This window comes from Acipenser ruthenus, chromosome 20 (assembly GCF_902713425.1).
Source record: "Acipenser ruthenus chromosome 20, fAciRut3.2 maternal haplotype, whole genome shotgun sequence".
NCBI lineage: Eukaryota > Metazoa > Chordata > Actinopteri > Acipenseriformes > Acipenseridae > Acipenser > Acipenser ruthenus.
Genome location: NC_081208.1, coordinates 22,781,896 through 22,926,074, shown reverse-complemented (window position 1 = coordinate 22,926,074; position 144,179 = coordinate 22,781,896). Strand labels below are relative to the sequence as shown.

The 144,179-nt window shown below is 36.2% G+C and overlaps 1 long non-coding RNA gene across 2 annotated transcripts; it reads right to left on the bottom strand.

The window, feature by feature from the left end:
- Window positions 1-28,625: 28,625 nt before the first annotated feature.
- Window positions 28,626-126,446, bottom strand: LOC131698911 (uncharacterized). 2 transcript variants are annotated; one of them, XR_009307917.1, is made up of 5 exons: window positions 126,318-126,446; window positions 115,994-116,064; window positions 43,289-43,349; window positions 42,678-42,804; window positions 28,626-29,323 (listed from the first exon to the last, which is right to left on the bottom strand). It is a non-coding gene; the product is annotated as an uncharacterized LOC131698911 (long non-coding RNA). The 2 variants fall into 2 exon arrangements; XR_009307916.1 differs by lacking the exon at window positions 28,626-29,323 and having other exon boundaries at window positions 42,509-42,804.
- Between the last annotated feature and the right edge of the window lie 17,733 nt (window positions 126,447-144,179).

Here is a 144,179-nt window from a genome sequence, read left to right as displayed (position 1 = left end):
TTGCAATATTCCAGTTCCAAAACAATGGGGAGTATCTCAATTAACAGGGACTCAATTATCACAATGGGAGTGTGTTTTTTGCCACAGGGGGGCACTGACGTGGCAAATTTCATCTGCACATCAAAAACAAAAACAGCATATTAAGTCATACGTAATTTGATTGGATTTAAAAAGAAAGCCTTCAGAAGAGACAACAGTGGCACATCACGCTGGACAAAATGTGTCAAAACAGCACCGACACTGCAAGGGCAATGAAAATTAGCAAGAATTTCTGTTAATAATATGTGGAATATTTTTAATACATTTAGAAAATATATAGTGCCCTTTGTAGGAGAATGATTAATATGAATGTCTGATTTTAAGCAGTGCTGGTAGTTGTTCTGGAGCTCACAAGACTACAGCTGTGGCCAAAAGTTTTGCATCACTTAGAATTTCGAAATGCCACATAATTCAATTGTTGCCAGTTTGTTGTTAAATATATGGAAAAATACAAAGCAATATGTAATTCAATATGTTAATGTTACATTATTCAGCAGGTTTCATTCAAAGTTATGAAGCAAAATTAGTTAATTCTATGGGGTTATGCAAACCTTTTGGCCAGAGCTATACACTGGTTGTGTTGGACAGAACATAACAGAGAACATCATTTTATATACATCACAGAATTGCCATGGCAATGTGTGATATTTTTTGACTCTTGTATAGCTTTGTGTTTCTGTGTTGTTTTTTTTTAAATCACTTATATTTGATAGTTCTAGCCAGGTTTCAAAAGCCATGTTCCATGGTTGAATTATGAAATAATGGAATAATCTCTTGTCGGAGAGGGTTGGGAGAAATTATAATGAACCTCAATCCTCATATTGGAGCCTCTTTTGGGTCTTGCATATTGTGGATACTTATCTAATTTGAATGAATCAATTAAAAGAGATTTTGTTATCTCTTCTTATTCTATAGTTTTATATATATATATATATATATATATATATATATATATAGAGAGAGAGAGAGAGAGAGAGAGAGAGAGAGAGAGAGAGAGAGAGAGAGAGAGAGAGAGAGAGAGAGAGAGAGCATAATTCTCGCAGAACAGTGCCTGCAGATTCATGATTTGTGTTGCAGATTTTTTATTTTAAAATAAGCCATAATTCCTGGGGGTGTACAAGATATCAACCCACAGAACACGACTCTGTAAAAAGAACATCACAACAACCAGACTCCCCAGGACTTGCTATCTTGACGTTTGCATTTGGGGCAAAGGCCTAAACACGCAGTCTGTGTCATCTTTCGCCAAGTCTTTCAATTAAAAACCACTGTGGAAACTAAAAATGTGTTTTATCATTGTGAAAGCCACATTTTTATATTAGCGGTAAAACCCACTGTGTACTTTGTGGTGACTCTTAAAAAGCTTTTTCAGTATATCTTCCTGTCAACACATAAACATGGTGTGCTGGGGGAAGGGGTCGCTCTACTTGACTTTCCACCACTGGTCTTCAGAAATCGTAGAAATAACACCAAACTGTAAATACAGCTTTTTGTTTTGTCTATAGCAGGAGACAGGATGTGTTTTACATTTTTAAGAACAAACACAGAATTTGTGTGAATGAAGAAACTCCAAGAAAATGAAACTCAGATGCTTCTGCTTTGATTAAGCATTTACTCTGCTGAATGCCAGAGGCATTTGTGAAAAAAAAGCTATTCTCATAAGCTCCCCATAATAATCATCAGGGGTTGAGCATGTTTCAAGGCCAAATCTATTTGCTGATTCCAGCATTACAATGGGATGCATATTGGTAAAAGTTATTGTGTTTTTTAGCATGCGTTTCTCATTTATTTAAAAAAAATATTACAGCATCTAGCTCCCTGAGAGCTTGCTTAAGCTACTCAAAAGCATAGCAAGTTGCTTAAATCTTCCACAAACAGAAGCACAAAATAAAAAGTGTACAAGTACAGTTAAGTGTTAACATTTAGGACCATGGTCCTGAAATGCCAACACTGGCATGTTTTGCAATGCAGCAGTTGGTATGTTATCTATTCAGTAGATTAGCCATTTATAATTAAAGTGCACACAGTCTTTATATAACATATACATTTTGACACTATGAACAATAACAGTGCTGTCCAAGAATCAAATCTGATTAGTGCATTAAATACATGCAATATATAGACACAATATTTACAGAGAAAGGGTAATAATGTCATTCATCCTGTGAGAGACAGTTCAAAACACATTCCCAACTAAAATCTAAATGCCAGAACAAAACAAGTACTTATATGTCTGATGATACTCTTGCTGTAGTCACTTAATAAATAAATGCTAGTGTATTGAATTTTTCTAAATGGAAGTAGGGACATAAACTAATTTCAATACGATATGCCATTAGGGACCACGTATTATGTCTCAGAGGTCAAAGTCGTAAATTCCAGGGCCAAGTAAGATTATTTGGAGAAAAATGGGAATTTGTGATGAAAACAACATGATAAGAAAAGTGGCAGAACTGCCCCACACTAAAAGCTCAAATCTTCTCCAGTATCCGTATAAATGGCAAAATCATCTTAAAATGAATTGCATAATATTGAAGAACGCACAGCCTATTAAATTATTTGTATTTCTACCCACCGTAGTGACTTTAATAATCAAATAGGAGGCACTAATCAACACATATTACATAATGCGTTTATTATCAGAAGAACTGTATACTGCATTGCTTTTCGGGGTGTGGATATAAAATGAGCAAGCCTGATACCTTCTTAGAAGGCAGGTGAAGGTTGTTTTTTTGTTTGTTTGTTTTGTTTTCATTTTACAAACTAATTGCTGTTCCCAGGGGCATTTACCTTACCAATACATGGGATTATGTAACATGCCTTACAATTCTCCTGATTAAACTGGAAGGTAGGGTTCACTGACTAAATATTATTCTGCTGTTGGAGCTCATGAAAACACAAGCTTTTAATAAGCAGCGGTAATTTAGAGAGAATTAGCTGGAAATGGAGCAGAGGCAAGATTTACTTGAGGAGCACTCTCTGGCTCCAGCCCACCCAATCAGCACTATTAATCAATGGATTAGGTGCAAACTATTCCCCTAACGAGCCTGCACTGTGTGTTTACAAACGATCGCTTCCCATAAACAAAAAACGACTTGTTTATCCAGGTCCAGTCTTACAAGGTGGATCATTTGTCTTCATCTACAAAGTTCGCCCAGTTTGCACCACAAGATTAGTAGTGGCTGGAGATTTTTAGAACAAGCAATATTTATTTTCTGCTAAGCACCGGGGGTGGAGTATTTATACAACAGCTGATGGCATAAGAGAAAACAAACAAGGAATGATGTCTAAAAACAGAATCCTGCCTGCACAAAAGACAATGCTCTGTGAGTTTAGTGATTATCTCGTTCAGATGCGATTGTGAAATATGTATGTGTATGGACAGGACAGCTAACGGGAGTGTCCGTTTCAAACTAGCTACAGACCAGGTTTGCAAGACAGTATGCCTCGCTTCCAGTTCACACATGAGTTCAGACTTTGGCCCTGTCCACACTACATAACCGATTTCGAGAACTGTACTCAAAAACGTTTTAATTAATCCAGCTCAAAACATCCACACTAAAGTTCTGCTTCATGTTTAGTCAGGTTTAATGCGTACAAACACTATTAAAATAGTTTGGTGACAGTTCCTAGCAGCGCAATGGACTGTGGGACTTAATACGACAGTATCCCACCATGCACTGCCTGTTTACAAGCTTGCAAATATGGAGTCCATGGGCTGTTATTTGAAAGTTGCTGAAAGTAAATGTGGTATGCAAAGACATTTAGGTGATCACTGAAAAACATTTTCCAAAGTGCAATTTAGACAACGGAGAAAAAAAACAAACAAACAAACAAACAAACAAACAAACATCCCAGAAGTTATGACTTACTTAAAAACAACTTGCTTAAAAAACTTTCAATTAATTTTACGAGTTGTTTATTTCTAGATTTGCAAAAATAATGCCTAATTGCACTTTGTATTAAAAAGCTTACCCTTGTTAAACCCAGCTCTTTACTGAGTGAACTGTGCAGCTCCCATGGCACTATTCTGAAGAAGAGCAGGAGTGTTAACACTGGTGTTCTGGCCAAACTCTAATCCAGGTCGAAAATCCTGGCCTGGCTAAATTCCCATGGATATGGTGGATGATTTATTTTACAAAGTCTACAATTCCTCAGCTCCATTAACAGCGTGAAGCATCTCAGTGGGTATCTATGCATTTTGCCCTACATAAGAAACAAACAAACAAGTGACTTTCTCAGTGTCTTGAGAACAGAACTTAACAGTTGTTTCTGGACTTGCAAATGTGCTAAATATACACTACATTAAAAATCATCTTATATTGTATATCAGTGTCATCCCATTCTTACAACATAAGTCCCAGTTTTAAAGTTAAAAAACAACACTTTATGTTTAATATTGTTTATATTAAGTTAATATGTTGTGTGTAAAATTATGTATGTTATAAGCTTGGCTTTGCAGTCTTCTATCCCAAAACTGCACAAGATGACCTCTCTTCTAATAAGAAGAGACACACTACACATTAACTTATAGTATACGGTTAAATTGCACTAGGTTTAGCATTTTTTGTCTTCCATAACCACACGCACTCTGTATTTACTTTACAAGATGACCACCTTCTGAAAACAAGTACTGATAAAGTATGACATATCGCAATAAAGCAGCCACAGAAAGTTACAGCTGTGCAATGCCTTTTTTCCCCTTTATACGAATGAAGGTTAGTCAGGGTAAGCGCCTTCGAATTGCAGGATGAAAACAGATGATGGAATGATTAGTAATGTAAGGGGGTGGACAGTGGAGGTGGGAGATCTTTTTGCTGAGAGACAAATCACTTCCTCTCTGACATTGGTATGGTTTTGCTGGGAAAATGACAAATGGCATGTTAATGTGAAGCTTTTATAGACAACACACTCAGGCTTCATCGTGTTTCTCGCAAGGGGATCCAGTTTCAATCAACTACATGTACAGCACGCAACTGTAGAGAATAAATTACCCCCTAGCAGTTAAGGGATACCGTTTGTGGCAATAAAATTATGCAACTATCAGACACTGTCCAAAAGCCAGGTGCGGCCATGTAATACTGGGTGTTCTCAAAGCACAGTTTAAAACAGGTTCTGTTCATGACATTTGTTAATTTAAACTTAAAATGTATACACTTAGCTGCTTACAAAAGAGCACTTAAATGATGATAGACTATTCCTATTTCAACAGAAAAGTACTTTTCCCACAGTGTGTAACATGATGGGGTTCTTTTGCAAATGACTCCCAAGTTTGTGTAAATACCTTTTCTTTAAGAATAGATGGTTTAAATACAGTTTGATTAGAGTATAACTTACATACTGCAGTAAACAACTGTCTTTCAGGTTCGAGACTCTGTGTAGACCATTCTACTGTAGTAGATGGATTCCACTGTACTATACCAGTTTACATGCCAGCCATCGTGCAAGGTGAAGTGACTACTGCAATTCAAGCTCTATGCCATCATTGTATTCTTACCATTCCCAGCCACGTAATAATTCAGTATAAGAGGGTGGTAAAATACTGCCAACTCTACTGCCTTCTCACAACATGTTCTAATTATAAGATGTATAGCTGGACCCATTGTTTATTTCATTGATAACTACAGGATGCAATGAGTCTACAAGGATACTGCAGCCTTCCAAGTGGATACAATCTGGGTTTTCTACTAGCCAGGCTGTATCCAGGTACATGCAATGTATCCTCTAGTTATTGTACTGTGATAAGTCCATTGGGCTTTCTGTAAATCAGTAATAACCCAGTTTTTAATAAACTGTGAAAGGGAGCCCTTGCAGGATTTGGAATCCCGATGAAAGTGAATTGCAGACAGATGGCAATCCCTATTCCAGAGAAAGTGGGAGATGCAACAGAGCCTTTCAATAAGGACTCTATTCACAATGGACACAAGCACGTAATACCAAGAGCTTGAAGGGCTGCAATATCCCCGAGCCACAGGATGCAGGGCCTCCGGCCTCGAGCCTCACAGCAGGCTACGGCCAGATCGTTTAGATTAGCCTGCTCGCTAACTAGGAGCTTTCAAAAGAAACAAATGAGATCTATTGGCAGGTTTTATTACCCATGACATTAAGCAAAGTGCTGACCATGCTTTATAAAGAGGTTCTTATGCTTGCTCACTTCCTAATATCCTTGCTGTCCACTGTTTGATTTTAATTAATAACGAGGGGTCAAAATGTTCCATCTGAGGAATATTTAAGGTAAAAGATGGTCAAATCAATCAATCTACTGTAAACAGAGGCAGGTCTAAATACTGCGTTTTAGTGTTTAGAACAATAAAATAAGTACTGTACCAAGGGTATGAAACCAGCATATTGTATTTAGCAGTACCTGTCAGTCTTTTCACTGATTGTCTTTCACAATAAACGGTTGGGTTTTGGAATCAACTGATTTAAAAATACTAAATGAAACTTGCACCGATGTAATTATTCTGAAACTATTGGAGATTCAAGCTGCACATCATTTTGCCCCTTGATGCTCCAAGTACTGTACTGATGTTTGTCAAAGTTTACCAGTTTTAACTGTGGTCTTCTAAATGTAGCTGCATATTATAAAGATTATAAAATAACTAAAGACTAACCTGTTATTTACAAAGCTCATTGATTATGATATATGGAACATGAGCATATATCACACAACACAGAGAAGGCAAACGGGTTTACTGTGCAATTTAAATATCTGATTTGTCATTCTCAGTGTGCCACACAAAACAGTCAATTAAAAATAAAGAAATAATGAAAACCATACAAATCATGTTTCTTTTATTTTGCGTAATGTTTCTGTATGCTGATGGGATGGAAACCAGGATTCACAATACAGAACTTTGGGGAAAATCTGTAATTAGCCATGCAGATATGAATTACAAGTCTGGTGCCAGTATCAATAGAGGTCAATCTGGGCTGTGTCAGAGGGGTTATCAGACACTGAGAGGTAGTGACTAGCTGAGTTTGGGGGGGGGGGGGGGGGGGGGGTCATCTTGAATGGCAAAGGTCAACAGCCACCAGAGCAGACAGTGGCATGGATTAAATCATGTATAGGAGACTGCACAACAGCTATGACACATTAGCCTTAAATCACTCGAGAAGGGCGGGTTACAAATCAGTTTGGCAGTTAGACACAGGTTGCTCATCAGTCCACAACTAATATGCTGTCCCACTCAGGCTATCAGTTGTTACTTGCTGTGTCATTACACTGAACTCTGCTGATAATTTACAATGAAGTACCCAAAGTGGCGCTGTGTAGGGAATCATTACCATTTAAAAAAGTAAATATACAGTAGGATGCTAAACTATTTTTCATTTAATACAATGCTTTAATGTTTTGTTTTAAATAAAGGATTCAAAAATATATATTTATATTTATATATATATATATATATATATATATATTAAATGCGTATGGTTTTGCTCAGTTTAATATGGTATGTATGAGCAAAAAAAAACAAAACAACCATCCCTGTCTAATCACTATATTAAATATTAACTACCCAACACTGAACTGAAGACTCTTCTGCTGCGTTATAAATAAGTCCAGAAGCATATGGAAAAGCAATTGTGAACTCCAGAGATTTTGTCCTGCTCTGGAGTAAGCTCTGACGTGATCTGTTCCATATGGAAACAATGCCCATGACTCTCAAAGTGAAACTTTAGCTTGTAGGTGTAAAGTGGTGCTTGGGGAGCCCCAGCTGGTGGTCCTCAGTTTTGAAAACATGGCCTTAATTACGACTTAAAAACTCTGGTTATTTGTACACCTTGAAAGCCAATAAACAAGATGTTGTCCTGAAGCCTCTTGAAAGGCTTACTGACACCTTTAGTGGGGAACAGTATGTCACAGTGTCCTCCCTCCAACCTGTGTTGTCATAGCTTGATGGTCTGCTTACTCCGCAGGAGAGTGAGTGTCCCATGGTAAAAAAGCTTACGTGGACAATCAAGACAGGTCTACAAGAGAGATATGACAACTACACTGAACTTAACAGAAGAACACAAGCATGCCACTATTGAGTGCATATGTCTTGAAACTGGTAGGGAAATGGGAAGGATCGGCTGGACCACCCCCACCAAAAGGCTGCTGCACCTGTTGATAATGACATAGATGGCCCACCAGCTAAGCATCCTCAATACTCTGGTGCCGAGTCTGACCCTGCTAGCCTGAGTGACATACTGCACAGTCAGCCAGCAAAAAAGAACATAGAAGAATGCAGAGGTCTCACTGAAAGAAAGAGTTCAAAAAGAGATTCATTCCTACTCCCTCTACTTGTTGCTGATGCTAATCCTCTTGATTGGTGGAAGGTTAATTCATTGTCCTATCCCCAATTGTCAATTGGGATTCCAGCAACAAGTGTGCCGTCAGAAACGCTGTTTAGCAGTTCAGGACTAATTGTTAACCACCAACGAAACCGAATGAAACCAGAAACCATAAACAAAATGGTTTTCCTGGCGAAAAAATTAAAGTAAATGTGATTTCAAATCCTCTGATCTGATGTGTTTATTTTCATGGTGTTGTAGGTTTGCCAAAACAACGATTTTCATAAAGTTCAATTTCTATAATGATTACAGAACATACTGTGTAAAAATAACTTATCGTGGTAATTTTTCAGACGGTAACCTTGATACAAAAATTCCATTATGGTCCAAACCCTAACAGTGAAGGCGGATGCTGTCATTAGTGTTTTTGTTTAACTGTTTATTTTGGCTTTTGTGCCCTTTTGTTTCTGTTTGCGTTACTTTTTAATTCTCAAAAGGCACATCAGCGCTTAAACTTCAACTCCTGTGTGTGAGTCTCCTTCCCTGTAGGTAATACCTGGGTACACAGCACCATCCTGTCACACATGCATTCATCTTTTATCTAAAGTTTATGGGTAATGCTTCATTTTGAGTGTCATAAATTTGTTAATTAATATGCAATTAACCATTTGCTGTAGTTTGGTTACATGTCAATAGATATACCATGCATGTGTGTATATCTATCATCAAAATGGCATTAGAGCTCATATTTCACATGTATGTTGAGTGTTTCTTGAGTATGTTGAGGTAATTTCCTGCTCTAATAAAAAAAAAGACATACAAACACTGGTATTTATTAACATGTAACAAAATTTCAGCAAATATTTAATTGCATGTTAATTAAATATGCATTTATACCACTCAAAATAAAGTGTTATCAATTTATGATTAGCAATACACAACTTAATCATTGTAGCAAATGCACTACTTAATGCACTGAATAACTCGGTACTTGAAGCGGTATTTATATACTCGTTCATGACACCCCACTGTATTTCGGGTGACACTGGAACAACAAAAGCTTCCCCTTTGGAATTTTGATACTGTTTAAGATAAGTTCAGTATCCACTTACAATCACAGCTTCTCTGATTGAGACATCTTTACCTAATAAGTAAATTAACTAATAAACTTTACTTGCTATCAGCCCGTTAAACCCTAATTTATTCCAGATGTTCTTAATCTAATGCACAGCACTGAGAATAACATATATTCTAACATTTTAGGACTGAGACCTAATTTTAAAAAAAGAACCTTTTGAACATAATATTGATCTTGTATTTAACATCATGTAATCAAAGAAACTACAACATATCACAAGTGTGTACTGGAAACCATAATAGCAGAACAGTATTTCATGTTAGATTTCGAAATGTCACATTTTAAAATGTGTCAGTTTTCCATTAAGTATATGGAAAACTACAAAGCGTTATGTAATTCAGTATGTTAACATAATATTATTCAACAGGTTTCATTCGACTGTACGAAAAAAAAATGAGTTCATTCCATAGGGGATGCAAACCTTTTGGCCATAGCTGTTGAGGCTTACATGATATTAATATGAGGAAGAAAATACCTGCCCATTACTTGAAGTACTTTTTTGATGTGTTAAGACAAACGGAAAACATCTGAGCTCTCCTGTTGAATGTAGCAGTGACAGCATGATTTAGAACTAGTTTTACTTTCATTAAGAAAGTGTCAGGTTTGTGTTTAACAAACTCCAAAACCAGGTTTGAATCAGAACAGCAATAGGGAATGTCAGGCTTGCCCTTTATCCTTTGGTTAATGACTGTCTAGAGTGCCGACTGTCCTCTACTTTACCTTGGCCCATATATCTATTCTAGATGATCTGGCCCATTGTACTATGATGTTTCTATAAGTGCCAATGAAAGCTCAGCAAACAAAGCACTTGAGCCATTAAGCATGTTTGCCATGTTATGATTGTTATTACATACTAAGCCTGCATTCTTCTTGCAATGTTAAAAGGGGATCATTTTTCATCCAGAAAAACAACCGCTGTGCCTTTTGATCTGTTAAGGTATTGTGTCTCGTCTGTGCCAGAGGTCCTTCACACTTAAAACGTTGGAGACCCAGCTCTGACTTTTAAACTTTCTCACTGCTGCTGCCGCCTGTGTACTATGCATTGTTGCAAATTCCTTTATTTTATTTTATTTAGTTATTTTTTTTATTAAAGACCCAGCACAATGGTTTTTATATTTTCATACACATGTCCTGGGCCATTCATACATTCCTGTATAAAAAGGCCATAAAAGCATTTTTGTTTTTGAATGACTAGGAGACTGCTTATAGGATTATACAGTAGCTAGATATGTAGCCACTGACACGTTTCTTCACACACTTTCCCATTCCAAATGAAAAACAAAATAAAAAACCCCCACCCACATTATCTTGGACTTATGTGTTCTAAAAAGAGTTACAAGCCATGACCCTCACCTACAGTCTATAGTGGATTTTACTAGCTCATTTATGCTGCAACGTCATGGAGTGCTACACCAATGGCCATTAAACACTATGCCTATTGTGCATACGCAACCAAAATAGGAAGGCCCTCCATAGTCTGTGTGTAGCTACTCAGCTGAGGGAACACATGGCATCTGGTTTTGAGTCAGGTCTCATGGACATGCCTGGCAATGAGGACAGGCTCCAGTGAGAACAGGACTCTTCACAAAGTGCAGACGGAGTAATTAAGAAACATCTGGAACCTGTTACACACTGGAGTCACCAACAGATGAGAGCTGCTGTCCTTATCAAGCGAGTCCGGCTCACACAAAGCGCCCCCACCCCCAGAAGTTCAAGACAAGAAAAAAAAAATGATGGCAATGTTACTAGAGTCCCAATTAAGTCTGTATTTTGAGCCGCAGATATGTATCAATTCTCCCTTAGGCATGATGGAAAGAAAGACAGCTTTTTTTTCAAAAAGATGATTAAAAAAGAGAACTCAGGATTTTGTCCTGAGGCTGATGGGAATTGTATGGTATAATCAAAATTCCAGAGAGAGCCCAGGCCCGATAGAAATCAAAGCCTATGATGTTGCCATAGCTATACTTTACAATTTACAGCAATATCATTTTGATTTAACCCAAGCCCCTATTTTTATTTGTAGCTGTATTTAGACCAGTTACTAATTAGATTAAATGAATAGATCGCATGCAAAAGTTTCTTTCTTTCTAGGAAGAATTTTAGTGCTAAGAGAAACAGCAGGAAACATTGCTGTGATATTCTTTGACTGCTTATCAAAACTAACAGATTCTAACCTATACGGTTACTGGCATCTGATACTCACAAGGGAAAGGGGAATTTGTTTTTTTAATAATAAACCACATGATAACATTTGATTGTATTACCAGGTATATCCACTGTTTAGCCAATACAGAGTGTCATCAAAAATAATTCAGACATGCATTTATATCATTAGTTTTATATGGTATATTATAGGTTTAGGTATGTCAAACAGAATGTATTCAACTATCTATTTATTTATTTATTTTATCTTCAGTATTGGCCAAATGTTTTTTAGGACACCGAATGGATATTTGTGACCGCTATCTGAATAGTTTTACAATTATATTGCAAAACAATCTTTTGTAAAACATCTTAAAATCCAGATTAAAAAAGAGCTTATACCTGCAATATACAATAATTTTTATAGCACTTAAGATATCAACAGCTTGTTATCACGAAGTAGTAAGCTTAAGCAAGTATTACCTGAATGTTATTAATCCCCACAGCCCAACTCCCAGAAATCTTCTTCAGTTTGGCTATACTATTAAACTAAGCTTTTAGACAAGGGGCTTACAATTCCACCATGTCATGTGTGTGTGTAGACTTTTAACCTCTTATTAGTACTGTAGTTCTGTAGTATCTGTTAGCCTGGCCAGTGTGGTGGGAAGACATTTAATGAAAATACACAAATCCTTACCTGATAGTTTAAAGAAAGATTATCTCTGATGAATTCATGAAAATTACTCCATACCCTCACTACCACTGTGAGGCCCTTTTCTGTGCAGTATTGGGAAGACCTGTTATCATGTTCAGGGCCTGCCACAATTAATTAATCACATGTAGGTTCAAGAAGCTCTTGGTCCTGTGCAGTTATCAAGATAAACCTGCTTTGACCTATCATCTTGTCAGTGACTGATTTCTCTTTCACTGATGGTTATAGAAGAAAATCTCTGCAGTGACAAGAATGAATCGATTACTTGGCCTATTTCAACACACATGTGTGAAGAATGTAGGCCAGAAATTTTCTTTGTATACACTGCCTTCCAACCAGTATTTGGTGTATATTTAATAAATAACAGCCATGAAAAACATTCTTACAGTTTACTTCAGATACATTTATTTTTCAATCTATGATTCATCAGATCTGAACCCACAGAAAGCAATCCAGTGCTAAATTGCACCTCATCATTATTAATGTTATTGATTTTTGTCCAGCCTTATATGGTCTGCCCACCAGAGATGCAGGAAAGTTTCTGTACAATTGAGCCTCTCCAACATTTAGAGAAAAACCTGAGAAACATTTTGTGCAGGAGAGTGATGGAGAAGCATATAGAGGCTTGATAGAATCAGTGTATTTCTAAAGTCACAAACTTGTTTTACTTAAGTCAGGGGAGGGTCTGGGCTTATATACTGTGTATTAAAACATACATAGTGTGTTTACAATTACCATTTTAAAAAAAAAATTCTAAAATAATTAAGGTCAACAATAAAAAAAGCTAAATCCATATAATGTATGTACCAATAAAACTACATTTTGAAAACTCTCCTCACTTATTGTTGTGCACATTCCAACATACTGTACACGACACATTTTCCTCCAAACTGCCATTAATACTTTCTGATGTGTGTTTATAACATGCAAAAAAGGGTTAGAAAATAGATCCATGTTAAAAACAACTCCAGTTAAATCTCATTATGTTCTCACAATGGTGAATAAGACCTTGATTGTACAACCAAGAAACAGAATACCTTGGAGTTGACTGCAAAGACAACATCAGAATTTTTAAATACAGAGTGGAGGAAACATTACAAGAAGTGGAATGTTACACTTTGGGCAAGACTTCTCCCTAATATTACCGTAATGGTTTGGTTACAATAACGATTCACTGTATATGTTTCAAAAAAAGAGTGGTTCTCTGTTTGTTTGAATCTTTGAAATCATCTCTCTATATCAGAAACTTAAAAAGGGTGCTGAAATGGGGACCATCAATAAAAATATGAACGTATATATCCCCTTCAGTCACTGCATGCATAATTGTACTATGTTAGATCTCCTATCTATGTATCTACTTGTATTTTATAATACATATATGTTTGGGGTTTTTTTTTAAGTTTTAGCATGGCAACTTCTCGAACTCCATAGAGTTCACGCAAACGGTTTAAAAATTTCTAAAAATGTAAATAAATCGTGACTGAAGGGAATTTTTTTTTTTGACAGAAACAGACACGTAACAATCTGGTTAAAGTCTGCAGCCAGCAAAGCCAACCATTTAAATCTATTAAAAGTTTACAACGCGTGAACGTATGTCTTCTTGCACTGAATAAGACGCTTTGTAGACAGACAGCACTGTGATTTCACTTTTTTTTTTTTCCAGGTCTTTCATATTTCGCCTCGTGTTGTGATTGCACTCAGCCTTTCCATTGGTCTTTTAACAGTTCATTTCTGCTCAGACTCTATAAACTTTGCAGTTACACACACTCGTGTTGCTCGACCACCCACTGGAGCAGGCTGTCTAAACAGCATTCGTCTCAGTCTTAATCACTCCAGTGGAAAAATAGACACAAAAAATGGATTCTGTCCTGAGGCTGATGGGAAGGGTATGGTATAATCAAGACCAAACTGACAGGAGAGGCACCTAGTAAGTGCCCTTTTTGTCGTTGCCCTTTTATCATTATCAGTTTGATCTGACAAGATGTAGATGCTACTCCCACCGTTGCTTGGAAACAAGGTACTATTGACTGGGGCCTAGTCGGGCCTAATCCAAAATGCATTACCTCGTGAATTCCACCAGGCCCCTTGATGCCTGGTCTTCAGGGTTATTACCTCTGGAATGTAGTCCAGCTCTAGAGACTTTACACAGACAACAGAATAATACTCCTAAAGAGCAGCCTTGGTTTCCCAGCCTTAGGTTTTTCTCCTTAGGTCATGTAAAAAGATCAGGTGAGACAGTGACTGAGCTGTACAAAAAACGCTCTAAGCACTAACAAATTGCTTAAGCTTTCCTCCACAGAAGGTGGAATTGAACAAATCCCTTTTTTTCTACAAGAACACATTTATTGTCAATTACATTTGAGCGTAAGTGCCATGATCACCTGGCTCAATTCCTGATTTAGTGCACTAATGTTTAAGGATTATGCATAAAAATACAAACACAGGCCTCAATGAGCAATGTATTACCAATGCAAAATGAGTCTTACATGGATTTAAAGAAACCCCTTTTGAGTCGAGGGATGTAATCTGTTGATTTTGGAAATCAATAAGGTACTGTGCATTACAGTATGTTTACATTTGAAATTATTTTAGAACATTTAGGATCCTTTTTTTGAAGCAAATTCAAAAGCAAGAGACATTTTAAGAGAGAGCTGGAACACCACCTTTGTCTATGCACTTCAAAATATGGCTCCAAGTTCTTATGAAACAGAACAGAGTAAGAATACAGTATGAATGAATAACCTGTAAACAAGTTAACCGGTATCCTGGAGAGAATGGTCTCAAGGAGTGTTAGCAAGGGTTATTTGAATGATCTTAGTGTATCAGGCAATGTTGTGTGATTCGGCCCCCTTCATAAGTCACTCTTGGGGGTAACTGGCAGACGGATTCATATAGATTTAAAGAGTGTCATCAATAAATTATAAAGAAAAAGTGCTGAAACAAGCAAAAGTATAATCACTGGTGACATCTTGATGTTTTGTCCTGATTAGTTTAATGCTGCAGGTGGAGCTGTAATATTTAGGTAGACAAATGACTTTAGTTTTCCAAGCAAGCAACTCAGGTAGTTAATTTAGGTGCTCAAACATGTGCGCCTATGTTGTTTGTTTCTAGTTTTGAAAAAGTCATTTCAAATCTTGATAAGTCTGGTCTATTGGCTTAAAAACCTTGGATTAGTTTGCTCCATTGTGTTATACCTGATAGATATAGGTTTGATACAGTATAAAGTCAGTGGGCATAAACTTTAAGCAATTTTAGTTTCAGCAAAGAATAATAAACATGGCAGTGTTTAGCAAAATCTGCCTTTAATGGTGATTATTTACCAAGTAAGAGTAGTAATTTGAACAGCACTTTGCTATGTGAATCCAGTTAGTGTGCTTTCCTGAGAGTGAAGGTCCCTGGCCTGGTGCTTGTACAAAATCCCTCCTAGCTGTTATGAGCTTTCTTGAGCTTGCCGGGTCAGCGGGTTAACACAAGCCAATTACCAAAACAGTTAGGGAGGAGACAGGAAACACAATATTTACCACATGACTGCCAGCATGATATACTGTGACATTTTTATCGAGTTATTCCTCTCATTTTTTATTAAGCAAAAAAAAGTATATCTAAAAAGTACACTGCAGTATGTATTTTTACGATTGTGTCATTGTTTTATGATAATATTAAGCTTGACCTTAACTTTCTGACATGGTTAATGGCCCAGAACCACATAAAAACAGTAAAATGTCATCACTATCATCCACACCAGGGTTTGTATTGAATAATGACAACATGCCATGCTTGCAGTAACAGGGGAACTCCAATACAAAAAAGGCACAGAAAAAGACAATTGTAATAACATTTAATGAAAAACAGGATGTTTCACCAACAGTCAGACTGAAACATGTACATCAATATAGCTATCTCTCTAATGGCTGGCTCAGATTTTAGAGGGCAATATTACGTGTCATTCTAGTTTTAGGGGCAAATTATAAAATAAGGAACCAAATAAAGGTACTGATGCAAATGCCCAGCAAGCCCTTTACATATATTTTAAATTAAATACAAAAATTGAGGCTAATTTGTACTGGCAGACCTCATGGCCCCAGGTGAGCACTTCCCAGCCCCCTTCTCTAACAGAGACAGGATTGTTTAGACCAGCCGACACCAGTGCTTAAAAACAGTAGGAACAGGATTATCAGTCACAAGGTCACCCATACCTGTTATTCAGGAATGAAATCCAATATTCTCGAGCTGCCAGTGGGAGAGTCTGGACCTTTGTGTACTGCACATCCCCTTGTATCCATGTGGCTGCATTGTTTTAGCTGATTTCAGTATGCCCATTGCATAACTTAAATGGCTGCTAATTGTGCAGTACTATATATTATGCAATAACAGTTTTACTGTTTGTCGTTAATCTCTAAAAATGTATTTTCTTGTTCCTTGTTGGTATTTTCTCTGCCCTCAGTTGACCTTTTTTCTTTTCTTTTACGGTCATTTTGGTTGCAGTTTATTTCGTTATTTGATCAACTTGTACATACCATTAAAAAATAAAAGCCTGAGCTGTTTCTCCCACAAATATGAATTTGGGATGTTTTTTTTTTTTTTTTTTTTTTTTGGTATTTTCATTTTCCTGCTCTTTTAAAAAAGTTTAATTGAATTCTTCTGTTACTAATAAAGAACCCTGTTGTTTCGAAGTTCCTGTCATTCCTTGGCTGGATTTCCATGTCTTTATTTCAAGTGTCACAAAATGGCTGTGGTTTGTTTAAAAAAGCTTGAGATAGGAACTTGTTAGGATGTAGGAAGCCATAAATTACAGGAGCATATTTTTGCACATACCTATATATGACCATAAAGAATACAAGGATATATTTCTTTCAATAGCATTCTATTTCTGTTCTAGAAATTAAGAGTTTGGGGGTCATCTTTGAGACTCATATTAGGGAAGTTACTAAAGTACCTTTTTTAACAATTAGAGAAATACAGCCAAATTTAGAACAATTATTTCCATATCTGATGCCTAAAGACTAATGCATGCCTTGAAATGCACATTTTCTGGTGTCCCAAAACGTGTGGTATCCCGCTTGCAGCTTGTTCAGAATACTGCCGCTACAATTCTGACTAAAACCTGGAAAAGTGAACATATTAACCCTGTTGTGGCCTCTTTACACTGGCTCCATGTGCAGTATAGAATTGATTTTAAGATTTTGCTGTTAACTTACAAGGCCCTGAATGAATTAGCACCTAGTTATTTGCAGGAGTTACTGACCCTGTATCTCCAAAACGCACTCTGAGATCACAGGATGCGGGGCTGCTGGTGTTTTCTAGGGTCAACAAAAGCAACACAGGAGGTAGGGCTTTTTCTTGTAGAGCTCCGAAATTATGGAATGCTCTGCCTTTGTCAGGGAATCTGGGACCGTTACAGTCAAGACTAAAAACGCACTTTTATAAAATGGCTCTTATCTTAGTGGGTTTTAATGTAACTTTAAAATTGCTGCTTTGTATTACTATTATGTGTATACTGTTATTTAAATCTGTTATTAAATGGTCTGATTGTGATAGTTGTATGTGTGACATGCTATACAAATGTATTGTGGTAGTGCTGTGCGATACTTTTGTATAAAAAGCGCTATATAAATGCAATAAATAAATAAATAAATAAAAATAAATAAATCTATTGCCATGATATACAATATGTATTGCAAAAACAGAATAAATTATTACTGCACCAAAAAAATGATGTCCCCTTATCACTGATACAAATAAATATATGATACTTGATCTTTTTATTTTGGAAAAGCAAAAAATACAACATTTTGCATTCTGTCAGATTTACTTCTTTGAAAAGTAGTTACAGCAACAGACAAGGGAGCAACATTTAAAAAAAAAAACCTTACATTAATACCATACATTTAAATCACATGTACTGTTGCATAAATTCCATCTGACCTAGCTGTGAACCTGCAGAAATATATTTTTTAGCTCTACGGTGCTCACAGCTGATCATATAGTTTTACAACCACCAAAGGGGCTTAATATCATGTTTTTAATGGAGAGCTGGGCCAAGAAAGGGTATCTTACTGGTGTGTTATTTTCAACACAAATACATAAGAAAAACAGAAAAGAAAAACAAAGAAACTCTGAAATACAACATTTGCACCTTTCACCAATGGAACTAAAATAATTGGATATTAAACCTGGAATGGCTGATTTTTCAGGTAACTAGGAAGACAATTGAAAACCAAAACTTCACATGCAGTTAATTAAGATTTTAAAAAAGAAACAAGGAGATAAAGCTCTTGAGATTGGTAAAGACACTTTAACAAATTACTAATTAGGGGATTCCTGCTACCTTCTTTGAACCCTACTCAGATTAGATTTCTTATCTTCTGCAAACATACAAAGAACAAGATAATTTTTTTTCTTCTTACAAGAATATGCTGACATATCAAATAGTGCTGAAATGAAAATAACCAGATCCACTAAGCAAGGGGTCTGGAGTTAGTGAAAGAATCCTTTCAAGCAAACTCAAATTCTCTCTCTCGCTCTCTCTCTCTCGCTCCTCAAAAGTCTAAAGCAGTACAATTTGCAGAACATTTGCCAGACTTCAGGTCTTTCTGGCAGCAGAATAAGGCGAGCCGATATAATTTCACACGTTTCTATGTACAAAAGGAAGCACACACAGTTTAAAAACTTACTTCTACAGTTAGCCAAGAAAAACAGATTTAAAAAAATAAAAGAAAGAAAAACCGGCACTTGGAATCTTTGCAATGTTATTCACAGTGCTGAAGAACAGACGCTTGGCTCTCCTATAACAGTCAAGCAAAATGTATTCAGGAAGGGTAACAAGAGAGTGCAATCACTGCTTCTCTGTAGACCCTGACCATGCAGACCTCCCAAAGAGAACAACATGCAAGATTTAAAGCATTCATATCTACAACGAAGGCCTTTACCCTGTTTCTCAATGAGGCTGTACGGTACTTTACTTTCCCCCTTTGACCTTTAAACAGTAATACAAAAATTAATAAAATAAAACCTCAAACTTTTATGTTATCAGTGGTGTAGACTTGCTTATTTATTACAGATTTTACTGAGATAAATAAAAACAAATCTATTTTTCAGGGCTTGGACACATGGCAGAAATACAACAAAATATTTTCAAATTGAAACAGCATACCAATAAAAGCCATACATTTAAATTCATATAAACAATAGTGATACCCATCAAGCTTATATTCTAGGGGTGGAGGGTTCTGTTATTCTACCATTGTCACATGTATTTATTTTTTTTAAAGATTAAAAATGTTCAGCCTTTGTTTTTGTTTTTAAACTTACTAATTTCCAAAACTCAACTGATGTTCAAAGAAAGCCTTGTTTTACTGAATCAGGTGCTAATTGTTACATATATGACTGACAGGACAAATCCACAGAATTTTTAAAGTTAAGGAACAAAATACAGTTCTGTAAAAAAAAAACTTGGCTATTCTATCATTTTTAAAAGTATATTATGGTTTTCAAATACCGTAATATAAAAGAGCAGGTTTTTTTTTGTACAAGTTGATTAAGAGGGATTAACAGTGCCTGCTGTTGTCTATAGTGTGTCTTGTTAACTGTACAATACCTAGAGTACAACAGAATTACTAGTAGAATTTTCACTGCCCCCCTTATGCTTGTACAGAGTAATCTTTCAATTTGAATACTTTGACTTCACTTAAAATGTCTTTGAAAGTGCAACCTTTGTTTGCTGGACAGTCTGCTGTGCCTGACAAACTACTGGAAAGGTGAGTTAAATATTGCCACTGAACGAGATACTCTGTCCAGTGCAAAGAGCATTAAGGGACCTTTTAATACATGCACAACATGGAGGAAATCTAGTGTTGTACCTTTTCAATGTGAAGAAAATATATAAAAAATGAGTTCAACTACACAACAATACAAGGTAGGGGGATTGATTTATGAAATCCAACATCTTTAAGAATGTTTATGTCACATAAAATACCACAGATACAACAGTGCAATCTGGGTATTCTGAACTATGACACAGGGATCAATCTGATCAAACGTTACTGAAGTGGAATATTTTACAGCAGTTACTGTATGACCTACCCTTGGTTATCCCAGGACTACCCCTGAGAATACAGGGGTATTCCCTGGTGCTGTAAAATGCTTTAATAACATAAAGGAGTGACGTAATAAGGATAAATTGATCACCCCTTTGTCTCACTGTCAGATTTGAACCCTGTGGAGTATGTTTCCCATTAGTTCACCTTTACCAGAAAATATCATTTTATTTTGACATCGAAACCTTAAGTGCTCTCACCATTTTTTTTTTTTTTTGTCAAACTCATTTTTTAGCCAATAACTCTGCCAATTTCCAAAAGTAATTATAACTAATCAGGCAGAGGAAGATAATCCAAACAGATTTTCCAAAGTTAGGCAACAGGAAACTTGTTTTCTCTACTTTTCCAGACCCTCTGAGCAGATTTTGTAACACAGGAGGAAATGATGCCGAAGTTTAAAGCATTCATTAGTTTGAATGTTATTCCAACTCTAAAGGAATTTAACTGACCTGTGTTTTTAAAACAGGTTTCATAAGTAATAACACTCACTAGTTATTAAATGTTTATTAAATGTTCAAAATGCTTCCTGAGCATGCAAAAAGGTGCAACAATGGCCAATACATAGATTGAGACATTTTTGTTGAACCTTTGGGCTATTTTTGTGTATTGTTTTGGTTCCACGTACAATCAAAATCCTGTGGCTGAGTTTGGGTGGGCAGGGGAGGGGGGGGGGGGGGGTGCTGTATTGCCAAAATAAGAGCATGCCAAATTTTGAAGTATACATGTTTACCAATGCACTGAAACATTACTTCCTAAAGTCTGAGATCTGCCTAAATGTTTTGCATTACTTAAAGTATTGGCCACCACTGCCTTATATTCATGAAATGTGAAGTAATGGAAATCTAGACTATTACAAAGAACCTTCTGTGATTAGGTGCAACGCCAATCTTGTACAAGTAACAGATGGTCAATTGCAACAAACTAAAAGTAGCGTACTAACTGGGGATGATCCTGTGGTTAATACGGAGGACAGTACTAATATTAGACTGCAGGATAGTTTCAACTGCAGTGACTCCATCACTTCCAGATAGTCTGCACTTAGGTTTTAAGATGTTCTCTTTTGCAACAAACAGAATGTATCGGTCACCTGCTTCCTAGAGGTCCAAGTGTTGTAACTTATTACTCATATGAAATTACAACAATAAAAACAGAATCATTGAGTTATTAATAAGTATTAAGTTTATTATTTAAAAAAAAAACTAAAAAAAAAACATAATTTTATGAGTAGCTTGTGTGATTGTCTCTGTCAGATCGAGGCCATCTGTTCCAGAGGGTGGGACTACAAACTCTGTGAGGTGAAGCGATAAGCCACAAAGTCACACAGTGAGTCAGTCACTGGATTGAAAACCAATGTCTCCTGGCTCCCTGTCCTCACACTGTGTCCTCTTTCATTGAAACACTGTTTACTGACTCAGCGTTTCCAAGCCCTCTCAAACATCTTCCACAAACTCAAAGCCTCCCAACACTATGGCCTTGGTTCAAAAACTTGTGTGTGGCCTGCCAAACTTGTATCCAAGACTTTTCTGGGAAAACTGGGATTTGCAAAAATCCAGCCATATCTGAAACAGGTGGTGTGGACCTTGGTTTATGAGATAGTGAGGGCCTGGTACAATTTGCTTTTAATGTGGGGAAAAAACATTTTAGGCAAATAAAAATACAAGCTCAATAGTGAACAAGTATATACCTTTTAATAAATTCAAATGGATAAGATGTTCTGTTTTTGGTATGCATTCAGGTAATTGAATTGGTCCACTGAAATAGTAGGAACCCACTGAAAACTATGCATGATAATTAAATAAATGATTAACTAACCAACTTACTGATTAAATATTGAATGTTAGTAACATACATACTGGTATTACCAGTGTGCAGTGTAATGTCCTAGCTATGGATAAGGGATTAAGGGAATAGAAAAAAATATCCAAATTTAGGAGTTCAAGAACCACTAGAATAAACATGGACTCCGACAAAAAAAAAAAAAACACACCACCACACAGGACGTTACCTAGCTTTTGCCAAAAGTAGCGCCTTTCTGAGGAACTGTTATTTTGCAGTCAACTTTCAAAACTAACTGCTAGAGCAAGCAAAAAAAAAAAGTTTCCTGCTTGCCTACCCTCATGGGTGGTCAAGTTTAACATGAAATATAAAAGGCAGACGAATACTTTTACAAAGGCCAGATTATACACTGTAAACCTACTGTCAGAAATACCTGTTATACCATTTACAGATTTAGTTTGGCTTGTGCTCTAAAAGGCACTTTGTCATGATTCCGAGGGCAACTCCTAGTTTGTGAGCTGTTTCTGTGCTCTGTTTAAGGAAATATATCTGCTAAAAAACAAACTACTTTCACTAGTGATCACCAAGAAGACCTGGGCATTGTTAAAAGCAAGAAAACTCTCCAGTAATCATAGGGGTATCTGGAGATAAACATGCGAAAAATACAGTATGTTTGTTTTTCTAAGCAGCTGGATACATTAGAGTATATTTTAATTAAATAAACGGTGGCGAATTTTACACAGACATGTTCCCACTGTCATTTAACATAATTTAGATATTTTATTTAACATCATGTAATCAAAGAAACTACAAAATGACATTGCAAAAGTCTACCGGAAGCCATAATAGTAGTATAGTATTTCATGTTAATGTCACATTTTTCAGTTTTTGTCACTTTTTCATTAAGTATATGGAAAAGTACAAAGTGGTATGTAATTCAATATGTTAACGTAACATTATTCAGCAGATTTCATTTGACTTTATGAAGCATAATCAGTTAATTCTATAGAGTGATGCAAAACCCTTGGCCATAGCTGTTAATACAGCTATACCAGGTATTGTTATAATTAAATGTATTATTAATGAATAATAATTATTTGCAGCAATGGTGTGTTCATCTTTCTGAACACAATGAATAGATGACAAACATGCTTTGGTCTACTATGAAAATCCATTATTAAATAATCAACTGGTAACCATTTAAAATGTAAAAGCTCTGGGGCTCCCGAGTGGCGCATCCAGTAAAAGCACTCGCTAGAGTGCAGGATGCACTCTATAGCCTGGACGTCGCCGGTTCGAGTCCAGGCTATTCCACAGCTGACCGTGGACGGGAGCTCCGAGGGGGGCGGCGCTCAATTGGCCGAGTGTCGTCCGGGGGGAGGGAGGGTTAGGTCGGCCAGGGTGTCCTCGGCTCACCACGCACCAGTGACCCCTGTAGTCTGGCCGGGCGCCTGCAGGCTTGCCTGTAAGCTGCCCAGAGCTGCGTTGTCCTCCGACGCTGTAGTTCTGAGGCGGCTGCATGGTGAGTCTGCAGAGTGTAAAGAAGCGGGCAGCTGATGGCACACGCTTCGGAGGACAGCGTGTGTTCATCTTCACCCCTCCCGAGTCAGCGCAGGGGTGGTAGCGGTGAGCTGAGCCTAAAAATAATTGGGCATTTCAAATTGGGGAGAAAATAATAAAAACTGATTGGCAACGACTAAATTAAAAAAAAAAGTAAAAGCTCAATATTAAATCACTATATTTAAATCACAACATGCTTTTTAATGCACAAGCATAGCCACAGTAAAATAAATGTCTTCATAAGGCACCAAACAGGGAACCAGAATTCAACTTGCATCTTAAAATTAAAGAGCTGACAGTTTAACCAGATTATCTCAGACCTTTTGCTTCTGTTCCATATTCACAGCTACTTCTCATACTGTTACAGGTAATCTTTTTATTTTTATTTTACACAGAATTGCATTTCCAGGTTTTAAATTGATGCATCTGTTTTCCCATCCATATTATGTGTGGGGTATAAACAAACTGGACTGACAACAGAGTGCACAGAAAGGTACACTGCAGTATGAAAGAACCAACAGTACAAAACAGTCACAAAAGAAATATATTTAACTGTAGACGTGAGCCTCAATGTGGGACACTGCAACAGATGTGTCACACTCCACTGAAATCAATATTTGCTGCATGATGGGGCGCTCCTTGGTTTCCAAGAACTTAACCAAGAGCAGCAATGCAACCAAGAAACCCGATTTCCTTCCCCTCCACAATGCGTCTGTGGCATAAAAGACTAAAAATCAAAACACAGTAAATGTCAACATTGTTTTTAAATATAAAACACAGAACCAACTATGTGAAGTTTAGACATAGAGTAAATATAATTCATGACAAATTAATTTTGGTTTGAAACTTTTGAATCCTTTTCCTCTTATTCAATTCATTCAACATCAGACTTGGTGGCCCAAATAACTGACGTGCATGCTGTGGCCACAATGTAGACAGCAGCTGAGCCCTGTACTCAAACTAGATGTAGCTTCCCCCACAATCTGTGGAAAGGTGAGCTCACACTGTAAGCAGGTTTTTCTACCCATTATGATGAAACAAAATTTTTTTTTTTGTTTATAATGTTGGTTTTCTTTTTCTGTGTTATGGAAGTCTTTTGTATTGTATTGTGACAATTTTTTTTCTCAAAAGGTAAGAGGATAACGAAGCCAGCTACTCATCAAAGCAACAGCAATAAACACAAACTTGCATACTGTACAGTACATTACTGTTTATAGGCAGTGTCGAGGTTTATATACTGCATCACTGTGTCCCAATGCTAACTTGAAAGTATATTTTAAGTGAAGTGTATCCATGTTTAATTAACTGTGTGGCACTTTGAATGATGTGGACAACAGCCCACTAACCACCGATTATAACTTGTCAGAACCATTTTCGCAAAGGTTTTCTGAGACTAAACACATAGGAAAAAAAAAATGATACGCCTTACAAGAATATTAGATTGAGAAAGGGGTTGTGGGTTCATGAGACACAACAGCAATGACATTCTGTTAGGAATGATTAAGAAATACAGTAGGCGTTCGATACTCACTACATCTGCATATTGTTAAGGATGCTGATGTGCCTTCCCAGTACTTCTGTACTATCTATAAGCACTTAATTTAAAATGCAATCACAGTCAAAGATGCTGCTTTCCATATCTTTGCTGTACATGGCACAAGGTCACTGACCCCAGTGATGAGGAGAGGAGGGTGACCTCTTCACTCACTGGGCTGAAAAGGCAGGATGGAGGGGTGTCTCTATTAGCAATAACTCATAGCTTGCTGCTAAACAGGAGTGGACACTAGCAGGGGAGTCTGCTGTTACTCCAGTAGCAGATACTGTAGAGAGATACCAGAGATGCCAAGGAGAGAACTGGGAAAGTATAACAGGAGAGAATCTTTGTTTTGCATTGTTAGGTGATGTTGTTTAAGCAATTGTGTACATAATTACTTATTTAAAGAGATGGATTGTAACCAAAATATAATTTTTATATATTTTAAATTAAGTCTGATCTCAGTAACAAACAGTTACTGTGTTAATATTGTGTCCATTATAACACTGAAACATGCTTTCATTTATATGTATAACATTTAGGTGGAGCTGTGATGTTTGCTCAAAGTACTGATAATGCCTATAATAATGTTTAACGGCACTTTTAAAGTCAATGCTGTGGTAAAATCTTGAGAAGAAAAAAAAGCTCTTAATAGGAAAATATGGCAACCCAAACGATGAAATGGGAACAAGATTTCCTAGTCAAACAAAAACATTGTAGGAGTAGAAAGACAAAACACAGTGCAGTTTACAGTGTTGAAACATGCAACACCCTCGTGGATAAAAGGACACTTGGCACTCATGTATCTAATTACATTAAAAAATAAACAAAGTGCAGTAAGAAACTATATGAAATCACATTAAGACCGTATTTGAGTTACTACATGGAAATGAAAACAAAATCCAATAATCTGGACCGAAACTGGACAGCCAACAGCAGAATCCTCACTACATAAAAACTGAACCACTTCTGATATGTGGCATTGAAATACATCATCCATCACTTGATGTAAAGTGGATAAGTTAAATAAGACACAATTGCGGCAAACTTGGCCCACACTTTTTTGTTCACGTTTATTCGACTAGTTCCTACCGCTAAAAAAGAGGCCACGTTTGCCTCCAATTGTGTTTTGTTTAACTTGGCCACTTTTGCATTACATTTTTTTTTTATGGCTGACCATTTGTTTGTATTTAACTTGGCTCCTATTGTAGATATCACATCTTTATATGGTTGGTCCCTTTGTTCTAATTTGGTCATTGTTACATGTATGAAATCTTTTTGAAAAAGGTGAGATATTAACAGAGTAAGACTCCGCTTCATTGGATTTATGAAAACATATACGCTCCCCACTGAGGGATTTTAATATCAATATGCTATATCTAAATGTTACTGCAAATTAAAAACAAAAACACCATTCTAAATGTCCACTGATGTGCAGTAGTTTTGACCCCTTCCCCATGCCAAACCCCTTTGTGCCAAGCTTGGCCTGCAAGTCCTGGGTCAGGCGTCACTGGCCAAAACAAACGTTTGCATTCAGCAGAAGCTTAAAGCTATTAACAGTTTGTTCCTGCTAATGGTAAGAACCTTAAAATAACACATGCATTACAATGAATGTGCTACTGGGTTTTATAAAGGACTACACAGTTTTCTGTACTCAGATAACACAATACACCGACAGTTTGTCATAACTTTCATTCAGCTCTCCTGCTATATCCCAGATACAACATAACTAACCTAATGCTTTATTAGAGTGCAAAAAGTAGTAGTCACTTCAACTCAAACGTCACTTAAAGACTGTTTAGGAGTGTTTGTAAACATTCATTAAGGTTATAGACATTTCTGAAACGGGAGACTAGACTCCAAATGCTTTTAAGAAACAGGTGAATAATGAACACTTAACCTTTTTTAAATTCATCAAAACTGACTTTTTAAAAAAAAAAAAATCTTTAAAATAAAGTGTGAGTTCTCATTTTTGTAAATTAGGCAGTCATTTCCATTTCTTAACCAGCTCTCTAATGATTCTCCATTACCAGATTGATCATATTCAGCTCGAGGCACAGAATAACCTTTTCATCAAGATTTCCCCTAAGGAATGTACAGTGACAGCTTAATTAATTGCCTGTAGAGCTGGAAAACTTACATTTCCCCAAGTGGCACCCATGACAGCATGCCCAGAAAAGTGAATTCAATCCCAGAGCAGTACTAAATCTAAAAGTCAAAACATTATTTTATTTATCAAGGAAGATTCTTTGGGAATTGCTGATAAGCCCTTTCAAATTACATCTGGTTTGAAACCACAGCACTACATTACATTCGGTCTGATTAAAGATTCAAACTTAAAATGCTCAGTAATAAATTAAGCCAAAAGTTTCGACTGATGAAGAAGTTATATTTTTACTTCAAGTTTAACATCCCCCCCCCCCCCCGCCCCCTCGCCCCCTGCCCCCAAATTAGGCAAAGTTTAAGAAATAAATAATTTGTTGTTTCAAATAGCAATATACATAGTCTACCTCCATGATGTATATATATATATATATATATATATATATATATATATATATATATATATATATATATATATATAGCTTGAACACTTCTAAAAAAATCACCACAGTAGATTTTTGTACTATAATTCTGCTTGCTACACAATTCATATAAAATGGTTTTCTCTGGTCAGCTGTGTTGTTTTATATGCTTACCATACATTTCTGGGCTGTATAAAGCCTTATTTAACATTGCCATTTAACAAACACTGCCATTTAGTTTACTACAGGGAGTTTAAAAAAAAAAAAAAATACATGAATAATGTGGCACTTAGGTCTGTTTATCTGATAGTCTGGGAGATGCTGTTACAATAACTCAACAAAAAAATAAATCTTTTAAATGATTCATACATATTTTCTATTTTATTGAGAAGTTACAACCAAAATGCTTTTTTCATAATGTCGGAAATATAACACACGTTTTAAAAAAAACAAAAAACCGAATTGACAAAATCAAATACCTTTATTTTAAAAAAATAAAATAAAAAAAACAAGCTTGCATTTTGGAGATGACATTCAAAACCAAAGAATGTTTCATGTGTTGTAAAACAATCACAAAAAATTCCCTCTGTGCTCAATTAAGCATCTGGAATGTCCTTGATACAGTGTTAGTAACTGTCTTCAGTGACTGCAGACAGCAACAAAGTCTGACCTCTGACATCAAGATTAGAAGAACAAGTAAAAGTTCAAGGAAAACGATCAAATCAAGGCTGAATCACAGAAGAAAAAAAAAAAAAAAAAACATAACTGAGGCTTTTTTTAAAGGGGAAATTACATTAAAATACTTCCCAACTTCATTATCTTCCTATCTTAATGGCACTCTTAAATGAAACTCGAGTTACAAAAGCATGTTAACGCAAAAAACTTGTGTTAACCTTCTATAAGCCCTTCAGATTTAAAATACACACACACTAACTTGCCTCTGTTAATGTGATTGAAAGTCACTATTACAGTATATACAAAGTCATTCTAAAGCACTATAAGTGATATTTCAGAATTGTACCAATCTTTCAGGAAAGGTATCCAGTAATAAAATCAATAAAGGGGCAATAACAAAGAGTTAAACATAACATTTTCCTAATAAGGAGCTAGAAGAAAGATGTTAGACGTTGAACTGCTAACACAGGCAATATATCAGCTATCAAATTCCAGCCAGTTCTCAGGACAGAGACACAGGTATGCTGAGCTGAAGTGCACAGATACTTTCCCACATGCTTGGCTATGCATCACAATCCTTTAATAATGGCTCTTTGCACAGAACAGTAAAACTAACATTCCATTTCATTCCAAAAAGCAGGAATGTCATATAGCTAGATCTCTGTCTTTCCTTTTATGCCGAGCGTGGGGACGCGTTTCTAAGAAAAACACTCTCAGGTGGGGCTTACCGTGTATCACTTCAAGTATATTCTAAACATTTAAATGTCAATGCTTAGTCATAGAGGAAGGCATGATTCTTATCTTGCGTCTTCGACTTTCCAGCATTAGGGCTTGGACCACAGCCATTTCCTGTTCGAAAAAAAAGAAGGAATTGGAAACAGAGACGACGCAGACTTGGCTAATTGGGAATTTTATGATGCTGACTCCCTTTTCCCCCAGTCAAAACCTTAAAAAAGTGTTCCAGGTACAAATTAAAAGATGACACATTCGGTTAGAAGAACGCAATATTGTATCACGTTATACTGAGAATGTTATGTTCAGTATGACAGTATCAGGTTTTAGCTTCTCTTCTTGATAAAAACAGATACAGAGCTAACCCATTCGTAGTTACACACTCAAAAACAAGCGGTCAAAAAAGCATGTTTAGCTCTATAATGAAGAATATGCAATAAAAACTGACTACACTGTGATCAATCAGAGCAGTAAATCATTAGGATTGCAGTACAAAAGGGTTAGTTTATTGTATATGTTCCATATTACAGAACTTATTTGGGGGGCATTCATGTTTGTTTTCAATACAAGCTAACTTGACCCTGTTTCCAAAGCAACCATTTCCTTAACAGCCCCCCACCCCACCCCACCCCCCAAAACACACACACTTAAGTAACTCATATTTATGTATTTATTAATTCCCTTCGTTATGCCACACACAGGGAACAGGGTGTGATAACCAGCGGTATATTATCTGTAGAATTTGACTTGTTTTCAGCCCAGCCCCACAATCACAAAGCCCCTGCTCAAGCTGTGTGGTATTCTAATGCACACAAATAGTAACATTTGAAACTGCAATCAAGATCAATGCCATACGTTAATTATAATTACGTATGCGTATATGTGTTTCTGTGCATTACTGAAATTAGTCTTCATCTTCCTCATGGGCGCTCAGGTTACATACTGAAGAGGCCAGAGGAGTCAGGATTATTTCAGCAGCAAATCACCTAACCACCCATATTTATGTATTTAAAAATCAGGGATTTTTTCCTAACCACCCATGCTCAGTGTGGCACAGTTCCTCTTGCTAAGCTTGGATCAAGCGCATTGCTTCCACGTTTTGCAATGCTTGACCTGATTTCCTCCAATGCTGGGAGTGCTCTTTGGGTTGCTCATGTGACCTCACTCTTGGTAGACAGTATGCCGCAGTGAGATAAGATAATAAGAGTTATTATCTCATTTATTATTTCAACAATGCAGATTTTTTTTTTTTTTTTTAACATAAACAGCTATGAGGCAGACACAGACAAATGTGTTACTGAAAGTGAATATTAAAATATGAAGTCACTTTTTTCAGGGAAAAGGAGTTGGCCCGTTGGAATAAAAACAGCAAAGAAGAATCACAATTGAGCTAATTAAATGCAATCAAAAAGTACCACAGTATGGTGCCTCCTTGATCTGCAAGGTCATGTGTAATTTCCTCATTTGAAATGTAATCAGAACGTGCAGTCAAATGATACAGCATTACTGTTTGATTCAGCGAAGGTTCTGCTAATTACTAAACCTATTTATTTTTCAGTTTTTTAAATAAATATTAATATACAGGGCTGGAATAAAGTTGCTTGGGGTATATCCACACATGCTTATCTAACCAAAGTAGGGTGCTGTAATTTGGGTGCAAAACAAGCCACGGGGAACATAATGACAATAAAAATGATTGCCAGTAGGGGTGCTGTTAAAATCTATATGCTCTTATCACATGGTTAATTGACTATGAAAAATGAAATTTAAACAGAAAGAAGAAAGGCAGTCACATGTTCTGTAACACTGATTGATCGAGGCCTCAGTTCTGGTTCAGGTATTTGTGTGTTTCTTGCTCCTCCATCCACCTCACTCACAATAATAATGGAGCAGCCAGACATGGTGCCAAAATACACAAAATCAAACTGTTGGATTGTGCCGTGATCCCGACAACCTGCTACGTCTTCTAACCTGCACCGACTTTGGAGTTAGAAAACATAATTAATTTACACAATCACAGTTATGAACATGGCATCTACAGTAGGGTAAGTAGCCTTTTTTACATGTAACATGCACACAATTTAAACAAACCCTGTAAAACAAATGTACTGAGATGGTCAAGTGAGGATCACTGGTGGTTGAGTTGGCATGCAATGACTCATTTGTAGAATTAACTAAAACAAATGTAACATATCCGGTAGACATGGCACTAGTCTTGGATCACCTTACCTTATGCATACAGTACTTCACATGACAAATCTTGTACAGAGTTAAAATGTCTGAGGCTTAATTGCTTACATTAAACTGAAGACTTTCTCAGAAATTGTCTTTTTTTAGACTCCTGAAAACTTTCTCTGGGGCTATTCCCAGGCGTATTCCCAGGAGCTTTGTGCTACAGACCCTTGGAGTCATAAACTCAGTCAGAGTGGCTGCTAGGATGAAATTGCTATTAGCCCATTGAATGGTGTAGCCACGGGCAACTGTTCTGGGAATTTTAGCTACTGGGAGTATACACCACTGCTTTGAGAAACGCTACTAGCCATACCAGAAATAAAACCATTACTTAATTTATTCCCAGAGGATGTCTTATAAAACTCGTTTCAGATATTAATTTATCAATGTATTATAACTGTCGCGCATATCATTTATGATCTCAACCAATTTGCTTTGATAATACTGTTTATTTTCCCAACTCAAGTGTTCTGCCACTATTGCTGTAAGTTCATTTTTGAGAGCGAGTCACACAGCTGTTTTCACAAACCAGGAATGAACATAGTAACTCCAGCTTTACATTTTTAATCACAGCTTCATAATAAAATGGATTTTGTCAGAATATGCCAAATCCACTAACGCTAGCCTCAGCGGAACATACTACAGCTGTGCGCTTACAATCCTTTTTTTTCCCATTGACACACACACACACAGAATAGGTCCGACAGATTTTAAACTGAAATCTGTCAACGTTCTCTTCAGCAGAATTGCCTTAACTTGGGCAGAGCTGGTTTAGATTAGCAATGTCCTGTCAAATTTGACAGCAGAGACGTGAGCCGCAGTGCCTGCCTATGCAGCGGTGAGACAGAGCTAACGAGCAAGAATGCTGGGAATGTTTTTTTTCTGACCCTGCCAGCGCAGGATCTGTTCGGATTGTGTCTACAGTGACAGCCCTAACACTTAACAGAACTGCTGTCCCCGAGCAAGAATGGCATCGCCCACCCTGAGTGAGAGAAGGTAAAGTTTATTTTTGTAGTTCTTGCCCTCCTGTGTATTGGCTGAAGCAGACCACCGAGGGCGGCCTATTCTTTTTCTTCTTTTTTTTTCTGCGCCATAATGCACAATTCACGCTACCTAATCAAAATAATTGCCTGAGGTCATCCATCTAAATAAAAGGAGTTCCTTAAACCTGAGTGCATGTAAAAAGGATTTTACTAATGGGCTATGCTGTCACGTTCCTTCACGTTCTTCTTTTTGCAAATACTGTTGACTTTTTCTTTTTGTCACCATTGATGACATACTGTACCCCAATCCACAAAAAAAAGGTAACTCTTACAAATGTATGAATATAAAAGCAGAACGAGACTATATATACACACCTGTATTTGTGGTATAAATTTAAACACATGTATAATATACCTAGACCCTTTAATACATGAACATTTCAACTACAACTGAAAGGATAAAAATAAGAGCCAAGGGCAAGATACTTGCAGGTTAGAGTTTTATTTTATAATATCTGCAAATGTGTGTATCCACTCAATATTTGTACTGGAAAAACATATAGCACTTTGTATTCAAAAGTCATTAAAAACATGTACAGTATAACATGTTAGCACAACAAACAGTAATTGAGAGTAAGAGGAAATGGGAGGATGACTTGCTAATGTCCATTACTGATGAAGTTCTGGGACTGCATGGACCAAATACGGGGCAAATACATTATCAATTTGCAACAGAATCAAGGAAACAAAACAAATTCAAAAGAGATTTTATATAACAACTGAAATCCATAGTAGCATGGAAAAAAATAGTGGCATTCTGTTACACATATTCTAATGGGAGGGACACACACCTGGGATTGTACATTTATACAGGCATTCTGGATCTCTATGAAGGCAGAAAGTATAACTGGGTATAATTTACAAATTGACCCAAAATTATTATTCTTAAAATTAAAAGACCTTCTTGAAAGTGATAAATACATTTAATAATAATAATACTAATAATAATAATAATAATAATAATAATAATAATAATAATAATAATAATAATAATAATAATACTTTTTTTAAGTTGTTTTGACAATACAGATATCTTGATAAAGGTCTGGTGATTTAACAATGGTGTGCAATAATACAATGGTATGCATTTTTTTTTTATTAATAAGTAAACGATCAGATGTATTTTCTTATATATGTAAATGTTTTTTTTTTTTTTTCAGGAACAAAAAAAGGATGTAGTAATTGGGTTAGGGTCAGTTGAAACACGAGAATTAAGTTGAAAGGTGAACTAGAATTATCTGAACTTGCTTAGTCAATTACATGAATCGGATGCACAGTACTGAATCTGCTATCAGTGCCAAAGAATATGAACAGAAATGCTTCGGTCTACTCTGATTAATTTCATTTTATGTGATTGGGATGCTACTGAAATCTAATTCTTAAGTATGTCAGTAACACTAAAATGAAACAATAAGGAAAAGGCTTGCCAGTGTCTTTGTGTAATCAAAGATTTCTTGCTGAAACTTATTTTATAACTCACCTTGCAATTTTAACCTTATTGTGACTTAAAGTACACACAAAAACATATGATAACTGAAATGAGGTATTGCACTGTAAAGAATGGAAAAAACCTGTTCATTATCTTCATCACAGTTTTAGTTTGTTTTCTTATTTTTAAAAGATGCTACAAGAGCAGTGTCATAAATTAAGTTTAATTCTAGGGTCAGTGTTTATTTTTTTCGTGTGTTTAGATATCTTTTGATTGAGTGTTTATGGAGACGCAACCAACAGTGAACCTTTGGAAGGTTATTTTTATTTGTCTAGAATTATATTATACTATAACCGTCCTTACCATTACATACTGGGCATTATATTTTGGCCATCTAGGAGCTGGTCAGTTCAATTTGCTCTTAAATGTTTTAGCAAATAAAATACATTAAGCAGCCAAATATTTTCGACATAAACACTGCACTATTTACCTTCCTGTCTGGTTCAAGCCGCTAATGTAAATAGCAAAGACTTTATGTAACAACACTCTTTAATCGAACGAAAACAGTTTGGCCTTATGAAATTAGACAGTAGGCCTGAAAAGACAGCAAACTGAAACACATTACAATATTGCATTATTTGTATATAGTTGTGAATGTGAATTTTAAAACAAAATGCAATAATATTATTATTACATTAGAAGAGGTTAGTAAAGGTCTTTATATTAAGTATATTTTGGACATGTTCATTTGTATCATATTGCTGCATAAACAATGAAAGTAACAGATAATGAAATAAAATAAGGATTTTCAAGATCATTTCTAGAAGAGTATTAAAACAAGACTAGGGCCTGGACCAAATCAAAACTTTGACCCACCCGCTAAATCGCAAATTACAAACCTAGTATTAATGGCGGGTTCACTCTGGGGTAGAAGGAATAACCTTCTGACAAACAAAAAAAGACGCCATCGGTACCAGTTTTGTAATTTGCGAGTGGGTCAAAGTTTTGATTTGGTCCAGGCCTAGGTCAGATGGTAAGAACCTGGGAATGTATTCTTGTATTTTGTATAAACACTAAACAATGAACTCTCCAGGATTAATGTGAAAATATTAAGAAGACAACAATTGACACATTATAAATCTGCCTGGTCACAATGATTCACAATACTAGGAATAGCTTTGGTTTATTTTGCACTGCCACAAATACTCTGTGCAGTTTGGCAGTCTGGTTCTGGGAAAGCCATACTGTATGGCTACTGCATTTGTGTGTGTGTGTATATATATATATATATATATATATATATATATATATATATATATATATATATATATATATATATAGTATTTCGTAAATTCGATTTATACATATACAAAACCCTCAAAATACAGGAGTGACAAAAGACAATTCTAGCCTATAATTCAAGATTGAGGATAATGTTTTGTCAACTTCCTGAAATTACTTTGGTTAACAATAACCTGGTGCTATAATGCATGCCTAATTATAATGCAAGAGGATCCCTCAATTAAAACATGAGCATTTTATGAGTGTTTAACTTTGGCAATAAAATTATAAAATCATATGCTGAATAGGTTAGCGCAACTTTATATCAGAACTGACAACTTTAATTTGCTTCATCTGCATTTGATTATCACATTTAGTTTTTTCTTTGTGGTAACAGGTAAGAGTCTGACCATTTTGCTTATACACTTCCATGCTGGATCTCAACCCATGTACCCGCATTCACTCCCTGCTAAAACTGATCCCAAAAGGGGGACACGGTATACAAAACAACTACCAGCATTTGCCTACTAAATGTATGCTTCCAGTTTCCAACACTGATATGCTTTGAATAATTTGACTTTGATAAGTACTGTAACACAAAATGTTCGGTTCTATTATAATTACAAATACAAATTCAGATGTTACTATTTATTATATATTACTTTGAATTTAATGTTTTTATTGTTTTGCCAAAGATGTATTAAAATAGTATTGTTATAAACTGATGTGCGGTACATAGATATCGTTATATCCCAGGAACTATAGTAAAATGCTCTTTGTGAGGAGAATGATTAAAAAAAATAAATAAATAAATAAACTACTCGCTGTGAATGAGAGAAATTAAAGGGTTTTTTCTTTCTACCCAAAAACAATAATGACATTTTTAAAAACAAATCTATAATATACAAAAATATTCCTAATTGCTATAGCACATGAGAATGAGGGCATACCACTACTGGTAAGGTATTAACTTAATATATTCTATACTAGATCCAATAGGTTTTATAGTTACAAATACTTTTCATCATAAGTGTACAACGGAACAAACATTAGGGCAAATGTTGCTCACTGTCAAATCGGTTACATACGCCTGTACCACAAGCAATACATATATTATCAATACAAAACTCCTTCATCTGTGAAAAAAGTGTTGTCAAATGATGGTATTTTTTTGCAATACAGAAAATGGAACGTATAAGAAACGATGACATTCAAAGTGAGAAATATGCTAAGCTAGAAAATCAATTTTAGAAAGGTTAAGAATCCACACAAAATGGTAAATACATTGATAGGCCTCTATTTTTAGGCATTAAATCAATATTTTCATAAAAGAAAAACTAAATTACAGGTAAATCAATGAATTTGAACAATTAACAATATCTGTTTATTATAAAAACCTAATGTCTGACAAAGCAGTCAAAATGCTTTTAAATACAGTAGTTATGTATATATATATATATATATATATATATATATATATATATATATATATATATATATATAATAAAATGAAAACATTTTGCTTCATAAAGGTCGAATGAAACCTGCTGAATAATGTTACGTTAACATATTGAATTACATAGTGCTTTGTAGTTGTCCATTTACTTAACGGAAAAGGGACACATTTTAAAATCTGACATTTTGAAATCTAATGTGAAATACTGTACTACTATTATGACTTCCGGCACACTTTACGATATTTTGTAGTTTCTTTGATTACATGATGTTAAATACAAGATCTAAATTATGTTCATACAGTTTTTCTTTGTTTGTTTGTTTTTTGTCTCAATCCTAAAATTCCAGATGATGCAAAACGTTTGGCCATAGCTGTATATATATATATATATATATATGTCAACTTAAGCTGGTAAGAAGTATAACTGATTATTCTTGACAGCTGACCACCTCTTGGGGAAAGCTACAATTAACTTCTAGGGGAACTTGCTACAGTATGTGTTACTGTATGTACCTAATTCTTCTATAAAAAAAAAAAAAGGATACAGGTAATTTGGACAGTTATCACACCCTTCTTGAAATGAATAATCCAACCATTGGGTAATATTGAGTAGTAATAGTTAGAATGTGTGTGTTGTTATTGTTTAAGAAAGATATTTGCCTTGTTCACTGTATGCTTGTTTAACACATAATAGAAAATACTAACTCTTTAGAAGTCACTGCCAGTTCCCCTTGGACCTCGTTAAAAGTCTATTGCTGATTTTTATTGATGTGAAATAAGAAAATAAACAAATATACCAAACCAAGCATTGTGTAACCTTAACTAAAAACAATCTGTCTTTATAGCATTTCCAATTGACGTAATGTGTTGCAGTACAAATTCTGTTTGGTAATACAGTACTACATTATAACTGCCCTTGAAATTCATAACCCAAACATTCCCTTCACCACCTGTAACCTTTGATAACTACTGCTGGGGGAAGTTGTCATCACCACACTACATTACATCTGCTTCTTAATTCACTTTTAAATGCCTTGGTAAACATATTGCTAGACATCAATGAGATCATAAAGCCTTTTGCATGCAGGTTCATTTGCACCAGCAGTGTTTTGAAAAACCAAAATAAACAAAAAAAAATAGTTAAATAAAAAAATGAATTATGCCATGTTATTTAATGATACTGTTAAAGCAAAAATCTTAAAGCACGATAAAGAACAGGCATGGTAAAGCAGGTTTAAAAAATGGTCTTAATTTGATTTTTGATTTTTTAAAAAGGTCCAAAATCAAAATTAAATTACACTAATTCTTAAGTGATTACATTTTTGTTTAGTCCGTGTTAGACAGTTTTCCACATTACTAGCTACATTAACAAATCAATTACCTTTACCACACTAAAACTACACAAACATTCAGCAGGCTAAATCTCCACTTGTTCTGCCTTCCACAAAGAAAAACTAAACAGATGCAAGTGATTTTCAGGAGCTTCTTGTGATGCACAGTAATGCAATAATCATAAGTGTAATAATGACGACAACAACTTTAAGTTGTTGATTGTTATTGTCCTTAAACCCGTCTCAGTAAACCACAAGAACAGATTTTAGTTCTTAGAATTTTAGTTGAGTTAGTAATGAAGCAAATATTTAAAATTGCCTGAACACCAAGTTTAGGAGACACCACAAAAGAGGGTGTTGTGAGGACCACAGATAGCCTACTATATATCTGCTATAATCTCAGCAGCATTAGATTCTAAATCCTTCATTGCTTTATACTTTCATATTTATTTGTTAGGTTATTTATTACATGTCTCAACAAGCTGTTTCATGAAGTGCACTGTGCATGAATGTGCTGGACATCTGAGAGGTTGGACGTGAAGAAATCCCAAACCCTTAACACCAGGCTAATTAAGGCTTTCAATTAGTGTCAAAAGCAGCCCTTTAAACAAGCCATTGGCTGTTTCTGGCTACCTGAGTGCCTTCCTGTCTAGACTGGGGAGATAGGGTTAATGAAAATTAAGCCAAATTATTAAACTATCTGCTGCATCAATTCTCAGTTCTAATGCAATCCCCTAAAATAGCTGGTGGTCAACAGTTCAGGGTATTGGCCCATCATGCTTTATAAATATAGATGACTGCACAAAACCATGAAGAAAATGTAGAAGTGTCTAAACTAAACATTCAAGGGAGCACCTGGAAGGTGTTAATCACTGACTTTTGTAAACATTTCAGTTGAACATACGGCAGACTTTCTCTTTACAAGGCTAGCCTGCAGATCTCAGTGAGAAAAAGAAACCATCCGCATGCAACCGGAATCGATAAATCAGAGGGTGAACCCAGAGGCACAGAAATACTGCTCGACAGATGCTGTAGCATCATTAGTTTTCCTTTTTATATGAAAAGTTTAAAACATGTCCTTTTGAAAAATGCCATGCATGTCAGGTCATAAGAAAATATGAATATAGTTTTTATTAAATAAAATAATAAATTAAACTTTATCTACAATATACTGTATGCTGTATAATATCTGCATGACATAGTAAATCATATGACCATAATTAATCTTTTCTTGGACACATTTCTTATCTATTTTTTGTTCTGATTCTTTGTGGTCTCACTGTGGATAACCTTATAGTTTGGTTTCATAATTTCCATTGGGAGATTTGGTATTTAATATTGCAGAAGCATGTTTTATTTTTTGCTAAAACACAAATAAAAACTTAATTTGCGGATATGCTATAAGCAGGTGCACGCAATGCTATTTAAAACAATATTGGCACAGCATATAATAACAGAAGACTCTGTACAATAACATAGTTCTAAATATTAATGGAATCTCTCAACATGAATATACTTGACATTCCTTTTGTATTATTATTGTTATAATTATTGTATTGGAATTCACCCATATGAATTTGGGCCATGTTGAATTATTTGTTTTCGGTTTCTTTTGGTCCTCTACCTCTTTTACAGCTGATATATTTTCGGGGTTATTTCAAGCAAGTGAAAGATGTTAAGATGCAAGACTTACAGAATATGAAAGGGTCTAAGATAACAGGTAATTACCTTAAAAGAGCATTACTATGTTGGCAAGCGCAAAGGATGGCAACGCATAGTCAGTGGTGCCAAAAAGCTTTAACACCCTCCTCTTTTTACAAGACAAAATGCTCTCATTGAAAATGTGGATATGTTTGTATAATTATATACAAATTCAACAAGGTCTCTAGTAAAATTCCATGGTTAGTCCTATTTTTATTATTTAAAACGGTGGCAGTCCACGACTATTTGATTCAACTGAAATTGACACCAAACAATAAATGAAAATAAGTGGGAGTTTTGTATGTTAGCTGTAGCATCTTTAAAATAAGTAATTATTCTAAAAAGTCCAATGTTTAACTCGTTGCTTCTAATTACATGGTAAACAGCATTTAAGAAGTGAAAAAGTTAAACTGTTTCACGTGCCTCAGAAAATTACGTATATACGTTTAGGGAAAAAAATTCATCTTCATTTCCCTTGGACAGTATCTTGAAAAAGGTGTATCTGATTTTTTGAATATTCTGCAGGACATCCTCATTAAAAGCTTCACTGGTGGAATCTTATCATTGGAATTACAAGAAATTGACTGAAATTGCCTCAGATCTTTCAATCACAGACCTCCTCTTCACCAAGATTTAAACAGGTCGCTATCTGCTTACATTATATTCACAGCCAGATGAAAAAGCTAGGTAGCGGTACTGTATGGCAAGCCAAATTATCATTTAGAGATATCTTGAAGTGCATTTCAAGATATCATAAATTGAATTGCAGATCTCAAACTAACTCAATTTCAAGATATCTCAAATTCAATTTGAGGTATCTCAAATTAAATTCCAGATATCTCAAACTGGACAGGAAGTCAATGTGAGATATCTCAAATTGAATTTTGAATTTGAGATATCTCGAAAGGACTTCCTGTCCAGTTTGAGATATCTCGAAATGACTTCCTGTCATGTTTGAGATAAATTGAAATGGGCCAGAAGTCCATTCAAAACATAGAGCATTTTCACAGGAAGTCAATTTGAGATATCTCAAACTAGACAGGAAGTCAATTTGAGATATCTCAAAATGAGTTTGAGATATCTTGAAATCAAGTTAGTTTGAGATATCTGCAATTCAATTTAAGATATCTTGAAATGCATTTCAAGATATCTCTAAATGATAATTTGGCTTTCCATAGTACTGTATTTTAGGCTTTCTGACAAGCTAGATCCCCCTGTGTAAATCTGAATATCTTATTACACAGAGCAACCTCTAGAATGTGTTCACTCTCAACATCAAACTACATGACTGCACTGGGTTTTGCTTTGATTCTGAGTTTTGCAATTTCTAAATTACAGTGAAATCCTTCAAAAATGGAAAACGTCTGTCTTTGATTACGCTACCAGGAAGCTCTAATCTTGGGTTATTGATGCAATCAGTGCATCTGTCATGCTATGTATTATCACCTCTTGGATTACACAGTTAGTGTGTGCAACCCTACGCTAATCCTGTTATAGGCATTGTAAAAAGGTACTGTACATTTTACCCTACATTTTGCACTTAAACACAAAAATAAAATTGTAGATTACAGTTATGTAACAACTGAATGAACTGTGCAAATAATACTTAGGATACTGTGCATATGACACAAACAATTTAAAAGTTATTTTTAAAACAAATTGTAGTTGTGATGGTTACAAAAAATTGCTGTGGCTACTATTAAGAGACCGTACAGAATATCTTGTGAATAAACTCATTCTATCACCATTCTGACATAAGGCCAGTATATATTATGACACAAAAAGTATGAATCGTGAACAGCATCCAATTGTATTCCCTATTTTACACAGCAATTTCAGAGTGAGCACAAGATAGAAGACGTTGTTTAAAAAGCAGATGTTTATGAATTAGCTACATCCTAATTTTATCCATGTTTTCTTGTTCAGCAAGTTCTGTGAAAAAAAAATCCATCTTTATAGCTGTTTCTGTTCTGTGAACCTTTTTCTAACCTCTGGGAGACAAAAACATTTTAAATCACTTGTATGGCTCATGGCCATAATGGTTCTTATCTGCCAGAGTGCTGGAGAAGGTTAATGGATCATAATTACTGTCACTTTTCATAATGTCATTTATTTTTAATAATCCGACCCACGGGGAGAAAGGTTCGTGTTAGACAAACACAAAACTCTCCCCCTCAGTGCGGGAATCAGAGCTGCACTTTCACACCGGCTCCTTCTGTGAAGGACACTTTCCTTAAGAGAAAAGGAATAGCACACTGTTTAAAATGTCCAGATTGTGCTAAATACCACCTGTCACCCTGGGGAATATTAATTTTTTTTTTTTCTTTGTGTCTCTCGCTGCGGGCGTACAGTATGACCAACCATGGCTACCATCCAGGTATTCTATCTGCTGATATTACGAAGGCAGCCAGTTGATTTGAGCTGCCCTTGTGTTATACTGCACAGAGCACAAATAGAGTTCACAGTCTGCATTCTGGAATTGATCCCCAATTAGGTCATTTCTTTCACACAGGAATCTCACACAGCCTATTGCCATATATCTCCCAGCAGGGGGCCCTCTAGAAAAAAAGTAATGCTCTCCAAACAGGAAAACTATCCCTCAGGACACGGATGGTTAAGATTTTGGGACCACTAATAACTCATCAACAGCACCTATTTTGGTCCACAGACAAAATATAGTTTGTAAAGACATTTAGACGTACCAGTATTAAAAGCAGCATAGTATTCAAAAAATTGAATTACTGAAGAATATTGAGCGATTATTACAGAAAATTGTTGAAGTTCTTGAGAAAGACTCCTTTCTTTTATTCAAAGTGTTTGTCAGTAAATGTACTGTTTATGTAAAGTTTATTTTAGCATTTTTAAATTGTACTGTACTGGTCAATTTCTCAATTGAGTATACAGTCTGTTACTTATATTAAACTATCATCATCATCATCGCCACCATCACCGAACAGCCTAGTTGCGTCATGGTCATTTTGTGGAGTTTGCCATTTACCGTCTTTTTCTGTTTGGCTTTGTCATGATTTTCTCGACTGTGTTTTCATTGTTCTTTGCTTTTGACTTCACAATGGCATACAGCAGTACACATCAATATGCAGTGACAGTGTTTCGCATAGTGAACCCTAAGTGGTAGAAGTTGACAAAAGTAGATTATGTTAGTATGTTATATAATTGATCAATGAAATAAGCAACATAATACTCATCTTTTATAAGACAGTCCTTTATATATAAGGTGTCATATAATATGATGAATAGCAATCACTACAACTGTTGAGAAAAATAACAAAAGACAGGGAAAATGCACTTTACACAACTCCAGCCCACACATTGCCCTCAGGATTTGTAGTGAATGTGTGTGTAGTGCCCTTCCATGCGACCTCTCTGTGTTCCTCTCTATATTCAAGCCTTTCAATTGTATGTGTAGCTCTGAGACTATTAAATGTTCCTTAAACCTACGTAGTTTAATGCAAGGACAAGACACTGCAAGAAGATGTATCTGAAGCCAGGGCAGGACCATGAGACTGAGATTACTGCAGTGTGTCTGATGATTCTCAGGTATGCATTGTTTGTATACATTCCAGTTACAGGTATATTTTAATGTCATACCTTCTTTCTGAAGCCTAGCACTCCTTTCAGTGGCACGATGCTTCCACAGGCACATAGGAAACTGAAACAGACAAAAATAACATACAAAAATAATCATTATGAAAAAGTAAACTTGACAGAAAGGGAAGGTCAATTTGTGCCTCCTGCTGTTCCCCCTCCCTACCTCCAACCAATTTTGAATTGCATTAAAAGAGACATGTGTAACTCTGAAACTTAGGAAAACAATATGTAATACAGTGTCAGTATTCCATTTTTAGGCTGTGATACAGTATGTTTTCCTTTTCAAAGACACAATATATTATACAGTGTAAACTCATTTCCATCATTAGCTTGTAGGGTTTGGTTTTCAGAAAAGAGCTTCACTAAAAATTAAGTTCTCGCATCACCCCTCAAATGGTTTAAAAAGCATGGAAGTCAAAATATTTTGTTTCACAAAAGAAAATTAAGCCATGACCTTCCCTTACATCTTTTACATAAGCCATGACCTGTATTTACAGGTTCAAATGAAGTGCTTGATTGATGTCAATGCGTAACTTTGGTTTCCAAAGCTTTGAGGTATGACTGTATATTCATATTGCACCAGTTCCTGAATCTTGAAAACGTACCATATTTCAGCAGTACAGGGAGATTTCTCAAAGTGGGTTCCAGTGCAAATTGAGGGGGGCGGGGGACGGGTAGAGAGTAGCGACCCCTCACTTCTAAATATCGCATTACACCACGGATTGTAAAGCTCAGGAATGAGCAACATTAGCCACAACTATACACTGAGGACCAACTAGTAAAAATATGTTAAAACCAACATCACATTCACAACATATTGTACTTCAGCTGAAACAGTTCAACTTTATCTGGCAAATGTAGAAGAGGTTGGAGTCTTCCCAAAATGCACAAGATATTTAATCCACAGCGGTCTTCAGATGGGCCGTCCAGTAACACACTATTTACTCTAAATCACAACTTAAAATAAAATTATTCTAAAACCTACATTGCACAATAGACCTAAAAATAGAAAAAAATTGGCATTGCTGACTGTTCAATTTTAAGGCAAACTGGCCTGGATAAGTATACCACTTGGAATGAATATTTTTCTCTTTCCTTTTAGACTATAAATGCAACAATACTTTAAAATGTTAGTTTGCAAATAGAAGTACTGTTGACATATATTCATGTTTCTCATTTCATGTATTAACAATAATACAAAAATAAAATCGGATTTATACATTTTTGTAAGGCACAGAGTGTGTAGCGCCATCTGGGTTGTGCAAAGCAAGCTACAGCCAGTGACTGAGGCCAGGCTTGGAGTTTCTATTAGACAAGAGAGAGCACTTTATTCTAATGAAGACGTGTCTAAATAAACAGTGACACTGGGGGTAATTTTAGTCACGCCATGGGCTGCCAACAAGTCTGAAGAGCCTGGAGGAGCTGGGGTCTTTCTTACACCTCTTCAATCACTCCCCAGCACAACCTGCAGTCAGTCTGTCCACAGACCATCAAGGATGTCAGTCGCCCAGCCCTGTCAGTGAAGTGACAGGCTTTACAAATTGACACTTACCCCAGAGTTTGCCAGGTCAGGAGAAGCCTCACTTGCCAAGAACCTGAGGGTCTCCACCCCAAAAAAACTCATCAAGATGCAAGACAGTCCTGTCAGGGAAAGTAGCTCTTGCAGAACACACACAATCACAATTCTTCAAACAACGCAGTTATTAAATATGTGCAGCATCCCCACTGGTTACAATGACATGGCTAATTATCAATTAAGTAGGTTTAAGACTATAACAATTTTGAGCATTTACACTCAATAAAAATTATGCACCCAAGTTCTTTTACAACAAAGTGCTTTACATATAGTGAAAGAAACAGTCACTGTTACGCCTAAGCAGACAAATGAAAATAAGATGCACACAAAAAAGAATACTAAAACTGGAAGCCACACACACACACACACACACACCCCCACCAACTCGATGCATGACGAGGTGGCAAAACATCAATGGCTGTTCATATAGAAATGTGAACAGGATCAATTTATAATCCAGATAAAATTTAAAACAGTGAAAAACAAGTAAAGAAACAAAATGTGTATTCGTTTTACATGTGTAATTTTATTCTACATGTGTCATTTTAATAATTATATGGTAAAGAAAGAAAGAGATATGGAACCTTTGCTGCACAGTGATCGTAGTAGACTGAACAGCTTTCTAAAAAACAAAAACTAATGATTTCTTATTTTATATCCTGTTTTCAACCTACTTCTAACTGCATTTTATGAGTTTTAATGCTATTGTTTTGTGTTATTATTTGTTTTGTGCTTTATGGTCCATTATAAATTATATTATTTAAAAATTAAACCAGAAAAAAAGTAGTAATATTGCGATGAATGTCTCACCCTCTGGATTAAGGCCATCGCATTCCCTACCTCAAAATTATATGCAAGTACAGCATTCACAAGTCAGATGTTTTGTTTTGTGGTTTTTAAAAGATATAAATCAGTCTGTTTTGTTACCTACGTAAAGCATTTGTAACTAAAACTGCTTTTAAAATCTCAAAAAAAAATGTAAAAGAACACATTTTACAGGCAGCAATGCTGAAATACAGCAGCTGTGTTCAGCTCAAAACTTACAAGGGACTTTTTATTGGAATGGGATCCACTGACTAATTCAGCTACCTTTTAACTGTAAAAGGGACATGCTGTGTGAAAAGCAAACCTATAAAACCCATTGAAGTTACAGTGATAATAAGGGCGCCATTCTTCAAATCTTGGTTTACACTGTCTTTGACTGTACTGTTATTAAAATCTGTGACACATATGTAAATGCCTTTTGTATTACTAATTGTGTCAAAATATTTATTTAAAAAAAAATCCTTAAGAAATAATTATAATGCAGCACTTCAGTTAAAACCTTCAAACCACATGTGAATAAATACGGTGCTCATACAAACACTACAGATCATCTGGGGAAACGGCCCATGCCACTAAACATTTCTACACAACAGACAGACAGATACTGTATACACTGTGGAATACCACAGTTACTACTGTTGCAGGAACCAATGTGTTGTTGTAAAATGAAAAAATAAATGTCCCACCCAGTGGTTTTGCATTGGTAATAAATTAATAATATTGGGGGGCACAACTGTCATTGTGGTGATCGGTCCTTCAAATGTTATATTTGAAGATGAGATGATTATCTAGTCAAGGATCCAGATGGCTAGTTTCACAGACTTTGCTAAGCACTCCACTAGTACCTTAGAAGGTAATAAACTTGAAATATATTGATTTTTGTTTTTCTTTTTAGTTTGTGTATCACAGTACTGGTGCACAATTACCACATACACTGTACTCTAACACACAGTATTTTGATATTAAACTTTGAAGATATAATCTGACACGTAGCTTGTGATGGCTAATTGGACAGTGTACTGTGCTATAGGAAGCGAATGATATAAAAAAATAAAATAAGAGTACCGGAAGGAAATGTTTAAGTCAATAGCCTGATAGTGATCATACAGCTTTATATACATGTTTCTCAAATTCCATACAGGATATCATTTCAAGAGGTTTTTTTTAGCTCATAAATCACCTGAATGCTGTATTTCTGCAACCTTGGTAAAAGGGTCATCTTGATAGTCATTGGTCCAAATGTTAATCTTTACATGTAGGTATATAAGAAACAGAAATGTATTTAACATATGTTATGTATTTAAACAGTGTATATTTTTTCAATCTCCAGTAGAAACTTCTGCACTCCATTTAGATAATGTAGGCGGTCCTATTAGAAGTATTATAAGATGGCTGATGTAATTCAACAGTGAGCTTACCTGTTTAACTACATTTTAAAAGTCACATTGCTGACTTTGAATGTCCTCTGTGCTCTGGTGCCAACAAGTCCCTTGCACCAATGAAAAATGCAATGGACTCCCACATCTGATTGCCCTGGCATTGGGGTCATCCCATAACCCCCTTTCTTTCTTGATAAGAAAATCAAACCTTGTGATAACTTATTAACACTGGTAAGTGGTGAGCAGGCCATTGAGAGACTGCAGTTGTGGGCAAACCACAACCTTTTCCAATATTGCTTCTCTTAGCAGATGTTTCTGCAAGTATCTGAGGGTGTTAAAAGGGCCAGTATATGCAGGGTGATTCATCAATGATGCACTATGGGGAAAAAACATGATTACAGAACATGTCTTTCTTGCTTAGGAAAGTGCTTGCAAAGGTCTTGCCAATGGCGGACCTCTATTAGAACATATTCTTCAATAATGTTATATATATATATATATATATATATATATATATATATATATATATATATATATATATATATATATATATATATATAAAAACAGCAAGATGAAGATCAAGATAACCTCCCCCTCCCTCCCTTTCCTACACATACAGTTCTGCACATTTCTTGGTTAAATTTGTATTTAACAGGTTATACAATAGTGGGATTTATCAAAATATCTCTGCACTTGTTCTCCCTGTATGATGCACTGTTCAGCTTCTGGTATTTCTGGAGGTGAAAGGGATAGGGCTTTCAAACAAAAGGAGTATTTACAGCAACTCCTCTACCCTAAGTGATGTAACATTCCAGGCTTATTGACAAGTTTGTGTTGTAAATGGGATGTGTAACAGCACACAGTCTGTGAGGAAGGCTCACATGTGGACAGCAGGTCTGCGGCTCCTGCCAGATTCAGCTCACTCAGGTTTAGTCTGATCTCCAAGAGGAGGACATCTGTTTCAGATGCATTCATACCTATTTCAATAGCGTACCTACTAATATTAGACACATAATAAAAATACAGAGACTAGAAGGAACTTTAACACGGATACTTGTGTCCAAATGAACCGACCCTCAGGCATGTCATAATATTATTCAAAAACGTGCCGATAGCTTCTGATGAACTGGATACGCATGTGCCATTATGTAATATTCAACCCAGCAAGTATTTGAACAAAAAACAACTCGAAAATGTTTTATTAAAAATAATAAATTTCAGCAGTTACAGTCACCCATTTTTTTATATATATACAGTGCCTTGCGAAAGTATTCGGCCCCCTTGAACTTTGCGACCTTTTGCCACATTTCAGGCTTCAAACATAAAGATATGAAACTGTAATTTTTTGTGAAGAATCAACAACAAGTGGGACACAATCATGAAGTGGAACGAAATTTATTGGATATTTCAAACTTTTTTAACAAATAAAAAACTGAAAAATTGGGCGTGCAAAATTATTCAGCCCCTTTACTTTCAGTGCAGCAAACTCTCTCCAGAAGTTCAGTGAGGATCTCTGAATGATCCAATGTTGACCTAAATGAGTAATGATGATAAATAGAATCCACCTGTGTGTAATCAAGTCTCCGTATAAATGCACCTGCACTGTGATAGTCTCAGAGGTCCGTTTAAAGCGCAGAGAGCATCATGAAGAACAAGGAACACACCAGGCAGGTCCGAGATACTGTTGTGGAGAAGTTTAAAGCCGGATTTGGATACAAAAAGATTTCCCAAGCTTTAAACATCCCAAGGAGCACTGTGCAAGCGATAATATTGAAATGGAAGGAGTATCAGACCACTGCAAATCTACCAAGACCTGGCCGTCCCTCTAAACTTTCAGCTCATACAAGGAGAAGACTGATCAGAGATGCAGCCAAGAGGCCCATGATCACTCTGGATGAACTGCAGAGATCTACAGCTGAGGTGGGAGACTCTGTCCATAGGACAACAATCAGTCGTATACTGCACAAATCTGGCCTTTATGGAAGAGTGGCAAGAAGAAAGCCATTTCTTAAAGATATCCATAAAAAGTGTTGTTTACAGTTTGCCACAAGCCACCTGGGAGACACACCAAACATGTGGAAGAAGGTGCTCTGGTCAGATGAAACCAAAATCGAACTTTTTGGCAACAATGCAAAACGTTATGTTTGGCGTAAAAGCAACACAGCTCATCACCCTGAACACACCATCCCCACTGTCAAACATGGTGGTGGCAGCATCATGGTTTGGGCCTGCTTTTCTTCAGCAGGGACAGGGAAGATGGTTAAAATTGATGGGAAGATGGATGGAGCCAAATACAGGACCATTCTGGAAGAAAACCTGATGGAGTCTGCAAAAGACCTGAGACTGGGACGGAGATTTGTCTTCCAACAAGACAATGATCCAAAACATAAAGCAAAATCTACAATGGAATGGTTCACAAATAAACATATCCAGGTGTTAGAATGGCCAAGTCAAAGTCCAGACCTGAATCCAATCGAGAATCTGTGGAAAGAACTGAAAACTGCTGTTCACAAATGCTCTCCATCCAACCTCACTGAGCTCGAGCTGTTTTGCAAGGAGGAATGGGCAAAAATTTCAGTCTCTCGATGTGCAAAACTGATAGAGACATACCCCAAGTGACTTACAGCTGTAATCGCAGCAAAAGGTGGCGCTACAAAGTATTAACTTAAGGGGGCTGAATAATTTTGCACGCCCAATTTTTCAGTTTTTTATTTGTTAAAAAAGTTTGAAATATCCAATAAATTTCATTCCACTTCATGATTGTGTCCCACTTGTTGTTGATTCTTCACAAAAAATTACAGTTTCATATCTTTATGTTTGAAGCCTGAAATGTGGCAAAAGGTCGCAAAGTTCAAGGGGGCCGAATACTTTCGCAAGGCACTGTATATATATATATATATATATATATATATATATATATATATATATATACAAACAAACAAACAAACATTTTCTTGAGTACTGAAAAACACACAACTAAACAGACATTGAATTATATTAGTTGGTAATTTGTTTCTAGAAATTAGTTAATTCAAGACTGGAGTAAATGTTTTAAAAACATATACAATGTTTTGGGTAACTTTGGCATGCAGATATACATCTATGGCTTCAAATTGCAGGTTTCTCTTCTCTTTTAATTGTTTTTGTGCACATTTTGCCTATATTTTATTATTATTATTAGTAGTAGTGGTAGTCCTATTTAATGACTAGTAGCGGGACTACATCAGTTGGCACTCAGCAACCTGGTGTCTCCCATCCAAGTACTAACCAAGCCCAACCCTGGTTAGCTTCTGAGATCAGGCTTACTCAAGGTGTTGTGGCTGATGCAACATCTGATGAAAAAAATCACTTTAGCACCCCCTAAACAAACAGGGGTGCTAACAAAGAGTGGCCATTAAGTACATTTAAAGAAAAATGTAGTAAAAAGTCTGTAAAATAAATGTAATAGTGATCCAAAAACAACTGTGCAGAGCATGCCACTTAGAGCCCACTGGTCAACAAAAGCTGTTATGCTGCCAGTGGACTCCACGTTGGCGTGCTCTAAAGCGACCCTTGACCGGACCAGGGCCATGAACATGGCTCCGCAATCAAAGAGACCCTCCCGAGTGATAGTGTGCTTCCTGGTCTTGTAAATGGCCAGTTTAGCAAGAGCCAGGAGCAGATTCACTAGGAGGTCCCTCTTCTTGGTGGAGTCATGAACAGGGTGCTTGAAAATAAAAGCAGTGGGTGAAAAATACAGCCAGAACTGCAGCAGGAGGTTCTTCGGAAGGAAGAGGAAAAATGGCTGCAACATGTCGCACAGAAAATAAATGTGAACCAAACTCGGACAGTCCGCAGAAAGGGCATGCGGCGTCCGAGTCGGTGAATTGACAAAGGATCTCTCCCGACACGAGTCCTCCTCTGCAGCACCCTCCACCTCAGGTCCCCAGCTCCTCTAGGGAGTAGTAGGAGTGCTTATTTAGGTTTAAATTCCTTCCTCGGGACTCCTCTAAATTAACGGTTACCTCTCAGTGCAGTTTCCTCGTTAGACATCAGCAATGCACAACTGCATGTAGTAAAAAGTACTTCTGTAAAAGTCTCCCTTGCAAGAAGAGTTTTATTCCAAGCTGCCCACCGCATTTAACTATAACAACCAGTGCTGTGGAGAATCTGTAATTGTATGTCCTGTGGGCACAGGGTCATTTTGCTAAAATAAAAATTTCTATGGAACCGCCAAGAAAAAAAAACAGCATACATTACCCCAGTTACCGAAATTACAGTGTCAAAGTGGGCTGCATCATAACCATTGCATGCCTTTTATACCTCCAGAGGCCTGGGTTCAAATCTAGTTCAGTTAAGAAGTGAAATGAGATTGGTAGTCTTAAATGAACCCTCGGGGGTGCTGAGGTCCGATGGAGGTGCACTCAGAGTTATGATAACTGGGTATATTTTTTAGGTTGCCGTGGAAGATTTGATGGGAATATATATTTTGATGGTTATTGGTGTTCAATAAGTATTGTTCCTTGTTTGCCAATACTATACATTCTACAGTTGTGCAATAATAATATACAATTATAGAAATGATAAATCCTGCTTTACATTTTCATATACGCAAAAAAATAAAGCACCCTTTCAGTACCATTATAGCAGGGTTGTCATATTTCGAACCAATGCCAATTTCTTTTGCATACTAGCACCTTAGTGAATTCTCACATTCACACAGCTCTTGGACCACTACCCCTTCCAGAATGTATTCACATAAGAGGAGACAGGGATATATTGACTTCAGAAATGCAACATGAGGCAAACGGATACATTTGTCAAATGTCCTAGTGAAAAATGATGTTGTCCAAGGTTCTAAATGGAGATGTGCCTATCTGTCATTAAACAGCTAGCTGCTAACAAGAGTTGTAGCTGTTAATAGAATGTTTGTATTATGAACATTCTCACGTGTCCAGCTGTGCGGGGATCTGCTTGTTTGCAAATGTAAACCTCAGTTCAGAACTCCCAGAAAGCAAAGTCACTTGCAGTTCATCACACACAGCCTGCTCAGAAGACAACCAGCTTTCAATGTTCCAGGCAGTGTTAAGTGATTGATTCATTGGTATTGCACTCTCTGAGTGTGGCTTAACTTGTTGCAAATTTTGGAGATTAGAGTGGAGTGAAGCTGAGCAATGACCGATATAGTGTTGTTTACTCAGTAGAGCCAGATGCATCCGCTATTTTTAATGTTACTGAACCCTTCTTGCAATTTGGAACGTGACATGTTAAAAGGTGTTATTGCATTACTTTCTCTGTTACTTTTTATTTTTTACTGCTTCATTAAATCGAGGAAGCAAAGGCAAAATGTTGTGTTAAATATTATTACATCAGAGGAAGAAAAATAATTGTGCATGATGATATAACAACTGTAAACAGTGCTTCCCATTTTGGTAAACAATGCATAATTCATATACAGTAAAATATATACATTTTTTCAAGCAATAGCAACAGTTCTGCTCTCAGTTTAAGTGTTTAAGGAAGGCTAAATAGTTGTGTACAGCATTTTAAATACAGAATCATCCTTAAAAACACACTTGAAAGTAAGGTTCAATGTCTATGGTAACAAGTACAGTTCATCAGATATGAATAATTATCTTCTAAATGTATTTCAGATTATATAAAAAAAACAATATTACTCAACGGCTATTTCAAGCAAATTGAACTACTGATAACTGTAAAAACCTTAGCATGTAATAATTTACGGAATGATCGCTCACTACTAAAAAGTTCAAGAAGTTACCAACCATACGTTTTCTCTCTTTTCAGGGGCTCACTGTTAAAAATATTTATGAGAAAGCACAGTGCCTTCCATGTGAACTGCATGGTTTGTATCAAGATGACAAGCATGTACCAGAGCCACCAGTGAGAAGAACACACCACTAACAGCATGCCAGCAAGTCCTCCTGGGATTCAACACTAATTTACCATGACACAGCAGGGTAATATAACACAGCATTCTTTACAGCCAGCTTGTGGCTGCTTTATTAGGAACCATTAGGAAATAGGTAGACCATAAGGTCTATGTCATGATGTCAAGATCTGAACCACATGACAAATCATGTAGTGGAAAGAGGAATAATAGAGGGGTATAACTAGTTGGTATCTGCATCAAAGACTGTATCGAATACGGAAAACATCCATGAAGATAATTAGTAAACAGTCTGTGTGACAATGAGGAATTAAATAATCCATAATAATTCATCTTTATAGAATACCCCTGCCCCCTTAAATTATTTATTTGCAACACATCCTGAACACAGCAGTTTTAAAGGAAATATTCCAATATTATGAAATCCCATGCAAAGGGCACTATAGTGGAGGCTATCATATGTCACACCACATTTCTTCCATTTATCTGGAGAACCATTTATACTCAACAAAATACACCACAATAGATCTACTTATTACAGAAAACGTTTGTGAATGTAATTTCAGCTCAAATCAACAAGGTAGTAAATGCAGAATACAATATAAATGCAATACAGCAATAGAACAATCTCACCTACAAGCAGGTCAAATCAGACATGGTGGGGATTAAAAGGTTATGTAAATGTCTCTCCATTCTTTATAGGGCCACTGACGCAACCAGAGGTCTGGTGGGCATCACCATTTAGCTGTTTTAATACAGCTTTCTGCCATAGCTTTGGTATAGTTGTCACTGATCAATACAGCTGGAAATGGGAGGTGCCCCACGTGTAATAGATATGATTACTTACCTGCAATGGAAATGTATATCCGCTGTGTAATATTATATTATATATATATATATATATATACACACACACACACACACACACACTTGCAGAAAAAAGTATTTGGGCAGTTAAAAAATAAAATAAGAGAAAAACCATAAAGAAAGTGATTATCATTTCTAATAGTTCTATTGAAAGATATAATAAAAGTAGAGATTCAGCTTTATAATAAAACAAAGTTATGACGTAACATGCATAAAATGAAAAATAACATGCAAAAACTAATTTCATACTTTGACAGAAGTATTTGGGCACCCTTACATTAGTATTTTGTGTGCCCACCCTTTGCTTTCGTTACAGCTTGCAGTCTTTTTTTGTATTTTGTATTTTTGTATTTTGAAAACAGTTCTGGCATCTTGAGAGATATTTCTGCCCATTCTTCAACACATACAGGTTTGAGTTCTGCAATTGACTTTGGTTTCCTTTTTGCAACAGCAGCCTTCAAGTCAATCCACAACATCGCAATGGGATTCAAGTCTGAGATGGTAAATCCATAACTATAATCCTTTTTTTCATCAATTCCTTTGCAGACTTTGCAGAATGCTTAGGGTCATTATCCTGCTGGAATACAAGCTTACTTCCAAAAAGCCTTCTAGCATTGGGTAACAAATGAACAGTGCAAAAGTTCTTGATATTTTGCAGCATTCATTGATCCTTCTACAATACAAAGGATGCCAATGCCTGTGGAAGTAAAAAAAAAAAAAAAGCCCATACCATCACACTGCCTCCACTATGTTTAACACGGGGCATGATTAATTTTCTTTAAATTCTTCTCCTCTCTTCCTCCAAACATATTGTTGCTATCTAGGTGAAAAAAAAGTTATATTTTGGATTTGTCTGACCATAAAATTTGGTTGAAGAAATCAGGCTTCTTCAAGTATTCAATGGAAAACTCCAGTTGCGTTCTCTTGTGTATCGTTTTTAACAAAGGTTTGCATCTTGGTTTTCGCCCATGAACATTCATCTTGTTAAGGTATCATTGAATTGTTTGCTCATGAATTTCTTGACCATCTTCTCTCAATTTTTGTGTCAAATCTTTTGCAGTAATCCGAGGATTTTGCTGGGCTGCTCGAACAATTGTTCTTCTAGATTTTGCAGAAATCTTTCTTGGTCTTCCGACCATTCCTGTTCTCCTGTGTTTGTCAAAAATAGCCCACACAGAGCTTGTTGCTAAACCAAGTCTGCTATGTATCTGGTAGTTTCTCCATTTGTGTTTAGTTGTATCACTGCCATTTTGAGATCGGTGCTGTACTCTAGTTAACAATTTTTCTTGCTTTTTTGAATCGCAAATTACTAATTTATTTTTCAGCACTTGATGATTATGTATGTATGTATGCACGTTCTGTAATAACTTGTTATATTATAAAGCTAAATCTCTACTTTAATTTGTATCTTTCAATAAAACAATTAGAAATTATAGAAATCACTTTTTAGTATGTTCTCAAAAAAAAAAAAAAAAAAAAAAAAAAAAGAGTAGTCTTGCATGCAATGGCTTAGAGCCAGTGGGCTTATAGGATGTACCAGTTTCCTGCTATTCTATATATGTCACTAGCCATAGTCCTATTAATCAAATGGGAATTGTAGTAATGACAGATCTGTCTGTGTTCAAGCTCTCATTCTGCTTACATATAGAGACTTTTAGGAAAATGTGACGGATCAATCATTTGGCTAGAAAGGCAGGCATTGTAATCTTAAGTATCATCTTTGTTTCTTCTCGTAGTATTTGGAAAGAGACAATATTTGACATAAATCCGTCATCGATGGGTTACATTTATTGGCAGGATGTATTTCCACTTCCTGGGTTTAACCCTTAAAACGCTAATGTTTATACATTTCTAAAGCATACATACTGTATTAAATACGTTTAATTTATTTATTTTGTTCTGTATGTTGTGGGGTATTTTTTTCTCTCTCCCTGCCACACACATATGCAGTCGTTGATGCTACATGCTAACAGCAATTCACAAGTCTGACAGGCTATCATGCATTTAATTTACTATAGCTACATATTTTACCAATGAGGTTTCACAGGCCACAATTACAGTAGCACTAATCTTGGACATAGTATAAGATAAGTGCTACTAAAAATAAAAATGACCATTTATTTTACATAGGTCGGGGTAAACGTGTGTTTAATATTGATCTTTACTTCCAATAAGGTAAAATAAATTATTAATTTGAAAAGATCTTTGTAAAACACTAAAACTCTAGTAATACCTAATAACACATTTAATTACCAGCAATAATTATTCCAATAATACATACATTCAATGTTGGAGTTCATTATAGTGTTATCAAGGTTGCTGACCCAATGCAGTGAAATAAAAATTAAATAAATAGTAGGCCTAAAATTAACAGCATCAATAGAAGCACAAATCTTTTAAAAATGTTTTAACAAACACGAACAGGAGACGCTGTTGCACATTACATGTATGTACTGTAGTACAGTATTGTGCATTTGACAGAAATAGGAATTTAATATATTTCATTGGATCTGACATGGAGTTGAAGTAGCTATAGTAAATACAATTTGTGAAATTGTGAGTGTAAAGAGTTGTTAGTGTTTATGTTTATTTATTCACCCAGTGATAGAACTGTGTGGTGTCTACATAGGGCTTCCTGGTATAATGTTGGCTCCCAGCATGCATAGGTGTTAACAGCATATTCAGCAATGACAACATGTAATTTAATTCTACAAAAAACACACAAGCCATTAATGTAATTCTTCTCTAGGAACACAGAGCTAAAAATAAAATGCTTATAAAACAGTTACAAAAGAACAGAAAAGGACATTTCAAACATCAGCTTGTCAAATTGTTTTTAATATTTAATAGGCTGAATAAAGATTAGTATGGGGTAAAGAATAGTCCAAGATTAGTGCTAACTGGCATTAGTGAAACTAACCCCATATAGTAGCAATACTTTCATCTTAAGATAACAGTTGTGAATCTATGGTTGCTTCTGTGCTAGACTGCTATGTTATGGAGAAAAAAAAATCAGACATCTTCATTCCCTGCAAAAACGTCTCTGAAATGGAAATAAACAAAATAATGTTTTTAATTGTATGGACCGAAATACAAATAATGTATGATACAAATTATAACCTTATAAAAAAAGGTTCCAATTCTCAGTACAATTAAAAAGGGTGACTTAGTCATTAAAAGAACCTTTATGTCAAACTCAATTTAATCGCCTAAAGTGTGCATTGTGTATTTGTGCTGTCATGTTTCCAAAGGGACTTCACTGTAGATTTACATTTTACAATATCTTAAAAACATTATCTTAAATAATGAACACAACCCCCACCCCACCCCCTCCTCACTTGTTATATTTCGATAAAATGTCCCATCTCATGTTTAAATCTTGAAATCAGCCTTTCCATTTATATAGTTTAAGCGTCTGTTTTCTGCTAATATTGTACACAGGGGGCTCTTTTAAAAGTACTGCTCATAACATTTTCCCTTATAAAGACCCCTTCAGGTTGGTGGAATCAAAAGATAGCCCTGACCCATGTTGTTCCTTCTTCCTAAAGCAATTACGATTTGTAAAATGGCAGCAGAGCTCAGCACGGTCTGTGTTTGGATAATGATATAAGGTGTCCTGCCACCCACACGAGGTGGAAATCTGACTTTTCAGTGCAAAACGGACAACTTGTTTCACTAAGTCTTGTGGTTGTGCACAGTGGGTGGGGAGCAAGGGATCTGTTTTCACAGGCTAAATGCCACGATGAATTACTGGCTTGGCATGCAATGTTAGGAAATATTACATTATAGACAGATGCCCTTTAATTTCTTTATGGAAACTCATGTATCTCCTTACCCTGCCTGTGTGCAGAAAAAGAATGTATACGAGAGTAACAGTATCCAGACATTCTTGACAATCAAATTGATTTCTTCTGGGTTTTTAAAAAGGGAGCGCCATGCATGAAAGATGTTCTTCTGTAAATCAATAATAATAATAATAATAATAATTTCAGCGCAAAGCCATTTTTAGAATTCTTATTACGATATATACAAATTGGAAATGGTAATATTTTAAAAGTTAAATTGAATGTAATGCAGCAATGCAGGTGTCAGGATATCAGATGCCTTCTGTGCATTTCAGTGCATTCTTCACATTTTGTAGATTCAAGAAATTGAGAGACTTCTTGTTAAATATAAATAAAAAAAGAAAGGTACTATTTAATTCACTATTACTACATATTTCTACCAATTGACCTAATGTTTCACAGACCACAATTAGCACTAATCTTGGACTATATAATGCTACCTTAGGTAAGGTAGTACAACAATAGAGCTACATTTTATATGTATAGATGAGTCACTTAAAAAAAAAAGAGAGAAAAAAAGAAAATGCCTTTCATTTTACATATTTCAAGGTAAACTTTTGTTTAATATTGATATTAATATTGATATAGACTACAATAAATTATTAATTTAAAAAAGATCCTTGTCCGCACTATATACACTCTAGTAATACTTAACAGATTTTATCAGCAGTAATAGTTATTCTAATAATACACACATTAAATGTTATAGTTCATTGAAATACAAAAGGCTGCTGTAAACTAATGAAATAATTAAAAGGCCTTAAATTCCCAGCATATATGTTATCCAATAATGATAAAATATAGCTTATTTTTCAATAGAAAAGAAAAAAAAATCTGTATGTGAAAAATTCTCTAGGAATTATGTAAAACTAAATATCTGAAGTAACAGCTAAATATATAAGTGCTTTTAAAACAGAAGGAAAACACAGAGAAATACTGAATATTCAGTTGTCAAACATTTTACGCATTCCAGTCTGCAGGCATCAAATATTGATATCATATTAACCTGAATTTAATCCTTGCCAACGGCATCATTATCATTAAGACAAATGAAAGCATTATCTTCATGTTTATTTGCAGACCAGTCTACATTCAATTTAAATTAGCCCAATGGCCTTACGAATCACTGAATTCTCTCTAGCCCTCAAAAGGAAAGGCAGGAACCTTGTCTGGGGTCAGCAGTCTGTGCCAGTTACCAGGTCCGTATCGGAGAGGTTAAAGGTGCTCAGAAGCACAGGGCTGAATTTGTAAAAAGCAAAACACTGACCCAAGACCCTTTCCTTCAGTTAGGGTAAACAGATACAGCACCTCTGATTTGTTGCTTTTGGCCTCAGTTGATGATAACTATAAATACAAACATGCATAAAACAATCTTAAAAACAGAGAGCGTCCAGGGGATTACGGTTAGGCCTCATTTTTGCTTGTTTTGTTGCTTGCATATTTTGGCCGTATTACCAAACAATTTGAAAATTGCAAACAAAATCAATAAAACCTTACCTCTGAACTTTGACATATAAATATGAAACAAATTAAATATTTGTATTTGAAATTTGAAATATTTTATTGGACAGATGTTTTATTCTTTACTGAACATTTGAGATTTAAATAAATGTAAAAGGCAATGCTATACTTAACACTTTATCAAATGCATTAATAATAATAATAATAATAATAATAATAATAATAATAATAATAAGTAGGTATTACTACATTAGTTGGTAATCATGTGTGAACCAAAATATTTTTAGATTCATGCAAAGTATTATATTGTAACATATTCCACCGGTTTCCATACACAAAACACTACACTACAATGTAGTGCACTTGTGTTGCAAATTAATTTTGGTGAACCAGTGAATGCAAATATTGACCTCCACTTTGTTATTCCCAGGTGATCACTTAATATTGGTTAAACTGCTGTTTGTTTCCACCAGTGGGAATCAATAAGAGGAAAACTCACCCCTGCCTCTGTTACAAGTATATCTGGGGAAGCCTTCATAGTTGATGCATTTTAATTACATTGTTATAAGATAGTGTTATGTCACTATCATATGGTTTTAAATAGCTGTGCTTTATAGGCACTACAATTCATTGTACACTGCCCTTTGCTTGTTCATTGCAGAATAGATATGTTTTTTTAGATCACACAAACAAACCTTATTAATGCATTTTTGAAAACAAAATCTCTAGAAACAATTTCTTTAAACAGGTTTATAACTTCCCATCCTTTGTAAATGTGTTTCTGAATCAGAATGTTAATATAACGAACTCTCTTTCAACTACAAGAGGAGAAGCAATGTCATATTTTACTGTACTGTACATTTACTTGCTTGAATGTTTTGCATTTTTAGTACACCCAATATGACAATTTTACAGTCAAGCAACCCCCCTAATTAAAGTCTAAAAACAGCTGAAACTTTGGGTAGAATACACATTCTATACTAAATAGCAAAGATTTATTGCGGTTTAGATGTAAATTGTTATCACTATGTAACCTCGAAAAAGCGTCCATAAATTATTAGATAGATTTTGGAGCATTTTTTTCTGAAAGGAACAAAACAATTATTGCATTGTATATCCACAAGGAACAGCTCAAAATAATACAGTGAATGTAGTTACTGCTGCTATAGTTTTGCATTATTGAAAACCTCACTCTTGAGTTTGTACCATACCCACAGTATTAAAACAGTAACAGACACCTATACACATTAAGAGAAACTTTTGCTTATATATATATATATATATATATATATATATATATATATATATATATATATATATATATATATATATAATTACAAAAAAGCACACAGAAACCAATAAAAAATAACGTTACTTAGAATGCTTTTATATCAGAAATTTGTAAGAGCCATAAAGGGGTTAATTGTACAAGATATATCCCCTTATCGGCCAGATTTAATTTAAGATTATAAAGCCCATTATAATTATGTAATATCCTAATAGAAGGAAACAGTGAAATGTTGAGTAAAGCAACATTGTCCTGGGAATAGCTTATTATTGCAACCAGTTATTACTGCAAATTCTTGAACTTATGCTTTTACAACGTAATTGAGAGTCATAGTAAATACAGTGCTTCTGCCAGCCCCTAGTAGCCTTGGGGAGTCTGTGTCAGCCTGCTAGATTGAAAGGCTTCACGCAGGAGGGGGGTGGAGGAGCCGCTCTTGATTTTGTTACGGAGTCGTGGCAGGCTGCTTTTGAGCCCCTCTCATTTCTTCGGACTGTGCAGGATTTCTGCGTTTCACTTTGGGGTCCTGATCTGGCCCAGCTGGAGGAAGACAGCGATCAGAGTTCAGTTGGTGCAGACAGAGCTAAAGTAAACAGCCTGGTCGTTCAGCAGGCAGTTAGCAGCCTTTGGACAGATGATCAGGGCTTGGGAGGACCACACACACAATCTCCCTTAGACCACACAGGGACCAGACTTTGGGGCCTTTGCACGCAACACACACCCGAGACGCTCCTCCTAAGCTGGCAAAGACTTCCTCAGGGTAAAAATGGATTAGGCGAATATGGATAGCACTTACTGTAGCTCTTTCCATGTACTTTTTTTTTCCTTGAATCATAGGAGCATATTAAATAGCAGCTGCATAAAAGATTGAAAAAATCTATTTTTCACAACCAAAATACAAACTGTTCTGGTGATGGAGCCAGGTTCTACTCCCTTCTCAGATAATTCAAATGATTCAGTGGCAGGTTTCAAAATGATCTACAGTATTCATCTACTTGGCAGACCCATCCATGGATCGCGTTACAAAAAACAGTTGAATCCTACAAGGAAAGGGTTAGGGTTAGGGTTAGAAACACTTTTGAAATGCGGGTCCTATGCTTCGTTATGCTTTTTGTTTTCATACTTATAAAATTCTTAGCTAAATCTAGTGCTATATTAAGAGAAAAAACAACTTGCAGAACTGTCACTCAATCACTTCTTGAACAATAAAAACAGGCACAAACATGCAAAACATTGTAAGATGTCTGTCAAATATTTTTTTTTAGTTCTTCCACACAAACATTTAAATGGCTGACTGTTTATTCAAAATTCATGATACCTCATGTAATGTAAAAACACCGTCCCCAGTTTTCAGTCAAATAACCACTCAGGATACACTGGCAGTTAAGAGGTGGTGAAGCAAGTGTGGCTCCCCTCTCCACAAATAAAAATAATACCAACATACACAACAAAACTGTTCAGACACCTCGACTTCAGCTTCATCACTGCAATCAGGCAAAAAACACACAGTGCTATGTAGGGCTAATCTGGATACTGTCATGGTGACCTGGAGTGCAGCAGGAGTAGTAAACCACTCAATCATAATTACTCCCCAAACCACCAATCATTTTAATTTACACCAGTTCTCTGTGCCCAGAATGCCTAAGTCAGCACCCACTGCAAGATAATTTCACCTTGTTACACTTGGATACATCTTAGTTGCCATAACAACACCAACGCATCACAAATGATTACTGTACTATAAGTGTCCTTATAAAAGGGTGTATAATTGCATGGTAAACTATTATAAGGGTGCTTAGAAATAATACACATTAAGTGCAAGGAAAAGGCATGGGACATTTCTTTGTACATTTGTAAATTCATTTAATGCTTTTACTTTGCTGTATTATTACATTTGTGTGTTTTACCTTGCTTACACCCAAGTACATTTTTACAAGGGCAAACAATTTACTGCAATTTTAACACTACCGTTAGTGTTTAGCACTTTATGGTAGTCCAGAAAAATTCTAAAAATGAAAGTCGGTTTCTTCCTTTATAATGGCAAGTGCTCTATCAGTAAATGTATTAGCAATATCATAATAATGTCAATAAAAAGCAAATAAAATATTAAACTGATTGTGAGCAAACACAAAATTATTATTATTTTTTTTTGTTAATAGCAATGACCTAAACAAAACATGGTGAAATTACTTGGGCTTACTGCAATATCTAATTATGTGTTGTAGCATCTTCTGCTACTTGTACAATATTTACAATATAGTATCACTCTCCCAATTACATTGCTCCATAAAATAGTACAGTACAAATAGGGCAGTCTGGCTTTGCATTAATTTAATAGTTGCTATTTCATTGTCCCCGTTGTAATTTCCTTTTAAGAGTACTCGGGGAAGCAAATGTCAACACAAAAATTAACATTTTTCATTATTATTATTTGTTTTATTTATGTATTTATTTTGCTATGTTGTTAAATAAAAACGCGCTGGATAGGGTTTGTTTGTTTGTTTGAAGATTGTTGTGATAAACATCACAAAAACGTAAAACATTATTACAGACATACCGTATTTTGTAACGCAGTACCGGTTACAAAAGATGTATAATTTTATTGGCACTTAAAAAGGAAAACAACCCAATTTGGAACACAATTTGGAACAATTACCACTTGATGCTATTCTGAGAAGCACAGTTCTCAGTTGCACTGAGGTCACTTTGTAGAAATTAAATTTGCTTGTCGGTTAAAGTGAAAGAACAACACAGACATTGATTTCCCCGGTTCTCGCGCCGAGGGTGTCTGGGTCCCTGCTGAGAAACATGAAGGTCGTGCCCCGGCAGGCGGGTGAACTGCCCTCCACACAGCACAGGAATCTGAAAGGCACCGACCCCGCCAATAAAGAACCTGCGTGTCAAGCGTATTAATAGAAGTATCTGAATGTATGGAAGTTTTGTTTTCAGAAATGGATAAAAAGATTAGTGCTAACAAATAGCACTTCATAGTGAATTTATTAAATATCGTGAATGAAATAATTGAAATAAATTAACGATTTAAGCAGGGTTTAATTCGCTATATTGTTAAATATGAAGTACACTGTTTTAGACGAGTGGAAAATAGAATTAAAAGGGATAACGTTCCTTGAGAAAAGAATATTATATATATATATATATATATATATATATATATATATATATATATATATATATATATATATATATATATATATAACTAATCTATCACGTCACCTCAAGAGTCATCGTTGTCATCATTTATCTGCGGCGCAATCAAACCAATTTGTGACATTTGAGAAAACAAAGAGTGAGTGAACTATCACATCCACGCCACAGAGATTAATCAAGCACTCCCTATTTGTAATAATGGAAGAGGGGAATGGGAACACGATGCACAACAAAAAACAATATTGCTATTGGAAACTATCACAGTATTAAAAGGCAGAAAAGACTTGACTTGTTCATTGAAAAAACTTAACAATAATTTGAATAATAAAAAGAATGTGGATTCTAATAAACTGATAGAAATAAGTAATATCCTATATGATGAAAAATATTTGTAAAAAGTAAAATATGATGTATAGGCTACTGTGTCCATAAGGGGGAATCTTTATTAAGCATATTTACAAACGTTTACAAAATAAATAATAAACATAGGGAACAAACAGTCAAAAGGCAAATATTATATATATATATATATATATATATATATATATATATATATATATATATATATATATATATATATATATATATATGGGAGGGAGTAATTGTCAAATACAATTATAGTAGCCTTATTTAAGTATAGACGTATCAGTGTCAGGTTCGTTTTTTCACGTTTCAGTGAACTTGAAGTCCCATCGGAATTTGAGAGTCTAACTCGGTTTCCTATAGGGAAAACGCAGCCCAACTGGCAAGGAAGCGTCTCCTGTGGTTCACAATAATCCAGGAAGACGTATGAAAGTTGTGAGTCAGTGCATTTTAATGCTGGCGTTTCACTTGAACAATGATAGCAGTTTCCTTTGGCAGCCTCAATCAGAGTGTTGTGTGTAAGCAGCGAGAGCGTTGCATGTTTAGATAATTTGGGATTTGCATTCAAGGTGTCCTTTTTTTTTTGTATCCTTTAAAAGATGTACAGGATGACTGCAGCTAATAACTGTCTCAGTTAAAATTGCACAAAGGACAGGGAAGCAAATGTTACATAAAATACATTTAAAAAAAATATCTGCATACTGCTGTATTATAACATCACATTCAGTTAATTAATATACAGCATTTGTCAGCTGTTACGTGTTTTAAATGTATGCCTGTACCGCCAAAAATGTTTGCAGATTAGGACGTTACAGTCTACATTCATATAAACCCTTCGCTTTTCACAAAAAATTAATTAAATTAATTCTCTCATTTCTGAATATTAAAAAATGAGTTTGAGGCTACGTAATAATAATAATAATAATAATAATAATAATAATAATAATAATAATAATAATAATAATAGTCAAACATTGGAACAGCAAAGGGTGGGGGATTAGAAAAGCGATCATAACGTGTGGCACGTATTATAATATTTACAAATTCTCTGTAAACTTAATGGAAAAATTAAACAAATGAGAATAACCAACAAACATCAAATTTAACAACAGCTTCGTATTCATTCAGGTCTTCCGATTGACATGCTTTATTTTGCTTCATAGCAGCAAAGGTTCTAAAATTATGTTTTAATTACACAAGGGCGTGGGTGTTGAACCCAACACCTGCAACTTGGGTTAAAGTGTTAGGGTTAGACTTCAGACAACTTGCCCGGCACAACCCGCCTTCACCTTCGGAAACCGTTTTTTTTTTGTTTAGAAGTTATTTTATACGGATTGGTTAGGCTATATGACAGTTTATATTGTTTCTAACCCTAACATATATGTTTCTGTTGGGGTTAGTAACGGTGATATGTATTTTACATTCTCATATCTAATCCAGGTTGTGATTCATGATCAAGCATTGTAACCTCACAGGTGCTGGGTTTCAGTAGTTTACCTATGTTTCTGACACAAGGACATTTTAGAATATCTGCGTTCACAGATGCATCATGTAATTTATGAACATCTGCATTTGAAAATATGTTTGTTTTATTTTAAAAACGGGGGTCGTTGAAAGCAGAATATATACATGCCATGTAGGTAAAAAAAAAGGAATTATCTTGATAGTTCTTCGAGTTTTTTTCCGAATAGTTTGTTTAATATATGCAGATGTGTGTCCAAGTGGATTTCTACATTTTTATTAACATAAATGTTTGTTTGTTTTTTTTTTTTTTTTTTGTTTGTTTTTAATATGTCTAGGCCTAGTCTTAATTTACGTATATGTAGCCTTCAGTATACAGTTATTTTCTTAACAAATGCCACTGTAAGCTTGGTAATACCCACTGCCAAATAACGGCCTACTCAGAAATAGAAAAGCCAGCTTACATAATTACCACAAAAATAAACACATCGGCTATATGGCGCAATTTGTAATTCATTTGGAATTTGAAATCATTTCCATATTCCAATGAGATTCAGTGAATGACAATAGCCTCACATGAAAATGAGGTATAGTAAAATACATTACATTTCATTCTTGCAATAGTTTCTTCAGTTTTTCATTACAGGTAATACTAACTCATGACATTTCTCTTCAACATTATATATATATATATATATATATATATATATATATATATATATATATATATATATATATATATATATGACGAGACAATTACAGCTCTTCTGAACAGCCCAAGGAAAAAAAATAAAATAAAAAATGTCCTGCTTAAAAAGGTGGCAACTGGACAAGTTAGTAAATTACCCAAACTTTTTATCAGAGTAATTGTTTTCCTTTGAGCTCCGAGGCTCTTAGAGTAAGTAGAGTATTATCTGCACATGTAGGTTTTAGTTTAGAATCTAGAATTAAAATAACATACTCCTGAATAAAAATTGACGGCTGATGAGGGCAAATGCATACTTCACTACTTTTCATGATGCTTTTCCTGATGAACATTAGCAGATGCTCTTTTAAATTATGATTTTAGTACCACACTCAAGGTTATTTTAAAAGATGAGATGTCATAGCGTACGTTTGCTCAATTTAATATATATAATTTATACGGCTACAGCGATTAACCAAAATGCTGAATCTTCATTACTTTACAATGAAAAATATACAGTATTTCCGTAATCACCTACTCAAAAATGACGTAATACAATTTCTTTGTCTTGTCACTACACTTGACATTGGAAAATACAGTCTCAGATAGACTTCTAGAATGATAACAAAAATAGTTATAATTGGTTGTCAATAACTAATTTAAAGGAATGTGCAAAATCTTGGAATTGAAATGAGAATTTAATGCCAGAAAAAGCCGTTCACGGCCTAGCCATGTATACCGCGAAAACATTTTGGTTAGAGGACAAAAACAGTAATAATATGCAGGTGTTCAACATTGCTTTTTGTGTAATTGCTAAGGAGAAGTCTATATAAAAAAACAACACAACGACAATGCTTTATTGGGCAAGAGTTTGTATTTGTTAAACATCCGAATAACTAAATAATAAAATAAAGCCAATTTGATAATCGGTTCATGTGCAATTTGTAGAGGCAGAATACTTTTATTTTAACAGCCTAATCTTACAAAAAAAAAAGGCTTTATTTATTTTGCTATCATGATTTGACATTGGTTTCAACATGGAAGCACTCGCATGTAAAAACATACTGTTATCGTTTAATGAATGCGTTAATACCTTTGGAACTAGACCAATCTGCGAGTTTACAAATTTATGAGCCCCAATCAGTTCTTCCTAATCCTGGGACTCTTCAGCTCAGTCGCTTTAACGGGATGATGTTCTCAAGGCCTGCTGATGCTCACCACCCTAGCCCAGGACCAAAGTAACAAAAAGAAAACACGCAATATAGTCCTCGCGCCCCCTTCCCCCTCCCGCCCATTAGCCTTATAAAAAAACAATACAACATTTGTATTTCATATTGGATATTATATATATATATTTATAGCACATTAGTTTCCTATTGTAAAATTATATATATATATATATATATATATATATATATATATATATATATATATATATATATATATATATATATATATATATGTTGAAGATAAATGTCATGAGTTAGTATTACCTGTAATGAAAAACTGAAGAAACTATTGCAAGAATGAAATGTAATGTATTTTACTATACCTCATTTTCATGTGAGGCTATTGTCATTCACTGAATCTCATTGGAATATGGAAATGATTTCAAATTCCAAATGAATTACAAATTGCGCCAATCTTCCAAGATTAAAAACAAGCAATAAAGGAAACTGTATACAAGTTAATCCCACAACACCGAAAATGATTGTGCTTTAATAGAAAGCTTGTTCGTTTATTTTATTTTGGCAAACTTTTTTTTTCTCCACTTTATTTCATAAGCTAATTTATTTCCCAGGGCTATATTATTAATTATTGGCACACGGAATCTAAACTGGGCTACACGAAACGGGGAATGGTTCGGCCAGGACTTTGATTCACTTGCGTTATCAGGCTGCAGTAATATTTCGACAAGCACCTCAAATAACATGAGACACTGACCTCGCTGCCCCCAAACAAAAACACATTAGCTAGAAAAGCAACATTTCGTAAAATAGTGTCCACAACAGTTCGAGGGAATATCAAAGGTTCAACAACCAGCTATAAAGGCTATTTAGCCTACCGATAAGGCTCAGAGAAGAAACGAACAATGTAACTCGATTGCCAGTTTGTCATTATTTTAATATTTATATTCACCATAAAAATAACGGTCAAGCAATATAAAGGACCAAGTTTATTCATCGTGTTTGATCATGAGGTGACAGACAACTCTGACATGAATTTACATTTTATTTTAAAACGTTGGTAAGGTGTAATCTATATAAAAATGTCTACAAAATACAAATTCATAATAAAAAACTGATGTTAATTTTGTATTGTAGGTTATCAAATATGGTTTCAGTTATTACAAGTGCAAAAATTAGATGTAGTGAATCGATTATAGAAACGAAACAAAAAACGGTTGTTTCAAGCATCTTTTGTATAATCAGAGATTTGTAAATCCTGTATTGAAATAATGCAACATCTTCGAGTTTGGACTCATTGAAAATGTCTTGGGTGAGGGGCATTATTTAAACACAAACATTCTTAGAAAAAAAAAAAAAAACTCTCCCTGTGCTGTATTTATTATATATGCATAAATTTAAGCAAGTAACCGGTATAAGCCGGTATTGTTTATCTTTGATAATATAGTTTCGTTTTAATGTTCTCTCTAAGAAGCAGGAATACAGTTACAAAGGGGTCAGCTTTTATTTCCAAAACATCTACCTGAACGTGTTTGTTAAGCACAGCCAAGTAACATCTAAATCACTTTGTTGAAATAATTCCCCTTTCCCGATGTAAACATAATCGCTGCCAAGTAGAAAACGTTTCAAGTAGACCTATTTCACAAAAAAAAGGTCCCTAGTCAAAAGTACCGGAAACACATTTTCCGAGAGTTATATGGAAAAAAAAAACAAGTAGAGGGCTACAGCTTATGTTCGGTTTTCCTTTCCGGTGTCCAGCAATAAACTTTCACGTGGTTATTATACCAAGTACATAGTTACGAATACAGTCAAGTAACGGTGCAGCACACGTCCTCCGCTGTGGTGTTTTCCTTCTGAAATTCCTCTAGGTGGCGCTAATCTACTTCTCTGGAGGTTCAGTGTGACGTTGACCATGTATTTTTCACTGAAAGAACACCACAGATGTGCAACTTTAAACCAATCCCTCCCTTATTGTCAACACTATACAATCGGTCTGTAAACTTTAAATCAAGGATTGGATTAGGGTGATAATATCTGAGGGAGTTTGGGTGGTGTAATAGTAAGGGATCATACAACATTTACGCCACTGTTATATGGATCGTTCTCTTATTCACACAGCAATGCTGTAAATAATCCATATCCATATTCAGTTGTCCTTAATTATTTAGCTAGAAAACACTAGACAGCAATTGAAATTTGATTTGGTGAGTAATGCATAGCGTTCAGAAAACAATATCAACTTCCCTAAAGACGGTGACCAGGTCAGGCAAAGGAGAGTTTGGCCTTTAACCTCCCTGGTGCTAGATTGGTTCATTTGCCCTTTATATATATATATATATATATATATATATATATATATATATATATATATATATATATATAATAGGCCTGACATACAATTTGTTTCTATTTTCAAATTATTTATTTGAGGTATTCTCATTACCCTGCATGTGGGCTCAATTTAAATTACAGTCACCCCAATGAGCCAAAGATCGTGTGGTCGTGTTCATGTGAACAACGCTCCTGACAGAAGGCTCCTATTTAAGTACGCAAAGCCAGAACCTGTGTGAAGAATAGGCACCAGTTCATTTGAGGAATTAAAACAAATCACATACAGTATCAGAATATATCTAAACCTATGCTGGTATGCATACTGGTCCAGGTCAGTGTAATATAACATGTGCACAACCCTCTTTAAATACCAATATCAGCCAATAATGTAACTGTGCCAACACCAGTGACTTAATAAAATACAGCGCTTCTGCTGTTACTTGAAAAGCACCCCCTTTTCCCCTCCCCATAGACAACATGCAGTTTCAGTAGTTAATTAAAATCAAATCCCCACCCCCAGAGAAAGGAATATCAGACACCAGGTCATGTTTGGACTATTGTAGGGGAGACTGGGGACTATTGTAGGGGAGACTGGGGACAGTTGTAATATGGGACGGTTGTAACACCTTGAATTTCTCTAATCAGAAGCAAGCTAGAGTGCCATCACTCACTCGGCACCTAGTGGAGTACATTTTTTCCCCCAATTTTCTTTTTGTGATATATATCTGTGTTATCCAGTTTATGGATCCAGGCTTTTAGCATTCTCATCCCTGATCTCTGTACTTATAATTGACACACTTGATTGCTCTTAGTTATGTTGTTTCTTGCTGGAACATGAGGTTTAGTAATGGCTCCCTGGGTTAGGGCCAGTTGTAACACGTGTTAAAATTGACCCCATACACTATTAGCTGAACTATATTTGGGCACATGAATCTTGCACTGAAGGAAACAAAATGTTCATATATCACAATTGTGACTCAGAGTGACATATTCTTGCTTGATGAGGCCTATAATTTTAGTGATGTTATAGTTTTAAAAAGTAGGACAACAAAAAAAATGCCTTTCAATAAAGATATTGTTTTTGAGTTAAATAAAAACAAACATATTTGCTTTATGTGAAAAATAATCTTATTCGTTGTTATTTAATTTACACCACCCGTTACAGCTGACCCTGGCCATGGGGTCAATTGTAACATCGAACACCTTACATTTCAAGCCCTCTTGCCATATGTACAGTATATCAGTTCTTAAAACAGGGTAACTATGGGGATTGGTAGAGGACAGATGTAAAGTTATTTGCATCAAAGTCTGGTCAAACTAGCTCAAGTCACCTGTGCGTAATGCAGAGAAAGGTAAAAAATGTTACAACTGTCCACAGTCTCCCCTAGAGTTTTGATCATCAACAGAACAACCCAATTTTACCTGAAGTAAACAACTTTAAACATGCATTTTACTGCTCATACCTGCATTTAAGGTATTGCGTTGAAGCTGACAATGTTGTTGAAGCTGACACCCTGGGATCCTTCAAGAAGCTGCTTGATGAGATTCTGGGATCAATAAACTACTAACAACCAAACGAGCAAGATGGGCTGAATGGGCTCCTCTCGTTTGTAAACTTTCTTATATTCTTATTTATTTTAGGCATTCTCTTTGCCCTGCATGGGGCTCAATTTTAATAACAGGCACCCCAAAGCAAGTCCATTGGATATAATGGCAATAAACAACAGTATAACCTAAACAACCAGAAGTAGTGAACACACTTCTCTCCCTGACAGTATATACTTCCTGTCACGACATGCAGTGATGTTTGTCTATTGCAAAAGAGAACTATGCTTTTTTGTGTTTTAAAAAGAAGTTCACAGATCAATAGGGAGTTAACGTGCCTAAACAATATTTCTCCTAATCTAAGATCCTGACTTATTTAACTTGCAATGTTTTTTGCAACTGGCAACTGATTTTTCACAAATTAAATCTCTAGTAAAAAAAATCAAATACATTAAATTTAAGATCAAATACAAAAGCTAATCAGATTTACATTTTTTTAAACTGGTAAAAGTTAGTAAATATTCTCAATACGGCACAATATTTGTTTGGATTTGTTAGAAGTAATGCGATTTCCACATCTATCTATAAAACAGAGCCAATAGATATTATTATTATTATTATTATTATTATTATTATTATTATTATTATTATTATTATTATTATTATTATTATTATTAAATACAGTTATATAAAAAATACAAATACTACTTTAATTCAGGGTGGTCTTCTGCATTTGTTTTTTGCTCTTCAATTCATAAAAACTGGTACTGTCACTACACTACTTTGTGCGAGGTTATGCAGCAGAAGTTGTCATCTTCAGTCTGTTTACTGAGGATTAACTGGGACCGACCACACATTCCTTCAAAACCAGAGGGGCATTATCATTGAACCTCCTCCTTAACTTGTTAATCTGCCAAAGGAATGACACGCTTTCAGTTCCGTAGCTAAACCAAGGAACTCTATAGAAGCTGCCGTTAGACAGATCAAGGATGGAGCTTGAAGCACAACAATAAAAACAAAACAAAGCAAAACAAATGTTGCTAAAATAGTCATAAAGGGCTGCAGTAGTTTTAGTTTCTATATAATTACTGTAACGTGCACCTATATTTAGTTGTGTACGAGAACCTTAATTTAAAAGGTCTATAGGCTAATAGGAGCATTTGTAGAGGTAATGAAAACAGTAACCAGAGAGGGTCCCAGGAGACCTCCCAGGATCTGCTACTCATCATGCGTTTCAGCAGACTCTAGCTCAAGACCTCATGTCTGTCATTCACAGATGAGCATGTCCATTGAAACCATCGACGGCCACAAGCACACTGAGACAGCCAACTTGTGCGCTGCGTAACATAAATAAACACTCAGGAGGTAATTGAATCTTTTAGGACATGATACAAATAAATATGCTTTTCTGCTAATGCCTTCTGTGTATGATTAAAACTGTATGTGATGATATTATTAGATCAGTTAGGAAGGGGTGTCCCCTCCCCGTGAGACATGTGTATTACCATATTTATTTATTATGTATTTGTTGCTAGTATCTATTTATTAAACAAATAACATAAATAAGGTTCATAGCCTCTTGAGGCCAGAACTACAACAGGTAGGCCCAAGGGCCAAAGATGTTTTCATGTACACACAAAAAAATGAGAGAGAGCCAGGATTAAAAGATATAACATAACAGTAATCAAGAACACTAGTTGCCTTGTTTCTGTAAACAGAAGTTAGTTTCTTGAAATATTTTTCTTGAAATACGACTCCTTGTCTATGCTGGGTTAAAGACTCTGGGTGGGTATTTCCCCCATATTATTCAAGTGAAAAGTTACAAAAGGTATGTTACAAAGAAGATGAGAAAGAAAAAAAAAAATCACTCCACCAGACAAATCATGCAACATCTAATTTTCATACACTATCCAGTTCTGTCTTGTACAGTACACAACTTACCTGGTATTAAAAACATATCCAGGAACACTTGTGAATTTGAAATCTGTATAAAACAGTCACCAGAAAAGAAGAAAAAAACACTACACAAATCCATAATCTTTTCAAAACCCAAGAAGATGGAAGTATGCTTTTCTCACAGTTAATCTACATATTTATAGCTTGCTTTCCAAAGGAATCTTTCCATTTCATCATGCAAGCCACCAATGGAAGCCATGCCTCTGACCCTTGTGCTGCTAAATAAAAGTGGCCAGAGAGGGAGAGTTAGTTAGAAAGCATAAATCACACTGGCTGAGAGAGACCTCCTGGTATACTCACAGTGTGGAGCCATTGGGAGCCTGTCTTCCACTGCTGAGTCTGCACATTAAAATCTTTTATAGGGAACATGGAACAAGATAACACAAAGCTGTGATCAGATGAAGTTTCATCCTTTAAATACAGAGTATTCCAGGGCCCATGTGTAGACTCACTATCTGCTATACCAATAAACCAGAGTTGAGGATGTAATAGCTGCAGAAAATATAGTCCGTGTTCTATTGGAAAGAAAATAATTGCTCTGGTATAGTGTCTGGTTAAGGAGTGGGGGCGCAGTGATGCAAGTTTAAATTAAGTATTTTATTTATTACCTTTTTAATTCTATTGGGCTATATATTAAGCATGGCAAACAGGGCCACCGAGAGCCGTCATGGGCCCCGGAGAAGGACTGGCTTCTCCCGCTGTGGCCCCCCCCCCCCTGCATTCATCTGACTTTGTATACTGTAGTCTAAACCAAGATCCTAAAGCAAGCAATGATACTTGCAATCTTAGCATCAGTTAGATCATTTAAACCGATACAGTATTTTGATAATGGGTTTGAAGGAAACTGTCAACGATGCGTAGAAGTTTCAATATCTCAATTAAAATCTGCAGCAAGATAGTTTACTTTCTCAAAGTAGTTATGTTTAAGTTATTTACAGTATTCAAACTTTTTTTTTTTTTTTAAGTGAATAATTTTTTTTTTTTGTACAAACTCCACGCGTAATAGTCATTAATTGGAAGCTTACTTAACATTAAATAAAATACGTTTATAGCACTAAACTACATTTTAAATGGTGTTGCTATTTTATTTATCAGGTGCCGAAAATAAACCACTCATCTCTGCTCTTAACCAATAGCCTGTATTGATAAATATTTGTATTTTAAGCAATCTAACGGATCATTCTCTAATTGTGTTTACCACCAGCTGAACAAAGTACTTTATTTTTCACGATACAACTTTTCTAACAAACTGCTGCACCACGTTGTTTTGAGCAAATTATAGATCTTAATAACAGAATAATTCATACTGTGGTATATATTGTGCAACTTTAGGGTTCTTTTAAAGTTTTTTTAAAAGTCTTTAAAAAAAATACATAAAATTGCTATGCCTTTTTTCAGCTTTTTGGTGTAGCAAAATATGAAATGCGAAAGTTCAAATCATTGTGTGAAAGGAAGTGTTTGACAGCGCCTGGATACACAATCATTACACAACAGAAGCACATCGGCTTGGTGTGCAGTACTGGAGTTTTTCTTTTTAATGTGGTGGTGGGAACGCAAAAGGGTCTTGTGCAGGGCGAGTTTTAAAATATTTTATATACATTTAAAACTTTTTACATATATATAGCACAATTATGTTAATTATATTTTATTTTCTTACGATAATGCTGGGTATTCTTAAATTCTTAAACCATATTAATTCCTGGTTATCTTCACATTTTGTCTTGAGGCTTTGCCGCATCCTCCTATGATGACATTAACAGGGTGTTACAGGGTAGGATGGGGTCAAGATGGAGCTACAATCATGAATACAATCTTTCATCAGAACCAGCATGACTGAGTCCATCTGGGATATGTTAAAAAAAAAAAAAAAAAAAAAAAAAGGAAGAACAGTGCCTGAGGACCCCAAACCCCAAGGGAATTGAGGACACCACACGGAAACTGTGTAAATAACTCAGAACACATTTCATTCTTCCTCATGTCATGAATCAAGACATTCAAATGAAGCTCTCCGGGGGCCATGCTATATAATTATGAACATTTCATTATGTGTTTTTTTTTTGCTTGTTTGTTTTTTTTAACAGAGCCATCTTCAGCCTTTATTCTACATCAGTAATAGCTGTTTACATGAGGTTTACAGAGTGTAATTAATGGCTAACACAATTTAAAACAATGTATGACAGAACAAAACTATGGAGGGCAAGCATTTATCTTCAGCAATAACGACTGTGGAAGAGGGATTTGTTTCAATTTAACTTTGCAGTTGGGGAGTAACTGAGGCACAATGGTTTTCATTGTCTGGATCAAGGTCACAGAGTCAGTAACTTCCCTGGGAATCAAACCCCAAATCTCCTGGCTTCCCATCTTCTGTTTTAACCATTAGACCATGCTGCCACCCTTGGCTGTGTAATTCACTGCAATTTCAAAATACTTTTAGCATAGCGCATAAATAATGCCCCAGGAAAGGGATGGTACGACACAACCATTAAAATAGCCAAGCCAGACAATAACATTGGTTAGTAGGGAACAGCATTTCATGGCTGAGGTCTGCTATGTGAACTGGGCTCTTGACCTCAGTAAAGAAACACCACACCAGTGAAACACTTCCATAACTTTACATTTGATATGGTATCATAAATGGAGGCCAACAGAAACCTCTTGGAGGGTTGCCTTTATTTAAAAAAGGCTCTATTAAGCATAAACAAGTTTGTCATATACCCCCAGGCACAGCTGTAAATATACAATTAGAGCTACCAGGGAAATAAATAAGTAGATTACCATGACATACATCTGCAGGATATACATGGAAAAGGTAGACATTCAGACAGAAGGACAGATGTTTCCACATACTCCCTGGATCATCACACAGTCCACAACAAGTGCTAAAGAATGCCCTAGTGTCATCACAGTTGAAAAAGCCCTTCTCTAGACATGTATAAAAATGTAAGTTCCCCATACTGGCAGTCTCCATATACCCCACCAATGTCAGTTTAATACACTACAATAACTTAGTAAATTAGCAATTTTCTTCCCAATTGGTCCTCAAATATATGCAAAAAATGGGAGAAAACATTACAAATGGAAGATCATGCACTACTCTTTGGTAAATGCCCACCTCTCAAAGTAGTTATATTTGTTTCAGCAAAAACAGGCTTAAACACATACAGCTTAATGGGATTAATGTACATATAGAGGCTACTGCCTGGCATCCTGTGCGAGTTGCTGTTCTTCACTGGGGATTTCACAGGGAGCGTTGCATTGGCTCTGGTGCTCCCATGGATTATGGAGACAAAAAATCGACAGGGACTGTTTCCTCACCTCGCTGCAGATGACCTTTCTGGTCAGGCACCTGGTGAGCTCAAGCGGACACCTGTAGGGCTGGCCTAGGCGAACTCTGACCAACATGAAAAGAGCAACATTTTTTTCTAAAGCAAAGCTTGAAGAGGTCATCTATACCTTTATCCACCAACAGTAACAGGAGTATGAATACAGAAAGTTCAGAAAGTGAACAGGGTCGCAAGATTGCAATACATTGGTTGTGGGACACTGTAGCTTTAAAGAGCACTGTAAATGAAATATTAACTCTCACTGTACCAGAAGTAGTGAACACACTTCTCTCCCTGACAGTATATACTTCCTGTCACGACATGCAGTGATGTTTGTCTATTGCAAAAGAGAACTATGCTTTTTTGTGTTTTAAAAAGAAGTTCACAGATCAATAGGGAGTTAACGTGCCTAAACAATATTTCTCCTAATCTAAGATCCTGACTTATTTAACTTGCAATGTTTTTTGCAACTGGCAACTGATTTTTCACAAATTAAATCTCTAGTAAAAAAAATCAAATACATTAAATTTAAGATCAAATACAAAAGCTAATCAGATTTACATTTTTTTAAACTGGTAAAAGTTAGTAAATATTCTCAATACGGCACAATATTTGTTTGGATTTGTTAGAAGTAATGCGATTTCCACATCTATCTATAAAACAGAGCCAATAGATATTATTATTATTATTATTATTATTATTATTATTATTATTATTATTATTATTAAATACAGTTATATAAAAAATACAAATACTACTTTAATTCAGGGTGGTCTTCTGCATTTGTTTTTTGCTCTTCAATTCATAAAAACTGGTACTGTCACTACACTACTTTGTGCGAGGTTATGCAGCAGAAGTTGTCATCTTCAGTCTGTTTACTGAGGATTAACTGGGACCGACCACACATTCCTTCAAAACCAGAGGGGCATTATCATTGAACCTCCTCCTTAACTTGTTAATCTGCCAAAGGAATGACACGCTTTCAGTTCCGTAGCTAAACCAAGGAACTCTATAGAAGCTGCCGTTAGACAGATCAAGGATGGAGCTTGAAGCACAACAATAAAAACAAAACAAAGCAAAACAAATGTTGCTAAAATAGTCATAAAGGGCTGCAGTAGTTTTAGTTTCTATATAATTACTGTAACGTGCACCTATATTTAGTTGTGTACGAGAACCTTAATTTAAAAGGTCTATAGGCTAATAGGAGCATTTGTAGAGGTAATGAAAACAGTAACCAGAGAGGGTCCCAGGAGACCTCCCAGGATCTGCTACTCATCATGCGTTTCAGCAGACTCTAGCTCAAGACCTCATGTCTGTCATTCACAGATGAGCATGTCCATTGAAACCATCGACGGCCACAAGCACACTGAGACAGCCAACTTGTGCGCTGCGTAACATAAATAAACACTCAGGAGGTAATTGAATCTTTTAGGACATGATACAAATAAATATGCTTTTCTGCTAATGCCTTCTGTGTATGATTAAAACTGTATGTGATGATATTATTAGATCAGTTAGGAAGGGGTGTCCCCTCCCCGTGAGACATGTGTATTACCATATTTATTTATTATGTATTTGTTGCTAGTATCTATTTATTAAACAAATAACATAAATAAGGTTCATAGCCTCTTGAGGCCAGAACTACAACAGGTAGGCCCAAGGGCCAAAGATGTTTTCATGTACACACAAAAAAATGAGAGAGAGCCAGGATTAAAAGATATAACATAACAGTAATCAAGAACACTAGTTGCCTTGTTTCTGTAAACAGAAGTTAGTTTCTTGAAATATTTTTCTTGAAATACGACTCCTTGTCTATGCTGGGTTAAAGACTCTGGGTGGGTATTTCCCCCATATTATTCAAGTGAAAAGTTACAAAAGGTATGTTACAAAGAAGATGAGAAAGAAAAAAAAAAATCACTCCACCAGACAAATCATGCAACATCTAATTTTCATACACTATCCAGTTCTGTCTTGTACAGTACACAACTTACCTGGTATTAAAAACATATCCAGGAACACTTGTGAATTTGAAATCTGTATAAAACAGTCACCAGAAAAGAAGAAAAAAACACTACACAAATCCATAATCTTTTCAAAACCCAAGAAGATGGAAGTATGCTTTTCTCACAGTTAATCTACATATTTATAGCTTGCTTTCCAAAGGAATCTTTCCATTTCATCATGCAAGCCACCAATGGAAGCCATGCCTCTGACCCTTGTGCTGCTAAATAAAAGTGGCCAGAGAGGGAGAGTTAGTTAGAAAGCATAAATCACACTGGCTGAGAGAGACCTCCTGGTATACTCACAGTGTGGAGCCATTGGGAGCCTGTCTTCCACTGCTGAGTCTGCACATTAAAATCTTTTATAGGGAACATGGAACAAGATAACACAAAGCTGTGATCAGATGAAGTTTCATCCTTTAAATACAGAGTATTCCAGGGCCCATGTGTAGACTCACTATCTGCTATACCAATAAACCAGAGTTGAGGATGTAATAGCTGCAGAAAATATAGTCCGTGTTCTATTGGAAAGAAAATAATTGCTCTGGTATAGTGTCTGGTTAAGGAGTGGGGGCGCAGTGATGCAAGTTTAAATTAAGTATTTTATTTATTACCTTTTTAATTCTATTGGGCTATATATTAAGCATGGCAAACAGGGCCACCGAGAGCCGTCATGGGCCCCGGAGAAGGACTGGCTTCTCCCGCTGTGGCCCCCCCCCCCCTGCATTCATCTGACTTTGTATACTGTAGTCTAAACCAAGATCCTAAAGCAAGCAATGATACTTGCAATCTTAGCATCAGTTAGATCATTTAAACCGATACAGTATTTTGATAATGGGTTTGAAGGAAACTGTCAACGATGCGTAGAAGTTTCAATATCTCAATTAAAATCTGCAGCAAGATAGTTTACTTTCTCAAAGTAGTTATGTTTAAGTTATTTACAGTATTCAAACTTTTTTTTTTTTTTTAAGTGAATAATTTTTTTTTTTTGTACAAACTCCACGCGTAATAGTCATTAATTGGAAGCTTACTTAACATTAAATAAAATACGTTTATAGCACTAAACTACATTTTAAATGGTGTTGCTATTTTATTTATCAGGTGCCGAAAATAAACCACTCATCTCTGCTCTTAACCAATAGCCTGTATTGATAAATATTTGTATTTTAAGCAATCTAACGGATCATTCTCTAATTGTGTTTACCACCAGCTGAACAAAGTACTTTATTTTTCACGATACAACTTTTCTAACAAACTGCTGCACCACGTTGTTTTGAGCAAATTATAGATCTTAATAACAGAATAATTCATACTGTGGTATATATTGTGCAACTTTAGGGTTCTTTTAAAGTTTTTTTAAAAGTCTTTAAAAAAAATACATAAAATTGCTATGCCTTTTTTCAGCTTTTTGGTGTAGCAAAATATGAAATGCGAAAGTTCAAATCATTGTGTGAAAGGAAGTGTTTGACAGCGCCTGGATACACAATCATTACACAACAGAAGCACATCGGCTTGGTGTGCAGTACTGGAGTTTTTCTTTTTAATGTGGTGGTGGGAACGCAAAAGGGTCTTGTGCAGGGCGAGTTTTAAAATATTTTATATACATTTAAAACTTTTTACATATATATAGCACAATTATGTTAATTATATTTTATTTTCTTACGATAATGCTGGGTATTCTTAAATTCTTAAACCATATTAATTCCTGGTTATCTTCACATTTTGTCTTGAGGCTTTGCCGCATCCTCCTATGATGACATTAACAGGGTGTTACAGGGTAGGATGGGGTCAAGATGGAGCTACAATCATGAATACAATCTTTCATCAGAACCAGCATGACTGAGTCCATCTGGGATATGTTAAAAAAAAAAAAAAAAAAAAAAAAGGAAGAACAGTGCCTGAGGACCCCAAACCCCAAGGGAATTGAGGACACCACACGGAAACTGTGTAAATAACTCAGAACACATTTCATTCTTCCTCATGTCATGAATCAAGACATTCAAATGAAGCTCTCCGGGGGCCATGCTATATAATTATGAACATTTCATTATGTGTTTTTTTTTTGCTTGTTTGTTTTTTTTAACAGAGCCATCTTCAGCCTTTATTCTACATCAGTAATAGCTGTTTACATGAGGTTTACAGAGTGTAATTAATGGCTAACACAATTTAAAACAATGTATGACAGAACAAAACTATGGAGGGCAAGCATTTATCTTCAGCAATAACGACTGTGGAAGAGGGATTTGTTTCAATTTAACTTTGCAGTTGGGGAGTAACTGAGGCACAATGGTTTTCATTGTCTGGATCAAGGTCACAGAGTCAGTAACTTCCCTGGGAATCAAACCCCAAATCTCCTGGCTTCCCATCTTCTGTTTTAACCATTAGACCATGCTGCCACCCTTGGCTGTGTAATTCACTGCAATTTCAAAATACTTTTAGCATAGCGCATAAATAATGCCCCAGGAAAGGGATGGTACGACACAACCATTAAAATAGCCAAGCCAGACAATAACATTGGTTAGTAGGGAACAGCATTTCATGGCTGAGGTCTGCTATGTGAACTGGGCTCTTGACCTCAGTAAAGAAACACCACACCAGTGAAACACTTCCATAACTTTACATTTGATATGGTATCATAAATGGAGGCCAACAGAAACCTCTTGGAGGGTTGCCTTTATTTAAAAAAGGCTCTATTAAGCATAAACAAGTTTGTCATATACCCCCAGGCACAGCTGTAAATATACAATTAGAGCTACCAGGGAAATAAATAAGTAGATTACCATGACATACATCTGCAGGATATACATGGAAAAGGTAGACATTCAGACAGAAGGACAGATGTTTCCACATACTCCCTGGATCATCACACAGTCCACAACAAGTGCTAAAGAATGCCCTAGTGTCATCACAGTTGAAAAAGCCCTTCTCTAGACATGTATAAAAATGTAAGTTCCCCATACTGGCAGTCTCCATATACCCCACCAATGTCAGTTTAATACACTACAATAACTTAGTAAATTAGCAATTTTCTTCCCAATTGGTCCTCAAATATATGCAAAAAATGGGAGAAAACATTACAAATGGAAGATCATGCACTACTCTTTGGTAAATGCCCACCTCTCAAAGTAGTTATATTTGTTTCAGCAAAAACAGGCTTAAACACATACAGCTTAATGGGATTAATGTACATATAGAGGCTACTGCCTGGCATCCTGTGCGAGTTGCTGTTCTTCACTGGGGATTTCACAGGGAGCGTTGCATTGGCTCTGGTGCTCCCATGGATTATGGAGACAAAAAATCGACAGGGACTGTTTCCTCACCTCGCTGCAGATGACCTTTCTGGTCAGGCACCTGGTGAGCTCAAGCGGACACCTGTAGGGCTGGCCTAGGCGAACTCTGACCAACATGAAAAGAGCAACATTTTTTTCTAAAGCAAAGCTTGAAGAGGTCATCTATACCTTTATCCACCAACAGTAACAGGAGTATGAATACAGAAAGTTCAGAAAGTGAACAGGGTCGCAAGATTGCAATACATTGGTTGTGGGACACTGTAGCTTTAAAGAGCACTGTAAATGAAATATTAACTCTCACTGTAAATATATTGTAATTACTAGCCCATTAGTTAAGCAATAGGGACCGACAATTCATTAATTATGTCGACATAATTGCACACCTGTGGTCCTATAAAGCACGAGGCTGTAAAAATATGTCAGTCTAATGAACTGCTCCCAGTTGTTTATTGCTTTTTTAAATAAGGAATGGGCCCCAGCACAGAGTTGCTCATTGCTTTGGACAGTCTACAGAACTCCTAATAACCCAAATTATGAAATATCTTAAATTTGTTTTAATTCACTTTCCTTTTTCAGCCACCTCATTCTTGTGACTTTTAAACACTCTGAAGTTTCAGGCACACCTGTGGCCGAAATCAAGTTCTAAAACAAATCTCCTCTCCAAGTCCATTTGGTACACACAGCTGATGGAAAAAATTCCACATTTGTTCTATGTCGTATTTCTTACTGATGTATTTCTTGCATCTATCAGGGAGAGTGTTTCTTTACCCTAATTTAATGAATTAACAAATATGTACATTCCATATTGTCCCTTGCACACTGCTCCTAATTGTCAACAGTGAAGTGTTGATTTTGTGTGTGTTAAAAAGGGTAAATGACGGTACAGATGAGCAGTAGCTTTTATTGCTATTATAAAATAAATCCCTTTTGAAGCCAATCAAAAGCACCTGATTTATAAATATTATGAAACATAAATGTTGTAAATCTGTAGCCTTTTACACACAAGAATTATACTGCAGTAACGTACACAAAAGTGAATCAATTGGGAGGGCCTTCAGGTTACAAACATTCCTTAAGATGTTAAAATGTTTTTATTCTTAAGGTACACAGAATCCCACTTTTTAGAAATACTCCATGTGTAAAGCTGGCTCACAAATGTATTTAGCTGACAAATACGTATGCTTTAAGGACCATCTTATCACACTACATACAGTACAAAAACAAATTAATGGAGCACATTGTACAACGTATTCAGATCTTTATAATGTGTATTTTCTCACAGAGATAACTCAGTGCAACTTTCATTCTTAAAACTATAGTAGTTTGAGAATGTAAGAGAACAGTCACAACATTCTCAGACATTATGGAGGCTTGCTTAATTAATAACAAAAAAAATACAAGATCCTAACTACTGTAAAGCATTTATTTTATTTTCAACACACAGGATATTAGTCAAAAGTGTTTCTCATTTGTTTCAGAGCCAGCTTTTGTCTGATAGCAATTTTTCACATCAAAGTATGTCTTTGTAGATAATAGAATTGGACCCCCCCGACAAAAAAAAACAAACTATGGTCTAATGAGTAAATTATTCTGTTGTTTTGTAGGGGGTTGGTACCCTTGGCATATTGGTTGGTGGTGTGATACACACAGATCAATGGAAAATAAATACTTGCACGCAACAGCCTTTCAGATAAGGGGGTTGGCGGTAGGAGGGTGATGGGGAGGGAGGGATAGAGCTCTGATTGCTGCTACTAAGATCCACACAATAAAGCTGCCTCTCCTCTTGGGAAAAGACTCCAGTTTCCTCAGTGAACAGAAAACTGGAGCTGCTGCTCGAGTTAAATCCCAGTCCTGGCTCCTCTCCAGTTTGTTCTTACAGCTCGAGAGTGAGTGCTGCACCAGGGGGTTGCATGAACTCCTCAAAAATATCACTCCTTAATTGAGAAGAGACATTAATCATTTGGGAGTCCAATGAAGTCTTCCTATACATCAGACATGACAATGTTAGCTTTATTGGCGAGCAATTCAATTGAAAAATACCATCTGCTCTTTTTCCCTCCCCATTTTAATGGAACTCATAAATCACACCTTGTGCGTGTTCTTTTAATATTATAGGTAATATGGGTTTAATGGGATTCCTTGAACATAGACCTTAATTAAGGTGAAACTTCTTTTTACAGTATATCCACAGGATACACTTAGATTGGTCACATGAATTTGGTTCCATAAGAGAAAAAGATGGGGGGGCCACAGTTTATTCTAGCAATATATTAAGACAATTAAAGGAGTTTGAACACAGGTTTTAAAATCAATTTCCATCCTTTTATTGTGCCAGGATCCTTTTGTTTCTTCGCTTAGTGTGTTAATTAACGCTATGGAACATGTCAGATACAATGTAATAGATAAACTGCTGCATCCTGGTGCATTTGCTGTAGATTGCAAAGCTGTTAAACCACTGGAATGAGTTTGAAATACAACACATGAAGTGATTAGATACCAAAAAGCAACATTAACTTTTGATCTGTAGCTTTGTCTGCATATTCCAAAAACTATTCACCACTAGAGTTCCTCTCTGTGCAACTCATCCTACTAAAAAAGTAAGCAATATTGTTTTGGTACTATAGCCTGTAACTAATAATAATCATCCTGCATAAACAGTAAGTTCAAATTGACAATTACACAGGCACTCCCCAACCACTACCTCATACTGCACAAAACACCAATGTATCTTAAAAGTGAAAACAGATTACTGATACCCATACATCTTCAGTGCAGTGTTTTCACAAAATAAAATGGAAGTGGGGTTACGCAACTCACCAAAACAAACAAAAAGTCACATTGAAAGTTCTGTATTTTGTAAACTGCTGAGTTTGTAGACCTGTACCAGTCGTTACCATGGTATTCTGACAAAAATAAAGGCTGCCACAGCTGAATACACTGGATTTAGAAATGCAGGCACCAGATTTGTGTATTAATTTTATTGCAGATGCAAAAAGGGGCCTTTGGAGCTAATTATTTATTTATTTATTTATTTTATAACCTTAGCAACTATTGTTATTGTTTGTTTCAATGGGAACTTCACAGCTTTAACAATAATTGTAACTAACAAAACAGTTCCATACATTCTCCACCATGAACATTCTATAAAAGATTCCAAAAGTGCAGTTTTTAAAGAAACACGTTTTAGCAAACACACATTTCCATTAAAAAAATAAAAATAAAAAAAAATCTGGTACTATGCCATGCTTTTAGACGTTATTGCACTTCCTGGGTCTTTCAACTGTCGGGTAAAATTGTCCCACCCCTTTACTGGCTTCCTGTCAATAACCAATCCACTGCTTCCCCCTATTCACTTGCATGATTTCAGCCAGTAACATGTTTTGACCCAGAAGACACTGCTGGGGTTAATTTGAAGTAAAACAGAAACAAACTTCCTGGAGGCAAGCTAATTGGGGGGTTTCTTTAACCTAGTGTAGTACTAGATGTCTGTTTTAAAATGAAAATACACGTTTGCTGTAGCATTAGTTCTTTTAAAAACTGCACATTTGAGAACTCTGTAGCTAATGGAGGTTGTAGTCAATTCCCTTTTTTTCAATTCCACGTCCAATTCTTTTTTAAAATCAATTCCCATTTCTAATTCCAATTCCCATTCCCTTTTAATCTATTCCAATTCCAAAGGAATTCCTTTGAATGACTTGGAATTGTCATTGGAAAAAAGGAATTAGCATCCAACTTTTAAGCTATTTTAACACTATCAAAACAGACTTAAAATAACCAATTTAAAGGAGTTAAAGGTTTTTGAATATGGGCCTATTTATCTTTCATATTCAATATACACTAATTGTATGCTCAATTCATGGACCATTGCAGTGACTGTTGTCCTTCAAAGAATTTCCTTGAACTGGTATAAATAATAATTTGAACTAATGCCTTTAATGGTTACACTGTTGGTACAGATAAGACTGCATAAGAAATGAGGAACATGTGTCAATTGCTTATAATACTTATTAAGTTTATAGGCTTGAACTTTACAACAAAAAAACAACAAGATTATTCTGAATATTTAGAACATATATTTAGAATATTTAGGCTTTGATTAAAACTCTTATAATTGTTGCACAGCACTCACAATTTTTCCAGTGTGCCAGCTAAAATACAAACATCTTGTTTTAATTGAAGCAACCTAATAACTTAAATTTGTTAGAATCTTAATTTTGCCTCTTAATGTGGGAGTTCCTGTGCCTATACTGGTATACTGGGAAATAACAGGTTAGCATCTGTAGCTTTTTAAATAAAAACTGAACATGGTCCAAATTTCCGTCTTATCCCTTTGTTTCCTCCTGATTAAAGTCCTGCAGCTATTGTTGTTGCTAATGGACGCTTACGCTTCCTATTTCCCAGCCAGGCACCTCAGTATTTGCACCTCATGCAAGTGGAAAGTATCCTCACAGCAGCAACTCAGACACATCAAAAGACAAGATGCTGACGTCTCGCAGCAAAGTTTAGCCAATGTCTAAAACTATTACCTCGATCTTTTCCATGCTACTGCCAAATACATTCTAAAGTGCAACCAAGATAGGAATTTAGGGGCAGTTTTTGCTTTGTCATATACACACACAACTCCCCATGTCACTACATACTGCAATAACAAACTCCTAGCAGGGGAGGACACATGTTTAGCCATAACAAATAGGCATGACAAGTATATCAGTGACATTCATCCTCTGCCATGGTGTGACAGACAGTGAATGAATCCTAATCAACAATCTCCCTCCCGACCTGTGAGGGCATTCTACAACCGGAGCAGAGTGCCCAGTAATGGATGGTTCGCAGTTCATTCCAGGGTCAGTCGGAAGCCGGCCATCCAGGAAGGGGGCGGGGCCACGATGCCAGAAGTCAGCTATACATCGCTGTGTATAGTCAGTGTTATTATTTAAAAGCCTTAATAAAGCTTCTTTATTTACCATTGAACTGTTGTTGGAATGTTGTTATTAAGCACTGCATCACCTTTGCACTACTAACCACTTTGCCACACGTGGTGTCAAAACACGGATATGGATGTCACTGCACTATCCGTGCTGCTGCAAGCACTGGATGATAGTCTGGAGGTTGCAGAGAGAGAGAGATACACGGCTCTGACTGAGAGGGTCGTATTTGGTGGCTTTTGAGCGACTAGCTACTACCGCGTCATGGCTGCAGGAGTACTGGGCTAGCCAATTAGGCCCCGGGCTAATTGGGGAGGCCCAAGCAGCCTATCAGGCCATGACCAACGTGGATGCCCGCCAGTACAGGCCATCCTCCAACGTCTGAACATCATGGGGGAAACTCATCGAGTGCGCTTCAGGGAGTACCAGAGATCGCGAGATACCCACCCCAGGGTGGCCGCCCAGTGATTGTGCGACCACATGACCCACTGGCTCAACCCCCTCCAGAAAACAGGAGTACAGCTGGGGAAAGCCATTGTGATGGAACGGTTCTGTCATGTGGTCAGCACTGAGACCCAGGCGTAGATAGGGCACCACAATCCAGACACCCTGGAAATCTCCATCAAGCTGGCGGAGGACTACGAGGATTCCCTGACCTCATTCAGAGCCGTACTCCTCTCCAGTACCACAGAGCAACCAGGGGCTGGATTCACACCCCACAACTACACCACCCACACTGGGACCTGGACCCAGACCTCCCAGATCACCGCCCCCAATGGGCAGCCCAACCTCCCTACCATGGAGGCGACGGCTGGCCCCCAGCTGGGGTAGATTCAATGCCCCCGACCTGCTGCCTTATCAGCAGCGGGACAGATATGTAACCCCAGTGCCTTCTGCCCCTCCTATCTATTCCAGGTGCCATCCCACAGGACATACCACCTGGCTGTGCTCCCCAGCAATAAAGTGCAATGTGGTGGCATGTTATTTGGCTTCGGAAGCGGGTAAGACACAGGGAAATGGTCGGGAGGAGCCTTGAATTAATGATGTGGTTGTCGGTAAAGTGAGTACCCATGCATTAGTGGACTCAGGGTGTGGGCAGACCTTAATTCGGACAGCTCTCTTAGGCGGTGTGTCATGGCAGCCATAAGGCAAGGTGGCGATCTCCTGTATCCATGGAGACACAGCGACATACCCCACACTAAAAACATACATAATCGGTAGGACCGATACAGCACCACCTCATAGTGGGGGTGGTGGAAAGGCTGCCGCACCCTGTAATTGGCCAAACTTCAAACAATTAAAAAGGCAGCCCCGACCACACATGTAAATGTGGCAGACACAGCAGGGGAAACGATTGGTGAAATTCTCCTCCTGCAAGCTGACTTTTTTCTTCCCTTTTTTATCCTAGAAAAACAAAACAGAAAAGGATTGAAAAATGGGAAGGTGCATCATTGAAACGAGGCTGGGGACTGGTTGGAGAGAGCTTGGATGGTATCAAACGCCACTCAAAGGGAGTCAGTACACAGTGTGACCGAGAGGGCGAGGTTACTGGGCCATCCAGGGCAGGTGTTACTCTGACCCCTCTCAATATACCGGACATGTGGGACTCAAGCGCGGACCTAGTGTGGGACCAGAAAAACGACCCCACACTGGTGCACGCTTCGGGACAGGTCCAGTCTATTGAAGGTAAGGATATTGAAGGTGATGGGGAGCTAGTATATCCGCACTTCACTATCAAGGGGCAATTACTGTATAGGGTAAACCCTGCCCCGGGCACAGGACAGCCTGTAACACAATTGATGGTTCCCCCGTCTTGTTGGCCCGAGGTCATGAAGCTGGCGTATGATATCCCTTTTGAGGGGCACCTCAATGAGCTAATAAAATGAGAGAATGCATATTGGCTCGATTTCATTGGGTAGGGCTTCATAATGAAGTGTCAAAATATGTAGCCACATGCCCAGACTGCCAGTGAGTAGCATCGGGTCGAGTGCGGCCCGCCCCTTTGGTCCCACTGCCGATTATTACCACTCCCTTTGAGCCCATTGCAATGGACATAGTGGGCTCTTTGCTACCTTCTGATTCTGGGTATACGCATATATTAGTGGTGGTAGATGATGCAATGCAATACCCAGAGGCAGTTCCATTGAGGTTCACTAGTACAGCTGCAATAGCCAAAGAACTAGTGCAGATTATGTCGAGAGTAGGGATCCCCAAGGAGATACTGACTGATCATGGAACTAACTTTCTGTCTCAAATGTTACAGCAGGTGTATAAAATATTAAATATGTCCCATCCGGACATCTGTTTATCATCCACAGATGGACGGTTTGGTGGAACACAGTGAGAGAGGTGCCGCAGAATTCGACAGGGTTTTCTCCCTTCAAGCTCTTGTACGGCAGACAGCCTCACGGCATCCTCGATCTGTTGAGAGAGGGTTGGGAAGAGCACAAAGGCTTGTCCAAAAATGTAGTGCCACATGTGCTCCTACTCCATGATCACCTGGATCTGGCAGGCAAGAGAGGCCTTAGCATACAAAGCATTCCGATGGGGGAACAGTTACTTTCAGATCAACAGACAGATCTGCGTAAGTTAATTGAGGAGTTCAATGATGTTTTTTCTGACGTGCCCGGCAGAACTAATCTCGTTGAATATGACATTATCACTCCCCCAGGTACCACGGTTCGAGAGAGACCTTACTGACGAAGTGGTGTTAGCAAAGAGGTGCGGGCGATGCTCGAACTTGGGGTGATTGAGCCTTCCAGGAGAGAGTGCGAGTGGTGCAGTCCAACTGTGATAGTCGCCAAAAAGGACGTCACCAATCGCTTCTGCGCCGATTTCCGTAAGGTAAACACTGTTGCCAAGTTTGATGCCTACCCCATGCCTCGGGTCGACGATCTTCTCAACAGACAGGGAATGGCAAAGTTCATCTCGACTTTGGACTTGATGAAGGGATACTGGCAGATCCCCTTAACCCGCAGATCACATGAGAAAACTGCATTTTCTGCCCCTGTTGTTATGTTTCATTTCACAACCATGCCATTTGGGCTACATGGTGCGCCTGCTGCCTTTCAGAGACTAATGGACCAGGTCTTATGTCCACATCATGAATATGCAGCATGGTTATTTACAGCCATTTACATTTGGCTAGGGTCACGGCCGTCCTGCAGTCTCTGAGGGTTAGCCCGGCCGACAGCCAACTTGGGTAAATGTACGTTTGCCAAAATAGAAACACAATTTTGGGGATTTGTTATGGGACATGGGCAGGTGAAACTCATCGCCACCAAAGTCCAGCTTTGATGGACGCGGCATTCCCAAAAACCAAGTCCCAGGTGAGGTCTCTCTTGGGGTTTGCCAGTTATTACCGACGATTCATCCCCGATTATGCCGATTATGTTCACTAGAGGGTCAACCCCACACTGACGCTTTGGATGTTGGTCTGGGGGCAGTCTTGTCCCAGCAGGTCAATAGAGTAGAACACCCCATCCTATATAGAAATAAAAAGATGCTCCCCTGGGAGAGTAACTACTCATAGAGAAGGAATGTCTGGCCATTAAATGGGCCACTCAGACCTTAGGCTACTACCTACTGGGGCATTCATTCAGTCTCGTCACTGGCCATGCCCCACTCAGATGGTTATGCACGATGAAGGATAGCAACGCCCAGATAACTCGTGGTATCTGGTGCTGCAACCCTTCATGTATTTCAGGAAGACCTGCTCTTCTAGTTGCCTGCCATAGACATTAATAACGTAGGTTTGATCAGCACATGTATCTCTATATAAGTGCCAGCATCATACAGTGCACAGCTATACCAACAGTACAAAAAGAAGCTTGATCCCAAGTAGCTAATCACTTCATGGCGCTGACACTTACTTCTAAAGATACACTTTGGGTGACCCATGGGACTGAAATGCCGCTCCTGAACTCAGTATTTTAATAACTTAAATAATATGAGTGATGTAGAAAATAAAAGGCCAGAATGGCCTCCTCTCATGTTTTTAAGTTCTTGATCGTCACAGGTGAATGGTATTGTTGAATAAAAAAAGTGCCCTGAAAGCAATTCTCTCGTCATCCCTGTAATGGAGCTCAATTTTAAATTAAAACGGTACTTAAAGTCAAACAAGGTTTTAGTACACTTTTTATTTTAAATGGTACAGCAGTACAAACTGACACATCATTCACTTTGCTTAACCTTTAGAACATTCACTCTCCTATAAAAAAATAAAAAACAAGAACACAACCTGTGCAGATGCCTTTGGATGACAAATCCTTATCGTAATGCATCTTCAGCCCGTCTCTACAATGAGTTGCCTGCAATTTGATATTGTAATAATGCAAGACTGTTCTCGGTAGCTTGTGAACCCAGGCCAATTATTTTATCTCTGGGCTCCAGCAAGACTCTGAAGGGATCCCCTAGAGGGCTTGCTGGAGGAAGTTGTAGGATGATAAAAATGGACCATTAGAAGGCCTGTAAAAGCTCCTGTGGGTTCATTAAACTTCTTAATCTTTCATATCAAGGCACTCATGATATAAAGCTTGCATAATTAGGGAAGGATTTAGCTAAGAAAAAAAGGGAGAGACCCACTTACTCACTCTGCCAGCAACTAGAGTATTTTTTACTTCTCTTTATTTTTCTCCTTATTTTTCTCTTATTTTTTGGATACTTGCGCTTGATAAGAAATTAAAAGCAAGCTACAAAGAGTTTGTTCAATATATTATCTTTAGTTTACATGTTTAATTTGGTATTTCTCAGACTGCTAAATAATGTTTATGGCTAGGCTTTGGAAGTGAAGTGTTGTGAAACACTTCACTTAGGAGGCTGTGTGGTCCAGTGGTTAAAGAAAAGGGCTTGTAACCAGGAGGTCCCCGGTTCAAATCCCACCTCAGCCACTGACTCATTGTGTGACCCTAAGCAAGTCACTTAACCTCCTTGTGCTCCGTCTTTCAGGTGAGACGTAGTTGTAAGTGACTCTGCAGCTGATGCATAGTTCACACACCCTAGTCTCTGTAAGTCGCCTTGGATAAAGGCGTCTGCTAAATAAACAAATAATAACACCTGTGAAAGTTTTGCAGAGATTGTGCTGGAAAAAAAATACAAGATAAAGTTAAACTGAACGATGAACTGAATACACCAATCAGGATGACAACTGGCTACCCTGGGGATTTTGGTCAGTTTAACACAGCTTTCATGGCTTATTTGTTTTCTTATTCTTAAGGTTAAAGGTGCAGTCAATGTATTAATACAGTAAGAACAACAAAAAAAAACACATCATAAGAAAATGTATGACTAAGCTCATCCTGTTCCTAGTAGCTGATTGATCTCAGAACTTTGTCAAGTTAGGTCTTGAAGGATCCAAGTGTTTCTGCCTCAACAACACGACGAGTTAGCCCATTCCATACGCTCACCACTCTGTGTGAAGAAGCGTCTATGTCCGTCTGTCCTTGGTCTATCTCCATTTAATTACAGACTGTGTCCTCTGGTCCTGGTTTCTGTACTGCGGTTAAAGTAATGGTTTGGCTTAACTATGTCAACTCCCTTTAAGATTTTAAAGATTTCAAATCAGGTCCCCCCTGATTCTTCTTTGTTCCAGACTAAATACATTTAGTTTTTTTCAGCCTTTTATAGCTCAGTCCTTTAAGTCCTAGAATTAGTCTGGCTGTTCTTTGTTGGACTCGCTCCAGGACCACAATGTTTCTTTGGTGCTGTGGTGACCAGAACTGGACACAGTATCTCCAGTGCATTACTCAACCTCATCTTAACCTTCTGGGATTTTTAGTCTACACTTCTGGCTATTTAGCCAAGCATTCTGTTTCCCTTTTTTAGTGCAGGGAAGCAATGTGTGGTTGTTGACAGCGATCTATTACAACACCAAGGTCTTTCTCATGGTGTGTAAGTTCTAGTTCTACCTCCCCCCCCATTTCTTATTACATTTTTGTGACCAGCGTGTAACACTTTACATTTGTTGACACTGAATTTCTTTTGCTACGTTTCTGCCCAGTTCTGTATGCAGTCTCAATCGTTTTGGATTTCCTGGGTGGCTGCAAGCATGTCTGTCTCTCCCCCAAGATCTGTGTTGTCTGCAAATTTGACAAGTTTGCTAATTATCCTCAGATCTAAGTCGTTGATGTAGATAAGAAAAATTGAGTGGTCCAAGGACGGAGCCCTGTGGCACCCCACTGAGTACACTGCCCCAGTTAGAGGTTTCCCCTCTTATAAGTACTCTCTGCTTCCTGTGTTTTAACCAGTTTTGTATCCACTTGCATGTACTACCTTTTATTTCCATGGATTGCAGTTTGAGGATTAGCCTTTCATGTGCCACTTTGTCAAAGGCTTTTTGGAAGTCCAAATATGCAATGTCATAGGCTCTTTTTGAGTCCATCATTGCAGTGACTTCTTCAAAGAAGTCTGATAAATTTGTCAGGTAGGACGGTCCTTTTTCTGGCTGTCTCCTATGGAGCCATTGCTGTATAGATACTCCTCTAGTTTCCCTCTTATGATGTATTCCATGATTTTACATGTTATGGAGGTGAAACTGACGGGTCTGCAGTTTCTGGTTCGTATCTCCCTTTTTAAATATGGGCATTACATTTGCAATGCGCCAGTCAGAGAAAAAAATTCAGACAAATATCCACGCTTCTTTCCTAATGTGTTTGTAACTCAAAGATTCAACTGTAAATACATTTATAGTCAAATACTTCGCTATATTTCTGAATTCTACTAAGTGGGAACTTTACTCACAGTGCACAGAAGTGTTGTGACCATATGAGACCTATGGAGTCAATATGAAAAACATTTATGAATGGAAACTTGGATTCATTACAGATGGATAAAATACCACAGTATTATACCCCCTTCATCATGTTGCATTGAATTGAGAGTCATACTGAGCTCATGTGCACTGTACACATCCAGTTAGACAATGGACTAATATAATAAACTAAAATATAATATGCAATTATTGTTGTCATTTCAATTTGTTTAATTTTACCTTTAGCTAGTTTACTTACGGACACATGCTCCCCTTCCTGTGAAATGGGACACTACAAAAAACACACATTTATTAATATAATACTTGGACTGGTATATCAGCCCATTTAATGAAGTAACAGGGGCTGGACACTATCCTTAAACCTCACGGATCAGATGCAAATGTTTTACCAGTCATCTAAAGAGCTGGCTCTGCAATCAAGCAGTAAAGTTCTGGTCTTACACGGAAGTCGGTATATCAGCTGCTCAGGGGATCTCGGTACACACAATCATATTTATATTTTGGCCAAAAAGCAAAATGACTAAAAGAGGAACATATGCCTTAAAGAGTGAAGGGGAAAAGGATGAAGGCGTTGGAGCTAAATTATTATATTTGTGTAACAGCTACTGACAGGCCGCGAGATTTTAAGCAAGTCATTTGACCTCTAAGTCTCTACCAGCTGTAAAATGGAGCAGATGCAGGACTCCATCGGACTATCTTGAATACACTATTTCCAGAATTAAAAAAAAGTTAGAGAAATGGGAGTTTTTGTGAACAAAAATAAATAATCCCTGTGGGCCCAATCAAAGGAGAATGACATACAGATCAAATGGTTTGTAAATCTAGAAGGAAAATGGATATGGGGAAAAGAATTTCTACCTGTATTACAGCTGTGTATCAACTTTAATGACACTGGGGTCTATTCAATTGATCTGAACAGTGGCAGGTCTAAGGACCATGCTGTTTAAATACAGTATATGGGCCTAACCTGGCATTTAACTTGCTTTCAAAGACAAAAATAGACTGTACTTGATACAGCCAGAAGTAAAAACAATGCGATAGTTTGAACCTATATTATATATATATATATATATAAAAAACACAATATTACATTTTGCTTTTCCCTTTACCTTTTTTGCAATAGGGCAAATATATGAATCTGGCCCACTTAATGTGCTGCTACATTTACATGAAGCATCCATCTGCGCCCCCGCTCCACTCCCCTCAACCAGCACCACCCACCTTAACTGATCAGCATCCTCGTGTGAGAGAACTTTCAATTATGGGATTCTGACACTCCCTGCAAAACACACACTGACAAATTGCTTGGGTGTTTTTGCCTTACCTTATCAGCCCACGTATGTGCCAAGAGATCAATTCACTCCTAAAAAATGCCAGCGACGGTCTTATCTCCATCAAGTGCTCAGTTATCTTGTTTTTCTATCAGATTTGAGTGCTCACACCATGAGGATCAGGACATTTTCAACTTTGGGGGGCTGGGACCTCTGTGACCCACACCAGAGGCAGATAAGCAAGTTCTGCAGCAATAAAGTCTTTTACTTCTTCTAACAGGCACCCTCTGGGGAAGAAATACAGCCTAGCATTGGAAATGAGAAAGCTGCTGTGAAACTGGATAGATCCACTGCATCTATATCTTAGGCATGCAATGCAAATAAAATACAATTTTATTTGGGCCAGTAATCTCATTTAGTAGGAAATGTAACCTCTTACTTGCTCAAAGATATATATATATATTAAAAAAGAATTACAAATAGTGTCTAAAATGTCAGTTGTCCTTTGCCAACACATAAGGGCCCTACCAAAGACCAGCTACAAATGGTAGCGTTTCCATATTGTATGGAATGGTATCATCCTGGTATTAATAACATTGAGACCACAGTGCAATGTTTATTCCAAATGACAACTGTCTAAATGATGGGAATTTTGCCTGTATTTCAAATTAATGTCTGTACAACATTCTTATTTTTTCCATGTGTATCAAATCCAAGGTAGGCCCCACTGTTCATTTTAAGGTCATTTTTCCTGCTTTACATACATTTATTCAGTGAGCGCCATCTTGAAACAACTTCAGGCTGGTGTATATTGTTAAGCATTAGGAGATGTGATAATTAAAAGACAATATTGTTTTAAAGATACACATAATATAGTAAATATTTTTGGACGTCACTTGTAGGGAAAAACACCTTTTTTTTTAAGCCACCCTTTATTAGAAATCCATTGTGATACCAGTGCTGGTGATGTCTTAGTGTTCTTCTGAGAATTATAATGATATCACAATGTTATTGTATTTATTTTTTTAAATATTCTTTATGTAGTTGTTCTCAATACACAGAGTTTGTGTAACTGTTCTTTATGTAGCACAGGAGGACCGAATTGGTTAAAATATTATAGGTGGACACTTGTAATTTACAGATACCATGCACTGAATTAACTTATCAGCACTAATTGCCCTTCACAAATTTATGACAGACTTGTACATTATAAATCTCTTCGTCTCATTATTATTAGTTATGCAACACCTCCCAGCTTACTGCAAAGAGCTGAACAGATAAACATACAGAATATATAACAAAGCCTTGAGTTATGGGATACTCCAAACTCCCCCAGCAATGCAAAGCCCTTCACAAATAGTGCTTTAAGCTGGTTCTACCAGTATCCAAAATTCTGGCTGGAGACTTTATTTGCAGTGTGTGCCTTTTCTCCGATAACAAGGCAACCGGCTTGCGAATCAAGCACACACCCACGGCTGCACATAAATAGCTGCTCCAAAAAAAAAAAAATTCTAAATTGTTTTCTTCACACTAAAATAAACTTTTGATCTGCTAAGTGTAAATTTAAAGCAATACTTTTTTTTTTTTTTTAACACCACATGTTATATTTGCACTTCAGTCGTTCACATACCAGTTAATTTGTCAATCATTGCAAAGTATTTCTGTTGTCAAATAAAGCAGACTCCTAGTTAAGAGCAAATTGGGCTTTTAAAGCCGAGAGCAAACAGCTGGTCCAGTGAACACTCTTGTCATTACTTGGATTCTGCAGTTCAACAAGGGCTAGAGAGGGGAGAAAGAGAAAGAGAAAGAGAGGGGAGCTAGCAGTTCATCACAGAGGGCAGGCTTTCTTTTGAGAATGTGGACTGTGATAGAACATAGTTGGCTTCACCTCAAATATGTACTGCAATTAAGGGCCAGCATTTACTAAGTTTACATTGGAGTCTGTACCATATTTTAGCTTAAAAGAAGGGAAAAAAGAGTTTTAGTTCACAAAACTAGTAAACAAAACTAAAAAATATTGGAACATGGAGGGACCATTAAAATCCCTTTTGGAGTTTATTTCATATTTTACATTCATAAGCAATTCTGTGGTAAAACTAATGGATGTCAGATTTAAGTGTCAAGTAAACTCATGACAAAGATTCTTCAAGCTGTACCTCTTCTTTCATGTTTTGGGGGCTGGCTCAATTCTAAGCTTTAGCTCTAGATGCTTATCTCAGGAGGGAAAATGCTTATTTCCTTTTTAATTTCAATTCCCACCACGGAGTTTGAGATTATTTTTGTAGCTTGACTTGGGTTTCACTGAATAACATCAGGGTTGAAGAAAATTCATTTTAGTGAGTTTAGAGAAAGGGAAACAGGCAGTTCTTTTACCACTTATTAAGATTAGGTTATTTAAAACAGAAGATATTTCAGGAGTATCCTGTAGCTGGGTGTCACTGTAGCAGACATTGTGATCATTAGAATCACAGTGGGTGCTCTTGGTGCCTGCAGATGAGCATTCGTCACTCACCATTTCTCACCAGAAGAATCAACCCCCTGCAAGATTAAGTGAAGGAGTAACCCGTTCAGACCACTCAAACCAAAATCTCAAAGATAGTGCACAGCCCTGTGCTCAGAAAGGGATAGTAATCAAGGAGTGTATAGGTAAGGGAGTGTGCACTGAGCCCCTACAATCATTTTGTCCCCTTTTGAGCTGTATTTCTTAAGCATCTTCACCAATCCAAATGCTGAGGGAGGGGAGGACAATCTTTAAAACAACTCTTATGGAGGAACAATTCCCAGAACAGGCTTCCATGTGGACAAATGCAGCATTAGGATTCTTTGTCCGCAGTACCAGCACAAAGCACCGAGGAGACCACCAGGCACATTGCATGTGCTCAAGCTGGTAAGCCTCTTTGAATAGCACACACATTCTTCAGTTATTCTGTTTACAAGAGAAATATCGCCTCCAAGCCATTTTTCATGTTGTGCCAAACCAAAAGTGTGCAGTGTCAAAGCAATCACGGAAAAAAACTAATTTGCAGAAAAACGTCTGAAAAAAGAACTGAAGAAGAAATCCTCTCCTGATGGTTGCCTCTCAGAGCCGAAGTGGTCAGTTCAAATGGAGAAAAGCAGGCAAAAGTGGTCTGGTCATTCACACAGAAGAACTGTCAACTGAACACCAATCAGGTGCATTCTCTTTAGGCAACTGTTTTATTGGAATACCATACGTACTTCATTCCTCATGAGCTCAAACAACTTTTTATTTTGTAACACTACAGTAAGCTAACGCTACTACAGCAACAAAATGGGGGACCAAGTTTTCCCTAATTGTGTCTTGTTCAACTAAGTCACTTTTACATTCTATCTTTACTGTAGATACCACATGACTGGTCCCTTTATTCTAACCACGTTAGTACATATGGAATGTTCTTGGACATATGTAAATTCACCCCTAAGAAGTGGGCAACTGTAATGATTTTAATTTTTTTAAATAACAAAAAGAAACATTACAAATCCAAAATGGAGATATATCAAATGGATTTCCAATTTTACATATCAATCTATAATTATAATTATTAAAATAAATAAAATCAAAATTCTAATTTACTCCAGATGCTGCCATAGGTGGAGTATAGATAGAACACTCAATTGGAATTTTACAAGCAGTGACTGAAGGGGACCGATTACTCTCTTCAATATGCTGATTCTTTCCAAGGTTGGCTCATGGTCTGAATGTACAGTACCATATAAGGCAGTTGCAAGGTTTATTTTTCAGCAGCTAGCATCACTGGAAATATGAATGGGATTAGACTGGCCACCACTGAAACTGAAGTGAGCATCATAGGATTCCTCTATTTAATTAGTACCCTGACTTTGCCTTCTGTGAGGTAGGGTGAAGTTAAATTAACTTTCTTTCTATTATAAAGCACACCTAAACAGCAAACGGTAATTGTACAGTAATTATAAAAAATTTCTAATGAAACAAACCCAGTGAACTCCGTATGCAGTACTGACACAATGCAATATATCAGAAGACTGTATAAATTATTTTTATTCCTAGTCTAGAAGGTGTGATGTGGTCTCCCAGCAACAAACATTCTGTGTGTGATTTACAATGGAAATCCCAACATCCATTCTAATACATACCGGAGCTGAGGAGGAGATACAGTATGTGTGGTGGTACAGTACATAGGAAACCCTTTGAAACACCAAAGGAAGTGTCACCTTGTTTACAGGATATTAATGTTTCCTTTACACATTACATTTTACTATGAAGTCATGGAAGTAATGTTGGAAGGGATCATAATTTATCAGTGGCCATTCTGTCAGTGAAATTATTTGCAGACATTTTCCACAGAAAACAAGCTTAAAAAAGAGAATGTAACCCTTAGCTAGTGTCCGAGACAGTGTTTGTAGTTCGGACCTCGCCCTGTGTGTAGACAGTAAGCAATTTTTGATTCCCCTTCCACTCCAACAAAACATGAGGTTGGTATTATATCTGGGATGAGTTTTTATAGAAAAAGGGGCTTTAAACCAAGAGAGTAAAAAAAAAAAAAAAAAAAAAACTGGAAAAATACTTAGTGCTATTTATTTTACACCAGTGCAGAAATGGACTGGTATTTTTACTGGAGATATAATTTATGTGACTGTCCTGAAAGTTTTTGAAGTCTGCAGCAGTTTTTTTCCCTCACATGAAACTGTATATTATAATTCTAAACAGATGTATAAAGCATGAGGGTGTTAATGTGAAAAAAACAAATCTTGCATGACTTCCAAGTAAGTTTTGCCTTTCTTCAATATTTGTAATACTGTAACGCTTTGGGGGAAAAGGCCCAATATGCTAATTTTAGTACCAAGTAGCAATTAGGTGCAGACAACAGGAACGGAAAGTTGATTAGAAGAAGGAATACTGTTTTAACACCATGTGTCTCACATGTGTTGGGGTGATATTTACATAAATAATAGGTAATCCCTGGTGTAAAGTGGGTTTGATATTTTTCTATCTATACGTTATTCTGGGTTTCAACTATCCTGGCCTCATCACAAAACGTGTTATAACACAAAGGACTGACAACTGAAAGGTAAGCAGCTCTCCTTTCAGATAACTTCAGAAGAGCAGACAAATTTGATTGGGTTTTAAATTAAAATAAGCGCAGAAATTAAATACAACTATTGTATCTCACACACAAAAAAAGATCTGCTCACTACACGACACGGTCATGCATATTTTCCTATTGGTTAGTGAAGAGAATAATATAATGATTGTAAAACTGATTACATTTATTTTATTTCTGCAGTAAATGATCATTTATCTTTGGGAACGGCCATAAAAAGCAGTTAAAATTATTATTGCTTGACTTGTAACTATTTTCTGGCTTTTGTTTGAAAAGAAAAATACGGTACTGCTTTTATATTTTATATATATATGTATATGTATATATATTATATATATATGTGTGTGTGTGTGTGTGTGTGTGTATATATATATATATATATATATATATATATAAAATCACAATTTTTAAGTAATTCTTAAAAAAGAAGCGTGTGTTCATAAATTGTGGATGCTGAAAACTTTATTCATTGATTGATTGGTTTCTGTAATTCCTTGCAGGGAGGTCATTTTGATGAACTAATTATCTAATTTAGAGAATGCTGGGTCTTTCAGAAGACCCTTCACAGCTGCCCAGTATGGAAACAAGCAGGGTGGGCTTCCCAGCTATTCCTACATAGGGATGCCAGCTTTACAGCAGAATCATCACCCCAAGGATATTAGCCAGTATTTGTTTAAATTAAAACTTTTTTTCATCGCGAAAACATATGCATCAATATTTGTGTGCGTGGTTAAAGGACTTTCATTCTAGCACATGTGAAAAGTTATGAATTTTGACTGATATTTAAATATGCACGTGAGAGCTAGCCATGCTTAAAATTGTTTCGGTCTGTGTGTGTGTGTGTGTGTACAATATGTAGGGCTACGTGTGTGTTCTCTGAATAATTAAGTTTTTAGCCAATGCTAATAAATTTGTTCCCAGCCCTTTATATTTGGTATCAGTTCAGAAGTTTGACAACTTGAGTAAGTTGTGAAAAGCTTTCTGTTTATAGACACAACTCAAGACGTAAATAAATATTCAATGAATCTGCAGTGGACTTACAAAGTATTCTTAATGGTTACTAAAATGTACCACCACTGTTACTTTTTTTACTTTATAATGTTAGTTTACATTAAACAAAGCAGACACTTATTGGTATTCATGACTTGCGTACCATTAATATTACAGTACAATAATATCTTTTATGTCAGGACTGCCCAGTCCCTGACCACATTCCGGCGCCTCCTTAAGACTCACCTCTTCAAACAGCACCTGTAGAACTCCTCTGTTGTATCCTGGGACACTATCACCCTTCATTTAAATATGCTTTATTTTGCTCTTATCTGCCCCCTATTTTACTGCATTTAATCCTGTACCGCAGAATATTGTAATCTGCCAAGTGTTTAATCTGTAGTATTTTGTACTTAATCATATCCTGATGTAACTATCACTACTTAATCATATCCTGATGTAACTTTCACTATTATCTGCTGTATTATTGAATTGTGGTTTGTCACACTTTAGAATTATTGTATTTCTTGTTCTTATTGTATGACTTATATTGTAATACTTGAATGTATTTGTATTTGCTTGCAATTGTAAGTCGCCCTGGATAAGGGCGTCTGCTAAGAAAAAAATAATAATAATAATAATAATAATAATCTTCTAACCACTGTAAAACATCTGGGCATTTTCCACCAAAATTAGTATTTGCTTTTCAATAGCAATAAAAAAAGCCTCCTATTTAAAACCCATTGCGATGCACACAGTCTGCTGGGTAATTCGGTCATTTAGGATGAAAATATAACAAAATATAAATGGAAGAATTCTGCTTAATGCCAAGGTAAATGTGTTGCCAATTGGCATGCAGTGTGATGTTAAACACAGTATGACTGGCATCTACTGTACATCCTACTCCACATGATGCTGCCATTTTACAAAACCTACATTAAGCCAACTAGAGTAACCCAGTCCTCCTTCTGTTACATAGTATGCAACACAGTTTCTTTTTTTTTTTTTTTTTGGTGATACCTTTTAATGGGATCAGCTGCATCTGCAACTTTTACAACGGCTTTTAAGACCACAAAGGTCTCTTTTTCAGACTAGAAGTAGAAACGGAAGGGAAAGAAACATCCACTTACAGATCAGTTCAGCCTCAGGGAAAAAAAACAAAACAAAAAAAAAACATGTCATAACATGGAAAATAAGAATACTGTTGCTATAGAGTTGTTGTCACAACATCCTGTTTGCAGATAAATCCTCTCAGTTTATATTAGATGCACATTTCTCTTTTGGTTAATTAAACCAATATACATTTTTCAAGTGGGTATAACGTTTAACAATTCTAGTGAATGTTTAACATATTGGCTCTACAATAATCCCAGATTCATTCCTACCTTAATTTGCTGTTATAGCTTCATAATTATATTTTAAAATGAATGATGGAGCATTACTCTTTACATTTTGCAACTCTGTTGTGTCAGAGTTCAACATGTTAATTTGTTTTAATTGCTTTAATACAAATATCTAAATAAAAGCCCTGACAAATTAATCTGTGGTCTCATTTTAAGTAAAGTATAGAATCAAGGTTCGAAGCTGTGTACAAAAGCAAACAGAATTGTCCATCAAGGAAAGTTCAGCTAGCCAGTACATTACTTAACTTCCATCAAAATTAATGCTTAAGCAGCCGAGATGATGAAATTCATCACTTCTTCGTTGTCAACCCCCATCAGAAACACTCCAGGGAAATTTAACGGGCCAAAAGAAACTTGCGGCCCATTAGAAAAATCAGCCCCAAACTATAAAAAAAACACACACTAGAAAAGAGCCAAATCTCTGTGATATAAACAAAAGGTGGGTGGTAGCCCAAGCCTTTACTGACGGTCAGTGGCGGCAGTGATGAAGTTGTGGAGTTATCTAATTTTCCACTGTTTTAATTAGAGGCCAGGGTCCATGAGGCCTAACAGCTGTGTTCTTTGTACTGACTCCTGTAGCCTGACAGTGAAAAATGTCTACTGTAGCTTGTGCCAAGCTTTTAGCCTGACCTGAGTGAATGGAACTTCTGGGATTCATAAACTGTGGTTTCCAGGCATATTTTTTTTTTTAGCTGTTGTAGCATGCGAAATTACTAGGGTGGTAATTAACCCCTTTCATGCTAAATATAGAAGTGTTATTGCGCAACAATGATAGGTCGACTGTGGCCCGCGTATCAGGTTTCAAGCAGAGCTGGTCTCTCATAACTCACAGGGTGGAAATATCCTGTCATTATGTAGGCACAGGCTTTAATGCAAGTGACAAATGCATATGTCCAGGTGGCATGGCACCAGCAACTAATGAAGTAGACATTAAAAACCACTGCAATTTGGCACATGCTTAGCACATAACTCTGAGGGCCCTATTTAGCAACGTTTGCAAACCCCTAAGGCAATCGCAAAACAATTTTGCAAACACTTAGCGCACCAGAATAAGGAGCGCGTGGGGGCAAACACACATATGTGATTTAGCAACCGTGTTTTAGTGTCCACTCAGCAAATCAGCATTAGCGCTGGACATGGGCTGAACTTTAGGGGAGTGTCCTCATTTACATACAAATGTAGCAATTTAGCAAATCAACAGTGTTAGCATTTCAGTTGACATGTGAAAACCAGGTCTAAACTGTGCGACTATAAATACCGGTGAAACTACCAGGGAAGCAGGCAAAGAAGAGAGAGAAATAAGAAATATGGAGTGCACACTGGATTACTGTGATACTTTGTACTGTGATTTTGTAACAAATTGTAAGTCACCCTGGATAAGGGTGTCTGCTAATAAATAAATAAATAAATAAATAAATAAATAAATAAATAAATAAATAAAATAATTTCTACGTGGCCAGACAAAGAGAGGAGGAGGAGACCCCAAATATTTAGAAGTCATCTGTCTCTTTCTAGCCTGTCTGACACACAATGTATACAGCAATTTTGCCTCAACAGACAACCAATCACTGACATCTGCCAACTGCTTCAGGCTGACCTGGAAGGAGACATGCAAAGAGCACACTGTTTGCTTGTAGCACTAAAGTACACGCACCAACACAGAATAGGCACTTTTACGATTTACGTAGAGGGACCTATTCTGTCAACATGCAAGTAGTGTGTGATCTGTGATGCAAACAACTACATCACAAATATGCAAAACTATTGTTGCTCAGCTCATTACTTGTTTATCCTCACTAATTCACAGGTGGCAGCTGCATTTCAGCAGGATAACAATCTGAGAGGCTGGTTGGTAGGGGACAATGGGTATCCACTGAAGCGGTGGCTACTGACACTGCTGCTCAACCCCACGACCCCTGCCGGACACAGAGGTATAACCATACCTTTAAATGTGCTCGTACTGTAATAGAGCAAACATTTGGAATCCTCAAAATGTGATTCCGATGTTTGGATGTCTCTGGGGAAACACTACAGTACACTCCTCAGAAGGTTAGCAATAACATCCTGGCTTCTTGTGTTTTACACAACATAGCTCTCCGTAATGGATGTGATGTTGAACTTACAGAGGAAAGATTACAGGGTTTCAGGGAAGCAGATGCTGAACTTGAAGCCCCAGTGTTGGAGCTTGCAGATGCTGCAAATGTCAGGCAGGTCAGACAAAGCCTTGTAGACAGGAATTCACATAACTGGTACGCAGGTATGCATGTGGACCAATAAAAAAATGCAGACGTAGTTATTGTTGTTTAAGATGCTATATTATATATATATATATATATATATATATATATATATATATATATATATATATATATATATATATATATATATATATTATTTTTTTAAACAGGAAAGCATTTATAATAAAGGCAGCGATGGTTCTCACAGTTTGAAGGTGAGCTATACATGCCTAACTTAAGGAGCTCCTGATTCAAAATCCCCCTGCTCCCCACGCGCTCACTGAGCAAGTGAAAGAGAAAAAAATAATTATGTAACTTAATATGGCATATAGACCACTTTTTAAAATTTAGGATTCACTCTCCCCCTCCAGGCTGCTTGGTCATCCTCTTGACTTGGGTGCTGGACATTTTCCTTCTTTTTTTGTTTTCAAAATACCCTCCATTCGCTATTGCAGATGCACAGGTGCTCATAAAGGGCATGTGGAATCCTTATTGGTTGCAACCTTACTCCCCCACCTGTGCTTTGATTGGCTGGGCGCATGATTCGCTATTTGATGTGCGTTAGCTCACGCATGACACCCGACTTCTAAATCACGTTTTCGTGCGCTATCGCAGAGGTTCGCCAACACTGTCATTTTAGCCCTAGCGATAGCGGCTGCGCACATATTTACTAAATAGGGCCCTGAGAAGCCTCTTAACTGAAAGCAACCAGGCTGGGAAATTGCTGGTCACAACAAGAGGTGTTCGCATAAAACACAGCAAAAAGGAAATAGAGAAGTATCTCTTTACTCTGGGCCCAGATTCACCAACCTGTAGAATGTTTACCTTAAGCTACTGACCACAAGGAACTAAAGAGAAGCGCAGTTACTGCATCCACTGTATCCTGGTGCAAAAAAAAAATGATGATTCATGTTGCGACTTTTCTGAATTTATTTTTATAAACAATTGAAATCCCACTTAGATATTTTTAACCTTATGTATTTATGCAGCCAATGCTGGCACATGTTTCCAACCCTTTTTAAAAGTTTAAAAGGGCACTGCAGCTTTACCTCTAGAGGTATACATTTTTTCAATAAAAAAAAATACAGGTTTCTTACCATTAAGTTGCTATTATTAAAATAATATACGGCTGTAGTTTTTCATATCATTAAAAAGTTCTTTTCAGCTTTAAGTGGTTATTGACAACAATATTTTTTCACGGCCCCCCCCCCCCCCCCCGTACAATTAAATGATGTACACATGCAGTCTTACACAAATACATGTTGTAGTACATCTTAAATCATTTTGATCACTTTGATAGTTTACAAACATTACCAATATGTTAATTCAACGATGAAAGGTGTTTAACACAAAAGTTAAAGGTTTTCAGAAATGAAATGTAAACCACCCTTATTGCTGACAAGAACCACAAAAAAAAAAAATTCTAAAAACAGTCTAACCACCCCCTACATTGAATGATTATATTTTACATTTAATTCTGAAAATGGAAAAAAAAGGATTGACTAGAATAAAAACAACCAAATCAGTGAAACCAAATCCTCATCAGATTTTTTAGGGCCAGAGTGGTGTTTATGAGGGAGCAAGTTTGAGAATACGATAACAGCCAAAAAAGTGAAAAATCTGCAAGAATCAAATTCTGCACACTTTGATTCTGTGCCATGATTGATTCTGTGTCCTTAACACTTCTTATATTTTATTTGCAATTAAATATAGAACACCATTATTTTAATGTTTTGTGCATGTTTCTCTAAATATCAGTACAGCTTGATGCACTGTATGTTGTAGGATGTATTTTAAAAGACGCAACATACCAGTAAGAGTTTAAATCAGTGCTCAAAATGTATTGTAAAAGTATTTCAAATTGTTTTGTTTCAAAGAAGAAAAAGATGGCAGGAGATCTGTGTTTAATGGTTAAATTCTCAATGTCTTACTGATGGCTTATTTAACAGAAATGTATTTTAGCTGGGTCCCTTTTCGTACTTTTGTAAAGGAAATAAAATAGATGTTCTCTCTTTTAATTAAATGTAATTTTCATTTCCCAGCAAAGAAAAGTTTAGGTTCAGTTACCCTAATTTAAAAAGAAAGAGCTTGTGTAGAACAGAGGGATAATTTTAGCACATAACATCTCACTCATTGCTTGTCCCTGTAATTAGATTATTTAATGTTATAAATTATTTTTAATTACGGGAGTTAAGTTTCACAGTGTGAGCCCCAGCACCAAAGCAAAGATCAACATATTTTTTATGCATTTATATTTACTCGGGAATCATTTTAAAAACAAACTAATAAACATTTACATTCTTGTCTGAAAACCAGATATCCAATTGTATCCTGGTTCACTTTTGCTAAATAAATACTGTACATAAATATTCATGTAAAAAAGGCATGTAAAAAAGTTCACTTTTTTGGATTTGGCGATAGTGGCTGAAGGCTTACATTTACATGCATGTAATGGCCGTTAAGTTAAGCTTCAATAAAAACATTACAGTGAAACAAGGCTCTTAAGTTTTAAATAAACGTTGAATTTTAGCAATCGTGTGGGTGAAAAGGTTATGTACTGGTTAAAAGGATTTCAACAAATATGCAAACCTAATATTTTCTCTGACCCAGTCTGAAATAATAACAATGAGGTTTCAAAACTACAATTTTATGTAGAAAGGAGAAATGCAGTATCTTTCTCCCATCCCCCGAGCGTGTTTAAGAATGTACTGTGTTCGAGGTATTATAAGCTGGGGAGTAAGAAAGGTCTATTAGGATAAAAGAGAAATATATATATATATATATATATATATATATATATATATATATATATATATATATATAATAATCTTCATCTGTCTAAGACTTCAAGGAATAAACAAGAAGAGTTCACAAATGCAGAAAAAATAATCGAGTCATTTTGAGGATGGAGAGTGTACACTTTGCTAATGAGGTATAGAGGGTTTCCAGATGCTGTCCGTCCTAGACTGGAATAAGCACTGAAGTCAATCAGGTAACCAAGCAGGGGCAAGCCCCACAAGTATATAAAAGAACAAGACAGCCACAGTGGCATCACTAAATCCATTCATATGTTTGTTGCAAGGGACCAGGTAGTAAGCATTTAGACATGTACAGTGAGGTAAAAAATCAGAAGGAGAAGATCCAGTTTTGTAGAACAGAACACTGCTTTCTCTGCCCTAAAACAAACAAAAAAAACAAACAAAAAAAAAAAAACTTTCCATGACGAACTTGCAGCAAAGACAGTGGAAATACTATACAGTACAACAATATACAGGTCATTAGTCGTCAATTACCAAAATTAGTTTCTTACTTTTTTTTTTTTTTTACTGGAACATCATTAACATCATTTTTTTTAACAGTAAAAACACACCTAATGAAGTTCGAGAATGTAGCCCTTTAAATTGAATGACAATTTAATAGCATTAAATAAATTCTGCATCTGAATGTATGGTATTTAACCATCTCCTGTTACCGTAGTGGAATTCCTGCAGTTTTATTTAATTGGGTCTAACCTGGCTAAATTCTCTAATTTAAAGAACTTGAAATTGTACAGCTTAAATGCATTATGCTAACTCAATTTCAGACTATGCAAGCCTTTTAAAGAAAATATAAATCCTTGCACATTTTTTAAACTATTATATTGTTTGTTTAAATGTTTTATGATTACATCAATTAAAACCTTTATTACCATGTCAGGCAACATTATTTAAAACTGCATTTTTAAGTTAAAGAAAAGATCACTCATTCATGCCTTCTAAGCTTGCCTGTCAAAGTGGTCTTATGCAATCAAGGAGTCTGTCCAGCTATACAGCTGCTGGGCCTGTGTAAACCGTGGTACTTCTATTTATTTAGTTAGGTAAAAAATTGTATTTTTTATTTTATTTGGATGTTCATCAATAACTTCAAAAACAGCTGTTTCTTTTAGTTTTACTTCAATATTATGAATGTATGCTGGCTTTCCCATTCTAAATGTAACAATGTATTTGCTTACAATTGTAAGTCGCCCTGGATAAGGGCGTCTGCTAAGAAATAAATAATAATAATAATAATAATAAATGATTTTAATTCACTTTTAAATGTGAGCATCCATTCTCCACACATATTTACTAAAAAAAAAAACTATTGTGCAAAAAGATGCAAGTATAAAGCATTTCTAACTGTTTTCTGCAAACAGTGCAAACTTCAAGTGGATGTTCATAATTGTTTTTTTGTTTTGTTTTGTTTTTTTTACTTGGCATTATTATTATTATATAACAGTTCATTAGTTTTGGTCTCATCTTTCCTGGACTATTGCCATTGCCGATAGTTTGAGCAAATGAACCACATACTGTATGTTTATGTTTCTATCTTGGCCACGTGTTAGGGTTACCGTAATGTTTTTATTATACCATGCACCATTTTGTGTTCTATAATCATGTATTTTATATAGTATACTATGGTGCTTGTTATACAATACAAGTTATATAAGAGTTAGGCCAAGACAGCACAGTCATGCATAGAGTGTGTATTGTACACAAGGTCTATATTATATTCTAATAATGATGGTATTTCCTTGCTTGCCATTTTATGCTGGTAAATTGATTTATGCTTGAAAATGGGTTCAATTGTTCTAAACAATATCCTAATTTGTAGATCCAGTGATTTCAGAATTGCTCTTTTGCAAACCTTTTTGTAATAAATTTGCAATTTGTCTTTAGCTAAAGACACGGAAATCCAGATGGTGACTGTCCGGTCAGAACATGAAACTTGCCCAGTCCTGGCTAGAGTATGTATCACAGGGATATGTTGCTTATTAAACCTTTCATTTATATTTTTGTCAAAAAACAAATTATTTCATGTGATGTATCCTGTGCAAAAAAAAACTTTCCCTTTTAAGACTCTTTCTACAAGTACAGCATTTGTCTCCCATGTTTCCAAAACTCCCATTAGTAATAAGGGAAATAAGCAGTAGCATGCAGAAAACAATCATAACTCACTGCACAGTGCAAACTGGAGCTCACAGTAAATTTAGGCAGTGGTTCTGAATATAATTATATATATATATATATATATATATATATATATATATATATATATATATATATATATATATATATATATATAGCCTTTATTTGCCCAACAAATCAAAGCTTACCATGACAAAGTAGATTCTGATAGAGTATCTTCAGAACCTTTCACTGTAGAAAGCCAACACCAAACTTCATCACAACTGGACGGCAGGTTCTCAACACATGTCAAAATAAAACACAGATGTCTCTACTGTAACCTCAGCACATAGGACAGGTCACCCACAGTGGGCTCTCAAATTGAATGTTGAAGGGAAGAAAGAAATATCTTCCATAATACAATTACATTTCTGGATGCCTAATACTGCTTACGCTGTGTGTTTATATTGATCCTAATATATGTCCAAAAATCCTTTGGTCTAGTCTGAGAACATACATGGGTGTTTAATTTCAAAGCCTCATTGTGCGTTGTGCTTTACTGGGGTTTTTGCTTTGGCCTACTTATGCCACCTACCTTGAAGTTTCACATTTATTTTGAATATCTATCTTTTTTTTTTCCCCTCAATCTGCCCATGAGCTTGTCTGGAGAAACATGATTTATGTGACAATCATAATTATTTTTATTCATTTTAAAACAAAGACATGGTCTTCTTCAGACATCATTCAGAACTAGCACTGGTTTCATTTACAGCCCTCGCTGCAGCTTGACAGGTATTTAATGACCCTACCAAAGTTATTATTAATGGGCAACATGGCCTTCACTTTGCAGTGCACTTCCTCGCTGTGGAGTGCAGGAACCTGATTTTATTAACAATAGCACTGCAGTAAAATTCAATAGTGCACTGACCTTCCAGTCACCCCTTATCATAAGCTTACAATGAACAAGCAATTACCTTCCCAACCCCTCTTATCTGTTGCCATAATATACCATTTTGAATGAGATTCTTGCAGCTCAAATGGCTAACCTTTCCCACATTGAAACTGCTGCAACAGAAAAGATTCGTGTCTGAAAAATAACAGCAGTAATATACTGCCAGAAAGCTGAATCTGTTAGCAGCCAGAATCTTCAGAAACTGTAAATTGAAACAAGTTCTGGGGTTCTTAGCTAATTCCTCATCACTATCACAGTTGTAACTAACCCAGTCTTTTTCAGGCAGACTCTCCGATAGGTTAAGGATTGGATAGGTGTACATTATTTTCTACCTCCCCCTAAGAGCGTGTTACCTTATAGGTAGCGGTATAGGGACACTTTCATAGTTAATTTATGAAAAGAAAATGTAGACCTATTTAAGTACTGCTGATTTGTAGGACTATTTTAATGATGGTGTGAGAGGGCAGAGACTCTGCACAGGAGTTGTGTGAGTTGGCAGGGAAGGAGTTCATCTCTCCCTGCCAACTCCACATGAGAATGTGGCTGGAGTGAATAATTGAAAAGTTGATGATTAATTGGGCTCCAGATACAGCTGTATATAAGCAGCTAAAAATAATTTGTTTGGGTGAGTAACCTGTGCTGTGGCAAATATTGTGTATTAGTCAGTGAATGAGAATGCCCAGCCTTCTTTGTTTTATGTTAAATAAAAACATAAAAAAAGTGTGCAACAGCACCATTAAACTGCTGCTTCTGTCTCTGGGTCTGCTTCCTGACATTTACACATTGTAGCCCCAATACAACACAGCACACAGGTTACTCTCCCAAACAAAGGATTTCTAGCTGCTTCTATGCAGCGGTGGCTGGAGCCTGATTAATCATCCTTCTCATGTGGAGTTGGCAGGGAGAGATTAACTCCTCCCCTGCCAACTCAACACAACCCCTGTTCAGGGCCTCTGCCCTGTCACACATGTAAACCACATAACATTTACTAATATCACAAAACACAAACAGAACACAGCAGAAAGAGTTAATACATTTTTAAATGTACGGGCAACTGTAATAACATTTTAGAATTCAATTAAAATATTGGGAGACCTATAAATCAAAATGTATCATTTTTACTGTATTATGGATACCAAATCTACATTATGCTTTTGAGCCTTGAAACAGTATTCACATATGAAAAATCCATGCTTGCACGACACTCAATCTTTCAGTCTTAGTAGTTATGAGACTAAATATTAAGGTCACTGGTTTGCTACCCGCCTCCACCTGCTACACAAGGAGGTCAGGTGCTGCCATATCCAAGACTGCACAAATTACTTTCACAAGAACAGAATTCACTGCAGATTTCAACCCCTATAAAAGAATAAGAGGTAGCTTAAACTTTGCAGACTGGTCTAGTAAGTCAATGCCATCTTACCTGTCCATGGTGTAATATGTGTTATAAACACTTGTATTTAACAAATACTTAAACTTCACTTTAAAATAAAAATAAAAATCTTAAAAGGAATAAATCTGACACATCAAACTGAAGAAAAAGACACCAGTATATCAAATTATTTCCTCTAGATGACTGGAACAAACTGTAGTTGCAAATGTTTTTGCTCATTGTGAAAATAGATGTCTGAAATACTAAAAACAATGCATAAGAAAACAAAGTCTGTTTGTTTCTTTCTCAGATCTGATTTCCAGATCTTTTTGTACAGCGTGCAGAAGCTTTGAAAAGTGCAGGTGCTCGCTGATGTCATTTTCAGTTTCTCCTTTTTTCTTTGCTTGGAGAAATCTACTGTTTGTTAGCGAACTGGCAGGAAGTTCACAGTTCCAGTACCAACATCCAGTTGTTTCATTAAAGGAGCCATGTGAGGTCAGTTCTAGAACTTTGAAAAAGGGAGAAACAGAGGATAGGTCTAATTTTGAGGACTATCTTGGCCTATCCCATCCAACTATACAATTTCATCATGACTTTGACCTTTACAAAGTCCTTGCATATTACCTGGCTTACCCGTGTCACAATGTCCTTTGTGACATATCTTTTTTGTGGTGGACAGACCCACGGCTTCAGATAATAAAAGGTGAGGGCAATGGCACTGGCACCTAGGTCCCTAAAGAACTTGTTCTCTGTGCGGTCAGTATTAACAGGGTCAGCTTATTAAATATACTGTATGGTCAGAGGTCTCAACAACACCTGAAGAATTAGAAGCCTTAATTTAGTTAGAGAAAGATACTTATACAAGGCACATCTGCACACCATGACATTTATGGATATAAGCCAAGAAAAATCATGAAAGAATTCACATGTCGGGAAAGAAAACAAAAAGGAAGATTAAAGCCCAATTTCAGTTTTAAATACCACTATTAATAATATTTTTTTACTGTATGGAAAACTGAAAAAGAAACGATACGGTGATGAAATACTACTGGCAGTGCCAATCTCCCAGCTGAACTGCACAACCGGTGTAAAACCTAGTACCTTTTTGAAATTTCACATCTGGTTTCACAATATCATTTTTGCCCAAGCAATAATTTCATTTACGGTTCCCTTAAGAAACATTAGCTTGTTAAAAGGCATTAACCCCAAGACTTTACTAGTAAAAAGTTAGTTTTATTGTTTTCATCCTGGGGAGAAACCTAGGGTAAGACACTCAACAGGAAAGAAGGGGTTCAAAAGGTCATGAAAACATTGATTTTAAAAGATGTCTGTACACATGTCAAGAGAGCTTTTGCCCCATTATGAAAACCAGACATCTCTAATCTACCTGGTGTTGCTTACACACTATACAAGCAGACCCCCTTTGGGTTTTAATTATGTCAAAAACTTGTCACGCCAAATAAAACATTTACAGCTTTACATATGGAGTTTCAATCTGGATCAATGTTGTTTTTAGTTTTATTTATTGAATCCCAAAAGCACAAAGTGTTTTAATATTTGCTTCAATTACAGGTCGCCATCCAGGAAGACACCAACATGACAATGCAATTGTATCGTTATTATAGTAGAGTGCAGTAGTCCAAACTGACCTATAATCCAAACCAAGCCAACACAATGAAATGCATGCCATTAACAGCTGTAGAATCCAAACTTCAATAGTATGCTTGATATGGGGTCCCGAATCCTGTTCATGCTAAGTATGCAGTATTGGCAGAGGGTCTCACACCACATCACGCTTCAGTGACCTCTATTAGACAGGTGCTCGAAGCAGCAAGCATGCAGGCACTGCCGATCTCCTAGGCTTGATTGGCCCTGCATTCAGCTTCTCCAGTGATCAGTAGCTTGCAACATTCACCACTTTGGTTCAGCAGGTGAAAACAGACGATCAACAAGAACGGATATCTTTAGTTCTACTGACGGTTAGGTTGGTTGCAAGGCTTATTACTGCTTTTTGATTAAATAGAAGTATGAAAAACAAGCTCTCGAGTAAAAGCACTCGCGTAGGGTGCAGGATACGCCCTTTAGTCTGGATGTCATCGGTTTGAGTCTAGGCTATTCCTTTGTCGACCGAGGATGGGAGATATCAGGAGGTGGTGCACAATTGGCCAAGAGCCGCCCAGGGGCAGGGAGGATTAGGTCAGCCAGGATGTTCTCGGCTCACCACGCACCAGCGACCCCTGTAGTCTGGCCGGGCGCCTGTGGGCTTGCCTGTAAGCTGCCCAGAGCTGAGTTGTCCTCCGACGCTGTAGCTCTGGGTGGCTGCATGGTGAGTCTGCAGTGTGAAAAAAAGCGGTTGGCTGACAGCACACGCTTCGGAGGACAGCGTGTGCTCGTCTTCGCTGCTCCCGAATCAGCGCGGGGGTGGTAGCAGTGAGATGAGCTAAACAAAAATAATTGGACACTATTAAAATTGGAGAGAAAACTACAAAAAATATATAGTAGTATGAAAAACATAAAACTGTTTGATTTTTCACCCAGTACATGTAGCATGAACTTTTACAAGGTGAAGGAGACCATTTAATTTCCTTTTAGACTTCGCTTCACTCATACAAGATGGGGGCAGTGTGGTGATTCATGGAATGATTGAAAATTTATCTTGGCATCAATGTTTTTCTTTCTTTCTTTTTTTTTTTTTTTTTTAAATAGTTCAGACACTAAGAATGCGTGAAACATCACCTTTGAGATTCAAAACAGGGCATTAAGCACAGGACTGGAACTTCACACTCGGCTCAAGCATCTATGCAAGGCGTAAACTGGCTCGAGCTTTGTTTAAAGAACCAGCAAGCACATCAGTATTGATTTAAAAAGAAGTACCATGCATTTCATGGACTTGAAGAAAATCCTGCAGGATTGCCTGGGAAGGTAGCACTGTAAAGAATGTTGACGTACAATACAAGCACAATCCATAATTCCAGGTTAGAACATGGGTACATTTAGATTAGGTACTTTAGGAACTGGACATAGATCAAGAAATTGGGCAACAAAACAATGATTGTTATCATTATACTTGGAAGCATAGATCATGCAATCTATGAAATGACCACACAAGAGAAAGCGAATACAGCATTATTATGTTGCAATGGCCAATTTCTGATGATTCAATAATTTATTGACATGTTTTATCAACACATAACTTGAATATCAATTTATTATGATTTTCTTTTTCAGCAGGGTCATCTGCAAATTAACCTATCCATGTATTGTTCAGTAATACAATATAATGAAATGTATAGACCAGGCACCGTGATAACACAATAGTCAAGAAGTATTGTTTGTTTCTGGAAAACTAGTGATTATTTGTATAATATCATAAATACATAACAACAAAAAAAGTGAGGTACTTCAGGTGCCCTAATGCACAAATGTTGAGGGGGAAAAAAAATAACTAGTAATATTATTATTATTATTTATTTCTTAGCAGACGCCCTTATCCAGGGCAACTTACAATTGTTACAAGATAACACGTTATTTTTTCATAAAATTACCCATTTATACAGTTGGGTTTTTTACTGGAGCAATCTAGGTAAAGTACCTTGCTCAAGGGTACAACAGCAGTGTCCCCAACCGGAGATTGAACCCATGACCCTCCGGTCAAGAGTCCAGAGCCCTAACCACTACTCCACACTGCTGCCCTATATGTTTGACCTGTTCATTAGAAGCTCAGTCCCAAAGGTGAGAAATATGTCAACAGCTGCAGAACTCCAGACAAGTGGAGCTGCCAGTTGTGCAACAGGGTAACCACGCTGTAAGGGTAATCTCGGGTAACCCTTCATTTGTCCATCTAGCTCAGTAACAGTTACTCACAACCACAGTGCAAGCCCATTATCAGACAACCATACAGAACTCCCATAAACCTTTGGGGTCACCGGTCATTTAAAAGAGCAGCAGTAGTATACAGTAGGCACATAGCTAAGTAACTCTTAAAAAGGGTAACAGTAACACATAACAGGTTTTGTTACAAAGTAAATTGGGCTGCCTGTGTAATTCCCTGGTCATGGATTTAGGCAAAGTAACATTTGTGTGTGTGAAACATTACTGGTGAGACAATTGGACCCATGTTCTATTTTGTTTAAAAGTAGTGCTTATTGACAATTTACTGTAAATGATGTGGAACATTGTAAAACATTTCTGCAATTTGTACATGGAAAAATAGTTCACATTTGTAAATTAAAAGAAACACTTTCAGAATAAATAAACGTAAGAAATGTATTTATAAAACAATGTAATCCCCGGCAGTGCTTCCGAGAAGAGAGGTTTTGACATACCTTAAAATCCATATGTCAAGAGTCTGTTGCAGGAGTTATAAACTTGTCAGCTTGCCTGCACTGTCCATCTCCTAGGATTCAAATAAAAAGAGAAGTGAAAAATGAATGGTAAGCCAGGTTTCTTGTGGTCAGTTGTAATCTTTCTAAAACATTCTCTCCACCCTGCAAATTAAAAGAAAAATTGTAACCCTGGATTTAAAAATGTTTGATTTGATATTCTTTATTAAAATAGAAGCTTGTTATAAATTATTTCTACATCTAAAAGCCTCTCAGCCAATTGCAACACATTTTCAAAGCTCTGTCTGACAAATGTTGCCTCTTAATAAATAAATAACTAAATAAATAAATAAATGTCACATGTCCTGCTCTTCTTTAACTAGAGGTAAATCATATTATGTACACTGTCTCTTAAAATGCAACACTGTCTTATTACCACACAAAGACAGCCTTATACCGACTGTAAATATTACAAATTGTGCAATGATAATATATATTCAGCACAATGCACTAAGTAAAAACCCCAGAGGTAAACAAACACTTTAATGGGGTTAGTCACAATATCCATGCATTTTTGCACACTATAACAATGTTATATAGGATTGTGGGCACAAGTACAGAGGACATTTATTTTAGTAGTTAAATGCTTCAGACCATATATAGCCTTGTTCCACAGTTCCGTTTTATAACAGAGTCACGTACAGGTACATCTGTTACTTTAACCCACTACACTGTAGTTAACCAAAGTTACTCCGGATACATCCATCTTCCCAGTTATCTGCCCTTGTAATTGAGAGATATTCCACACAGTATAATCCATTAGGTGGTGCAAATTAACTATATACATCACTGAAAAGGTGCAGTAACCTATTAGTAAATCATCATTACAACAGCCCTAGTTACTTATCCAGCACAGCCCAAATGGAATTAGGTATCCTCGTTTCCAGGAGGAACAGAGAAACGAGGGCACAAGAAGGTCAAGGGGCCGGCCTTGGGTCAATGAAAAAGGTGAGACTCAAACCAAGATTCTCAGCACCTCCTTCACAGTGCTCTACAATCTTCTGTTTATTGATGAGAATCCAAGACCAGGTGGCCATAAGTATTTATCAATAAAGGGAGAATCCACTAAGGAACCCTTAAGGAATACCGTAACTGTTTAGTAAAAAACCTTCAACCATTTTTATCCTGGATGCACCAATACTTAGTTTGTGTTAGCGGGTGGGCATAAAAAAAAAACTTGCAACATATAGATTGATTTTTATTGCAGATAATTCTCAAATGAAAATCCTTTTTCTTGTAAACACACCCGAGTACTTCAAATTACGGGCGCTTAACACTTGAAAAGAGTATTACTGAAAAAGAAAGAAAAAAAAAAAGAAAAAGCAGAACTGCTACTTCATGACTTTTGACTCACTCTGTATTTAATAAAGCCATGTTGCTGTCACTCTCCAAGCAGAGTCTAAAGGCTGTTCTGCTACACAAGCCTCTCAAAACTGCTGGTTCTCAAATCAAACCTGCCAAGGCCTTGAAAATGAGGCACCCCAAGACTGTTGGCATCTTGACCCTTTAAATGAACTTTCCAGCATTTCATGCGGATATGACTAGGTTATTTTATTTTTGAAAGCGGCTAAAAAGAGCCCTCCATCCACTGCCCCTAGTGGATGTGAGAAATACCATAGTTGCTCTAAGAGAAAGCAATAACCCCAGGTCTGGTAAATTAACAAAAAAAACAGAAGATCTACATTTTACACACAAACCAAAACAGTCCCCTGCCACACACACACCTAGCTGCTCTTTAATGATATACAATGACTCCAACTTAAAAGGAACGCTAACCAACATTTTAAATACATTTTCATACATCTTTATAGCAGTATTATTACAAGTCCCCTTTTTTTCTGTAGAACATGTTCTGGTTCTTTGCATTATTTGGTACATACAAAACATTATAAAGACAAAAGTAGCAAAATATGGTATCTGGTTAACAAAAGCAACCTCTCCTTGTGCTAAGTAACACGGTCGCCTCTTTGAGTTGAATAGAAACTTATTGCTCCAAATTGCAAATTGGTTTTGGCCAAGTCAAAAGTGGGAAAAAAATAAATCTTGCACATGCTTAAGGTGATTCTGGGTGTTGAAAACAAGGTGAACACACCTTAATGTGGTTATCCGGTAGGGTGTTCATTTCAGTCATTTATTTTTTTCCCAGCAACCGGCTTTGATGTAAAGTCTACTGGGAATTCGCCCACACAGTTTTTGGACACATTACAAATTTTAAAGTGAACTTAAATCTCTCCAGAAATATAAATCATTAGCTCCTTCTCAGCCAATAAAACCCTGGGATCCACAAACAGTCCAACAAATCTTGTTTGACCTTAAAAGGTCATCTCATGTATGAAAAATAATTCATTAGCAATAGTAAACAAAACAAAAACACATTTTAAACTATGAAATTCTTGATTTACTTGAACTAAAAACAGTACAATTAATAGGCAGGACAGATGCCTCAATATACCCCCAGATACTGACCTCAAAATATCCTGTGCCAAAGTATGTCCAGATCAGGTTTCAACATATTTGAATAAGCGCTTCTCTGGTTATGTACAAATTTAGTGTGACAATAAACAGGATACTTCCATACTCCCCAGACGATGGCACAGCTCATTCGTAAGTTTAAATCACAAATGGTTAGTGGTTCTATAGATAAATGCAAAACTGAACAATTACATACAAAAAGACAGTCAGGCAGACAGAAAAAACCTGCATATATCCTAAGATGATGATACATTATATAACTTGTGCTAAATAAAATCTGTCGCAATTACTGTGACAAACTGACTTCTTTAAAACTGCAAAAAAATTAAAAGTGGGACAGTTTCCTACCATAAAAAATGAGAAAGTTTTAGAGCAGTAAACAAAACATTGAGCACAGTTATCCCATCTTAAAGTTTACTGTTTCCTGGATGCAGTGAGTCATCCATAATTGCAATCACATCACTGCCAAGTTACTGAAAGAGCAAGGCTGCTAAGTGACACCAATTCTTACATTTGACAGCATCACCACACCTGCCAATCACAAGCCTTTGAAGTTGATAATTAACTTTCGTCTCACTTATCAGCTGTCCTCGATATAAATATGAAAACAATGGCTTTTTTTTTTTATAACACAGATATGAAGACAGCTAAACACACACACATTATACAGCACCCCCCAGTCTACCATATAAAGTGACGGTAGATGACATCTATTCAACTAAAAAAATAAGACTCTAAAATACAAAAGACTTGTATGCATCATTACATTTTTAATGTTGTCATGCAATTGGACAAATATTGAGAAGAAATCTTTGCCAATATTGGTACAAAGCCATATTTACGTTTTCTAAAGTGGAGGTGTTAATTAGATACCTTAATGGTTTAGAAATCTACATTGGCCTACAAACGTTAGGCACTTGGGGTTCTACTGTAGTGCAATTATGAAGAATAAAAGATTAATCTTTAAACTTGGTAGTTTCTGGTGGTAAAGATAGAATGGAAGCAGGTCCATTAAGTCTCCTGCCCCTTTATTCATAATCTAATGGAAGTGCACATAGCTGCATTAAAAGATGGCAGACCTGCTTCCCAAAACTACAAATCAGTCTGAATATCGACCCTTTCAGTGAAGAAACAATGAAGGAAAAAGGCCAGTCAGTACATTAAGGCAATACATCAAGCTAAACCTGCCACCATGTTCAGGACCCAAGGTCATATATTTAAAACAGAAGTTTTGGCCATGATTCTTGCCACTGAAAAAAAAAGAAGTATTCCTTTATTTTTAGTCCATTATAATAAAGAAAAATAGAATAATGTATTCTGGTATCTGTTGGCAATAAATTGCACAGATACCAGATAAGTTTATCCATAATGGATCATAGTGAGTTCTCCACTCACGAACACTCTTCACCGTACAGCCAAACTGCAGATATTTTATATTTGTGATGGAGGGACTAACTAGCTATCAATTATTATATTATCCCTCGGTCACATTCTGCATGGATTAAAGAAGGATGCGTGACTGTCAGCTAGTTAAATACTCAGCAGCTGATCAGTCACGCATTTCCACGAGGTAATTCTAAAACCAAAACACAAAACAATAAAATGTCGGACAGCACGCCGCTCATCCTTGCCAAACAATAAATCAAAACACTGCTTTTCGCCGTCATGTCAAAATCATAATACAAATAAAACAAACAAAATAGCGCACAAATATCCATAGGGGTGGGGCTGCCTGTCACAGGGGAGTATGCATGTGATGATGCATAATAATATCAAATGATTGTTTAATGACAAACTATTTTGTTAGAAGACAAAAATAAGGGGAGATGTATTCATGCCAACTATAACACACCTCATTCAAGAATCGCAGTGAACTACGATGAGCTATGTTGTGCTTTTGGTCCTGCATCACGATACAAACCTCTATTACGATATGATAATAATCATTGCACTCCTACCGACAACGGCATTCATATTTAGTTTGTGATATCCTGTTTGAAGTTAAGATCTGGATTAACCTATAGACAAATATATTAAGCATCTGCTTTTTGTGCAACAGAAACCAAAAAGGCTATCAAAAAATGTTCTGTACTGAGAAAGTAGAAAAAGGTAAACAAGGATATTAATGTATTTTGGCTGTTAAGAAAATTCAATTAAAAAAAAGGTAGGGCCCAGTAGTGCATGTTTGTCTGGGGACCATAAATAAATAAATTTGGCCCTGTATGTTGGATAGACAGACTAAAAACATAACTTTAGTATAAAGTGTCTTGCTTTGCATGGCTGTAGATAAAACATGTTCTCCGTTTTCAGGAGGAACTTATAGCAATACTTAGTTTATCAGCCCACGCTGATTCACTGCTTGCGACACAAAATCTAATAAAATGATCATCCATCAAGGCAGGTGTTTATGAAGGGATGCTTGATTTACACAACCTTTGGTCCTTGTTTGGAAAGTAATAAAAAAACAAAATGACCCCAACAAGACCAAACTCCAGTATGGTAAACAGCCACAGGGTATATTAAACATTCAAATGAAAGGTCACAGGATGAGTCATAAAATAAATATTTCCTCGTTCAGTTAAGAGCCAGCTCTCGCTCTCTCTCTCTCTCTCTCTCTCTCCTTTAGACTATTCACTGTCACTGTAGGATTTAAAAAAAATAATGTAGGCTTCCATACCACAGAGGTTAGAGGAGAAGGAATTGTTTCTGAACAGATACTAAATTATAAGCATCAAGTTCCCGGTGGGCTACGCAGCAGGCAATGTGTGGGGTCTTGCGTGCAGCACAAGTGCTAGCTATTGATTTTCAAGTATGAAGCAGGAATGTTGTCCAGGTTTATACAGAGATGCTTGCCAACAATGTCGTTCTTTTTTCCCCCTCAATGTTCTTGATAAACAGCCACGAGTGGAAGTCTGATCATGGAAAGACATTTTTTTTATGCCGTTATGCCAGATTTCTCTAATTCGTTCATAAAGAAATTATATAATGGTCCACTAACATTTTTGTGTGTACCACAAATAACTTTGAATGAAGTGCACAGTTCTACAAAGAGCCTTTTTGCCTTTTTTGTTAAATTCAGTGCTTTTTAGCATAACCTCAATAGCAATGAAACCGAATTCCAAAAGGCTACAGTGTTTACTGCTAAACCATCTTCAGTAAAAACTGTAAAATACGTGGGTATAAACAGTAAAGTGAAGTACAGTGACACTTACATTGTTGTGTCATGCTTTATTACTTAAGAGCAATGGTTCAATCATTAAACCCAAATATAGTGTCTTAATGTCAAGTAACTGTTTTTAAAATCAATTACTACCCCTTTAGTCACCCCCTTGTTACTGTTTAGTTCTTATCTTTGAAGAATCTCAGAGTCAATTTGATGTTAGCACTCCAATTAACACGTGCTGTAAACAGGATAATGATGGTTAAATATAAACAGATTATTGTTCCAACATGAGCAGTGCAACAGCTCTATGGTGACGTTTAAAATAAAGGCTAATAAATACAATGTTACCACACAAGGTCCCAAGGACTTGCTTTCATATCCCCATTTACTGTCTTAGTTACAAATAATAGATACCCACCTAATCCTACAGTTCTCATAACGTGCAGCGTAGAATGCAAGGCCAAGGGGAGCTACTAGTAAGTGGATTGTGAGTAAATGTAATCGCTTTTGGTATTTTCAAAAGTATAAAATCTGCTTTCCATTTGTTTCCCATGTACTCAACAAAAGTAATCAAGCATGGATCCCCAGTGCTCAGGTTGGGTCCCATTACATGCAAAACATGAGACAGCATTATAATAATAATAATAATAATAATAATAATAATAATAATAATAAGTAAACTTGTTAGAAACGAAAAGCTTAACTACAATGACAGGAGGCAGTGAAAGTAGTAGGGAAATTGAATACACTTAATTGACGTTTCCCAAAGCTTGCGATTGATGTTGCTGCTAATGATATATGGGGTGAGAGGTGTGCAAAGTTTACACCCTCAAAGAGGTGGTCAGGGTATTTAGAGTAATGTTTTGGTAAGGGCTGCTCCATACCCCTTCACCACATGGTTAACGCCCTGCTGTGAATGAAGAGCCCCCCCCCCTCCCCCTCCCACAAATGACTATGAGGGATGTTAAGGTAGGCAGGTTTCAATGGAAGAGGAAGCTTGTTCCAACACTACCTTTGGGTAATGAGAGCTAACTTTACACAAATAAGTGTGTAAGTGTGAATGTTACAGGTTAGTTTACTGTCATTAATGTGTTAATATTTGTAAATATGAAAGCCCTACTAATGTGCACAATGGCATGCAGTAGGCAACTCAGTATTTTAATGTAAAAGGACACAGGGCCATAAGATGGGAAGTAATGACTAAAAATAACCACTTGTGCAATTTTGCTAATTTTCTTTTTTTTAACATGCATGCATTTTTTTTTTAATGTGAGCAGCATTTTCAAACATTGTCATCTTTTAATATGTATCACACAATCCAAGGAGGCTGTGTGGTCCAGTGGTTAAAGAAAAGGGCTTGTAACCAGAAGGTCCCCGGTTCAAATCCTGGCTCAGCCACTGACTCATTGTGTGACCCTGAGCAAGTCACTTTACCTCCTTGTGCTCCGTCTTTCGGGTGAGACGTAATTGTAAGTGACTCTGCAGCTGATGCGTAGTTCACACACCCTAGTCTCTGTAAGTCGCCTTGGATAAAGGCGTCTGCTAAAAAAAAAAAAAAAATAAATAAAAAAAAAAAAAATAATAATAATAAACATACTGAAGACTGATGTTTAAAATTGGCACTCACATTAAAAATAGATCACAAAAAGATCTTAACCTTCAAATGAGCAAAGATGCAAGTGGGCCTAAGGATGTGATGAAAAATTGAAAAACTAAGCAAATACACCCTGTGGCAGTTAACCAGAGGTTAAGCAGACCATCCTAATCTCCCAATTACCAGTGGCTCATGATTAAAGGAAATGATACAGCACTGTAGTCAGGCCTGCATCGCCTTGGATAGAGTCATCCCATCTGCTTTACTATGAGTCAGTCTGACAGTGCGTTTACATGGAGGACTGGTTGGTATATGTGGTCCGCTGGGTCTACAACAAGCGAATTAGTGGTTTCCTAACTAAAGCAGCTAATAATTAAAGAAAATTAAAACCATGATTCACTTTGCTTTATTGCCGGGTTTGTGATTTGTCTTTTATGATTTTGCAGCACAACATGTTTACCAAAATTAAAATATGAAGAAAAAAAAATCTATTCAGACAATACTAAAATGTCCATGACTTGTGTTTTTCCCCGTTTCTAAGCAATGTGCATGCAAGTGAAGAAACCCTACAAAAGCAATCAAAAGGACCGCAGTGGTTCAAGGGTTGTCAAACAGAAGATGAGGTTCACCACTCATTCATATGATGGTAGAATTGAAACATATTATATCAACATTCCCCATTACTGTGGTCAAATATTTCCTGATCAATGCCAACTACTGGTGCACAAAATAATCAATTGCGATCCAACTGACATACCCATAATGAATTATTCACTACTAGTTATCCAAATACAACAAGCAGACACTGTTCTTCCACTGTTTACTATGGAGGTCAGATGTGCTGTTATTACTCAATAACTTTTAGAATTTTGCCTACACATTTAATCACTGTCAAAAATATGCATGCTAAGTATATGTTAGCCTTAGTGTTTACAGAGCAGTAAGTGTAGAGTGGAAACTAATTTATTTCATATAAATTTTTTTCACAGTGTTTTCCATATACAGTTTTATACACCAATGCATGTTGCAGTAAAAAAGAAAACAGCGATTGATTGCATATTATGATGACTTTTCTGATTGACAACAAACATTCCCAAAATGCTAAAGTTTAAACCGGTTTAATCCTAAAGTTTAAACAGTCGCTAGCACATACAGTACCTTTAAAATGATTATACTGCATTAAACGTCTTGCATGAGGATACATTAATACACCATATTTTACTCATTAACAAAAGTTGCATTCAGGGCATTTTCAACCCTTGCCTCAACCTGCCAGCCTTCTGTCCTTGAAAATATGCGGAAATTATCAAAATGTGTTAAATAATACATGTTCACAGAAAAAAGTTGGAATCTTTAAATATCGCACTGCCTAAGAACACACTACTGCAGACAGCTGTCTCATTTTTTGGTGTATGGGATATTGTGCTGTATCACTGCCAGAAAGGCTAAAACAGATCAAGGTTATACTATAACATGTGAGACAGGTGGGGGGGGGGGGGGTTAGGTATCAGAATGGCTTGCCAATGTAATGAATAACACTATGTAACACAATTTTTGTTCCTGGGTAGTAAGTGTTATTTCCTAATTGCTTATGCCTCAAAAGTATAGAAAATGACGCTTATTCCCTACAAACTTTGCTTTTGTGACCAGGACAGTGATATTTTGAAATTTACCTATTTCCAATGAGAAAACGGGCAAATTTGTGTCTTTTTGTTCACATAAAGTCAGAAAAAACAACATATGAATCCAAATTAACATGTATTTATACTAAAGTAATACAAAAATGACTACAAAAGATTTAGAAGCAAGTAGTTTTTCGAGATTTACGATTATACTGTAAATCACTTTCACTTCCATCATGTTCTCGTTATACTGTCCTTGGTAGCGGCGTTCAAAGTCCAGTATATCCTGGTGGAAGCTCTCGCCTTGCTCCTCCGATGAATGCCACCATTGCAGCCTCTTGATGCCATCTCAGAAAAATGCAGATATGTATCCACTTAGGCAGCTGGAACTAAACTGAACTGGTGGGCTTAAGGCCCCTGTATTAATACTACTATTTATATTACTGGAAAGTTCTAGAAAGTTCTAGAAGTTACTCCAAGTTTACTCAGCACTGAATCTATCTGGAATGTTCTGGAAAATAGGTAAATTTCAACATATCACTGTCCTGGTCACAAAAGCAGTTTGTGTGGAATAATAGCCATTTTCTATACTTTTGAGGCATAAGCAATTAGGAAATAACACTTACTACCCAGGAACCAAAAAAAAAAAAAAAATTGTTACACGGTGTAATCATCTTTTTCAAGTGGCTATCTAAAACACAAAAACGTTAGATTGACATGACATTTTTATTAACCTTGTGACAAGCCCCGATTTCACACACATCTGTGCCGAATGAACACCTGGGATGCCCATTTTGGTATATATTAAAAGTGCATTATCCAATATAGAAAACACGTTTTTATCCAGCCCAGTTACAGTGCCTTAAAGTGTACTGTATAAGCTATGTAGGTGTTCTCTGAAAACATTAGGCCCTACAAGTTAAAAAAAAAAAAACACAATGCATAAATTAGGGATAAAGTCACTCCATGCTCTTTTTGTTATTTCCTGGGCTAGAAAGACGCTAGTTTTCAAATAGAGTGAATAGATGGATAAATTATGGAAAAATTAAATAAACATTGGGGATCCATTCCAAACCATTTCCATAGAGATAAATACAAGTCTCAATCTCTAATATCTAAATATGCATTGTGCATTTGGGATCCTCTTGTGATTTTTGTTTGTTTGTTTGTTTACTCCCCCCTCCCCCAGTCTGAAAATGATTTTCCCAAAAAAGTTTCATGCAGTAACTAAATAAAGCAGTAGTGAGTGCAAAGAGAGAACCCCAACTACAAACATGTGTCTGTTTAGACAAACCTGCGAGGTTAAAAGTTTGTTTATCAAGACTTCATCTGTATCGCCGTGAATAAATGAATGGCGCTGATATTAGTCTGTCGCCTTACAAAATATAATATACAACGCATATTTGTTTAATTTACCATTTTCATCCTGTGCGACTCCAGCGAAAATACAATCTCGGCTCCAAGATATGTTGTGAGAAAAGTAATTCCATGCGATTCTACCTGCTTGTATCAAAGTGTCGATGGAGAAGTGAACGTGACAAACGCGGAAAACCGAAGCAATTGTTAAAAGTAGTAATTAAAGGCTGGATTTGACTTCTGGGTAATTTGGAAATTAAGCTTTAGGAAATTGACACACGAATAATTTAGCAAAATTGTCAGAAAAATGACGATGATTTATAGTTCACATTTTAAAAGACTGTGCACTCTTAACTGTTAAACAATGTAATACAATAAGGGATTAGCGTTATGACGTTTATCAATGTACTCCTGGCATACTTTTTAAAATATATGTTAAAATTATTTAAAGCCCAGTTTCTACCAAACATATGGAAACATGTGGGTTAATTTTATTGTCATTTATTATGCTTACTTAATATTTTAATCCTGCTGGTGTTTTACCTCAGACCGTGTGATTTATCGACCCAATTAAAACTAAATGCAATACAAAATACAGCGGAAAAAGCCAGATCAGTAGCAGTGTTCGCTACGTGGTTATGGTGTTTGCATCGAGACCTTCCACTGTTTAGATTAAAGTTGACCACAAGTGAAGTTGTAGCTTCATTTTTTCAGTGTAATCAGTTTTAAGATATTAAAGGGAAACTTTGTAACAGGGAAACATTTGTCAAATGTAATCATCCAAAAGTGCCAGAGTGTGCATCGTTCCACTTGCAAGGGCTGTCAGCAAATCATAGTGAGGGCAAGCAGGTGGAAGGAAACGTACATAGGTTATAGGTTCTAATTGAATACATTGACGTAGTCATACTGAGAGGTAGAAAGGCTAAAATATACACAGGACAACTGAACGTTATCACTGAAACTATACTGCACGTCTGATGCTTGAGGGCAGCCCTTGTGCAGTGGCACGCCACATGTTGCATTGTATTACAACATGAGGTTCTTTGTGTCCAGCGATGGAATAATGAAACACTGGACACAAACTTACCTCGGGGTCTAACTCTAAGCCATTACAGTTTTTTGGTGTAACTAAATGAGTGACTGACATTCAGTTTAGACTTCAGTTTATTTGATCCTCTGTGTAATCTGACAAGTGAATATTTAAGATGTTATACAAGTAGATAGAGCAATGCTGTTAGTAGTAACAGACTAAAAGCTTGTATTACTTTTCAGAAGCCCGAAACACTTTCCAAATATAAACACAGAGAACAATGATAAATAATTGTATGTAGGATACGCTCTTAATAAAATAATATGCTTATTCAATTAGCTCAAAAATACTACAATCCCTGCATTTTCAGATTACAGAATACAGGAGTGGTGCGAAAGTTAATCTCAGTCCAGTCGGACTGCCTTGGGTGTTCCACTCTTTCTTGGAAGGTTATTGAAAACCGTTTTTTAGGCTGAGTGTGCAGTCTTTAGCCTAGTTGCTATGTAATTCTACTCAGTTTAGTTTCTCTAATTTCTAAATGCAAATTTAGAGCAGATGTAGAGAAAAATTCCTTCTGTTTCTTGGTTCTCTTAAAGTGAAGTATCCTCATCACACATCATTGGTGTGCCACAGTTAAGAAAGTGGGCGAAAGCAACTCACAGGATACTTCAGGGCTATCTGATCACCATCTACTTAACACTGAGACAAATCAATTTGAAACTCAGGCATTCATTTTAGAGAGTGGCCTGGAATAAATCAAAGTTATGACAGCGCCATAGCCATTATAAAGTATAGCTATGGCAGTGCCATAAACTTGCATTTAATTCAGACTAATGTTTATTTTTCCATATATAATAATAATATCATTGATAATATCCAAATAATTTATTTAAAGACATCTGTGCTGAAATTCCCTGTGTTTTATTGACAAATTGACTAGTGATCAAAACACATTCACAGTGATCACATAAAATGTGTTTGGTATTCTGTACATAATAGATGTAAGACATTTAATTCAGCATGTGCTATATATTACCAAAGTGTTCTCTATAGTATAGTAATTCCACAATATGGAACCTACTGTATAATGTTAACGCTAAGTCATTCTGTATCAAATAAACCAAATTCAGAAATCCTCCCCATTTGACCATGACAGATTTAAAAATTCACTAAATTCTTTGCATCTAATGCATACACTGCAAAAATATTTTAATCTCAATTATTTGGGGAATAATGTCAACCCAACTGTGGGACAAAAATGTTTTACCATTTGTCCAGGTTTCACCCTATAAAAAGACAGCAATTCTAAATAAAAGGTATAAAAAAAGGATTCTGAAGGAACGAAAAATATGCTTTAAAATATCAGTTTGAAACTGTGTGTGGCCACTGAAATTCCTCAAATAAAACATCTGTTGCTTGATTGATTCCTGCATCAAATCAGCCATAGCAACAAAATGAGTTTAAGCTTTTAAAACTTCTATTTTTCTAATACATGGACCATTACCAAATCACCATTCATCACATCCATCAAGCACTTGCCTTGGGCAGCTTTTATACTGCAGCGTGCCACTGCAATTATAACCAGGCTTTTCATGTTTTATTCAGGGCAACATGTTACTGAAGACACAACGATAAGCCCGTCAGAGAGAGCACAGCAGAATGCTTGAGGTTGTTGCAACTTTAGTCTCGATATTTCACTTTGCTAGGTAATATGGCCTATCCAGGGTAACACAATATGCAAAAGTGAATTCTTGGGTTATAATGGTACTTCTACAGATGCAATGAATCCCATCACATTTCATAACACTGCTTGTTTTAAAATACATTTTTGTGGATTGCTGCTTACCTGTTTCAATGCCCTTTTATTAAACCATATGGTTATAGGACCACAAGCATCTGTGTATGAGGGAATATCCTCTGGTAGAAGTGAACAGACAGAGGTAGTGAATCTGTTACCCATACACCAAAGCATGCCATCCTGTAGCTAGATTAGTTACTGATTTGCTGTTAATATATAAATTACAAAATCCAACTAGAAGTGTTTGTCATAACAAGTCTTTATTTAGTCCATTGGCTTGCAAATAGTTTTGCCATATTTAGGTTTGTTTATGTTTTGAAGGGAATTCCTTTAAGTGTCTGACATACTTGACAAATTGTGATGTCACTGCTTTGTTTTAGCAGTTGAAGGAAACTCTGAGAGGTGCGTAAGGTTTGGTTTTTCAACCAGATGACATTAACCGATACCATGTCATATTAAAAAAATACATATACATCATTTAAAGGAACCTTCAAATCAAGTTTCTTATTATGTATCACATATTAAATAAATGGAGCAAGCAAACAAATAATCTGTTTTTATACATTTAAACAAACAAGAAAAACCGATACAATTTTAACAGTTTCTGTGAAAAGTCCATGTACACTGAAATATATTGTTCTTGTGAAGAATGCCATCATGCATTCCAAAACAAAGGGACATCCTTCTTCTTTGTTTCTTTATGTAATGGTTTTAAAAAAAAATCCAAAATCGAATCATTTATCCATGAAAATGTATTTAGATGTACATTGCGTTCTGAGTGATGTCTTGAACACTGTGATATACAATCATCACAATAGGAAGCTGAGGTAAATCCTGCCAGTGTGAATTCAAACAATGTGGTAAACCTGTATAGGGAAAAAGAATACAAGAATAAAATGAAATATGTATACTTTTAGGTATACAGCATTAAATCCATTCAATTAAAGGCAAACTTCGTATTTGCACTATCAATAATATCACTGGTCTTTTTCTTGGGCTCAGGACCTCAAGATAACTAATTAAATAGTTTCAGTTTCTTATATGGAAAAATAATATCTGCAGCCATTGCCGTACATAGACACTTTGTCATAATAGCTGCACCGTGCCTTACGAAAGATACTTCTGTTGAACAAGTTCATAACTAACTGATTTGTATAGAATTACAGCACAATCAGATCAGTGGTTCTAAAAACTTCAAAAAATAAGAATGAATGACAGGTAAACAGGTTACATTTTTGAGCTTCCTAAGTATTCATTTATAATTATTCATAGAATAATTTCAGACACAATTATTCGGACTGACATTACATACGGATGATAGATTATTCAATTTTTACCCAAACGTACTAAAGAACTCATTAACAATCTGTTGTCATTGTGTGACTCTTGCTGTAGATTTCTGTATTATGCAACACTCTCCACTAATATACAGGCATACAGACCCTCCCCTGCTTCCATTTTTGGGAGTTATAGCTATAGGTCAGTATATGGAGTCTCCAAAAGTTAGGTTCCCTTCTGATTTTATTTATATCTGATCATGTCACACCTTTACCCAACTTTTAAAATTCAAAACAATTATTAACTTTGATATCTGGCCATGACCTTTAGAAGGAACAGTTAAGTTAAACTATACTTCAAATCTCTTAAGTGAAAAGTGTTAAAAGTCACCCTATTATAATCTGGTAATAGACTTGAGATAGTAGGTAGCATTCTGTATCAATGTCACTCTGAGAAGTAGGTTGCCAAAGCCCTGGTTTTTTTTCTATTTAAAGTACTTTTTATGTACCGATGACATAATTATTGTTGTTTAAACACATTAGTTGTTTCGTAGAATGAACTGTAGTTTTAAAAAAGAACACACAATGTACTACACTACTTGGCCTCTATTTTAATTATCTAAACAGCATCTGATCTATATAGCCCCCTAACCTTATAATAATCCCATGGTGTATTCAATCAGTTGGGATTTTTTGACGTCCTTATTAACATCACTAAATGCAATTACAACATAATACAGCTGAAAGAGGCATGCAAGCAAGGTTTTACAAGGTATGAAAGCGTCAATTAAAATAGATTCCAGGGTTCCTCAATTCAATACTGACACAATACTAATTGAATGCTAACGTTTATCTCTAACCAGACTGTTACCGTGACAATCAGATGCACAACTGGACAATATTTCTCAATGTGTGGCTGAGGAAAAAGAATTAAAAAAAATCCGGAAATGCAAAAAACTACAAGATTTGATGGGAACGAAATCTTTGCAGGAATCGCATTAAAAATAAACAACGTTCAAAAGTCTTTAATTATACCTAAAAAGTCATGCTTTAACTGGAATTAAGGGGTTTTAGTAACAGAATGTGGTGAGGACTGATTACTTGATAATATGTTGCAAAACATAGCCTAGCTAGCAAACACATGGTCTGCCAACCTTCCAATTGAGGGTAAAATGGACAGGATAAAAAAGCTCTGCTCAGCTCCACTGTGCAGGAGTTCTTGTCAGATGTAGAAGGGCTGTGTATTACAAGTTTACAAGTCTGGTGTGGTATTATTGTAATAAAATAATTTGAGAGTGCATTATTAAATGTAATATTAAGACAAGTACAATGTAGGTTGAGTAATTATGAAGTCAAAACATGATTACAAGAAATAGAATAAATCAGGAAAGCTGCAAGACGAATATTGTTTTCACCAATATACTTTTTTGAATATCATCCAAAAAAAAATATTCAGTGCAATCTATGTGATTGCACTGGTTATTTGTTTTTTGGAGGATATTCAAAAAAGTATATTGGTGAAAACAATATTACAGCAATAACATACACTGCTGTGGTGTATGGAGGGTCCTCATCGTCCCATAAGTATTTTTAAAATGTGTATAAAATCAGCAATTAATCAGATTACATCCAAATGCAATCCAAAATATCTGTGGGAAGTTAGGAGTCTATGATGAATGTACTTCCTAAACTAGCTGTGGAGGGTTAGTAAATCAATCTTGTACCCCATTCACGCATCTATACCAACACAAACAGATTGGAAAATGAAGTTAACATTCAACATTATTGTTGGTAAAATGATGACAGCCAGGTCTTTATTTATTCTCAAGTTCCACTGAGCATTGTCACTATTGTGTCACAGAAGATTTGAAATGTGCATTTTGTTTCTGATTAACCTCTCAGTGCCTGTATCTATTAAAATTAATGTTGGGATTTTCATTCTAAATCAAATACAGTAGGTTTTATGTTGCTGGGATCCAGAATGCATTTTAGTGGAGGCACCACACATTGAAACTCATGCACAAAAAACGTGTATATGCTCTTGTGACCCTGTACATTGTTTTCATTGGTTATTACTATTATCTAAAAGGTAACACTTGATTTATTTGGGTCTCATCTGTCAATGTTAAAAGGGGAATGGAATTCAATGAACAGAAATATTTTGGGTGCCAATAGAATTTTCTGAATTAGGTAACGAATGTACCTTTTATCCTTTGTGGGATAGGGAATATTACCTCCAACTTTTGGTGACAGGCAGGTTACAGTGTTTTAACCAACCAGTCAGCAAGTTATCTGACAACTGGTTTATATTCATACCCTAACTTTTTTTCTTACCGTTTGGTTGTTTAATGCTCTACAGTATTCTCACACTGCTGTAATACATTGCAGTGGTGTATGTTTTGCTTCATCATTGCCGTTGCCATGGATTTTTAATACAGCACTATCTGGGGGCGTTGTCATGCTATTCAGTTTGCATCCAGTGGTGCAGAGAGGAGGACCTGTGAAAGGGGGCTGGGGGGAAGAAGAAGAAGAAGAAGAAGAAGAAGAAGAAGAAGAAGAAGAAGAAGAAGAAGAAGAAGAAGATTGCTGTGTAAGGCTGTGTGGTCCGATGGTTAAAGAAAAGGGCTTGTAACCAGGAGGTTCCCGGGTTCCAATCCCACCTCAGCCACTGACTCATTGTGTGACCCTGAGCAAGTCACTTAACCTCCTTTTGCTCTGTCTTTCGGGTGAGAAGTAGTTGTAAGTGGCTCTGCAGCTGATGCATGGTTAATACACCCTAGTCTCTGTAAGTCGCCTTGGATAAAGGCATCTGCTAAATAAACAAATAATAACAAATAATAATCCCACAGGAAGAAGTCACGTCCCCAGATTCAGTTTGACATGGGATGGATGAGGTCTTCAGGCAAGCTAGGGTAGTGAACTACAGTGTCTCAGTTTGTGTGTGCAATGGCAGCAGTGTTTCACCACAGACTCCAGTAGGGATATATCCTTTTAGCATCTTTTAAAAAGTACCAGAACTAAACTAAATGGTAAATGTGTGACATTATTTAATGCTAAAATGGCATCCAAAAGAAAATACTATACAGTGTGTTTATTACCCCAGACTTTTTTGAGTTTTTCAAATAATCTTTAAAAACATATCTTCAAAATGTATTAAAGATGTAATTTTAATAAAAGGTGGCCTATAGTTTATATTATAGTGAATATTTATATAAGTCAATATTTAATGTCTGCTTTGTTCAGGATATGAATACAAATCACAGTGATGGAAGTAGTGATCCATTTCCCAACCTGGGACATGCTGAAAACTTACAGACAACATATTTAATATGACCTAATTTAATTGAATGCATCTCTCTGTTTACTTAATACAACACATAACTACTTTAAAAAATGTCTTGGTAATTGTTACGGTATTTCAAAACGTTCTGACCACTGAAAAGCTATGTTTTATTTATTTATTTATTTTTTTGAGAATTGCACCCATAGCATGAAGCCCCATTACAGAGTAATATTAAGGCTTACTGCTCAGAATTAGTGATGATATCAGATGCAGTATGCATAGAGTAAACAACCACTAAATAACAGAAAAAAGAGGGCGGTATATTATTGTGGCTACTGTTAAAAGGGGAAAATAAAGATCAAACTGCATGCTTCTCAGACAATAGAGTAATTACAAACTCAGCTCCAGACTATGCTTTGCGGTAAATTATGAGTCAGCCACTCGTTGAACTCGCAGTTTTATTGGAAGGTAGACAGAAAAACCTTTTCAGTGGAGGATGAGCATGAGCATCTGAGAAAGGAATGAAGGGACAAGTTCTGGAGAGTTTCAATTACCCTTCATAAATGACGCAAGAGAATCCTGTATGTTGTCTTGTTACATAGAAAAGCCAGAAAACAGTTGAACGTCTTTCTGAGACTGAGTTAAAGGTACCTTGGGTAAAACACTAGAAAGATAAATCCTGTGCAAATAAGGTTTTGATTCAAGAGGGTACATAGCACCATTAGTTCCTATACATTGGACAGCCAAATTAATGTCACAGACTACAACGTGATGACTGTTAGTGTATCTGATGAGCCTTAGGTGGTGAACCTCTGTCCACCGCACACAAAGGACAGAAGAGCAGTTGCAATTACATTTTGTTTCTACTCCACTTGGCCCAGGGAATATTGCATGGCCATGTGAATTCAATTAAGACAATCCCATCCCCTTGGTGAAAGTTAGACCAAGTGGTAACTGTAAGGCTGGAAATGGGAGATGTTAATACATTATAAGTTACTGGTACTGGTTTATTGATAGAGTGTGTTGAAAGCTGTTCAACCTTCCAAACTTAAGTTTAAAAACTAAATTATTATAAAAACAACTGCTTGACATCTTAGAACGCTAGAGTGAGAATGTTCATGAAAACCCAAACCAGGTTAGAGGTACAGGAACATACAATTTCTAGGTCGTCCATTTATGGTCAAGACTGAGAACATAATTAGTCAAAATAGGGTCGGAAGTGACTTTATATGGGAAAATCCTACTTATTGGCACAGAAACAACCATGTAATTCCCATTTACTCAGGAAGATTGCGTGGGGGGGGGGGGCTGTTTATGTTGTTTATATCGAAATTCCAACTTTAAACATTTCAAAATGAGAACATAAACAGTAGCTACTAGAATAACATTATTTAGACTACATGGTGGTTTTTTTGTTGTTGTTTTTCACACAGTGTTTAATTTTCGATTGAGTTATCAAGGCTAGTCAAAATACCTAAAGTAGCAGAACAAGAAGTAAAATCTGTCTACGAAATAGAATGAAGTAGCACAGTTAGTGTCATCACCTTTAAATGTCTGTCACTTGGTATCTCACTTACTAGCGTGAGGTGAAATAGCCTAGGAAGTGCAATTGAAAGTAAGCATGCAAACTGAAAGCATTATTGAACCTAATATGGTAGCATATATCTTTTTTTATGATAATACTTGTGCTTCTTTCAATACTGCACATATGAGACCTATGCTGATAATGGAAACACACAACAGATAAGGTCTATGGAATTGTTTAATTAGCTGCAACACCTTTAACTATTTGTAAATAAATCCTACTAAATGTAGTCCATTTGCCTATGCAGGGATTCAAAAAAAGGCATATGCTGCAGTTCAAGCTCCTAGTGTTTCACATTAACTTTTGTAGGAATTACTTATAGGTAACAAGCTCTGGTATATATAAGCTCACCTGGGATCCTGTAATGTCGCTAAGAGATACGTATTGGGAGGCTTGTTTGCAATGTGGATACGTAAACTGACCAGCTTGTATGTGTACCAGTAGCGAATTCAGTCCCTGGGTTCACAGCACACAAATGCACTGTGAGGAATATCAATACAATGGAGTGCCAGAGCTTCTTAGGGTTTAAAATGGCGGGCCATGAATTAAGAAAGCTGACGACTTTATATTTTTCAGCCATTTGTTTCCAAATCTGCATGAAAAAAAATAGAAAACAGACATGATTTGGTGAACTGAGAAGCCTGAAAATTAGATGGGCAGGACTGTATATAACCCTTCATAATCTGAGTTCACTGTAATATCAATTTAAAACTGTGGGTTAATTCTAGATGGAGTATTATAAATTAGGTTTATCCTGCCTCATGTAGCGGTGAATTGATTTACGAGTAGTGAAAACCTTGTTTATGTTAGCTTGCCAAGTTGCTTTTCTAGGGAAAGAAAAAAAGTAGTGATCAGCAGTTTAAGTTCTTTTAAAACATGTTTTAAAGGGAAATACACTGCTTCCCTTATAGATGAGGAAAGGACAAATGCAATTCTGTATTAATCTAACAACTGTCATGTACGTGGTGCTATCCAACTTTTCCACTTGCATTGTTAAAGACCGGCCAATGGAAAGTGGAATAAGCAGGTGGAAATAAAAAGCCTTTTGACAATTTCAAGAAAGATTCCCTTCAAGCTCCCTTTCAACGTTTGTGTAAGTTGTCATGAGAAGATTCTGGCTCCATAATGAAGATGCATTCCAAGCTAGTAAAAGACATGCACACAATAACCTGGCTGTGTTGTGGATGTGTGTCTGTTTTGTTCCTGTACCTCACACTGATACACCAATCAGATCAGCGTGTTGAGCCTGCTGTTTTCAGCCTAGTCTTTAGGGAACATCAGTTGTAATTAAAGCAACTGGGCTGTTATTTCAACCATCTTGAAACCAGCCTATAGGAAACCTTCTATAATTTGTGCTGGTTTCTGGTAGGTGGTTTGTCTGGGGTTCCCTTCCCAGTGACTTAAAATAAGTAACTTTTCACAAGGGACCGCTCAGCATTGTTGGAAGACACATTGAACAGTAAAATTATGTTATCTGGATATGGCATCCATGAGACTTCTGTTTATCTTGAATTATATAGCAGTCTTGCCAGGCTGAGTAAAAAAAAAAAAAAAAACACATCGCAGAATATGTAGATTATGCAAATCTATATGCAAATATGTTTATTTTTCTGTGCAAATTAAGATGAGTTTCAAAGCCGTCTACAAACTAGCCTGCACCAGAAGTTGTGGTTTTATATGTTCATGTCGAATTTAACCTTATGATGCATCACATCAAATCCATAATTACTGTACATGAATTGCTCTTTTTGTAGAACAAACTGAAATCACAACGATTTCCTTAAACCAACACTCTAGCCATGTGTTGAGCTGAAAAGCCTGCATGCAGTGCGTGAGAAGAAAAATGGCAATTTTATAGCGGTTTGTCTGGTATTTTGCAGGCGGAACTATACCCAAACCCAATCTTTTAAATCCATACCTTTCAATTATCATTAACAACATCTGAATAAGGAATGCACTAAGTCTGAGCCTGTATCGTGTAAGTGGTATCTATGACAACCATCTCCTTCTCTGGTAAACTGTTTTTATGGGTAGCTGGGATCAAGTTTGGTTGAAATCTGAGCCTTGAACAAACCTGGCTGGTTAAAACCCTTGTGCCAAACCCAAGCTTTCAAAGAGCGGTGTGAAGCCAATGTACCCGTAATGTGACTGGTACTGTACTTCCATAGCTCTTGACGGAATCAAATACTTTCTAAGTTTCATGAGATTTAACTATCCACACTGATATTCTTTTCTCTTTTTAAAGTAAAAACAGGACTTCAGTCGGTTTGGAGAACAAAGTACTGCTCTATAAAACTTTGAAGATTCAATGCAAAATAATTATTCTGATTGTTAATTTACAAACGTTATCCTTTAGTTTCCATCCCTTATAAATATTACAACACCATTATTTTTTCTTCTTATTTAAAAATATTTCCATACTACTTTATATTATCTGATCCCCAATTTTCTAATCAGTGCTATTAATCATTCATAATAGAATTAAAATGCCAAAATCAAACTCTAGTCTAAAAATAAAGTGTCCTCCATTACTTATTGAACACTACCTTTTGATTCTCAGTCACTCCCCTACCTCACAGGTCCTTCTGATGTCAGACCACAGCTACTGCAGCCCTGTTTACCAGCTTGCTGCAAATAGTACAACAACAACATCACAATTACATAAGGAACTGGAAGGCTGCATTGATGGAAATCTAATGACAAATAGTAAACGACCTTAGTAGGACTATTCATCCAACCACTGTCCCAAAGGGACTAGATAAACAGGCTGCTGCTACCTGGACTTCTGTAGCCAGTAGACCATTACCGAAAAAGAGGACACTAAAAACAGCATGCATTAAGTGTACAAAGGCCACTGAACACAATACCGCCACCACAAGTGTGAATTCATGTTGAGTGGATCCATTAACATTTTTTCATAAAAGCCTTTTGTTATTATGCACTGTGCCAGTATTCAGTGAGTAACATGAAGGCCAACGCCCTAGACTGTCTCATTGGAACAAGGTGATATTTCACCAAATTGGGCAACATAAAAAGCTTTTAATAATAGTTGTAATAATAAGTGCTAGCCAAATTAGACTTATGCAACGTTCAGCACCAACACTTGGCAAAAATTACCTTCAAATATATGTAAAATACTAAAAGGATATTGACCAAAATAATTTCTCTCACCATGGAACCTCAAAATACAAAATGTTACATAGTATTGTAACACAGACACCAATACAGACATTCCTAAGTATTGAATTCTAATTCATTTGAATGCAAAGTGCTCAGGGGTCATTTTGTTCTACAAAAAACACCTGCAATATCTTTTTTCTGAGATTTAAAGACATAAATGTAAGATATTTCATTAGCTAGGCAACTGACCTGCCACACTAAAACAAGCTGTGGATGTAGTTCTGAATGTCTTCGAAGGATATACAAGGGTGCAATGGAGAAGGTTGAAAGGTAGCACACTATAAAAAGTCAACTGCAAGTAGTAATTATGCACAACAACGACAAACTATCTGTCAAGAAGAAATTATTGGTTTGTTTTAAAACAACAGTACTATCAGACTTAAGTTAGTGTTATAAGTAAGCAATACAGAATGTTGATATTACAGTGAGCTAGGTTTTCAAAGCTATTTACTCAAAATTGCCATTGGAATGTTTTTCTATCACAACAATTATGATCCTGAAATTAAAATTACTTATAAATCTTAAATGAAATCTCATTGGTCATTTCTAGCTTGTTAACCTTTTTTGTGTGTGAATTTCTTTGTGAATCTAACCCAATGTCGAAAATGCTTTTTTACTGTGATTGAAGCATATAGCCAAGCCAGCCATCATCAAAGAGGGGTTGTTATGTTTTCTCTGCAGGGTATTTTTTTCGCTCTGAGTATTTCTTTTTCTTCCAAGTGGTTTTGACAGGTGAGCAGCCAAGAAGTGAGTCCAGCAAGCAGGAGAACTTGAACCGCTTCAGCTTTGGCTATATTCATGGTCACAAACATGAATATTTTCAAATATTTACCTTTTTTTTACTAAACTAAATCATATTATTATTTTAAAAAAGAATTAATTCTGAAAAGTAATATTATTCAAACAAATTTTCTGTCATATAGTGAGTGTGTGATATACTGGAGTAAATGAAATTCACTCTATTTGTTAATCTATGTTGATTCATAGATGCTGATTATCCCTAATTGTGGACGACTTGAGCTAAAGCAACAGGCGATAGTACAGGATTAGTGCTAATCAGGGTCTTTTAAACCAGCCATTAAATTCTAGAAAGGAACAATGGCAGTTCTATCATTGTAGACAACACCCCAAGTCACGTGGTCATGTATATATATATATATATATATATATATATATATATATATATATATATATACACCTATATGTACACAGTAAATAATATATATTATTATTTTTATTTGTTTTACTATTTAAAAAAGGAAAACTGCTGTGTACCAAAAGGTGCAAAATCAAAATTTAAAAAGGTAATGTAGGTACTTTTTTAAACTATTATATCAGGACGTTTCGGCTTCTTCAGCTGGATGGAGAAAGCAGTTCCATCACTTGTGTAATAATACACAAGTTAAAATGGGTAAATTGAGGAGAATCTATAATGTTTTGTTTTATTCCCAACAAGAGTGTTATTATAAGCTATTGAACAGGTTTTGACCAACATATCGGAGTGTAAGAACATTTTGACAATGTAAAACTCTGTTTTCAACATACTTTGTTCTTTAAATACTTCTATTGAAATTGCATGCAAACTTTCCCTATTGTTGGCATATATTTAATGGTTTCGAGATTTGGTAATTGGCGTAGCCTATTATTTACAATGTTGCTAATCAAATTAAAATAAAAATCTAAAAACGATCAAAACAGTATCCAAATATGTTCCAGCACAGTTAAACCATGAAATGAAAATAAGCAATTTTATTTTTCGGTTGCAATCTCTGCACTTTTTGAAAAAGGTGTAATTACAGAAGTTATGATATAATTAAGTAAGTCTTTACAGTATAGTTAATAGTACCCATTGTGCGCTATGTGCTTTAATAGATTGCAATATTTCATAATTATATCTTTAAATACAACATTTTGAGTGCAAATTAACGGAAAGTATTGCTGATTGGACATTTCTGTCGAGTCTCAGTGAAGACATGTTAAGTATTGTCAAATCAATTTTCCTTAATAGACGTGTTCAGATCGCGCGCCCTTACCGCAGCTGTAGTGTTGGCTGGTGACAGGATAATGCTGAAAACAGTTTATAAAAGACAAAAGAATGAATCAATCGTTCAATTCAAGTCTTGAAAATGTCAACATTATTCCAGTCACAGAACTGCAATGAAGCAGTAAGCTCTTCTCTTTATTCCACAGTTCCTCTTTTGTTGACAGCTCAAGATTATTTAATACATCATTTCATTAAAGCACAATGCTCGATACTGCTGTGGTTGCATTAGAATACTTTTTGAACTATGAAACTCTGTAAACATAAGCAGACGTACACTGACGTCAACAGCAATACAAATTTATAATAAGGGAATACAACATCATTAATCGGGGTGATAACTCTATAACAACATGTAAGAAAATGAACGATGTAGGGAGCTATATATATACAACAAATATAAATATGTGTTCAAAGTAAAGAACAGAAGGATATTCTGAAAAAAGTTAACATCAGTAATATTATACAGGATATTTGAGAAACTGGTTAAAAGAATACAGTGAACTATATTTAGAGAATATTATATTTAAAGTGAATATTAGGCTACATTTTTTTAAAAAATGTGTTGTATTACATAATAATTTGCACGTTCACTTGTTCATTGTCCATTTACTAACTGGGAGAAAGTCACTGTGATCGTCATTTTATCAGATCGTCATTTTATCAGAGGGCAGCAGTGTGGAGTAGTGGTTAGGGCTCTGGACTCTTTACCGGAGGGTTGTGGGTTCAATCCCAGGTGGGGACACTGCTGCTGTATGCTTGAGCAAGGTACTTTACCAAAATTGCTCCAGTAAAAACCCAATTGTATAAATGGGTAATTGTATGTAAAAATAATGTGATATATTGTAACAATTGTAAGTCGCCATGGATAAGGTCGTCTGCTAAGAATTAAATAATAATAATCAGTTTGTTTGCAAGTGCAAAACACCTGCTGACATAACGGTCGCTGACATGACGCATTAGCAAGATTGGTTTGCGCAGAAACAGAAACTGTAGACAGAACCTGTTAGTTGACATTTATGTGATAACAACTTTCACTTTCCACGTCTGGCTGTATATGCAGTTGTTCAGACCGTCTTGGCTACCAATAGGAACGGAACCAATATACTTGTGTTGTTAACTGTCAAACGAGAACCATTTTAACCATATACATTCAAATGTTTGCATAGCAATATTTTCATTGGAACTTTTTTTTTTTACAAACTTTGTTTAGGGGTTTTGGCATTTGTCTACTAAATATGCAACTCTCCCTAATAGTTATCTAACAGCAAAATAAGTTACAGACTTGTCTCCCGTTCTTGCCCAAAAGCCACATTTGTACTTTTTGATCAGAAAAAAAAAGTCGCAATGAAAAGTGGAAACATCCTTTTGCACTGTGGAACACAAGCCCATTTGAATATGTTAAATGATGTTTTGGAGTTGTAATTTCAACCACAACAATAAAATAATACGCATGTTTGAATGCATATGGGAGTTTGCCTGGAGCTAGAACGTGTGTGGGATTTCAATGAAAGCTAATTGTTCTCTATCATGTAAACTTAGGTCACCGAATCATTTAGTTGTGAGGTTAGCTCTTTCTTCATATTTATGCCAGCCACGTATATTCAATGAGAATACGTTTATTATTATTATTATTATTATTATTATTATTATTATTATTATTATTATTATTATTATTATTATTATTATTATTATGTTATATTGATGAGACAAGAAACACGATTAAAATGGCAAAAACTATGTCCCTTTTGAGAACAGTGACTAAAGAAAGTGTTTAAACATTTTTGTGATTAATCATTTGTTTACATCATATTTTATTGTTACACGTTTTTGTAATTCTTTTTTTTTTGTTTTATAAACGAACAATAAATACAGATATTACAATAATTATGTAGGCTATATGAAATTATAATGTGATGCTAATTCTTTATGAAGCAGGAAAACAGTAATAAAAAAAGCTCTCAGTGCAGTTTTGAAACACCTGCTTTTACTCTCCCTTCGATTGGGCCTCTGTGAAACAAGAAGACCCAATTGCTTATCTTTTTATTGATGAAATGTTACTTTGAGTCAGATTTATATGCTAATATCCACGATGCCATTGAAAACGTTTCCATGAAGACTCGTTCTTTTTTCTACCGCAATACAATGTACCCTGGAGGTCCACATTCTAGCTTTCACCAGAAGAATTAAAAAATCATGTAAAATTTTAGTAATGCTGATTACATGAAAGGGTGGGGCCCATAACTACACAGTTCAAATCAATCCAGCAGCTCAATATGTGTAATCAGTGGTCTGTTTGTAATCCCATACTTTTTCATGAACATAAACACCACTTGAACAAAAATATACATGGCCACCTACTAAGTAAGTAAAAGTGATGAAGGGGTACCCCTGCTTTTATTGTTTACTGTTGTCAATTATATTACAACAATGTAATATGTCTGAACAAAAATATGGAATCGTTTTTAACACACATATACAATTTTGAAGGATTCTGGAGGGGAGAAAAAGATACCATGTTTTCTCCGGCGTCTGGTTTTGTATTGGCGATTCAGTTTGTTAAAGGCCAAATAGGCCTATATGGTAATATAGATGTGTGTAAAGATAAACTGATATATGTAGGCAATGTTACACGTTTATACTGAATGGATTTTAAAACAAAATGTGAAATGTTGAATATTACATGTTATGACGTAAAGTTAGGCTATTCTGCCTCATAAAACATCAACACAGTCTTCGGTTCATTTAAGCTGCAAACGAGACATTTAAAAACATATATTTTAATAACGTTCGGTCTGGGAAGATTGGGTCAAAAATGAAAGTAACTTCAGTTTCTTTGTACAAAGTATTTGAACTTGAAAAGCTTTCTACAAATCCCATGTTTAAGAAACTCATTTTAAGGACGGCACTTTATTAGGCTATTGTTTCAATACAATTTAAACACACGTCTATTGGATCAGGAATGGCCCGTTGGAACCGACGTAAGTGCGGCGTTTGCAAACTGTATGTAATTCCCGAACACCATCGTAACTCCAGTCGCTCTTGAACTACTATTGAGTTCACGAGTGGTGTGGCGTAATCTTGACATGTTAGTGGAGTTTGTAATGCACTGTTTGAACGTAAAGACAGAATTTAGTATGGGCTGCTTGTTGCTGTCAATCGTCAACAACACCACAGACGCCCTAGTCGGCTCGTTGCAATAAACGTTCACATAAGCGAAATCCTGCCATTTCTTGAGAACTCCTTCGCCTCGCGGACGACCAGTGTTTGAAGCTTCTTTCACTGCAGTTTCTTCCACCTACTTCTTTTTTTTTCGTTACGTTATTTTTTACTTTACAGAATAATATATATATATATTGTTTGTTTTTACTTCATTAATGTATTTCTACCTAATTTTTGGTCAATATATTTAGTTTTTTTGTGGTTTTTTTTGTCTGCATTTTCAACCAGCGGTGAATTTTTCGTTTGATTTACAAGAAAACTATCATTTATATATAGGCTACTCTGTAAATTAGTTTCAAAAGTGTTTCCCGACAAAGCCCTGAAGAAGCTATTCAAAGCCTAACGATGGACGTGAACATCACAAAAGCTGCACTTTCACGTGGGGCTTTGGAAAACGCACTTCAAGAGAGACTGGAAGCAGCCACGCGTTCATCTTGATAATGATCGTGAACTCCAAGTAATGACTGCTGTTGTCGTGAGACGAGCCCCTGAGCAATCTGAAGACT